The following is a 144,179-nucleotide window of genomic DNA, read 5'->3' as shown; positions in this document are numbered from 1 at the left end:
TCCTCCCAAATCCCCTTGAGAACCTCGGAGCGTAGCTCTGTGTGAAGGCCCTTTTGTGTGGCGTGTTGAGAAACGGGACGCAAGCCTTTCAGAGCCTGCTTGGAAGACCCTGGATGAGCACTGAACAATCCCCAAGAATTGTGGGTATGATACTGCTCTCGTCTAGCTCGTCCATTGCACGTGCACCTCCCGTCTAGGGACAACCGTCCGTGCTTTGAACCCCGTCCTCCTTTTACTCCCATTATTTATACGGAACACAGAGCTCGGGGCAGCATGAAGACCCCTCTGTAAAAGTGATATTCCAGATCTCCAGAAGAGTTGGCTCCTTGTTTTGCACTCCATGGCATAATTCTCAATCCAGAAAAGGCAGTTCACGTGACATACCTATCACCTACCTGGAAAGGAACCTAACCGTTTCCTATAAGCGGGGCACATTTTCCAGGCCATCCGTAGGGTTTTGCCCCAAACGTGGCGTCACACAGCCTGCCACCCCCAGGGGCACATGTCCGTGACCGATACATGTGGCTTGGTTACGGAGAAGAAACCACCAGGTGCATGACGCTAGGTTTACTACGGACCACTGCAGGCATTTCTATCAGCGGTCATCACGTTTCTATCCTATAGCCAGAAACAGACTTCTGCATTCTTTCTGCAGCAACAGGAGACACCCTGGCACCTGTTGAGAGGCATGAGACTCTTGTCACGCATTGGAGTTGAGCCCACTTTGTTACATTCGCAAAGCTTCCAAAGACCACAGAGATAGAGTGTCCTGGTTGGGAAGGTTCACAAGGAAACGCTTCATGTTTGCCACAGGCAGGGTAGATTCTGGTCACTAAAGGAGCACTCTCAGGACATCTTGCTTCCGAGAGCGGACAAGAGAGGGGTCCCGTTACTAAGGAAATGTTTCATGTTATGACGGTGCACACAGCATCATCTTCCCTGGGCCGGAGTTCACTGCTTCTGTGCATCTTCATGTCAAATGCAAGTGCCTCCACAAACATTTGGTGGAGCAGCCTGTGAAATGACACAGCTTTTGCCTCTGCCACTAGGCTCATGGTCGAAAGTGTGACCGCAATTTGTGTTTCCAGTGGGAAGACCCACTACAGAGTTCACTTACCATACATTGCCGAGTTGGGCACCCAGCACATGGCCAAGTGCATGTAAAAGGTTTCCATGGTATGGTTTTCAGAATGAGCCGTAAGCGCCCCATGTACAATCGGAGCCCCCGAGCAACCCGGGTACCACACTCTTCCCATAGGTTACACTATGTTCAAGAACCTAGGACTCTATGCTTCCTGCAGGGAAAGCAACCTGGTATACCCATGTTTCCCTGCGACCCACCACATCATGAGACTTTCTGAGCTGGAGAGCAAATCATTTTTCCATGCGGTGGCCAAGGCCTCCTCTGCAATGGACTTGAGGCCACAGTGCCAAGACGTTTTTACCATGTTCCCTGCTGGGGTCGGAACTGATTAGTGTGAACACTGGACACCTCAAGGCTCACGCTCTAAGGACTTCCCGCATGCAACGAACAAACACGAACGAAGGGTTTCTTTGTCGCACAGAGCAAAGAACAAACCCGGGAATCCCATGTAGAACGAGCACCCTGCAACTTGAGCCTGGAAGGCTTTGTCGTCCCGTCCCCTTGAGCACCCTTTACCACACTCCACTACCAAGGAGCATGTACAAACGAAACGTTTTACTCTCAGAGCACTCTACGCCGTAGGACTCCCTGCTCTTGCTATGACCTCTGGTTTTTTTTTTTTTTTTTTTTCTTGCTGTACATGGGCCTCTCACTGCTGTGGCCTCTCCCGTTGCGGAGCACAGGCTCCGGACACACAGGCTCCGCGGCCATGGCTCGCGGGCCCAGCCGCTCCGCGGCATGTGGGATCTTCCGGGATCGGGGCACGAACCCGTGTCCCCTGCATCGGCAGGCGGACTCTCAACCACTGCGCCACCAGGGAAGCCCTGACCTCTGGTTTTGAAAGAACCGTCTTGGGTGAAACGTTTGCAGACCCATCTGTCTCCACAGGGCTTGGTATTGGAACTCTGCAAGGCTACACTGCGGTGTGCGTCAAACTGATTTCCACAGCTAATCTATTTATGTGGCACAATGTTAGCAAAGCCTTTGAAGGGAAGCGATGCAGCACACTGTTTCAGGATGTATTGGACCAAAGACACTATGTGCTCGCCTGACATCTATCCTGTGCCCAATCCACTGCATATGAAATTTTCTTCAACTAGCCTGTCAGGTACACATCCCGTTTACCTTGTGAGAAACTCCTTGCCTATGCGGTCTGAAAAGCTGTCTTCCCAAATCCCCTTGAGAACCTCGGAGCGTAGCTCTGTGTGAAGGCCCTTTTGTGTTGCCGGTTGAGAAACGGGGCGCAAGCTTGGAAGAACAGAGCCTGCTTGGAAGACCCTGGATGAGAACTGAACAATCCCCAAGAATTGTGGGTATGATACTGCTCTCGTCTAGCTCGTCCGTTGCACGTGCACCTCCCGTCTAGGGCCAACCGTCCGTGCTTTGAACCCCATCCTCCTTTTACTCCCATTATTTATACGGAACACAGAGCTCGGGGCAGCATGAAGACCCCTCTGTGAAAGTGATATTCCAGATCTCCAGAAGAGTTGGCTCCTTGTTTTGCACTCCATGGCAAAATTCTCAATCCAGAAAAGGCAGTTCACGTGACATACCTATCACCTACCTGGAAAGGAACCTAACCGTTTCCTATAAGCGGGGCACATTTTCCAGGCCATCCGTAGGGTTTTGCCCCAAACGTGGCGTCACACAGCCTGCCACCCCCAGGGGCACATGTCCGTGACCGATACATGTGGTTTGGTTACGGAGAAGAAACCACCAGGTGCATGACGCTTTCACTACGGACCACTGCAGGCATTTCTATCAGAGGTCATCACGTTTCTATCCTATAGCCAGAAACAGACTTCTGCATTCTTTCTGCAGCAACAGGAGACACCCTGGCATCTGTTGAGAGGCATGAGACTCTTGTCACGCTTTGGAGTTGAGCCCACTTTGTTACATTCGCAAAGCTTCCAAAGACCACAGAGATAGAGTGTCCTGGTTGGGAAGGTTCACAAGGAACCGCTTCATGTTTCCCACAGGCAGGGTAGATTCTGGTCCCTAAAGGAGCACACTCAGGACATCTTGCTTCCGAGAGCGGACAAGAGAGGGGTCCCGTTACTAAGGAAATGTTTCATGTTATGACGGTGCACACAGCATCGTCTTCCCTGGGCCGGAGTTCACTGCTTCTGTGCAGCTTCATGTCAAATGCAAGTGCCTCCGCAAGCATTTGGTGGAGCAGCCTGTGAAATGACACAGCTTTGGCCTCTGCCACTAGGCTCATGGTCGAAAGTGTGACCGCAATTTGTGTTTCCAGTGGGAAGACCCACTACAGAGTTCACTTACCGTACATTGCCGAGTTGGGCACCCAGCACATGGCCAAGTGCATGTAAAAGGTTTCCATCGTATGGTTTTCAGAATGAGCCGTAATCGCCCCGTGTCGGATCGGAGCCCCCGAGCAACCCGGGTACCACACTCTTCCCATAGTTTACACTATGTTCAAGAAGCTAGGACTCTATGCTTCCTGCAGGGAAAGCAACCTGGTATACCCATGTTTCCCTGCGACCCACCACATCAGGAGACTTTCTGAGCTGGAGAGCAAATCATTTTTCCATGCGGTGGCCAAGGCCTCCTCTGCAATGGACTTGAGGCCACCGTGCCAAGACCTTTTTACCGTGTTCCCTCCTGGGGTCGGAACTGATTAGTGTGAACACTAGACACCTCAAGGCTCACGCTCTAAGGACTTCCCGCATGCAACGAACAAAGACAAACGAAGGGTTTCTTTGTCGCACAGAGCGAAGAACAAACCCGGGAATCCCATGTAGAACGAGCACCCTGCACCTTGAGCCTGGAAGGCTTTGTCGTCCCGTCCCCTTGAGCACCCTTTGCCACACTCCACTACCAAGGAGCATGTACAAACGAAACGTTTTACTCTCAGAGCACTCTACGCCGTAGGACTCCCTGCGCTTGCTATGACCTCTGGTTTTGAAAGAACCGTCTTGGGTGAAACGTTTGCAGACCCATCTGTCTCCACAGAGCTTGGTATTGGAACTCTGCAAAGCTACACTGTGGTGTGCGTTAAACTGATTTCCACAGCTAATCTATTTATGTGGCCCAATGTTAGCAAAGCCTTTGAAGCGAAGCGATGCAGCACAGTGTCACAGGATGTATTGGACCAAAGACACTATGTGCTCGCCTGACATCTATCCTGTGCCCAATCCACTGCATATGAAATTTTCTTCAACTAGCCTGTCAGGTACACATCCCGTTTACCTTGTGAGAAACTCCTTGCCTATGCGGTCTGAAAAGCTGTCCTCCCAAATCCCCTTGAGAACCTCGGAGCGTAGCTCTGTGTGAAGGCCCTTTTGTGTGGCGTGTTGAGAAACGGGACGCAAGCCTTTCAGAGCCTGCTTGGAAGACCCTGGATGAGCACTGAACAATCCCCAAGAATTGTGGGTATGATACTGCTCTCGTCTAGCTCGTCCATTGCACATGCACCTCCCGTCTAGGGCCAACCGTCCATGCTTTGAACCCCATCCTCCTTTTACTCCCATTATTTATATGGAACACAGAGCTCGGGGCAGCATGAAGACCCCTCTGTGAAAGTGATATTCCAGATCTCCAGAAGAGTTGGCTCCTTGTTTTGCAGTCCATGGCAAAATTCTCAATCCTGAAAAGGCAGTTCACGTGACATACCTATCACCTACCTGGAAAGAAGCCTAACCGTTTCCTATAAGCGGGGCACATTTTCCAGGCCATCCGTAGGGTTTTGCCCCAAACGTGGCGTCACACAGCCTGCCACCCCCAGGGGCACATGTCCGTGACCGATACATGTGGTTTGGTTACGGAGAAGAAACCACCAGGTGCATGACGCTTTCACTACGGACCACTGCAGGCATTTCTATCAGCGGTCATCACGTTTCTATCCTATAGCCAGAAACAGACTTCTGCATTCTTTCTGCAGCAACAGGAGACACCCTGTCACCTGTTGAGAGGCATGAGACTCTTGTCACGCATTGGGGTTGAGCCCACTTTGTTACATTCGCAAAGCTTCCAAAGACCACAGAGATAGAGTGTCCTGGTTGGGAAGGTTCACAAGGAACCGCTTCATGTTTCCCACAGGCAGGGTAGATTCTGGTCACTAAAGGAGCACTCTCAGGACATCTTGCTTCCGAGAGCGGACAAGAGAGGGGTCCTGTTACTAAGGAAATGTTTCATGTTATGACGGTGCACACAGCATCGTCTTCCCTGGGCCGGAGTTCACTGCTTCTGTGCAGCTTCATGTCAAATGCAAGTGCCTCCACAAACATTTGGTGGAGCAGCCTGTGAAATGACACAGCTTTTGCCTCTGCCACTAGGCTCATGGTCGAAAGTGTGACCGCAATTTGTGTTTCCAGTGGGAAGACCCACTACAGAGTTCACTTACCGTACATTGCCGAGTTGGGCACCCAGCACATGGCCAAGTTCATGTAAAAGGTTTCCATCGTATGGTTTTCAGAATGAGCCGTAATCGCCCCGTGTCGGATCGGAGCCCACGAGCAACCCGGGTACCACACTCTTCCCATAGGTTACACTATGTTCAAGAACCTAGGACTCTATGCTTCCTGCAGGGAAAGCAACCTGGTATACCCATGTTTCCTTGTGACCCACCACATCAAGAGACTTTCTGAGCTGGAGAGCAAATCATTTTTCCATGCGGTGGCCAAGGCCTCCTCTGCAATGGACTTGAGGCCACCGTGCCAAGACCTTTTTACCGTGTTCCCTCCTGGGGTCGGAACTGATTAGTGTGAACACTGGACACCTCAAGGCTCACGCTCTAAGGACTTCCCGCATGCAACGAACAAAGACAAAAGAAGGGTTTCTTTGTCGCACAGAGCGAAGAACAAACCCGGGAATCCCATGTAGAACGAGCAACCTGCACCTTGAGCCTGGAAGGCTTTGTCGTCCCGTCCCCTTGAGCACCCTTTGCCACACTCCACTACCAAGGAGCATGTACAAACGAAACGTTTTACCCTCAGAGCACTCTACGCCGTAGGAATCCCTGCGCTTGCTATGACCTCTGGTTTTGAAAGAACCGTCTTGGGTGAAACGTTTGCAGACCCATCTGTCTCCACAGGGCTTGGTATTGGAACTCTGCAAGGCTACACTGCGGTGTGCGTCAAACTGATTTCCACAGCTAATCTATTTATGTGGCCCAATGTTAGCAAAGCCTTTGAAGGGAAGCGATGCAGCACACTGTTTCAGGATGTATTGGACCAAAGACACTATGTGCTCGCCTGAAATCTATCCTGTGCCCAATCCACTGCATATGAAATTTTCTTCAACTAGCCTGTCAGGTACACATCCCGTTTACCTTGTGAGAAACTCCTTGCCTATGCGGTCTGAAAAGCTGTCCTCCCAAATCCCCTTGAGAACCTCGGAGCGTAGCTCTGTGTGAAGGCCCTTTTGTGTTGCCGGTTGAGAAACGGGGCGCAAGCTTGGAAGAACAGAGCCTGCTTGGAAGACCCTGGATGAGAACTGAACAATCCCCAAGAATTGTGGGTATGATACTGCTCTCGTCTAGCTCGTCCGTTGCACGTGCACCTCCCGTCTAGGGCCAACCGTCCGTGCTTTGAACCCCATCCTCCTTTTACTCCCATTATTTATACGGAACACAGAGCTCGGGGCAGCATGAAGACCCCTCTGTGAAAGTGATATTCCAGATCTCCAGAAGAGTTGGCTCCTTGTTTTGCACTCCATGGCAAAATTCTCAATCCAGAAAAGGCAGTTCACGTGACATACCTATCACCTACCTGGAAAGGAACCTAACCGTTTCCTATAAGCGGGGCACATTTTCCAGGCCATCCGTAGGGTTTTGCCCCAAACGTGGCGTCACACAGCCTGCCACCCCCAGGGGCACATGTCCGTGACCGATACATGTGGTTTGGTTACGGAGAAGAAACCACCAGGTGCATGACGCTTTCACTACGGACCACTGCAGGCATTTCTATCAGAGGTCATCACGTTTCTATCCTATAGCCAGAAACAGACTTCTGCATTCTTCCTGCAGCAACAGGAGACACCCTGGCATCTGTTGAGAGGCATGAGACTCTTGTCATTCTTTGGAGTTGAGCCCACTTTGTTACATTCGCAAAGCTTCCAAAGACCACAGAGATAGAGTGTCCTGCTTGGGAAGGTTCACAAGGAACCGCTTCATGTTTGCCACAGGCAGGGTAGATTCTGGTCCCTAAAGGAGCACACTCAGGACATCTTGCTTCCGAGAGCGGACAAGAGAGGGGTCCCGTTTCTAAGGAAATGTTTCATGTTATGACGGTGCACACAGCATCGTCTTCCCTGGGCCGGAGTTCACTGCTTCTGTGCAGCTTCATGTCAAATGCAAGTGCCTCCGCAAGCATTTGGTGGAGCAGCCTGTGAAATGACACAGCTTTTGCCTCTGCCACTAGGCTCATGGTCGAAAGTGTGACCGCAATTTGTGTTTCCAGTGGGAAGACCCACTACAGAGTTCACTTACCGTACATTGCCGAGTTGGGCACCCAGCACATGGCCAAGTGCATGTAAAAGGTTTCCATCGTATGGTTTTCAGAATGAGCCGTAAGCGCCCCGTGTCGGATCGGAGCCCCCGAGCAACCCGGGTACCACACTCTTCCCATAGTTTACACTATGTTCAAGAACCTAGGACTCTATGCTTCCTGCAGGGAAAGCAACCTGGTATACCCATGTTTCCCTGCGACCCACCACATCATGAGACTTTCTGAGCTGGAGAGCAAATCATTTTTCCATGCGGTGGCCAAGGCCTCCTCTGCAATGGACTTGAGGCCACCGTGCCAAGACCTTTTTACCGTGTTCCCTCCTGGGGTCGGAACTGATTAGTGTGAACACTAGACACCTCAAGGCTCACGCTCTAAGGACTTCCCGCATGCAACGAACAAAGACAAACGAAGGGTTTCTTTGTCGCACAGAGCGAAGAACAAACCCGGGAATCCCATGTAGAACGAGCACCCTGCACCTTGAGCCTGGAAGGCTTTGTCGTCCCGTCCCCTTGAGCACCCTTTGCCACACTCCACTACCAAGGAGCATGTACAAACGAAACGTTTTACTCTCAGAGCACTCTACGCCGTAGGACTCCCTGCGCTTGCTATGACCTCTGGTTTTGAAAGAACCGTCTTGGGTGAAACGTTTGCAGACCCATCTGTCTCCACAGAGCTTGGTATTGGAACTCTGCAAGGCTACACTGTGGTGTGCGTTAAACTGATTTCCACAGCTAATCTATTTATGTGGCCCAATGTTAGCAAAGCCTTTGAAGCGAAGCGATGCAGCACAGTGTCACAGGATGTATTGGACCAAAGACACTATGTGCTCGCCTGACATCTATCCTGTGCCCAATCCACTGCATATGAAATTTTCTTCAACTAGCCTGTCAGGTACACATCCCGTTTACCTTGTGAGAAACTCCTTGCCTATGCGGTCTGAAAAGCTGTCCTCCCAAATCCCCTTGAGAACCTCGGAGCGTAGCTCTGTGTGAAGGCCCTTTTGTGTGGCGTGTTGAGAAACGGGACGCAAGCCTTTCAGAGCCTGCTTGGAAGACCCTGGATGAGCACTGAACAATCCCCAAGAATTGTGGGTATGATACTGCTCTCGTCTAGCTCGTCCATTGCACATGCACCTCCCGTCTAGGGCCAACCGTCCGTGCTTTGAACCCCATCCTCCTTTTACTCCCATTATTTATATGGAACACAGAGCTCGGGGCAGCATGAAGACCCCTCTGTGAAAGTGATATTCCAGATCTCCAGAAGAGTTGGCTCCTTGTTTTGCACTCCATGGCAAAATTCTCAATCCTGAAAAGGCAGTTCACGTGACATACCTATCACCTACCTGGAAAGAAGCCTAACCGTTTCCTATAAGCGGGGCACATTTTCCAGGCCATCCGTAGGGTTTTGCCCCAAACGTGGCGTCACACAGCCTGCCACCCCCAGGGGCACATGTCCGTGACCGATACATGTGGTTTGGTTACGGAGAAGAAACCACCAGGTGCATGACGCTTTCACTACGGACCACTGCAGGCATTTCTATCAGCGGTCATCACGTTTCTATCCTATAGCCAGAAACAGACTTCTGCATTCTTTCTGCAGCAACAGGAGACACCCTGGCACCTGTTGAGAGGCATGAGACTCTTGTCACGCATTGGAGTTGAGCCCACTTTGTTACATTCGCAAAGCTTCCAAAGACCACAGAGATAGAGTGTCCTGGTTGGGAAGGTTCACAAGGAACCGCTTCATGTTTGCCACAGGCAGGGTAGATTCTGGTCACTAAAGGAGCACTCTCAGGACATCTTGCTTCCGAGAGCGGACAAGAGAGGGGTCCTGTTACTAAGGAAATGTTTCATGTTGTGACGGTGCACACAGCATCGTCTTCCCTGGGCCGGAGTTCACTGCTTCTGTGCAGCTTCATGTCAAATGCAAGTGCCTCCACAAACATTTGGTGGAGCAGCCTGTGAAATGACACAGCTTTTGCCTCTGCCACTAGGCTCATGGTCGAAAGTGTGACTGCAATTTGTGTTTCCAGTGGGAAGACCCACTACAGAGTTCACTTACCGTACATTGCCGAGTTGGGCACCCAGCACATGGCCAAGTGCATGTAAAAGGTTTCCATCGTATGGTTTTCAGAATGAGCTGTAATCGCCCCGTGTCGGATCGGAGCCCACGAGCAACCCGGGTACCACACTCTTCCCATAGGTTACACTATGTTCAAGAACCTAGGACTCTATGCTTCCTGCAGGGAAAGCAACCCGGTATACCCATGTTTCCTTGTGACCCACCACATCATGAGAGTTTCTGAGCTGGAGAGCAAATCATTTTTCCATGCGGTGGCCAAGGCCTCCTCTGCAATGGACTTGAGGCCACCGTGCCAAGACCTTTTTACCGTGTTCCCTCCTGGGGTCGGAACTGATTAGTGTGAACACTAGACACCTCAAGGCTCACGCTCTAAGGACTTCCCGCATGCAACGAACAAAGACAAACGAAGGGTTTCTTTGTCGCACAGAGCGAAGAACAAACCCGGGAATCCCATGTAGAACGAGCACCCTGCAACTTGAACCTTGAAGGCTTTGTCGACCCGTCCCCTTGAGAACCCTTTGCCACACTCCACTACCAAGGAGCATGTACAAACGAAACGTTGTACCCTCAGAGCACTCTACGCCGTAGGAATCCCTGCACTTGGTATGACCTCTGGTTTTGAAAGAACCGTCTTGGGTGAAACGTTTGCAGACCCATTTGTCTCCACAGAGCTTGGTATTGGAACTCTGCAAGGCTACACTGTGGTGTGCGTCAAACTGATTTCCACATCTAATCTATTTATGTGGCCCAAAGTTAGTAAAGCCTTTGAAGGGAAGCGATGCAGCACAGTGTCTCAGGATGTATTGGACCAAAGACACTATGTGCTCGCCTGACATCTATCCTGTGCCCAATCCACTGCATATGAAATTTTCTTCAACTAGCCTGTCAGGTACACATCCCGTTTACCTTGTGAGAAACTCCTTGCCTATGCGGTCTGAAAAGCTGTCCTCCCAAATCCCCTTGAGAACCTCGGAGCGTAGCTCTGTGTGAAGGCCCTTTTGTGTTGCCGGTTGAGAAACGGGGCGCAAGCTTGGAAGAACAGAGCCTGCTTGGAAGACCCTGGATGAGAACTGAACAATCCCCAAGAATTGTGGGTATGATACTGCTCTCGTCTAGCTCGTCCGTTGCACGTGCACCTCCCGTCTAGGGCCAACCGTCCGTGCTTTGAACCCCATCCTCCTTTTACTCCCATTATTTATACGGAACACAGAGCTCGGGGCAGCATGAAGACCCCTCTGTGAAAGTGATATTCCAGATCTCCAGAAGAGTTGGCTCCTTGTTTTGCACTCCATGGCAAAATTCTCAATCCAGAAAAGGCAGTTCACGTGACATACCTATCACCTACCTGGAAAGGAACCTAACCGTTTCCTATAAGCGGGGCACATTTTCCAGGCCATCCGTAGGGTTTTGCCCCAAACGTGGCGTCACACAGCCTGCCACCCCCAGGGGCACATGTCCGTGACCGATACATGTGGTTTGGTTACGGAGAAGAAACCACCAGGTGCATGACGCTTTCACTACGGACCACTGCAGGCATTTCTATCAGAGGTCATCACGTTTCTATCCTATAGCCAGAAACAGACTTCTGCATTCTTCCTGCAGCAACAGGAGACACCCTGGCATCTGTTGAGAGGCATGAGACTCTTGTCATTCTTTGGAGTTGAGCCCACTTTGTTACATTCGCAAAGCTTCCAAAGACCACAGAGATAGAGTGTCCTGCTTGGGAAGGTTCACAAGGAACCGCTTCATGTTTGCCACAGGCAGGGTAGATTCTGGTCCCTAAAGGAGCACACTCAGGACATCTTGCTTCCGAGAGCGGACAAGAGAGGGGTCCCGTTTCTAAGGAAATGTTTCATGTTATGACGGTGCACACAGCATCGTCTTCCCTGGGCCGGAGTTCACTGCTTCTGTGCAGCTTCATGTCAAATGCAAGTGCCTCCGCAAGCATTTGGTGGAGCAGCCTGTGAAATGACACAGCTTTTGCCTCTGCCACTAGGCTCATGGTCGAAAGTGTGACCGCAATTTGTGTTTCCAGTGGGAAGACCCACTACAGAGTTCACTTACCGTACATTGCCGAGTTGGGCACCCAGCACATGGCCAAGTGCATGTAAAAGGTTTCCATCGTATGGTTTTCAGAATGAGCCGTAAGCGCCCCGTGTCGGATCGGAGCCCCCGAGCAACCCGGGTACCACACTCTTCCCATAGTTTACACTATGTTCAAGAACCTAGGACTCTATGCTTCCTGCAGGGAAAGCAACCTGGTATACCCATGTTTCCCTGCGACCCACCACATCATGAGACTTTCTGAGCTGGAGAGCAAATCATTTTTCCATGCGGTGGCCAAGGCCTCCTCTGCAATGGACTTGAGGCCACCGTGCCAAGACCTTTTTACCGTGTTCCCTCCTGGGGTCGGAACTGATTAGTGTGAACACTAGACACCTCAAGGCTCACGCTCTAAGGACTTCCCGCATGCAACGAACAAAGACAAACGAAGGGTTTCTTTGTCGCACAGAGCGAAGAACAAACCCGGGAATCCCATGTAGAACGAGCACCCTGCACCTTGAGCCTGGAAGGCTTTGTCGTCCCGTCCCCTTGAGCACCCTTTGCCACACTCCACTACCAAGGAGCATGTACAAACGAAACGTTTTACTCTCAGAGCACTCTACGCCGTAGGACTCCCTGCGCTTGCTATGACCTCTGGTTTTGAAAGAACCGTCTTGGGTGAAACGTTTGCAGACCCATCTGTCTCCACAGAGCTTGGTATTGGAACTCTGCAAGGCTACACTGTGGTGTGCGTTAAACTGATTTCCACAGCTAATCTATTTATGTGGCCCAATGTTAGCAAAGCCTTTGAAGCGAAGCGATGCAGCACAGTGTCACAGGATGTATTGGACCAAAGACACTATGTGCTCGCCTGACATCTATCCTGTGCCCAATCCACTGCATATGAAATTTTCTTCAACTAGCCTGTCAGGTACACATCCCGTTTACCTTGTGAGAAACTCCTTGCCTATGCGGTCTGAAAAGCTGTCCTCCCAAATCCCCTTGAGAACCTCGGAGCGTAGCTCTGTGTGAAGGCCCTTTTGTGTGGCGTGTTGAGAAACGGGACGCAAGCCTTTCAGAGCCTGCTTGGAAGACCCTGGATGAGCACTGAACAATCCCCAAGAATTGTGGGTATGATACTGCTCTCGTCTAGCTCGTCCATTGCACATGCACCTCCCGTCTAGGGCCAACCGTCCGTGCTTTGAACCCCATCCTCCTTTTACTCCCATTATTTATATGGAACACAGAGCTCGGGGCAGCATGAAGACCCCTCTGTGAAAGTGATATTCCAGATCTCCAGAAGAGTTGGCTCCTTGTTTTGCACTCCATGGCAAAATTCTCAATCCTGAAAAGGCAGTTCACGTGACATACCTATCACCTACCTGGAAAGAAGCCTAACCGTTTCCTATAAGCGGGGCACATTTTCCAGGCCATCCGTAGGGTTTTGCCCCAAACGTGGCGTCACACAGCCTGCCACCCCCAGGGGCACATGTCCGTGACCGATACATGTGGTTTGGTTACGGAGAAGAAACCACCAGGTGCATGACGCTTTCACTACGGACCACTGCAGGCATTTCTATCAGCGGTCATCACGTTTCTATCCTATAGCCAGAAACAGACTTCTGCATTCTTTCTGCAGCAACAGGAGACACCCTGGCACCTGTTGAGAGGCATGAGACTCTTGTCACGCATTGGAGTTGAGCCCACTTTGTTACATTCGCAAAGCTTCCAAAGACCACAGAGATAGAGTGTCCTGGTTGGGAAGGTTCACAAGGAACCGCTTCATGTTTGCCACAGGCAGGGTAGATTCTGGTCACTAAAGGAGCACTCTCAGGACATCTTGCTTCCGAGAGCGGACAAGAGAGGGGTCCTGTTACTAAGGAAATGTTTCATGTTGTGACGGTGCACACAGCATCGTCTTCCCTGGGCCGGAGTTCACTGCTTCTGTGCAGCTTCATGTCAAATGCAAGTGCCTCCACAAACATTTGGTGGAGCAGCCTGTGAAATGACACAGCTTTTGCCTCTGCCACTAGGCTCATGGTCGAAAGTGTGACTGCAATTTGTGTTTCCAGTGGGAAGACCCACTACAGAGTTCACTTACCGTACATTGCCGAGTTGGGCACCCAGCACATGGCCAAGTGCATGTAAAAGGTTTCCATCGTATGGTTTTCAGAATGAGCCGTAATCGCCCCGTGTCGGATCGGAGCCCACGAGCAACCCGGGTACCACACTCTTCCCATAGGTTACACTATGTTCAAGAACCTAGGACTCTATGCTTCCTGCAGGGAAAGCAACCCGGTATACCCATGTTTCCTTGTGACCCACCACATCATGAGAGTTTCTGAGCTGGAGAGCAAATCATTTTTCCATGCGGTGGCCAAGGCCTCCTCTGCAATGGACTTGAGGCCACCGTGCCAAGACATTTTTACCGTGTTCCCTCCTGGGGTCGGAACTGATTAGTGTGAACACTAGACACCTCAAGGCTCACGCTCTAAGGACTTCCCGCATGCAACGAACAAAGACAAACGAAGGGTTTCTTTGTCGCACAGAGCGAAGAACAAACCCGGGAATCCCATGTAGAACGAGCACCCTGCAACTTGAACCTTGAAGGCTTTGTCGACCCGTCCCCTTGAGAACCCTTTGCCACACTCCACTACCAAGGAGCATGTACAAACGAAACGTTGTACCCTCAGAGCACTCTACGCCGTAGGAATCCCTGCACTTGGTATGACCTCTGGTTTTGAAAGAACCGTCTTGGGTGAAACGTTTGCAGACCCATTTGTCTCCACAGAGCTTGGTATTGGAACTCTGCAAGGCTACACTGTGGTGTGCGTCAAACTGATTTCCACATCTAATCTATTTATGTGGCCCAAAGTTAGTAAAGCCTTTGAAGGGAAGCGATGCAGCACAGTGTCTCAGGATGTATTGGACCAAAGACACTATGTGCTCGCCTGACATCTATCCTGTGCCCAATCCACTGCATATGAAATTTTCTTCAACTAGCCTGTCAGGTACACATCCCGTTTACCTTGTGAGAAACTCCTTGCCTATGCGGTCTGAAAAGCTGTCCTCCCAAATCCCCTTGAGAACCTCGGAGCGTAGCTCTGTGTGAAGGCCCTTTTGTGTTGCCGGTTGAGAAACGGGGCGCAAGCTTGGAAGAACAGAGCCTGCTTGGAAGACCCTGGATGAGAACTGAACAATCCCCAAGAATTGTGGGTATGATACTGCTCTCGTCTAGCTCGTCCGTTGCACGTGCACCTCCCGTCTAGGGCCAACCGTCCGTGCTTTGAACCCCATCCTCCTTTTACTCCCATTATTTATACGGAACACAGAGCTCGGGGCAGCATGAAGACCCCTCTGTGAAAGTGATATTCCAGATCTCCAGAAGAGTTGGCTCCTTGTTTTGCACTCCATGGCAAAATTCTCAAACCAGAAAAGGCAGTTCACGTGACATACCTATCACCTACCTGGAAAGGAACCTAACCGTTTCCTATAAGCGGGGCACATTTTCCAGGCCATCCGTAGGGTTTTGCCCCAAACGTGGCGTCACACAGCCTGCCACCCCCAGGGGCACATGTCCGTGACCGATACATGTGGTTTGGTTACGGAGAAGAAACCACCAGGTGCATGACGCTTTCACTACGGACCACTGCAGGCATTTCTATCAGCGGTCATCACGTTTCTATCCTATAGCCAGAAACAGACTTCTGCATTCTTTCTGCAGCAACAGGAGACACCCTGGCACCTGTTGAGAGGCATGAGACTCTTGTCACGCATTGGAGTTGAGCCCACTTTGTTACATTCGCAAAGCTTCCAAAGACTACAGAGATAGAGTGTCCTGCTTGGGAAGCTTCACAAGGAACCGCTTCATGTTTGCCACAGGCAGGGTAGATTCTGGTCCCTAAAGGAGCACTCTCAGGACATCTTGCTTCCGAGAGCGGACAAGAGAGGGGTCCCGTTACTAAGGAAATGTTTCATGTTATGACGGTGCACACAGCATCGTCTTCCCTGGGCCGGAGTTCACTGCTTCTGTGCAGCTTCATGTCAAATGCAAGTGCCTCCACAAACATTTGGTGGAGCAGCCTGTGAAATGACACAGCTTTTGCCTCTGCCACTAGGCTCATGGTCGAAAGTGTGACCGCAATTTGTGTTTCCAGTGGGAAGACCCACTACAGAGTTCACTTACCATACATTGCCGAGTTGGGCACCCAGCACATGGCCAAGTGCATGTAAAAGGTTTCCATGGTATGGTTTTCAGAATGAGCCGTAAGCGCCCCATGTACAATCGGAGCCCCCGAGCAACCCGGGTACCACACTCTTCCCATAGGTTACACTATGTTCAAGAACCTAGGACTCTATGCTTCCTGCAGGGAAAGCAACCTGGTATACCCATGTTTCCCTGCGACCCACCACATCATGAGACTTTCTGAGCTGGAGAGCAAATCATTTTTCCATGCGGTGGCCAAGGCCTCCTCTGCAATGGACTTGAGGCCACAGTGCCAAGACGTTTTTACCATGTTCCCTGCTGGGGTCGGAACTGATTAGTGTGAACACTGGACACCTCAAGGCTCACGCTCTAAGGACTTCCCGCATGCAACGAACAAACATGAACGAAGGGTTTCTTTGTCGCACAGAGCAAAGAACAAACCCGGGAATCCCATGTAGAACGAGCACCCTGCAACTTGAGCCTGGAAGGCTTTGTCGTCCCGTCCCCTTGAGCACCCTTTACCACACTCCACTACCAAGGAGCATGTACAAACGAAACGTTTTACTCTCAGAGCACTCTACGCCGTAGGACTCCCTGCTCTTGCTATGACCTCTGGTTTTTTTTTTTTTTTCTTGCTGTACGCGGGCCTCTCACTGCTGTGGCCTCTCCCGTTGCGGAGCACAGGCTCCGGACACCCAGGCTCCGCGGCCATGGCTCGCGGGCCCAGCCGCTCCGCGGCATGTGGGATCTTCCGGGATCGGGGCATGAACCCGTGTCCCCTGCATCGGCAGGCGGACTCTCAACCACTGCGCCACCAGGGAAGCCCTGACCTCTGGTTTTGAAAGAACCGTCTTGGGTGAAACGTTTGCAGACCCATCTGTCTCCACAGGGCTTGGTATTGGAACTCTGCAAGGCTACACTGCGGTGTGCGTCAAACTGATTTCCACAGCTAATCTATTTATGTGGCCCAATGTTAGCAAAGCCTTTGAAGGGAAGCGATGCAGCACACTGTTTCAGGATGTATTGGACCAAAGACACTATGTGCTCGCCTGAAATCTATCCTGTGCCCAATCCACTGCATATGAAATTTTCTTCAACTAGCCTGTCAGGTACACATCCCGTTTACCTTGTGAGAAACTCCTTGCCTATGCGGTCTGAAAAGCTGTCCTCCCAAATCCCCTTGAGAACCTCGGAGCGTAGCTCTGTGTGAAGGCCCTTTTGTGTTGCCGGTTGAGAAACGGGGCGCAAGCTTGGAAGAACAGAGCCTGCTTGGAAGACCCTGGATGAGAACTGAACAATCCCCAAGAATTGTGGGTATGATACTGCTCTCGTCTAGCTCGTCCGTTGCACGTGCACCTCCCGTCTAGGGCCAACCGTCCGTGCTTTGAACCCCATCCTCCTTTTACTCCCATTATTTATACGGAACACAGAGCTCGGGGCAGCATGAAGACCCCTCTGTGAAAGTGATATTCCAGATCTCCAGAAGAGTTGGCTCCTTGTTTTGCACTCCATGGCAAAATTCTCAATCCAGAAAAGGCAGTTCACGTGACATACCTATCTCCTACCTGGAAAGGAACCTAACCGTTTCCTATAAGCGGGGCACATTTTCCAGGCCATCCGTAGGGTTTTGCCCCAAACGTGGCGTCACACAGCCTGCCACCCCCAGGGGCACATGTCCGTGACCGATACATGTGGTTTGGTTACGGAGAAGAAACCACCAGGTGCATGACGCTTTCACTACGGACCACTGCAGGCATTTCTATCAGAGGTCATCACGTTTCTATCCTATAGCCAGAAACAGACTTCTGCATTCTTTCTGCAGCAACAGGAGACACCCTGGCATCTGTTGAGAGGCATGAGACTCTTGTCATTCTTTGGAGTTGAGCCCACTTTGTTACATTCGCAAAGCTTCCAAAGACCACAGAGATAGAGTGTCCTGGTTGGGAAGGTTCACAAGGAACCGCTTCATGTTTCCCACAGGCAGGGTAGATTCTGGTCCCTAAAGGAGCACACTCAGGACATCTTGCTTCCGAGAGCGGACAAGAGAGGGGTCCCGTTACTAAGGAAATGTTTCATGTTATGACGGTGCACACAGCATCGTCTTCCCTGGGCCGGAGTTCACTGCTTCTGTGCAGCTTCATGTCAAATGCAAGTGCCTCCGCAAGCATTTGGTGGAGCAGCCTGTGAAATGACACAGCTTTTGCCTCTGCCACTAGGCTCATGGTCGAAAGTGTGACCGCAATTTGTGTTTCCAGTGGGAAGACCCACTACAGAGTTCACTTACCGTACATTGCCGAGTTGGGCACCCAGCACATGGCCAAGTGCATGTAAAAGGTTTCCATCGTATGGTTTTCAGAATGAGCCGTAAGCGCCCCGTGTCGGATCGGAGCCCCCGAGCAACCCGGGTACCACACTCTTCCCATAGTTTACACTATGTTCAAGAACCTAGGACTCTATGCTTCCTGCAGGGAAAGCAACCTGGTATACCCATGTTTCCCTGCGACCCACCACATCATGAGACTTTCTGAGCTGGAGAGCAAATCATTTTTCCATGCGGTGGCCAAGGCCTCCTCTGCAATGGACTTGAGGCCACCGTGCCAAGACATTTTTACCGTGTTCCCTCCTGGGGTCGGAACTGATTAGTGTGAACACTAGACACCTCAAGGCTCACGCTCTAAGGACTTCCCGCATGCAACGAACAAAGACAAACGAAGGGTTTCTTTGTCGCACAGAGCGAAGAACAAACCCGGGAATCCCATGTAGAACGAGCACCCTGCACCTTGAGCCTGGAAGGCTTTGTCGTCCCGTCCCCTTGAGCACCCTTTGCCACACTCCACTACCAAGGAGCATGTACAAACGAAACGTTTTACTCTCAGAGCACTCTACGCCGTAGGACTCCCTGCGCTTGCTATGACCTCTGGTTTTGAAAGAACCGTCTTGGGTGAAACGTTTGCAGACCCATCTGTCTCCACAGAGCTTGGTATTGGAACTCTGCAAGGCTACACTGTGGTGTGCGTTAAACTGATTTCCACAGCTAATCTATTTATGTGGCCCAATGTTAGCAAAGCCTTTGAAGCGAAGCGATGCAGCACAGTGTCACAGGATGTATTGGACCAAAGACACTATGTGCTCGCCTGACATCTATCCTGTGCCCAATCCACTGCATATGAAATTTTCTTCAACTAGCCTGTCAGGTACACATCCCGTTTACCTTGTGAGAAACTCCTTGCCTATGCGGTCTGAAAAGCTGTCCTCCCAAATCCCCTTGAGAACCTCGGAGCGTAGCTCTGTGTGAAGGCCCTTTTGTGTGGCGTGTTGAGAAACGGGACGCAAGCCTTTCAGAGCCTGCTTGGAAGACCCTGGATGAGCACTGAACAATCCCCAAGAATTGTGGGTATGATACTGCTCTCGTCTAGCTCGTCCATTGCACGTGCACCTCCCGTCTAGGGACAACCGTCCGTGCTTTGAACCCCGTCCTCCTTTTACTCCCATTATTTATACGGAACACAGAGCTCGGGGCAGCATGAAGACCCCTCTGTAAAAGTGATATTCCAGATCTCCAGAAGAGTTGGCTCCTTGTTTTGCACTCCATGGCATAATTCTCAATCCAGAAAAGGCAGTTCACGTGACATACCTATCACCTACCTGGAAAGGAACCTAACCGTTTCCTATAAGCGGGGCACATTTTCCAGGCCATCCGTAGGGTTTTGCCCCAAACGTGGCGTCACACAGCCTGCCACCCCCAGGGGCACATGTCCGTGACCGATACATGTGGCTTGGTTACGGAGAAGAAACCACCAGGTGCATGACGCTAGGTTCACTACGGACCACTGCAGGCATTTCTATCAGCGGTCATCACGTTTCTATCCTATAGCCAGAAACAGACTTCTGCATTCTTTCTGCAGCAACAGGAGACACCCTGGCACCTGTTGAGAGGCATGAGACTCTTGTCACGCATTGGAGTTGAGCCCACTTTGTTACATTCGCAAAGCTTCCAAAGACCACAGAGATAGAGTGTCCTGGTTGGGAAGGTTCACAAGGAAACGCTTCATGTTTGCCACAGGCAGGGTAGATTCTGGTCACTAAAGGAGCACTCTCAGGACATCTTGCTTCCGAGAGCGGACAAGAGAGGGGTCCCGTTACTAAGGAAATGTTTCATGTTATGACGGTGCACACAGCATCATCTTCCCTGGGCCGGAGTTCACTGCTTCTGTGCATCTTCATGTCAAATGCAAGTGCCTCCACAAACATTTGGTGGAGCAGCCTGTGAAATGACACAGCTTTTGCCTCTGCCACTAGGCTCATGGTCGAAAGTGTGACCGCAATTTGTGTTTCCAGTGGGAAGACCCACTACAGAGTTCACTTACCATACATTGCCGAGTTGGGCACCCAGCACATGGCCAAGTGCATGTAAAAGGTTTCCATGGTATGGTTTTCAGAATGAGCCGTAAGCGCCCCATGTACAATCGGAGCCCCCGAGCAACCCGGGTACCACACTCTTCCCATAGGTTACACTATGTTCAAGAACCTAGGACTCTATGCTTCCTGCAGGGAAAGCAACCTGGTATACCCATGTTTCCCTGCGACCCACCACATCATGAGACTTTCTGAGCTGGAGAGCAAATCATTTTTCCATGCGGTGGCCAAGGCCTCCTCTGCAATGGACTTGAGGCCACAGTGCCAAGACGTTTTTACCATGTTCCCTGCTGGGGTCGGAACTGATTAGTGTGAACACTGGACACCTCAAGGCTCACGCTCTAAGGACTTCCCGCATGCAACGAACAAACACGAACGAAGGGTTTCTTTGTCGCACAGAGCAAAGAACAAACCCGGGAATCCCATGTAGAACGAGCACCCTGCAACTTGAGCCTGGAAGGCTTTGTCGTCCCGTCCCCTTGAGCACCCTTTACCACACTCCACTACCAAGGAGCATGTACAAACGAAACGTTTTACTCTCAGAGCACTCTACGCCGTAGGACTCCCTGCTCTTGCTATGACCTCTGGTTTTTTTTTTTTTTTTTTTTCTTGCTGTACATGGGCCTCTCACTGCTGTGGCCTCTCCCGTTGCGGAGCACAGGCTCCGGACACACAGGCTCCGCGGCCATGGCTCGCGGGCCCAGCCGCTCCGCGGCATGTGGGATCTTCCGGGATCGGGGCACGAACCCGTGTCCCCTGCATCGGCAGGCGGACTCTCAACCACTGCGCCACCAGGGAAGCCCTGACCTCTGGTTTTGAAAGAACCGTCTTGGGTGAAACGTTTGCAGACCCATCTGTCTCCACAGGGCTTGGTATTGGAACTCTGCAAGGCTACACTGCGGTGTGCGTCAAACTGATTTCCACAGCTAATCTATTTATGTGGCACAATGTTAGCAAAGCCTTTGAAGGGAAGCGATGCAGCACACTGTTTCAGGATGTATTGGACCAAAGACACTATGTGCTCGCCTGACATCTATCCTGTGCCCAATCCACTGCATATGAAATTTTCTTCAACTAGCCTGTCAGGTACACATCCCGTTTACCTTGTGAGAAACTCCTTGCCTATGCGGTCTGAAAAGCTGTCTTCCCAAATCCCCTTGAGAACCTCGGAGCGTAGCTCTGTGTGAAGGCCCTTTTGTGTTGCCGGTTGAGAAACGGGGCGCAAGCTTGGAAGAACAGAGCCTGCTTGGAAGACCCTGGATGAGAACTGAACAATCCCCAAGAATTGTGGGTATGATACTGCTCTCGTCTAGCTCGTCCGTTGCACGTGCACCTCCCGTCTAGGGCCAACCGTCCGTGCTTTGAACCCCATCCTCCTTTTACTCCCATTATTTATACGGAACACAGAGCTCGGGGCAGCATGAAGACCCCTCTGTGAAAGTGATATTCCAGATCTCCAGAAGAGTTGGCTCCTTGTTTTGCACTCCATGGCAAAATTCTCAATCCAGAAAAGGCAGTTCACGTGACATACCTATCACCTACCTGGAAAGGAACCTAACCGTTTCCTATAAGCGGGGCACATTTTCCAGGCCATCCGTAGGGTTTTGCCCCAAACGTGGCGTCACACAGCCTGCCACCCCCAGGGGCACATGTCCGTGACCGATACATGTGGTTTGGTTACGGAGAAGAAACCACCAGGTGCATGACGCTTTCACTACGGACCACTGCAGGCATTTCTATCAGAGGTCATCACGTTTCTATCCTATAGCCAGAAACAGACTTCTGCATTCTTTCTGCAGCAACAGGAGACACCCTGGCATCTGTTGAGAGGCATGAGACTCTTGTCACGCTTTGGAGTTGAGCCCACTTTGTTACATTCGCAAAGCTTCCAAAGACCACAGAGATAGAGTGTCCTGGTTGGGAAGGTTCACAAGGAACCGCTTCATGTTTCCCACAGGCAGGGTAGATTCTGGTCCCTAAAGGAGCACACTCAGGACATCTTGCTTCCGAGAGCGGACAAGAGAGGGGTCCCGTTACTAAGGAAATGTTTCATGTTATGACGGTGCACACAGCATCGTCTTCCCTGGGCCGGAGTTCACTGCTTCTGTGCAGCTTCATGTCAAATGCAAGTGCCTCCGCAAGCATTTGGTGGAGCAGCCTGTGAAATGACACAGCTTTGGCCTCTGCCACTAGGCTCATGGTCGAAAGTGTGACCGCAATTTGTGTTTCCAGTGGGAAGACCCACTACAGAGTTCACTTACCGTACATTGCCGAGTTGGGCACCCAGCACATGGCCAAGTGCATGTAAAAGGTTTCCATCGTATGGTTTTCAGAATGAGCCGTAAGCGCCCCGTGTCGGATCGGAGCCCCCGAGCACCCGGGTACCACACTCTTCCCATAGTTTACACTATGTTCAAGAAGCTAGGACTCTATGCTTCCTGCAGGGAAAGCAACCTGGTATACCCATGTTTCCCTGCGACCCACCACATCAGGAGACTTTCTGAGCTGGAGAGCAAATCATTTTTCCATGCGGTGGCCAAGGCCTCCTCTGCAATGGACTTGAGGCCACCGTGCCAAGACCTTTTTACCGTGTTCCCTCCTGGGGTCGGAACTGATTAGTGTGAACACTAGACACCTCAAGGCTCACGCTCTAAGGACTTCCCGCATGCAACGAACAAAGACAAACGAAGGGTTTCTTTGTCGCACAGAGCGAAGAACAAACCCGGGAATCCCATGTAGAACGAGCACCCTGCACCTTGAGCCTGGAAGGCTTTGTCGTCCCGTCCCCTTGAGCACCCTTTGCCACACTCCACTACCAAGGAGCATGTACAAACGAAACGTTTTACTCTCAGAGCACTCTACGCCGTAGGACTCCCTGCGCTTGCTATGACCTCTGGTTTTGAAAGAACCGTCTTGGGTGAAACGTTTGCAGACCCATCTGTCTCCACAGAGCTTGGTATTGGAACTCTGCAAAGCTACACTGTGGTGTGCGTTAAACTGATTTCCACAGCTAATCTATTTATGTGGCCCAATGTTAGCAAAGCCTTTGAAGCGAAGCGATGCAGCACAGTGTCACAGGATGTATTGGACCAAAGACACTATGTGCTCGCCTGACATCTATCCTGTGCCCAATCCACTGCATATGAAATTTTCTTCAACTAGCCTGTCAGGTACACATCCCGTTTACCTTGTGAGAAACTCCTTGCCTATGCGGTCTGAAAAGCTGTCCTCCCAAATCCCCTTGAGAACCTCGGAGCGTAGCTCTGTGTGAAGGCCCTTTTGTGTGGCGTGTTGAGAAACGGGACGCAAGCCTTTCAGAGCCTGCTTGGAAGACCCTGGATGAGCACTGAACAATCCCCAAGAATTGTGGGTATGATACTGCTCTCGTCTAGCTCGTCCATTGCACATGCACCTCCCGTCTAGGGCCAACCGTCCATGCTTTGAACCCCATCCTCCTTTTACTCCCATTATTTATATGGAACACAGAGCTCGGGGCAGCATGAAGACCCCTCTGTGAAAGTGATATTCCAGATCTCCAGAAGAGTTGGCTCCTTGTTTTGCAGTCCATGGCAAAATTCTCAATCCTGAAAAGGCAGTTCACGTGACATACCTATCACCTACCTGGAAAGAAGCCTAACCGTTTCCTATAAGCGGGGCACATTTTCCAGGCCATCCGTAGGGTTTTGCCCCAAACGTGGCGTCACACAGCCTGCCACCCCCAGGGGCACATGTCCGTGACCGATACATGTGGTTTGGTTACGGAGAAGAAACCACCAGGTGCATGACGCTTTCACTACGGACCACTGCAGGCATTTCTATCAGCGGTCATCACGTTTCTATCCTATAGCCAGAAACAGACTTCTGCATTCTTTCTGCAGCAACAGGAGACACCCTGTCACCTGTTGAGAGGCATGAGACTCTTGTCACGCATTGGGGTTGAGCCCACTTTGTTACATTCGCAAAGCTTCCAAAGACCACAGAGATAGAGTGTCCTGGTTGGGAAGGTTCACAAGGAACCGCTTCATGTTTCCCACAGGCAGGGTAGATTCTGGTCACTAAAGGAGCACTCTCAGGACATCTTGCTTCCGAGAGCGGACAAGAGAGGGGTCCTGTTACTAAGGAAATGTTTCATGTTATGACGGTGCACACAGCATCGTCTTCCCTGGGCCGGAGTTCACTGCTTCTGTGCAGCTTCATGTCAAATGCAAGTGCCTCCACAAACATTTGGTGGAGCAGCCTGTGAAATGACACAGCTTTTGCCTCTGCCACTAGGCTCATGGTCGAAAGTGTGACCGCAATTTGTGTTTCCAGTGGGAAGACCCACTACAGAGTTCACTTACCGTACATTGCCGAGTTGGGCACCCAGCACATGGCCAAGTTCATGTAAAAGGTTTCCATCGTATGGTTTTCAGAATGAGCCGTAATCGCCCCGTGTCGGATCGGAGCCCACGAGCAACCCGGGTACCACACTCTTCCCATAGGTTACACTATGTTCAAGAACCTAGGACTCTATGCTTCCTGCAGGGAAAGCAACCTGGTATACCCATGTTTCCTTGTGACCCACCACATCAAGAGACTTTCTGAGCTGGAGAGCAAATCATTTTTCCATGCGGTGGCCAAGGCCTCCTCTGCAATGGACTTGAGGCCACCGTGCCAAGACCTTTTTACCGTGTTCCCTCCTGGGGTCGGAACTGATTAGTGTGAACACTGGACACCTCAAGGCTCACGCTCTAAGGACTTCCCGCATGCAACGAACAAAGACAAAAGAAGGGTTTCTTTGTCGCACAGAGCGAAGAACAAACCCGGGAATCCCATGTAGAACGAGCAACCTGCACCTTGAGCCTGGAAGGCTTTGTCGTCCCGTCCCCTTGAGCACCCTTTGCCACACTCCACTACCAAGGAGCATGTACAAACGAAACGTTTTACCCTCAGAGCACTCTACGCCGTAGGAATCCCTGCGCTTGCTATGACCTCTGGTTTTGAAAGAACCGTCTTGGGTGAAACGTTTGCAGACCCATCTGTCTCCACAGGGCTTGGTATTGGAACTCTGCAAGGCTACACTGCGGTGTGCGTCAAACTGATTTCCACAGCTAATCTATTTATGTGGCCCAATGTTAGCAAAGCCTTTGAAGGGAAGCGATGCAGCACACTGTTTCAGGATGTATTGGACCAAAGACACTATGTGCTCGCCTGAAATCTATCCTGTGCCCAATCCACTGCATATGAAATTTTCTTCAACTAGCCTGTCAGGTACACATCCCGTTTACCTTGTGAGAAACTCCTTGCCTATGCGGTCTGAAAAGCTGTCCTCCCAAATCCCCTTGAGAACCTCGGAGCGTAGCTCTGTGTGAAGGCCCTTTTGTGTTGCCGGTTGAGAAACGGGGCGCAAGCTTGGAAGAACAGAGCCTGCTTGGAAGACCCTGGATGAGAACTGAACAATCCCCAAGAATTGTGGGTATGATACTGCTCTCGTCTAGCTCGTCCGTTGCACGTGCACCTCCCGTCTAGGGCCAACCGTCCGTGCTTTGAACCCCATCCTCCTTTTACTCCCATTATTTATACGGAACACAGAGCTCGGGGCAGCATGAAGACCCCTCTGTGAAAGTGATATTCCAGATCTCCAGAAGAGTTGGCTCCTTGTTTTGCACTCCATGGCAAAATTCTCAATCCAGAAAAGGCAGTTCACGTGACATACCTATCACCTACCTGGAAAGGAACCTAACCGTTTCCTATAAGCGGGGCACATTTTCCAGGCCATCCGTAGGGTTTTGCCCCAAACGTGGCGTCACACAGCCTGCCACCCCCAGGGGCACATGTCCGTGACCGATACATGTGGTTTGGTTACGGAGAAGAAACCACCAGGTGCATGACGCTTTCACTACGGACCACTGCAGGCATTTCTATCAGAGGTCATCACGTTTCTATCCTATAGCCAGAAACAGACTTCTGCATTCTTCCTGCAGCAACAGGAGACACCCTGGCATCTGTTGAGAGGCATGAGACTCTTGTCATTCTTTGGAGTTGAGCCCACTTTGTTACATTCGCAAAGCTTCCAAAGACCACAGAGATAGAGTGTCCTGGTTGGGAAGGTTCACAAGGAACCGCTTCATGTTTGCCACAGGCAGGGTAGATTCTGGTCCCTAAAGGAGCACACTCAGGACATCTTGCTTCCGAGAGCGGACAAGAGAGGGGTCCCGTTTCTAAGGAAATGTTTCATGTTATGACGGTGCACACAGCATCGTCTTCCCTGGGCCGGAGTTCACTGCTTCTGTGCAGCTTCATGTCAAATGCAAGTGCCTCCGCAAGCATTTGGTGGAGCAGCCTGTGAAATGACACAGCTTTTGCCTCTGCCACTAGGCTCATGGTCGAAAGTGTGACCGCAATTTGTGTTTCCAGTGGGAAGACCCACTACAGAGTTCACTTACCGTACATTGCCGAGTTGGGCACCCAGCACATGGCCAAGTGCATGTAAAAGGTTTCCATCGTATGGTTTTCAGAATGAGCCGTAAGCGCCCCGTGTCGGATCGGAGCCCCCGAGCAACCCGGGTACCACACTCTTCCCATAGTTTACACTATGTTCAAGAACCTAGGACTCTATGCTTCCTGCAGGGAAAGCAACCTGGTATACCCATGTTTCCCTGCGACCCACCACATCATGAGACTTTCTGAGCTGGAGAGCAAATCATTTTTCCATGCGGTGGCCAAGGCCTCCTCTGCAATGGACTTGAGGCCACCGTGCCAAGACCTTTTTACCGTGTTCCCTCCTGGGGTCGGAACTGATTAGTGTGAACACTAGACACCTCAAGGCTCACGCTCTAAGGACTTCCCGCATGCAACGAACAAAGACAAACGAAGGGTTTCTTTGTCGCACAGAGCGAAGAACAAACCCGGGAATCCCATGTAGAACGAGCACCCTGCACCTTGAGCCTGGAAGGCTTTGTCGTCCCGTCCCCTTGAGCACCCTTTGCCACACTCCACTACCAAGGAGCATGTACAAACGAAACGTTTTACTCTCAGAGCACTCTACGCCGTAGGACTCCCTGCGCTTGCTATGACCTCTGGTTTTGAAAGAACCGTCTTGGGTGAAACGTTTGCAGACCCATCTGTCTCCACAGAGCTTGGTATTGGAACTCTGCAAGGCTACACTGTGGTGTGCGTTAAACTGATTTCCACAGCTAATCTATTTATGTGGCCCAATGTTAGCAAAGCCTTTGAAGCGAAGCGATGCAGCACAGTGTCACAGGATGTATTGGACCAAAGACACTATGTGCTCGCCTGACATCTATCCTGTGCCCAATCCACTGCATATGAAATTTTCTTCAACTAGCCTGTCAGGTACACATCCCGTTTACCTTGTGAGAAACTCCTTGCCTATGCGGTCTGAAAAGCTGTCCTCCCAAATCCCCTTGAGAACCTCGGAGCGTAGCTCTGTGTGAAGGCCCTTTTGTGTGGCGTGTTGAGAAACGGGACGCAAGCCTTTCAGAGCCTGCTTGGAAGACCCTGGATGAGCACTGAACAATCCCCAAGAATTGTGGGTATGATACTGCTCTCGTCTAGCTCGTCCATTGCACATGCACCTCCCGTCTAGGGCCAACCGTCCGTGCTTTGAACCCCATCCTCCTTTTACTCCCATTATTTATATGGAACACAGAGCTCGGGGCAGCATGAAGACCCCTCTGTGAAAGTGATATTCCAGATCTCCAGAAGAGTTGGCTCCTTGTTTTGCACTCCATGGCAAAATTCTCAATCCTGAAAAGGCAGTTCACGTGACATACCTATCACCTACCTGGAAAGAAGCCTAACCGTTTCCTATAAGCGGGGCACATTTTCCAGGCCATCCGTAGGGTTTTGCCCCAAACGTGGCGTCACACAGCCTGCCACCCCCAGGGGCACATGTCCGTGACCGATACATGTGGTTTGGTTACGGAGAAGAAACCACCAGGTGCATGACGCTTTCACTACGGACCACTGCAGGCATTTCTATCAGCGGTCATCACGTTTCTATCCTATAGCCAGAAACAGACTTCTGCATTCTTTCTGCAGCAACAGGAGACACCCTGGCACCTGTTGAGAGGCATGAGACTCTTGTCACGCATTGGAGTTGAGCCCACTTTGTTACATTCGCAAAGCTTCCAAAGACCACAGAGATAGAGTGTCCTGGTTGGGAAGGTTCACAAGGAACCGCTTCATGTTTGCCACAGGCAGGGTAGATTCTGGTCACTAAAGGAGCACTCTCAGGACATCTTGCTTCCGAGAGCGGACAAGAGAGGGGTCCTGTTACTAAGGAAATGTTTCATGTTGTGACGGTGCACACAGCATCGTCTTCCCTGGGCCGGAGTTCACTGCTTCTGTGCAGCTTCATGTCAAATGCAAGTGCCTCCACAAACATTTGGTGGAGCAGCCTGTGAAATGACACAGCTTTTGCCTCTGCCACTAGGCTCATGGTCGAAAGTGTGACTGCAATTTGTGTTTCCAGTGGGAAGACCCACTACAGAGTTCACTTACCGTACATTGCCGAGTTGGGCACCCAGCACATGGCCAAGTGCATGTAAAAGGTTTCCATCGTATGGTTTTCAGAATGAGCTGTAATCGCCCCGTGTCGGATCGGAGCCCACGAGCAACCCGGGTACCACACTCTTCCCATAGGTTACACTATGTTCAAGAACCTAGGACTCTATGCTTCCTGCAGGGAAAGCAACCCGGTATACCCATGTTTCCTTGTGACCCACCACATCATGAGAGTTTCTGAGCTGGAGAGCAAATCATTTTTCCATGCGGTGGCCAAGGCCTCCTCTGCAATGGACTTGAGGCCACCGTGCCAAGACCTTTTTACCGTGTTCCCTCCTGGGGTCGGAACTGATTAGTGTGAACACTAGACACCTCAAGGCTCACGCTCTAAGGACTTCCCGCATGCAACGAACAAAGACAAACGAAGGGTTTCTTTGTCGCACAGAGCGAAGAACAAACCCGGGAATCCCATGTAGAACGAGCACCCTGCAACTTGAACCTTGAAGGCTTTGTCGACCCGTCCCCTTGAGAACCCTTTGCCACACTCCACTACCAAGGAGCATGTACAAACGAAACGTTGTACCCTCAGAGCACTCTACGCCGTAGGAATCCCTGCACTTGGTATGACCTCTGGTTTTGAAAGAACCGTCTTGGGTGAAACGTTTGCAGACCCATTTGTCTCCACAGAGCTTGGTATTGGAACTCTGCAAGGCTACACTGTGGTGTGCGTCAAACTGATTTCCACATCTAATCTATTTATGTGGCCCAAAGTTAGTAAAGCCTTTGAAGGGAAGCGATGCAGCACAGTGTCTCAGGATGTATTGGACCAAAGACACTATGTGCTCGCCTGACATCTATCCTGTGCCCAATCCACTGCATATGAAATTTTCTTCAACTAGCCTGTCAGGTACACATCCCGTTTACCTTGTGAGAAACTCCTTGCCTATGCGGTCTGAAAAGCTGTCCTCCCAAATCCCCTTGAGAACCTCGGAGCGTAGCTCTGTGTGAAGGCCCTTTTGTGTTGCCGGTTGAGAAACGGGGCGCAAGCTTGGAAGAACAGAGCCTGCTTGGAAGACCCTGGATGAGAACTGAACAATCCCCAAGAATTGTGGGTATGATACTGCTCTCGTCTAGCTCGTCCGTTGCACGTGCACCTCCCGTCTAGGGCCAACCGTCCGTGCTTTGAACCCCATCCTCCTTTTACTCCCATTATTTATACGGAACACAGAGCTCGGGGCAGCATGAAGACCCCTCTGTGAAAGTGATATTCCAGATCTCCAGAAGAGTTGGCTCCTTGTTTTGCACTCCATGGCAAAATTCTCAATCCAGAAAAGGCAGTTCACGTGACATACCTATCACCTACCTGGAAAGGAACCTAACCGTTTCCTATAAGCGGGGCACATTTTCCAGGCCATCCGTAGGGTTTTGCCCCAAACGTGGCGTCACACAGCCTGCCACCCCCAGGGGCACATGTCCGTGACCGATACATGTGGTTTGGTTACGGAGAAGAAACCACCAGGTGCATGACGCTTTCACTACGGACCACTGCAGGCATTTCTATCAGAGGTCATCACGTTTCTATCCTATAGCCAGAAACAGACTTCTGCATTCTTCCTGCAGCAACAGGAGACACCCTGGCATCTGTTGAGAGGCATGAGACTCTTGTCATTCTTTGGAGTTGAGCCCACTTTGTTACATTCGCAAAGCTTCCAAAGACCACAGAGATAGAGTGTCCTGGTTGGGAAGGTTCACAAGGAACCGCTTCATGTTTGCCACAGGCAGGGTAGATTCTGGTCCCTAAAGGAGCACACTCAGGACATCTTGCTTCCGAGAGCGGACAAGAGAGGGGTCCCGTTTCTAAGGAAATGTTTCATGTTATGACGGTGCACACAGCATCGTCTTCCCTGGGCCGGAGTTCACTGCTTCTGTGCAGCTTCATGTCAAATGCAAGTGCCTCCGCAAGCATTTGGTGGAGCAGCCTGTGAAATGACACAGCTTTTGCCTCTGCCACTAGGCTCATGGTCGAAAGTGTGACCGCAATTTGTGTTTCCAGTGGGAAGACCCACTACAGAGTTCACTTACCGTACATTGCCGAGTTGGGCACCCAGCACATGGCCAAGTGCATGTAAAAGGTTTCCATCGTATGGTTTTCAGAATGAGCCGTAAGCGCCCCGTGTCGGATCGGAGCCCCCGAGCAACCCGGGTACCACACTCTTCCCATAGTTTACACTATGTTCAAGAACCTAGGACTCTATGCTTCCTGCAGGGAAAGCAACCTGGTATACCCATGTTTCCCTGCGACCCACCACATCATGAGACTTTCTGAGCTGGAGAGCAAATCATTTTTCCATGCGGTGGCCAAGGCCTCCTCTGCAATGGACTTGAGGCCACCGTGCCAAGACCTTTTTACCGTGTTCCCTCCTGGGGTCGGAACTGATTAGTGTGAACACTAGACACCTCAAGGCTCACGCTCTAAGGACTTCCCGCATGCAACGAACAAAGACAAACGAAGGGTTTCTTTGTCGCACAGAGCGAAGAACAAACCCGGGAATCCCATGTAGAACGAGCACCCTGCACCTTGAGCCTGGAAGGCTTTGTCGTCCCGTCCCCTTGAGCACCCTTTGCCACACTCCACTACCAAGGAGCATGTACAAACGAAACGTTTTACTCTCAGAGCACTCTACGCCGTAGGACTCCCTGCGCTTGCTATGACCTCTGGTTTTGAAAGAACCGTCTTGGGTGAAACGTTTGCAGACCCATCTGTCTCCACAGAGCTTGGTATTGGAACTCTGCAAGGCTACACTGTGGTGTGCGTTAAACTGATTTCCACAGCTAATCTATTTATGTGGCCCAATGTTAGCAAAGCCTTTGAAGCGAAGCGATGCAGCACAGTGTCACAGGATGTATTGGACCAAAGACACTATGTGCTCGCCTGACATCTATCCTGTGCCCAATCCACTGCATATGAAATTTTCTTCAACTAGCCTGTCAGGTACACATCCCGTTTACCTTGTGAGAAACTCCTTGCCTATGCGGTCTGAAAAGCTGTCCTCCCAAATCCCCTTGAGAACCTCGGAGCGTAGCTCTGTGTGAAGGCCCTTTTGTGTGGCGTGTTGAGAAACGGGACGCAAGCCTTTCAGAGCCTGCTTGGAAGACCCTGGATGAGCACTGAACAATCCCCAAGAATTGTGGGTATGATACTGCTCTCGTCTAGCTCGTCCATTGCACATGCACCTCCCGTCTAGGGCCAACCGTCCGTGCTTTGAACCCCATCCTCCTTTTACTCCCATTATTTATATGGAACACAGAGCTCGGGGCAGCATGAAGACCCCTCTGTGAAAGTGATATTCCAGATCTCCAGAAGAGTTGGCTCCTTGTTTTGCACTCCATGGCAAAATTCTCAATCCTGAAAAGGCAGTTCACGTGACATACCTATCACCTACCTGGAAAGAAGCCTAACCGTTTCCTATAAGCGGGGCACATTTTCCAGGCCATCCGTAGGGTTTTGCCCCAAACGTGGCGTCACACAGCCTGCCACCCCCAGGGGCACATGTCCGTGACCGATACATGTGGTTTGGTTACGGAGAAGAAACCACCAGGTGCATGACGCTTTCACTACGGACCACTGCAGGCATTTCTATCAGCGGTCATCACGTTTCTATCCTATAGCCAGAAACAGACTTCTGCATTCTTTCTGCAGCAACAGGAGACACCCTGGCACCTGTTGAGAGGCATGAGACTCTTGTCACGCATTGGAGTTGAGCCCACTTTGTTACATTCGCAAAGCTTCCAAAGACCACAGAGATAGAGTGTCCTGGTTGGGAAGGTTCACAAGGAACCGCTTCATGTTTGCCACAGGCAGGGTAGATTCTGGTCACTAAAGGAGCACTCTCAGGACATCTTGCTTCCGAGAGCGGACAAGAGAGGGGTCCTGTTACTAAGGAAATGTTTCATGTTGTGACGGTGCACACAGCATCGTCTTCCCTGGGCCGGAGTTCACTGCTTCTGTGCAGCTTCATGTCAAATGCAAGTGCCTCCACAAACATTTGGTGGAGCAGCCTGTGAAATGACACAGCTTTTGCCTCTGCCACTAGGCTCATGGTCGAAAGTGTGACTGCAATTTGTGTTTCCAGTGGGAAGACCCACTACAGAGTTCACTTACCGTACATTGCCGAGTTGGGCACCCAGCACATGGCCAAGTGCATGTAAAAGGTTTCCATCGTATGGTTTTCAGAATGAGCCGTAATCGCCCCGTGTCGGATCGGAGCCCACGAGCAACCCGGGTACCACACTCTTCCCATAGGTTACACTATGTTCAAGAACCTAGGACTCTATGCTTCCTGCAGGGAAAGCAACCCGGTATACCCATGTTTCCTTGTGACCCACCACATCATGAGAGTTTCTGAGCTGGAGAGCAAATCATTTTTCCATGCGGTGGCCAAGGCCTCCTCTGCAATGGACTTGAGGCCACCGTGCCAAGACCTTTTTACCGTGTTCCCTCCTGGGGTCGGAACTGATTAGTGTGAACACTAGACACCTCAAGGCTCACGCTCTAAGGACTTCCCGCATGCAACGAACAAAGACAAACGAAGGGTTTCTTTGTCGCACAGAGCGAAGAACAAACCCGGGAATCCCATGTAGAACGAGCACCCTGCAACTTGAACCTTGAAGGCTTTGTCGACCCGTCCCCTTGAGAACCCTTTGCCACACTCCACTACCAAGGAGCATGTACAAACGAAACGTTGTACCCTCAGAGCACTCTACGCCGTAGGAATCCCTGCACTTGGTATGACCTCTGGTTTTGAAAGAACCGTCTTGGGTGAAACGTTTGCAGACCCATTTGTCTCCACAGAGCTTGGTATTGGAACTCTGCAAGGCTACACTGTGGTGTGCGTCAAACTGATTTCCACATCTAATCTATTTATGTGGCCCAAAGTTAGTAAAGCCTTTGAAGGGAAGCGATGCAGCACAGTGTCTCAGGATGTATTGGACCAAAGACACTATGTGCTCGCCTGACATCTATCCTGTGCCCAATCCACTGCATATGAAATTTTCTTCAACTAGCCTGTCAGGTACACATCCCGTTTACCTTGTGAGAAACTCCTTGCCTATGCGGTCTGAAAAGCTGTCCTCCCAAATCCCCTTGAGAACCTCGGAGCGTAGCTCTGTGTGAAGGCCCTTTTGTGTTGCCGGTTGAGAAACGGGGCGCAAGCTTGGAAGAACAGAGCCTGCTTGGAAGACCCTGGATGAGAACTGAACAATCCCCAAGAATTGTGGGTATGATACTGCTCTCGTCTAGCTCGTCCGTTGCACGTGCACCTCCCGTCTAGGGCCAACCGTCCGTGCTTTGAACCCCATCCTCCTTTTACTCCCATTATTTATACGGAACACAGAGCTCGGGGCAGCATGAAGACCCCTCTGTGAAAGTGATATTCCAGATCTCCAGAAGAGTTGGCTCCTTGTTTTGCACTCCATGGCAAAATTCTCAAACCAGAAAAGGCAGTTCACGTGACATACCTATCACCTACCTGGAAAGGAACCTAACCGTTTCCTATAAGCGGGGCACATTTTCCAGGCCATCCGTAGGGTTTTGCCCCAAACGTGGCGTCACACAGCCTGCCACCCCCAGGGGCACATGTCCGTGACCGATACATGTGGTTTGGTTACGGAGAAGAAACCACCAGGTGCATGACGCTTTCACTACGGACCACTGCAGGCATTTCTATCAGCGGTCATCACGTTTCTATCCTATAGCCAGAAACAGACTTCTGCATTCTTTCTGCAGCAACAGGAGACACCCTGGCACCTGTTGAGAGGCATGAGACTCTTGTCACGCATTGGAGTTGAGCCCACTTTGTTACATTCGCAAAGCTTCCAAAGACTACAGAGATAGAGTGTCCTGATTGGGAAGCTTCACAAAGAACCGCTTCATGTTTGCCACAGGCAGGGTAGATTCTGGTCCCTAAAGGAGCACTCTCAGGACATCTTGCTTCCGAGAGCGGACAAGAGAGGGGTCCCGTTACTAAGGAAATGTTTCATGTTATGACGGTGCACACAGCATCGTCTTCCCTGGGCCGGAGTTCACTGCTTCTGTGCAGCTTCATGTCAAATGCAAGTGCCTCCACAAACATTTGGTGGAGCAGCCTGTGAAATGACACAGCTTTTGCCTCTGCCACTAGGCTCATGGTCGAAAGTGTGACCGCAATTTGTGTTTCCAGTGGGAAGACCCACTACAGAGTTCACTTACCATACATTGCCGAGTTGGGCACCCAGCACATGGCCAAGTGCATGTAAAAGGTTTCCATGGTATGGTTTTCAGAATGAGCCGTAAGCGCCCCATGTACAATCGGAGCCCCCGAGCAACCCGGGTACCACACTCTTCCCATAGGTTACACTATGTTCAAGAACCTAGGACTCTATGCTTCCTGCAGGGAAAGCAACCTGGTATACCCATGTTTCCCTGCGACCCACCACATCATGAGACTTTCTGAGCTGGAGAGCAAATCATTTTTCCATGCGGTGGCCAAGGCCTCCTCTGCAATGGACTTGAGGCCACAGTGCCAAGACGTTTTTACCATGTTCCCTGCTGGGGTCGGAACTGATTAGTGTGAACACTGGACACCTCAAGGCTCACGCTCTAAGGACTTCCCGCATGCAACGAACAAACATGAACGAAGGGTTTCTTTGTCGCACAGAGCAAAGAACAAACCCGGGAATCCCATGTAGAACGAGCACCCTGCAACTTGAGCCTGGAAGGCTTTGTCGTCCCGTCCCCTTGAGCACCCTTTACCACACTCCACTACCAAGGAGCATGTACAAACGAAACGTTTTACTCTCAGAGCACTCTACGCCGTAGGACTCCCTGCTCTTGCTATGACCTCTGGTTTTTTTTTTTTTTTCTTGCTGTACGCGGGCCTCTCACTGCTGTGGCCTCTCCCGTTGCGGAGCACAGGCTCCGGACACCCAGGCTCCGCGGCCATGGCTCGCGGGCCCAGCCGCTCCGCGGCATGTGGGATCTTCCGGGATCGGGGCATGAACCCGTGTCCCCTGCATCGGCAGGCGGACTCTCAACCACTGCGCCACCAGGGAAGCCCTGACCTCTGGTTTTGAAAGAACCGTCTTGGGTGAAACGTTTGCAGACCCATCTGTCTCCACAGGGCTTGGTATTGGAACTCTGCAAGGCTACACTGCGGTGTGCGTCAAACTGATTTCCACAGCTAATCTATTTATGTGGCCCAATGTTAGCAAAGCCTTTGAAGGGAAGCGATGCAGCACACTGTTTCAGGATGTATTGGACCAAAGACACTATGTGCTCGCCTGAAATCTATCCTGTGCCCAATCCACTGCATATGAAATTTTCTTCAACTAGCCTGTCAGGTACACATCCCGTTTACCTTGTGAGAAACTCCTTGCCTATGCGGTCTGAAAAGCTGTCCTCCCAAATCCCCTTGAGAACCTCGGAGCGTAGCTCTGTGTGAAGGCCCTTTTGTGTTGCCGGTTGAGAAACGGGGCGCAAGCTTGGAAGAACAGAGCCTGCTTGGAAGACCCTGGATGAGAACTGAACAATCCCCAAGAATTGTGGGTATGATACTGCTCTCGTCTAGCTCGTCCGTTGCACGTGCACCTCCCGTCTAGGGCCAACCGTCCGTGCTTTGAACCCCATCCTCCTTTTACTCCCATTATTTATACGGAACACAGAGCTCGGGGCAGCATGAAGACCCCTCTGTGAAAGTGATATTCCAGATCTCCAGAAGAGTTGGCTCCTTGTTTTGCACTCCATGGCAAAATTCTCAATCCAGAAAAGGCAGTTCACGTGACATACCTATCTCCTACCTGGAAAGGAACCTAACCGTTTCCTATAAGCGGGGCACATTTTCCAGGCCATCCGTAGGGTTTTGCCCCAAACGTGGCGTCACACAGCCTGCCACCCCCAGGGGCACATGTCCGTGACCGATACATGTGGTTTGGTTACGGAGAAGAAACCACCAGGTGCATGACGCTTTCACTACGGACCACTGCAGGCATTTCTATCAGAGGTCATCACGTTTCTATCCTATAGCCAGAAACAGACTTCTGCATTCTTTCTGCAGCAACAGGAGACACCCTGGCATCTGTTGAGAGGCATGAGACTCTTGTCATTCTTTGGAGTTGAGCCCACTTTGTTACATTCGCAAAGCTTCCAAAGACCACAGAGATAGAGTGTCCTGGTTGGGAAGGTTCACAAGGAACCGCTTCATGTTTCCCACAGGCAGGGTAGATTCTGGTCCCTAAAGGAGCACACTCAGGACATCTTGCTTCCGAGAGCGGACAAGAGAGGGGTCCCGTTACTAAGGAAATGTTTCATGTTATGACGGTGCACACAGCATCGTCTTCCCTGGGCCGGAGTTCACTGCTTCTGTGCAGCTTCATGTCAAATGCAAGTGCCTCCGCAAGCATTTGGTGGAGCAGCCTGTGAAATGACACAGCTTTTGCCTCTGCCACTAGGCTCATGGTCGAAAGTGTGACCGCAATTTGTGTTTCCAGTGGGAAGACCCACTACAGAGTTCACTTACCGTACATTGCCGAGTTGGGCACCCAGCACATGGCCAAGTGCATGTAAAAGGTTTCCATCGTATGGTTTTCAGAATGAGCCGTAAGCGCCCCGTGTCGGATCGGAGCCCCCGAGCAACCCGGGTACCACACTCTTCCCATAGTTTACACTATGTTCAAGAACCTAGGACTCTATGCTTCCTGCAGGGAAAGCAACCTGGTATACCCATGTTTCCCTGCGACCCACCACATCATGAGACTTTCTGAGCTGGAGAGCAAATCATTTTTCCATGCGGTGGCCAAGGCCTCCTCTGCAATGGACTTGAGGCCACCGTGCCAAGACATTTTTACCGTGTTCCCTCCTGGGGTCGGAACTGATTAGTGTGAACACTAGACACCTCAAGGCTCACGCTCTAAGGACTTCCCGCATGCAACGAACAAAGACAAACGAAGGGTTTCTTTGTCGCACAGAGCGAAGAACAAACCCGGGAATCCCATGTAGAACGAGCACCCTGCACCTTGAGCCTGGAAGGCTTTGTCGTCCCGTCCCCTTGAGCACCCTTTGCCACACTCCACTACCAAGGAGCATGTACAAACGAAACGTTTTACTCTCAGAGCACTCTACGCCGTAGGACTCCCTGCGCTTGCTATGACCTCTGGTTTTGAAAGAACCGTCTTGGGTGAAACGTTTGCAGACCCATCTGTCTCCACAGAGCTCGGTATTGGAACTCTGCAAGGCTACACTGTGGTGTGCGTTAAACTGATTTCCACAGCTAATCTATTTATGTGGCCCAATGTTAGCAAAGCCTTTGAAGCGAAGCGATGCAGCACAGTGTCACAGGATGTATTGGACCAAAGACACTATGTGCTCGCCTGACATCTATCCTGTGCCCAATCCACTGCATATGAAATTTTCTTCAACTAGCCTGTCAGGTACACATCCCGTTTACCTTGTGAGAAACTCCTTGCCTATGCGGTCTGAAAAGCTGTCCTCCCAAATCCCCTTGAGAACCTCGGAGCGTAGCTCTGTGTGAAGGCCCTTTTGTGTGGCGTGTTGAGAAACGGGACGCAAGCCTTTCAGAGCCTGCTTGGAAGACCCTGGATGAGCACTGAACAATCCCCAAGAATTGTGGGTATGATACTGCTCTCGTCTAGCTCGTCCATTGCACATGCACCTCCCGTCTAGGGCCAACCGTCCGTGCTTTGAACCCCATCCTCCTTTTACTCCCATTATTTATATGGAACACAGAGCTCGGGGCAGCATGAAGACCCCTCTGTGAAAGTGATATTCCAGATCTCCAGAAGAGTTGGCTCCTTGTTTTGCACTCCATGGCAAAATTCTCAATCCTGAAAAGGCAGTTCACGTGACATACCTATCACCTACCTGGAAAGAAGCCTAACCGTTTCCTATAAGCGGGGCACATTTTCCAGGCCATCCGTAGGGTTTTGCCCCAAACGTGGCGTCACACAGCCTGCCACCCCCAGGGGCACATGTCCGTGACCGATACATGTGGTTTGGTTACGGAGAAGAAACCACCAGGTGCATGACGCTTTCACTACGGACCACTGCAGGCATTTCTATCAGCGGTCATCACGTTTCTATCCTATAGCCAGAAACAGACTTCTGCATTCTTTCTGCAGCAACAGGAGACACCCTGTCACCTGTTGAGAGGCATGAGACTCTTGTCACGCATTGGAGTTGAGCCCACTTTGTTACATTCGCAAAGCTTCCAAAGACCACAGAGATAGAGTGTCCTGGTTGGGAAGGTTCACAAGGAACCGCTTCATGTTTCCCACAGGCAGGGTAGATTCTGGTCACTAAAGGAGCACTCTCAGGACATCTTGCTTCTGAGAGCGGACAAGAGAGGGGTCCCGTTACTAAGGAAATGTTTCATGTTATGACGGTGCACACAGCATCGTCTTCCCTGGGCCGGAGTTCACTGCTTCTGTGCAGCTTCATGTCAAATGCAAGTGCCTCCGCAAGCATTTGGTGGAGCAGCCTGTGAAATGACACAGCTTTTGCCTCTGCCACTAGGCTCATGGTCGAAAGTGTGACCGCAATTTGTGTTTCCAGTGGGAAGACCCACTACAGAGTTCACTTACCGTACATTGCCGAGTTGGGCACCCAGCACATGGCCAAGTGCATGTAAAAGGTTTCCATCGTATGGTTTTCAGAATGAGCCGTAAGCGCCCCGTGTCGGATCGGAGCCCACGAGCAACCCGGGTACCACACTCTTCCCATAGTTTACACTATGTTCAAGAACCTAGGACTCTATGCTTCCTGCAGGGAAAGCAACCTGGTATACCCATGTTTCCTTGTGACCCACCACATCATGAGACTTTCTGAGCTGGAGAGCAAATCATTTTTCCATGCGGTGGCCAAGGCCTCCTCTGCAATGGACTTGAGGCCACCGTGCCAAGACCTTTTTACCGTGTTCCCTCCTGGGGTCGGAACTGATTAGTGTGAACACTAGACACCTCAAGGCTCACGCTCTAAGGACTTCCCGCATGCAACGAACAAAGACAAACGAAGGGTTTCTTTGTCGCACAGAGCGAAGAACAAACCCGGGAATCCCATGTAGAACGAGCACCCTGCAACTTGAACCTTGAAGGCTTTGTCGACCCGTCCCCTTGAGAACCCTTTGCCACACTCCACTACCAAGGAGCATGTACAAACGAAACGTTTTACCCTCAGAGCACTCTACGCCGTAGGAATCCCTGCACTTGGTATGACCTCTGGTTTTGAAAGAACCGTCTTGGGTGAAACGTTTGCAGACCCATCTGTCTCCACAGAGCTTGGTATTGGAACTCTGCAAGGCTACACTGTGGTGTGCGTCAAACTGATTTCCACATCTAATCTATTTATGTGGCCCAATGTTAGTAAAGCCTTTGAAGGGAAGCGATGCAGCACAGTGTCTCAGGATGTATTGGACCAAAGACACTATGTGCTCGCCTGACATCTATCCTGTGCCCAATCCACTGCATATGAAATTTTCTTCAACTAGCCTGTCAGGTACACATCCCGTTTACCTTGTGAGAAACTCCTTGCCTATGCGGTCTGAAAAGCTGTCCTCCCAAATCTCCTTGAGAACCTCGGAGCGTAGCTCTGTGTGAAGGCCCTTTTGTGTTGCCGGTTGAGAAATGGGGCGCAAGCTTGGAAGAACAGAGCCTGCTTGGAAGACCCTGGATGAGAACTGAACAATCCCCAAGAATTGTGGGTATGATACTGCTCTTGTCTAGCTCGTCTGTTGCACGTGCACCTCCCGTCTAGGGCCAACCGTCCGTGCTTTGAACCCCATCCTCCTTTTACTCCCATTATTTATACGGAACACAGAGCTCGGGGCAGCATGAAGACCCCTCTGTGAAAGTGATATTCCAGATCTCCAGAAGAGTTGGCTCCTTGTTTTGCACTCCATGGCAAAATTCTCAATCCAGAAAAGGCAGTTCACGTGACATACCTATCACCTACCTGGAAAGGAACCTAACCGTTTCCTATAAGCGGGGCACATTTTCCAGGCCATCCGTACGGTTTTGCCCCAAACGTGGCGTCACACAGCCTGCCACCCCCAGGGGCACATGTCCGTGACCGATACATGTGGTTTGGTTACGGAGAAGAAACCACCAGGTGCATGACGCTTTCACTACGGACCACTGCAGGCATTTCTATCAGCGGTCATCACGTTTCTATCCTATAGCCAGAAACAGACTTTTGCATTCTTTCTGCAGCAACAGGAGACACCCTGGCACCTGTTGAGAGGCATGAGACTCTTGTCACGCATTGGAGTTGAGCCCACTTTGTTACATTCGCAAAGCTTCCAAAGACCACAGAGATAGAGTGTCCTGGTTGGGAAGGTTCACAAGGAACCGCTTCATGTTTGCCACAGGCAGGGTAGATTCTGGTCACTAAAGGAGCACTCTCAGGACATCTTGCTTCCGAGAGCGGATAAGAGAGGGGTCCCGTTACTAAGGAAATGTTTCATGTTATGACGGTGCACACAGCATCATCTTCCCTGGGCCGGAGTTCACTGCTTCTGTGCAGCTTCATGTCAAATGCAAGTGCCTCCACAAACATTTGGTGGAGCAGCCTGTGAAATGACACAGCTTTTGCCTCTGCCACTAGGCTCATGGTCGAAAGTGTGACCGCAATTTGTGTTTCCAGTGGGAAGACCCACTACAGAGTTCACTTACCATACATTGCCGAGTTGGGCACCCAGCACATGGCCAAGTGCATGTAAAAGGTTTCCATGGTATGGTTTTCAGAATGAGCCGTAAGCGCCCCATGTACAATCGGAGCCCCCGAGCAACCCGGGTACCACACTCTTCCCATAGGTTACACTATGTTCAAGAACCTAGGACTCTATGCTTCCTGCAGGGAAAGCAACCTGGTATACCCATGTTTCCTTGTGACCCACCACATCATGAGACTTTCTGAGCTGGAGAGCAAATCATTTTTCCATGCGGTGGCCAAGGCCTCCTCTGCAATGGACTTGAGGCCACAGTGCCAAGACGTTTTTACCATGTTCCCTGCTGGGGTCGGAACTGATTAGTGTGAACACTGGACACCTCAAGGCTCACGCTCTAAGGACTTCCCGCATGCAACGAACAAACACGAACGAAGGGTTTCTTTGTCGCACAGAGCAAAGAACAAACCCGGGAATCCCATGTAGAACGAGCACCCTGCAACTTGAGCCTGGAAGGCTTTGTCGTCCCGTCCCCTTGAGCACCCTTTAGCACACTCCACTACCAAGGAGCATGTACAAACGAAACGTTTTACTCTCAGAGCACTCTACGCCGTAGGACTCCCTGCTCTTGCTATGACCTCTGGTTTTTTTTTTTTTTTTTTTTTTTTTTTTCTTGCTGTACGCGGGCCTCTCACTGCTGTGGCCTCTCCCGTTGCGGAGCACAGGCTCCGGACACCCAGGCTCCGCGGCCATGGCTCGCGGGCCCAGCCGCTCCGCGGCATGTGGGATCTTCCGGGATCGGGGCACGAACCCGTGTCCCCTGCATCGGCAGGCGGACTCTCAACCACTGCGCCACCAGGGAAGCCCTGACCTCTGGTTTTGAAAGAACCGTCTTGGGTGAAACGTTTGCAGACCCATCTGTCTCCACAGGGCTTGGTATTGGAACTCTGCAAGGCTACACTGCGGTGTGCGTCAAACAGATTTCCACAGCTAATCTATTTATGTGGCCCAATGTTAGCAAAGCCTTTGAAGGGAAGCGATGCAGCACACTGTTTCAGGATGTATTGGACCAAAGACACTATGTGCTCGCCTGACATCTATCCTGTGCCCAATCCACTGCATATGAAATTTTCTTCAACTAGCCTGTCAGGTACACATCCCGTTTACCTTGTGAGAAACTCCTTGCCTATGCGGTCTGAAAAGCTGTCCTCCCAAATCCCCTTGAGAACCTCGGAGCGTAGCTCTGTGTGAAGGCCCTTTTGTGTTGCCGGTTGAGAAACGGGGCGCAAGCTTGGAAGAACAGAGCCTGCTTGGAAGACCCTGGATGAGAACTGAACAATCCCCAAGAATTGTGGGTATGATACTGCTCTCGTCTAGCTCGTCCGTTGCACGTGCACCTCCCGTCTAGGGCCAACCATCCGTGCTTTGAACCCCATCCTCCTTTTACTCCCATTATTTATACGGAACACAGAGCTCGGGGCAGCATGAAGACCCCTCTGTGAAAGTGATATTCCAGATCTCCAGAAGAGTTGGCTCCTTGTTTTGCACTCCATGGCAAAATTCTCAATCCAGAAAAGGCAGTTCACGTGACATACCTATCACCTACCTGGAAAGGAACCTAACCGTTTCCTATAAGCGGGGCACATTTTCCAGGCCATCCGTAGGGTTTTGCCCCAAACGTGGCGTCACACAGCCTGCCACCCCCAGGGGCACATGTTCGTGACCGATACATGTGGTTTGGTTACGGAGAAGAAACCACCAGGTGAATGACGCTTTCACTACGGACCACTGCAGGCATTTCTATCAGCGGTCATCACGTTTCTATCCTATAGCCAGAAACAGACTTCTGCATTCTTTCTGCAGCAACAGGAGACACCCTGGCACCTGTTGAGAGGCATGAGACTCTTGTCACGCATTGGAGTTGAGCCCACTTTGTTACATTCGCAAAGCTTCCAAAGACCACAGAGATAGAGTGTCCTGCTTGGGAAGGTTCACAAGGAACCGCTTCATGTTTGCCACAGGCAGGGTAGATTCTGGTCACTAAAGGAGCACTCTCAGGACATCTTGCTTCCGAGAGCGGACAAGAGAGGGGTCCCGTTAGTAAGGAAATGTTTCATGTTATGACGGTGCACACAGCATCGTCTTCCCTGGGCCGGAGTTCACTGCTTCTGTGCAGCTTCATGTCAAATGCAAGTGCCTCCGCAAACATTTGGTGGAGCAGCCTGTGAAATGACACAGCTTTTGCCTCTGCCACTAGGCTCATGGTCGAAAGTGTGACCGCAATTTGTGTTTCCAGTGGGAAGACCCACTACAGAGTTCACTTACCGTACATTGCCGAGTTGGGCACCCAGCACATGGCCAAGTGCATGTAAAAGGTTTCCATCGTATGGTTTTCAGAATGAGCCGTAAGCGCCCCGTGTCGGATCAGAGCCACCGAGCAACCCGGGTTCCACACTCTTCCCATAGGTTACACTATGTTCAAGAACCTAGGAATCTATGCTTCCTGCAGGGAAAGCAACCTGGTATACCCATGTTTCCTTGCGACCCACCACATGATGAGACATTCTGAGCTGGAGAGCAAATCATTTTTCCATGCGGTGGCCAAGACCTCCTCTGCAATGGACTTGAGGCCACAGTGCCAAGACCTTTTTACCGTGTTCCTTCCTGGGGTCTGAACTGATTACTGTGAACACTGGACACCTCAAGGCTCACGCACTAAGGACTTCCTGCATGCAAAGAACAAACACGAACCAAGGGTTTCTTTGTCGCACAGAGCGAAGAACAAACCCGGGAATCCCATGTAGAACGAGCACCCTGCAACTTGAGCCTGCAAAGCTTTGTCGTCCCATCCCCTTGAGCACGCTTTGCCACACTCCACTACCAAGGAGCATGTACTAACGAAACGTTTTACCCTCAGAGCACTCTATGCCGTAGGACACCCTGCGCTTGCTATGACCTCTGGTTTTGAAAGAACCGTCTTGGGTGAAACGTTTGCAGACCCATCTGTCTCCACAGGGCTTGGTTTTGGAACTCTGCAAGGCTACACTGTGGTGTGCGTCAAACAGATTTCCACAGCTAATCTATTTATGTGGCCCAATGTTAGCAAAGCCTTTGAAGGGAAGCGATGCAGCACAGTGTCTCAGGATGTATTGGACCAAAGACACGATGTGCTCGTCTGACATCTATCCTGTGCCGAATCCACTGCATATGAAATTTTCTTCAATTAGCCTGTCAGGTACACATCTTGTTTACCTTGTGAGAAAGTCCTTGCCTATGCGGTCTGAAAAGCTGTCCTCCCAAATCCCCTTGATAACCTCAGAGCGTAGCTCTGTGTGAAGGCCCTTTTGTGTGGCGTGTTGAGAAACGGGACGCAAGCCTTTCAGAGCCTGCTTGGAAGATCCTGGATGACCACTGAACAATCCCCAAGAATTGTGGGTATGATACTGCTCTCGTCTACCTCGTCCATTGCACGTGCACTTCCCGTCTAGGGCCAACCGTCCGTGCTTTGAACCCCATCCTCCTTTTACTCCCATTATTTATACGGAACACAGAGCTCGGGGCAGCATGAAGACCCCTCTGTGAAAGTGATATTCCAGATCTCCAGAAGAGTTGGCTCCTTGTTTTGCACTCCATGGCAAAATTCTCAATCCAGAAAAGGCAGTTCACGTGACATACCTATCACCTACCTGGAAAGGAACCTAACCGTTTCCTATAAGCGGGGCACATTTTCCAGGCCATCCGTACGGTTTTGCCCCAAACGTGGCGTCACACAGCCTGCCACCCACAGGGGCACATGTCCGTGACCGATACATGTGGTTTGGTTACGGAGAAGAAACCACCAGGTGCATGACGCTTTCACTACGGACCACTGCAGGCATTTCTATCAGCGGTCATCACGTTTCTATCCTATAGCCAGAAACAGACTTCTGCATTCTTTCTGCAGCAACAGGAGACACCCTGGCATCTGTTGAGAGGCATGAGACTCTTGTCACGCATTGGAGTTGAGCCCACTTTGTTACATTCACAAAGCTTCCAAAGACCACAGAGATAGAGTGTCCTGGTTGGGAAGGTTCACAAGGAACCGCTTCATGTTTCCCACAGGCAGGGTAGATTCTGGTCACTAAAGGAGCACTCTCAGCACATCTTGCTTCTGAGAGCGGACAAGAGAGGGGTTCCGTTACTAAGGAAAAGTTTCATGTTATGACGGTGCACACAGCATCGTCTTCCCTGGGCCGGAGTTCACTGCTTCTGTGCAGCTTCATGTCAAATGCAAGTGCCTCCACAAACGTTTGGTGGAGCAGCCTGTGAAATGACACAGCTTTTGCCTCTGCCACTAGGCTCATGGTCGAAAGTGTGACCGCAATTTGTGTTTCCAGTGGGAAGACCCACTACAGAGTTCACTTACCGTACATTGCCGAGTTTGGCACCCAGCACATGGCCAAGTACATGTAAAAGGTTTCCATCGTATGGTTTTCAGAATGAGCCGTAAGGGCCCCGTGTCGGATAGGAGCCCCCGAGCAACCCGGGTACCACACTCTTCCCATAGGTTACACTATGTTCAAGAACCTAGGACTCTATGCTTCCTGCAGGGAAAGCAACCTGGTATACCCATGTTTCCCTGCGACCCACCACATCATGAGACTTTCTGAGCTGGAGAGCAAATCATTTTTCCATGCGGTGGCCAAGGCCTCCTCTGCAATGGACTTGAGGCCACAGTGCCAAGACCTTTTTACCGTGTTCCCTCCTGGGGTCCGAACTGATTAGTGTGAACACTGGACACCTCAAGGCTCACGCTCACGCTCTAAGGACTTCCCGCATGCAACGAACAAACACGAATGAAGGGTTTCTTTGTCGCACAGAGCGAAGAACAAACCCGGGAATCCCATGTAGAACGAGTACCCTGCAACTTGAGCCTGGAAGGCTTTGTCGTCCCGTCCCCTTGAGCACCCTTTACCACACTCCACAACCAAGGAGCATGTACAAACGAAACGTTGTACTCTCAGAGCACTCTACGCCGTAGGACTCCCTGCTCTTGCTATGACCTCTGGTTTTTTTTTTTTTTTTTTTTTTTTTGCTGTACGCGGGCCTCTCACTGCTGTGGCCTCTCCCGTTGCGGAGCACAGGCTCCGGACACACAGGCTCCGCGGCCATGGCTCGCGGGCCCAGCCGCTCCGCGGCATGTGGGATCTTCCGGGATCGGGGCACGAACCCGTGTCCCCTGCATCGGCAGGCGGACTCTCAACCACTGCGCCACCAGGGAAGCCCTGACCTCTGGTTTTGAAAGAACCGTCTTGGGTGAAACGTTTGCAGACCCATCTGTCTCCACAGAGCTTGGTATTGGAACTCTGCAAGGCTACACTGTGGTGTGCGTCAAACTGATTTCCACAGCTAATCTATTTATGTGGCCCAATGTTAGCAAAACCTTCGAAGCGAAGCGATGCAGCACAGTGTCACAGGATGTATTGGACCAAAGACACTATGTGCTCGCCTGACATCTATCCTGTGCCCAATCCACTGCATATGAAATTTTCTTCAACTAGCCTGTCAGGTACACATCCCGTTTACCTTGTGAGAAACTCCTTGCCTATGCGGTCTGAAAAGCTGTCCTCCCAAATCCCCTTGAGAACCTCGGAGCGTAGCTCTGTGTGAAGGCCCTTTTGTGTGGCGGGTTGAGAAACGGGACGCAAGCCTTTCAGAGCCTGCTTGGAAGACCCTGGATGAGCACTGAACAATCCCCAAGAATTGTGGGTATGATACTGCTCTCGTCTAGCTCGTCCGTTGCACGTGCACCTCCCATCTAGGGCCAACCGTCCGTGCTTTGAACCCCATCCTCCTTTTACTCCCATCATTTATACACAACACAGAGCTCGGGGCAGCATGAAGTCCCCTCTGTGAAAGTGATATTCCAGATCTCCTGAAGAGTTGGCTCTTTGTTTTGCACTCCATGGCAAAATTCTCAATCCAGAAAAGGCAGTTCACGTGACATACCTATCACCTACCTGGAAAGGAACCTTACCGTTTCCTATAAGCGGGGCACATTTTCCAGGTCATCCGTAGGGTTTTGCCCCAAACGTGACGTCACATAGCCAGCCACGCCCTGGGGCACAGGTCCGTGACCAATACATGTGGTTTGGTTACGGAGAAGAAACCACCAGGTGCATGATGCTTTCACTACGGACCACTGCAGGCATTTCTATTAGCGGTCATCACGTTTCTATCCTATAGCCAGAAACAGACTTCTGCATTCTTTCTGCAGCAACAGGAGACACCCTGGCATCTGTTGAGAGGCAAGAGACTCTTGTCACGCATTGGAATTGAGCCCACTTTGTTACATTCACAAAGATTCTAAAGACCACAGAGATAGAGTGTCCTGGTTGGGAACGTTCAAAAGGAACCGCTTCATGTTTCCCACAGGCAGGGTAGATTCTGGTCATTAAAGGAACACTCTCCGGACATCTTGGATCCGAGAGCGGACAAGAGAGGGGTCCCGTTCCTTAGAGAATGTTTGATGGTATGACGGTTGACATAGATTCACCTTCCCTGGGCCGGAGGTCACTGCTTCTGTGCAGCTTCATGTCCAATGCAGGTGTCTCCCCAAACATTTGGTGGAGCAGCCACTGAAATAACACAGTTTTTGCCTCTGTCTCATGGTCGAACGTGTGAACGCAATTTGTATTGCCAGTGGTAAGACCCACTACACAGTTCACTTACCGTACATTGCCGTGTTGGGCAGGCAGCACATGGCCAAGTGCATTTAAAGGGTTTCCATCGTACGGCTTTCAGAATGAGCAGTAAGCACCCCATGTCGGAGGCCCCGAGCAACCCGGGTACCACACTCTTCCCATAGTTTTCACTATGTTCGAGAACGTAGGACTCTATGCTTCCTGCAGGGAAAGCAACATGGTATACACATGTTTCCAAGTATTAAGCAAATGTTGTTTGGTTGCAAGCAGCTGTAATGAATGCTGGCTAATAAACCAAATAGTTATGTTGAAGCAGCAGGTATATATGAAGACATCAGAGTGGTAGAGACTTTGGCAACACAAGAATATAGGCCCCACTGAAAGAATTCACATTCCAGAACAAAATTTATACACTGTTCTGGCCGAATAAATTGTGTCTACTGGCACCATCAGCCTCCAGTCCTCCAGTCTGCAACTCTCTCTACAGGAAAGAACCCAGGTTCCTGCATCGCACCAAGGCCCTGTCAGCCCCAGTGGAACTCAATCTCCGGGCTAGAAACCCAATTCTAGGCCACAGGGAGGGCCTAGATGGCAAGGCGTTACGTGATAAAGACCGTGTCTGCTTCTTTCCCAAAGCTGCAGCTCCCGCACAAGGCCAAGGACAGGGGCAGCCTCAGAGATTGCCCCCAAATCAGGACTCTTTGTCTAAGGTAAGAGTTGGCTCACAGATATTTGATAGCCCATCAGATTACGCAGCTCACCAATGTCTGATTTCACAGACAACTGCTCATGGACCCCTGGTCATGGGCTGCATCAGGAGGTGGGGGAGGAGAAGAGGCAGGAACCACCCTCTTGTAGGCAGTCAGTCATTCACCAGCTAAAATCTCACAAGACTCGTTGGCTTCTCCCTCAGCCCTAAAGCTACTAAGTGGTCACCACGCCTAGCACTTCTTTCTCCATTTGCAGCTTTCCAATACACCGCCTCCGCCTTCCTACGCCCAGGAACTCTGAGCTCAGCCACCAACGTGGCTGTCCACTGGATCCCCCACAAGCTGTGTGTAATCCCAAGGGAAGGGCCATATTCTGGCCATTTCTGTCTCCAGCTCTGGGCCTCACCCATAGTAGATGCTTGGTAAGTGCTTAATGGTTGCTAACCATTAAGAACCATTGCTATAGATTGAATGTTTGCTTCCACCCTCCCAATCCCCCACCCCTCCCTCCAAATTCATATGTTGAAAACCTAATGCCCAAAGTATTAGGGGAGACCTTTGGAAGGTGACCGTTGGGAGGGCAGAGCCTTCATGAATGGCATTAGTGTCTTTATAGAAGAGGCCCCAGAGACACCCCTCATCTCATCCACCAAGTGAGAACACAGCCAGATGTCAGGAGTTTGTAACCCGGAAGAAGGCCTTCACCAGAACCTGGCCATGCTGGCACCCTGGTCTTGGCCTTCCAGCCTCCAGAAATGTAAGAAATAGATTTCTGTTGTTTATAAGCCAACCCATCTGTGGTATTTTGCTATAGCATTCCAAACTAAAGTAACCATGTTTGCCCTTCTAGAAATAATCATGACCTGGGTCAGGAGACCTACGCTCAACCACTGACATGGCCCCCTCCGTCCTGGTCCTCAGTTTCCCCATCTCTACAGGAGGGAGAGAACACATGATTTCTAAATGGCCTTCTGGTTTCTCTAACACCCTCCTGATTCAGTGGTTACTTGTGACTCTGTAAAAATAGCTGCAACTTTGGCAGGTGTCTAAAGGGAGAGGGCCACCGATGGGTAGAAATGGCCCCTTCCACTCAGGAGACACCCATGGACTGTTCCTTTGAAGGGGGCAGGTAGTGAGGGTTGGTTAGTGAGGCAGTCAAGCAGTGATAAAGCTGGGGGCAGGTGACCATCAGGGGCAGAAACAGGTGACGGAAATCAGACACCTAGTTGTGAGTCTCCCACCCACCACTTAACTATGTGACCCAAGCTAGTCCCTTAATCTGAGCCTTTGTTTCCCCCTTGGACCATGGGTGAGCAAGCAGTATGAGTGTCTGTTGGATTGGATTTTGAACCCTGAAGAGCTAATAGAACAGGAAGCCACATTCTGGGCTCTATGATGATGTTGCCCTCATGGGGAGGGCAGAGGGGGAGGGCCCAGTGAGCCTCCCCAACCCCCCTGCTGCTCCCCACCCAGCAGAGCAGAAGGTGCTGATATGCCTAAACCCAACACCCCACCACCTGCTGCTATCACACTAGAGCAAGAAATCCAGACCAGACAAGAGGCATTGCATCTTAAAACTTTATGTGAAATTCTGTAAATGTGTATAGAGTGGCCTGTGCCTGCCTGCACACAGGCCTGGGCTGTAGGGACACCACTGCTCAGCCCTTGCTGTAGATAGCTGCCCTGCCCCACTCCTCAAACTTTTCCTTGCTGACCCAAAGCTGCTGGATGGCCTGCAGGGAGGCCAGGATGGAGCCGCCGGTCCACACGGAGGTCTTCCTCTTGGGAGCAGCAGCCACTGCAGGGCTGTCCCCGGGGCAGTGGAAACTCAGCTCCCTCTGGAAGTGCTCTGGGAAGCCATCCAGCATGGTGCAGCTGCCACACAGCAGCAGGTTGGCTGTCATCTCCTCCTTGAAGCCCGCCTCCTGGCAGTGGTTCAGGCAGGAGGCCGTGAGCTTGGGGAGACCAGGCCGGTTGCTGCCCACCAACGTGGGCTTGAAGAGCATCTTGGCGAATGGAAAGCGCTCCTGACCGATGGTGATGAGCTTGCCGTCGGGGAGCTCATAGTCCACACGCAGATCCTCCAGGCACAGGCCAAGCTCCTCCGTTGGCTTGAGTGCCGAGTAGCAGCACCACTTCTTGATGTGCTTGATGATGTGCAGGTGGTCGTCCGTGAACTTGTGGCCGGCCTCATTGAGTAGCTGCAGCAGGTAGTTGGTGAGGTCGCTGCCGGCATAGTCGGCACGACTTGTCAGGCCTGGCAGCACGTCGCCTTCGGAGATGGGCACCACATGTGAGACACTGTGCCCACTCTCCACCAACAGCCCAGAGGTCTTGCCATAGGAGTAGATGGACAGCAATGACTGGGAGGTCACGTGCATGGCAGGGATGCCAAAGGTCTCGAACATGGGCTCTGCATACTTCTCACGGTTGCTGGTGGGGCTGGGCAAGGGGTCGGAGACCAGCACGGCATGCTCCTTGGGGAGGATCTTCATGGCCGTGTGGAAGATGTACTCCCAGATGTTCTGGACACAGTCCCAGTCCACCACGATGCCCTATTTTAGCAGATGAATCAGCTTCAGAGGCTCCTCCATGTTGAGCATCTCGTGGCCCAGGTAGGTCTGCTTGTGGGTGTCACAGGCATCAGCCGCCTCAGAGCAGAGCGTGCCCACAGTGGAGGAGATGAAGTAGGTCGGGCTCGGCTCACCCACAAAGCCACACTTACAATACTGGGAGCCCAGGTCAATGATGAGTGCCTTGATCTTACGCACCTTCTTGGGCTTCATCTTCAGCTGAGTGGATGAACTTGTGTCCCGGATGCCAGCCTCAGGACCTGGCAGCGTGCCTGCCTCTCCAGGGTCCCCCTGAGCCATGCCCATGGTCTTGGGGCTAGGGCTGTTCCTTGTCTCCATTTGCCTTCCTTGCTCACTTTTCTCACATCCACATCCTAGAGCTCTGTGGGGAGAAATAAGAGGGTCCACCTCCAGCAGTGCCTTGGCAACCCCTCAGGATTGTGATGTCACCACGGGCTGGTCCATTCTGGCAGCCCAGGGAGGGCTTGGCCTTGGCAGGCCCTTGATCTATCACCCCCACCTCCATCAGCCTAACTCGACTTTGCTCCCAGACAGAGCAGGTGGCCAGCACAGTTTTAGAAATCCAACCACACTTGGGTCTCAGAGGTTTCTGCTCCCTCTCCTTATATCCTCACTCCTAATCCCCCGTTCACTAGCTGAACACCTCTTCCTCCTCAGCTTCTTGGCCAAGAGGGTGATAAATATTTGAGCCCCTACAGTAAGCCAAACACTGTAGCAGGCACCTCACATGACACTTCACAGAATCTTGGCAGGTAGGCAGAGCTAAGGAAATCAAGGCTCAGAATGCAAATGACTTGCCCAAGAGCAAACAGCTCTTGGAGTGTTTGTTTGTACTTTAACCCAAGTTCCTCCAAATCCAATGTACCAGGTCACCTTAAAGAGTGTGTAGGCCCTGATGAAAGAAACCTGGCCACACGCAGTGCCCAGTCTAGTTGGGAAGAAGATGAATGGATGCAGAGGAGTTTGCAGGTGGACATCTATTGGGAGAACAGAGGTGCACAAAGGAGGGAGGGAGTCAGAAGGTTCTCCAGAGAGGTGCTGCCTAGGTAGAGTACTGCAAGATAGGTGGATATTTGTCAGGTAGCTAAGAGGAGGGAAAGCCATCCCGAGCAGAGAGCACAGCCTGAGCAAACACTCAGAGGGAGGCATGGTGGAGAGCTTCCAGCAGTTAAGGTGTTTGGAAAAATAGATCGGGATAAGGCAGTCATGGGAGCAACTAGGGTGGACCTCAAATGCTAGAGGTAAGGGCTTGGATTAAACTGATGACAGCAGGGGCGCCAATGAAGCCTTTAAGCAGGGGAGTGGTCAGATTTGGTTTCCAGGACAAAATCTTAGAGAGATTCATGTTTAGCTGTAATATGGAGGGACAAGACTCTGAGATCTAAAAGGAGGATGTTGAAGAAATTCTTGTAAGGCTTGAAGGTGGCCTAAGCTAGGGCTGTGATAGTGTGGAAAAAAAGGAAGGGACCGGTTCTAAAGAAATTCAGAAGGTAGAATCTAATCTAATTGGTTGGTTCTCAACTGTCCTCAATTCAATCCAAGCTTTTAGTCTAACATTTGAGACCCTTTCACATAGGCTCCTGTGACATCTCTAGCCTCTAGCATTGCGTTTACATTAGATGATTAGATGTGGGGAGTGAGGAAGAGGGAAGGATGAATCCCTTTCCTCTGCCCAAGCAAAGATGGTCTGTCATCCAGAACAAACAAATTCATTAGGTTCCCATAGGGTCCTCTGTACCAAACTGTCACCGCTCTAAAAAAAAAAGACAGATTAGGGCTTTGGTAAAGAAACAGGAGGAAGAGGGGAAGAGAAACAACTGGGGCTAAGGAAGTTTTCTGGGAAAATTAACAAGGGCAGAAGTAGTTGAAGGATTAGGTGACATGGATAGGAAAGAAAAGAGGGATTGTTAAGACATAAGATGTACTGCTGTGGAACATATAAGGACATTAATAAATAACTCGTGGGGATTTCTGTTTGCTGAATTGTTTCTTGGAACATGGCACTAGGGAACTGGATTATGTGGGCAACAACTTTATAAGGATTACAGTTATGAGCACCACCAAGTTCCATTGGTGGTGTCTCAAAATCACAGAACCTGAGGATTAAACACTTGATCTGGCACGGAAAGCTGTGAGGGACAAACTTTCCCTCACATTGGATTGACATCTGTACCTCTCTGAAGAAGCCATTAATTGGTCTTGGGTCTACTTTTGAGGTTGTGCAAGGCAAGCTAATTCTTCCATGTGACAACACTTAGGCTATTTAAAGGCAATGCTTGTGGACCCCCTAAGCTTCCTCTTCTTCCACTCCTTATGGAAAGACAGTACAGAATAGAAAGAGGAGTAAGGAACTGGACTCAGAAGACCCGAGTTCAAATCTAGCTTCATTATTATAATCTGTATGAGCTTGGGCAAACTACTCAAAATGTTAGTCGAATCTGATTTTGATAGTGCTATATTCCCTCATCAGCTTGATCCCTATCCACTGCCTCCAGGTTTCAGGCTTGAGCATCTAGGTGGATGGTAGGGCTCCTCGTATATAGACAGAGGATACAGGGGCAAGAGCGGTTATACAGGGGAAGGCAATGAGTTCCATTTGGGGCATGCTGACTTAGAGATGTCCGGAGGCCACTAGGCTGTGGATTATGGAGCTCGGGAAAGAGAAATGATCTAGATTTAGTCCTCAACAGAGTAACTCCACCTTCTGAAGACAGCCCCTTTCCCTTCCACCTCAAGGGAACTGGTTAGTCTTAGTATTGGGGTTATCACACTGAGGGCTGAGCTTTGGGAATGAGGCTCACTGTCTGTCTGACAAGGAATTCTTTTCTTTGCTGGGAGCTTGACTCAGAGATTCCCAAATGCCAACATATTGAAGAGTTGGATTCCTAGGTCTCAACAGTCCTAGGCTCGAAACATTCAGATTCAGTAAGGTGGGGGTGGGATCTAGGAATCTGCATTCGTGAAAAGAAATGTTGTACTTTGGCCTTTTCCTTACTAGATTCTCTTTCGTCCCTCCACAGCTGCTAAAGCTACAGGGCCTGGTTCACCTTTCCTCCGAAGGTCAAGGGTGGGTGGTGTCCCAAAAAACAAAGCTAGGAGCAAGGATACCACCTCAGGGAGAAATGTGTTTCTTGGTCTAATTTTTTCATGTTTTCTTTCTCCACGATAGAGGAGAACCTCAGCGTTGCTTTCCAGAAGGATCATCTCATGGTTTTGTTGGTCTTGGGCCAGAGGAGCAAAAGTAGGTGCTATCCCATGAGAAAATACGGCCCAAGAAAGTATGAGCAACATAGAGTGTCTCTACCTAGAGGGACCTCACCAGAGACCCCAGGAGCCCACATATGCCTTAGATGGCTGGTGACAAGTGTGCAGGGTTGCGTGTGCCAGGCAGTGGAGGTTTTGGGTGCAGTGTGCCAACAGTCTTTATATCTTTCCATCATTGATACCACTGTGTGCTGACCCAGAGAGAAGGGTCACAAGGGGTGACGTGAAAGCTAAGGGGAAAAGGGTTTCCATCAGGAGACAGCACCCAAGTATGCATAATCCTGAAAGGTGAAGTAAAAAGAGTGAAATGGGACCATTGGCTTTAGCCTGAAGGATGTGGGGATGGACCCTGACAGTCCCTGTGCCCATGGACCTTACAGACTTTACAGATGGAGCGATTGGCCTTAAGCTAGCACAGCACCTCTCCCACCTATGATGACAGAAAGCACTAAGGACAGCAAGCATGGGCAGTGGGGGAGGAGCCTGTGAAACAGAGCATGTCAGGCTCTGAGTGTCTTAGTGAAGTGGGATGCACAGGTCGAGTGACAGAGGGTGAATAATGGTCCCCCAAAGATGTCCACGTCTGAATCCCTAGAACCTGTGAATATGTTACCTTTCATGGTAAAAGGGACTATGCAGACGCGAGCTAAGAAGTTTTCAGTGGGGAGATTAACAACCCTCGATTATCCAGGTGGGCCCAAAGTAATCAGAAGTATCTTAAGAAGAGGGAGACAGGAGGGTCAAGTTCAGATAAGGAGGTATGACAATGGAAGCAGAAGTCTGAGAGGTCTTTGAAGATGAAGGAAGGGGCCACAAGCCCAGGAAGGTAGGCAGCATCTAGGAGCTGGAAAAGGATTATCCCTTAGAGCCTCCAGAAGGAACGAGGCCCTGCTGAGACCTTGATTTTAGCCCACTAAGACTGGCTGTGGGCTTCTGACCTCCAGAATTGCAGGATAATAAATTTGTGTTTTAAGCCATTAAATTTATGGTAATTTGTCACAGCCTCAATAGGAAACTAACAGAGGCTCTTACAGGACTCCAGGGCAGTAAAGATGTACTAAGCAGCTGCATATTTCTCAGAAATCAAGAGGTGGGTTGAGGAGACGGAAAATGGATGATTCTAAACTAAATACACCTTTGGTTGTCATACAAGTTCTCTTGAAATAAAGTCAGACAATCCAAGTTGGCCACGCAAACCCCTGAAAAGCAGAGGTAAGTAAGCTATTTCTCAGGCAGCCAGGCATAGAGAAAAGTACTTTCCTATTCTTCTTTCAAAGGTCAATACCATCTCCTCCTCTACCCATTGAACCAAGAAGCTGCCCCTATCGCATAGTCACAAGGCTCATGAAACTGCACTTGGTCCTTTTCTTCTCTCATACCCCAAAAGGAGTAAAGAGCATCCCCAGTAACTTCCTTAAAGGAGAAAGCCCACCATTGTAGTGACTGCCTCCTTATTAAGAGCACGGTGCTGCATAACATAAGGATGGATCCTGGGCGCCTTGAGAGCAGCAGGTGTCAGCACCAACAGGCCCAGCTTCAGAGATGGCATGTGATACAGTGGCCAAGCAGCCTCAGAGACACAGGTTGGGTCCCATCAAGGGACACCCCTGGGAAGAAGTCGCAGTCAGCAGAACTTGGCACTGCTGGCTGGATATCCTTGGGTGAGCTATGTACCCGAGAGCCTCAGTGTTCTCATCAGTGGGACTGTAGGGTCTAATTTCATTGTCAACCCAATGACCTGGACGAAGGAGGAGTATGTGTGCAAATATGTGTCCAAAAATAATTCCTCTGCAGGTTGCCCTAAGAAATAGGTGGGACAGAAGTGCTTGGCACGGTCACCATAGCAGCCATTGGTCCTGCTAAAATCTAAATCAGATGGTGTCAACTCTCTGCTCAAAATTCTCTAGGGCTTTCTGACTTCACACAGAGTTAGAGCCAAAGTCCTAGCAATGGTCTGTGGGGCCTAACGTGAGCTGCTCTCCCTCCCCCACCCCTTCTCCCATCTCTACTTTTCCTTGCTCTCTCCACTGCAGCCACACTGGTCTTCTTGGAATCCTCTAAATTGGGAATTGGCAAACTCTTTCTGCAAAGGGCCAGATAGTCGATACTCATTTTCAGCTTTGCAGGCCATACAGTACTTATTGCAATGACTCAACTCTGAGGTTGTAGCACAAAAGCAGACATAGACAACATGTAAACAAATGAGTGTGGCTGTGATCCAATACAACGTTATTAAGAAAAACAGGCTGCAGGCCTGAGTTTGCAGACCCTGCTCTAACCCACAGTCGTCTGCACCTGCTGCTCCCCGATATACACGTGGCACTCTCCCTCACTTGCTTCAGGTCCTCACTCAAGTGTCACTATCTCAGGGAGAAAAATACATGGCACATTAACACAGCCACCCTCTCCCCAGCCTTCCCTGCTTTGCTTTTCTCTTTTGCCATTAACATCTTGTAACATATATTTATTTTGGTTATTGTCTGCCTCTCCCCAGCCCCCACTGACTACAATGTAAACTCTACAAGGGCAGAGATTTTTGTCTTTTTTTTTCCACTGCTGCCTGCCTTGCACATAGCAAGCACTCAATAAATATTAATTGATTGGATAAACCAGGTTTACTACAAAATTTAGTAAAAAGTAAGTCACTTCAAAAACACTATTTCAAATCTACCCTAACACAGGACAAAGGTTCCCAGTATCTAGAAAGCCCTGGGACACTGGATTATGTCATAATCAGTGGTGTCATCATTGGGGAAATTCTCAAGTTGCCCTCTGATTTAAGCCTTTCTGGCCTTGAGGCCAGTGGGATTGAGGAAATTTCTGAGAGCAAAACGGCTCTTGAGAGCATGTGGGCTCCACAGGCGGCAATCATAGGGGATTGGCCTTCCGAGAGAATGAGTGAGCAGGACTCCCTGCAGACACAGGTCCTCCAGACTGCCTCATTAAAGGACGGCCCAGCGAAGCGGGCAGTGTGGGTTCGCCGTAACCGTTCAGAGCCAGAAGAACCTACGAAATCACCTGTGGTCAATAAGAAGCCCAAGCTAGAGTTGACCAAAGCATTGGTCGTGGACCTTGGCACGGGCTACTGTAAATGTGGCTTTGCCGGGCTGCCAAAGCCCACCCACATGAGCTCTTCCACAGTGGGCAAACCCTACATGGAGACGGCCAAAACTGGGGACAATCACAAGGAGACATTCGTGTGGCACGAGCTTATCAACCCAGAGGTTTGTCTCAAGCTAATTAATCCTCTGCGACATGGCATCATCATGGACTGGGATACAGTGCAGGATATCTGGGAATATCTTTTCCATCAAGAGATGAAGATTGCCCCAGAGGAGCACGCCGCCTTGGTTTCAGACCCACCCCTGAGCCCACACACAAATAGAGAGAACTAGGCTGAAATGTTGTTTGAGACCTTCAAGACTCCCGCAATGCACATCGCCTACCAGTCCCGCCTGTCCATGTACTCCTACGGAAGGACCTCCGGCCTGGTTGTGGAGGTCGGCCACGGTGTGTCCTATGTAGTTCCCATCTACAAGGGCTATCCTTTGCCCAGCATCACCGGACGTCTGGACTACGCGTGTTCTGACCCGACAACCTACTTGATAGGCCTGATGAACAATTTGGGAAAACACTTCACTGAGGACCAGCTGGGCATTGTGGAGGACATCAAGAAGAAATGCTGCTTTGTGGCCCTGGACCCCACTGAAGAGAAGAAAGTCCCAGCTACTGAGCATACAATCCAGTACACCCTGCTGGATGAGCAGGAGATATACCTGTGTCAGGAAAGGTTCCTCTGCTCAGAGATGTTCTTCAAGCCTTCTCTGATCAAGTCCATGCAGCTGGGCCTCCACACGCAGACAGTGTCCTGCCTTGACAAGTGTGACATCGCCCTCAAACGAGACCTCATGGGGTATATCCTACTCTGTGGGGGGAGCACCATGCTCAGTGGTTTCCCTAACCATTTGCAGACGGAGCTGAGAAGCATGTGTCCTAATGACACCCCCCCCACCCAGGTAAACGTGTTGCCCGAAAGAGACACTGCAGTGTGGACGGGTGGCTCCCTCCTAGCATCGCTTCAGGGCTTCCAACCACCGACTATGGGTCCACCGCTTTGAGTACGAGGAACACGGGCCTTTCTTCCTCTACAGAAGGTGCTTCTGAACTCCAACGAAGCATGGTTGCTGTGGTGGCCATGTGTCAGCTTTGCTGGGTGAGCACCCATCCCATACATAGGGAGCTGAGCCAGCCAGTTCACTCCTGCAGTATTAAACAATCCTTGCATTTCCCTCCACAGTGTATTTCTCTATTTCCTAATGCAATGAGAACTTCATACACGCAGCATCTGCCTTAAAATGTCCATTTGCCAAAACAACAGCGGGGGCTGGGTGAAGGAGAGGGGCAGTGCGGGGGGTGGGGGGGAAGAAGGGGGGAGTGATTATGGACCAAAACGACGTGCTTTATAGTTTGATTGCTTAAGTATTTGGGGGAGAAACTACCTCTAAAATTATTCTGTCCCTTATTTTGTATATTCCCCACTTTAGGTACTACAGTATTGTTAAATTCTGCTTGGAAGGGGGAGTGTGATAAAGATAGATTAGATAGATAGAGCAAATGCTGTTGTGGCCTCTAAGAAGATCCCTTTCAATAAACACCAACAGGAAGTATGCTGTAATGGTTCAGTCGCCCACAAAGCAGCAGAGTGCATTTCACACTTGATCAGCGACTCTGAAGGCTTGGAAAGAGCTGACGAAGATGTCTGATGCCTGCTTTAACTGTACTTCCTTTTAGTTCCAGTAGTCATTTATGTCTTGATACCAGTTCTTACCAAGCCATCATGGTGACTGGCTGCTGAAGCCTGGTGTATTATGAGCAAGATATGTGTATCTTAAGGGAAAAACTCTTCAGGGAATAGGTGCTATATAGATTTCCCCCTTTAAAAAATTGGGGGCAGATTTGTTTTGGGTTATCAGCACTGAGGTCATGAGGATGGAACCCACAGCTATTCTCCAGACACTTCAAGCAGCAGATGCTCCTCTCCAACCAGACTGGATTCTCCATCAACCTGCAGGGTATACAACTGGAGTCTGGAATGGGTGCAGGATAAAGGCTGCCAGTTCTGCAGTGTGGGTTTGTGGGAGGCTGGTCCATGCTGGTCATTCTAACCCAACTAAGGAACTGAAGGAACATAAAGATCCTCATGGTCCGGCAAGCCCTTCCAGAGCCCAGCATGTTCTGTGGTATTTCCTGCGGGGCAGTTTATAATTGGACCTTCAGTTTTTTAGAGCAGTCCCCAGTACATTCTCGGTCCTGCCTCCAACACTGGCAGGCAGCATAAAGTAGTGGAAAGAACATGGGCTTTAGACTCTGTGATTTGAAACTTTTGCTACCAACTAGCTGTGTGACCTGAGTCTGCTCATCTGTAAAATTGAATTCAAATGCCTACCTCACACAGCTGATGTAAATATCAGAGGTAAACATCTGAATACCAGTGTGTGGCCTCCAGGAGGTGATCCCAAGGGTTGTTAGCTAGTATTATCTTGTAGAATTCTACCTCTTATAAAGGAGCCCAAATGCCTTACTATGATCCTGAGCCACACGTACACCCAAAGACACACACATTCAATCACTCATAGGAGAGCGATGGCATCTCTACCATTCCCAGGGAGAAGCCCTACAGAACCACCCCCATAGCCTCCAGGTTTGCCTAGACAGCCTTGAAAGACCTAAATGCTCCACCCTGGAGGCCTGGTAAGTAAGCACAGCTGGCTGGCACCAGCAAGCTAGAGTAGAGAAGCAAAAATAGCCACAGAAGAGCTTAGTCAGCAAGGACTAAGCCTTACCCTGGAGGATCAGGGAATCAGCTAGGAGTTGGGTACATTGACTTGAGAGAGGTATGCCTTGCTCACCTCAGTTTCTGCCCAAACCACTACCGTCAACACTCTATGAACATTCACTGATGGGTAGGTTGAAGTTTAGTTAATTCTTAACCTTTGGACCTCTTTGGCAGGGTGGTAAATCCTATGGACCCCTCAGAATAATAGAACAATATTTTTAACTGCATCAAATAAAATACATAGGATTATAGAAATATTCTATTTTAGATCCCTTAAGGGTCTATGAACCCCCAATCGATTACCCCCCAAAAGGTGAGGGTCTTGATGAAGGGGAGGCACGAGAGGTGGTTTTGGAGAATGGGAACTCCCAGGCCATCCTAGGACCAAATGTTATACAGCATTTTAAAATGAAAAATACCAATATAAGGGTAAAAAACTGTGTAATCTCTTTCAAAGCACATTTATGAATTCTCTCACTTGACCCATATAAATCACCCTTGCAGACAAAAAGAATCCTCCTCACACATAAAAAGAAAAAGATGAATAGTTTTTAGTAAGTATTTGGAAGTCACCTTAGCCCATTGGTTCTCAACTGAGGACAATTTTGAACCCCAAGGGACATTTGGCAATGTCTAAAGATAGTGGTGGTTATCATAACAGGAGTAGAGGGTACGTAGTACTGGCATCAAATGTGTAGAGGCCAGGGATATTGCTAAACATCCTATCGGCACAGGACAGCAAAGAATGACGTAACCAAAAATATCAACAGTGCCAAGACTGAGAAACCCAGGTTATCCCAGTGGGCACACAAGGTTGTAGGAAAGCAAGATTCAGTGAGATTAAATGACTTTGTTCAAGGACACTAAGATGAGTGGACCCATGACTTTGTTCTTTCCATATACCAAGAGGACATCTGTTGGTCTTGAAGTTCCTGGGACTTCAAAGCTAGTAAGAATAATGGTGGAACAGCCTACTGTAGGCATGAAGCATAGGCAAGGGCTTAGGGAGCACAGAGAAAATAGGAATCAAGAGCAGGCCTTCACGGTTGCCAAACATCACCATATTAACTTTGGCTTGTCTACAGATCTCAGACATTTATGGTTACCTAGCTTCTAAGATGTTCACCCTCAACTCAGTTACTACTAAATATGACAGACAAGGAAGGACAGCCAAAGACTCCCAAGGACTTGTCCAGGTGGTGCTTCTAGTGAAGCAAAGAAGGTTATGGGCCGGCACAGGAGGAGGAAAAAAAGCTAATTTTGCTTCCCAAACTTGTAGTCACCTTAAATTACTAAGAATCGTCAGTTTTGTTTATTTTTAAAAACATCCTCTTCAATTATGGCTATGAAAAATCCCTCAGATGTGTGCACTTGTATGTATATACACACATAAATATATGTGTGTATATATGTAGATGTATGCAAAAAATAAATTTATTTTAAAATATGCAACAGTGCTAAGAAATAACACCAAGCTATACTCATAAAGGCATAATAAAAACATTAGCTTCTGCCTCAGTTTTTTAAAAAGTCTAAATATAAAATACACTCTGATTACAGGAGACAATCCTCTGCAAGTTTCCTCTTGATGTCTGGAGCATCTGAACAAAGCTGATTCCATGGAACAAACTAAATAACTGAGGCTTTTAGCTTCCTGCAACATGAATTTGGGAAGAGCCCAAATTTGGGGGAAGAATTATATACTCTTCTCTAGAACTTGATAGAATCTTTCCCCCCAATTAAGCATTCATCACTCCCAGGAGTTTCTCCTTTGCCTATACACAGCATTTCCCCCCATAAATTCGCCCTTGACTTTGCCTTCTGCCTTCAATTTGGAACATCTGCTCCCACCTGCTGCTTCTCCAAATGGATAAAATTCCATCTTGCTCAGAGGAGAGAGAGAGTAATTGATAGTAATTTGTATTCACACAAATTCTTTCTTGCTGTTTCCATACAGTATTTCAAGGAAAGTGAACATCCATGCAAAGTCACACCATTATAAACAGGCACATTTACTTCTATTTCCAACCCATCAGCATGGGTCCCTTTACTATTATCCATAGCAAGAGCACTATAATATATTAAAATGTCATATAAGTTACCATGTTCATTAATCCACACCAAAGAGTAGTCACAAAGCACTTGCAACCTTTCAATGTTGGGCACTTAATTATAGATCTTCTTTTTCTATTATTTTGTGAAAATTTTCAGACACACAGAAAAGTTGAATTATACAGTGAACACACCTAGATTCTATAGTTTACGTTTTGCTATATTAGAGAAAGGCTTCTTTAGTTACACAATTCTGGGTATACCTATACTCTGACTTCCTGTTAGTCTACGTAGAGTAATAAAGGTCTGGTTCTGGCATTAAAAGCATGAAAGAGATTGTTAACCTTACCCAAGAGTCAGCCACAAAACTGTTGTCAAAACAAACTGAGCTTTTTCTAGACTCACCAAAAAGAGATAAATTCTCATTTGCTTCAAAGAAAATAACTAAAAGACATAGGTCAGTTAAGCACCATAGAGAAAAATAAATGAAATGGCCTAGATACTGACAAAAACACTATGTTAAAAGAAGCAACATTTGGAGAAAAAGGAGTAACTTACTACTGTTCACGCCTATGATGCACACTGCTCACCATCCCAAATGTACGCAGTACTGTTTCAGAAATTCTAATTTGTTCCAGCTCTAACACTGCTAACTCTAGCAGAACATTCACAGGCAATAAAAATAGTCCGTATGGACCCTGTAGTGATAGGAGGCTCAAACCAGTTATAACTGGAAGCACATGACCTGGCAAGATATTACAAAATAACCGCTGTCAGCATAGGAAGGCTTAGAATATCAAAGGATAGATTTCGCTTTTCATTCTGCTTTAGTTCAAGGTAAAATCATTTAAATGATTAAATTTGACCAAATGTTGGGAGCACTAATAGCCATGTTGTTTATATATAATGCTTTCCTCAAGGAACATAAAACAGTTTAAAAACATTATTTTACTTTTCTTCACACTTTTGAGGTAGCAGCCATGAAACATTCCCAATTAACTGAGGCACAAATCAATTCTGTGATTTGTCTACGGTCCCAGTATGATTCCGACCTGTAGCTGGGAATGAAACCCAATGTCCTGACGACCATAAATACCAGAAATATGCTCTCAATCAGCACTAAGTAAAAGAACAGTAATTTTTACAAAATGATGCTATAGGGGTTAAAGCCTAAAGTCTTGCTTAATGATTAAAATTATATGCAAAATAAAATAGAATTGGTGTCTCATGAGGTCTGCTGTACAGAGCAGGTCTCCGTAATGCTAAGGTAGATGGTCTTACTCGTCCCACTTCCCAACAGCCAGGCCTCGAGGAGTGAGGAATGGAAGGAAAACAGCCTTCTCTGCCAGAGCCCTCCTAACTGGGGTCAGAGTCACTCTAGAAGGCTGAGTTTCCACTGGGTTCTTTTGTTGATCTTTGGTGGCATAAAAAGCTCAGCATCTGAAAGGAAAGAGAAAATGTGACAGACACACACCTTCATGTTGGTGGGAGCTGAGGCAATAAGTCTAAGCTAAAGCTAGGCGACTGGGCTTTGCACCTACAAGAGGACCATCAGAACCAGAGTTAATGTTTCTGTCACCCTAACAGCCTCCTGGTCACAGCAAACACAGCCTGGAGGCCCTGCCCCAAGAAGAGGAATTCCACTTCAACTTTAGGCATGTGGGAGGGTTGAAGGAAAAAATGCCCACTGAGTGATTCAAAGTGGAAGAATGTTCTGTATTTCAAATGGGAGGAGGTTGTGGTTGTGGTGCTTACTAGGCCATATACATGTATTAAATTTCACCAAACTATACAACAAAGAGCTGTACATTTCACTGTATGTAAAATTTACCTCAATTATAAGAGTGGTGTGTATTCAGTAAGTAAAGTTAATGGACAGAAAATACTTATAATAAAAATTTCTACAAACACACTGATCAATAAAAATGTCCTTACTTAAAAAAACAAATAAATAACTGGAACAGGTGGGTGATGGTTGGGGAAAATTTGTCACTGTTAGATAACACTCCCAGGCCCTCTTTCAGTTAGATGTATGGTCTCTTACTTAAGTAGAAATCATACACAGGAAGTAGAGACATGAGAAAATATGTATATAGAGAGACATTCTTTCTCAGTATTATTAATGGTGCACCTATATATATGACCCATACAGACGTGAAAAAATCTTTTATGAGAATATTTTAAAATGTGAGAAAAATGCTCCAGATAAAATGTTTTAAAAACATGATTTTCATTATACATATACACATGCATGTACACACGTATGACTACAAATTATCGGATCTTAATTTTCTTTGCCATACTTTTCTGTACAATCCAGATTTTCTCTATTAATCATAACAGTATTATGATTTCACATACAATTACTACTCCCTACACTCCCAAACAAAAATCTATTGTATATAGTGAAAAAGACCACAAGAGGGCCTCCCTGGTGGCGCAGTGGTTGAGAGTCCGCCTGCCGATGCAGGGGATACGGGTTCGTGCCCCGGTCTGGGAGGATCCCATATGCCACGGAGCGGCTGGGCCCGTGAGCCATGGCCGCTGGGCCTGCGCATCCAGAGCCTGTGCTCCGCAACGGGAGAGGCCACAACAGTGAGAGGCCCGCATACCGCAAAAAGAAAAAAAAAAAAGAAAAAGAAAAAGACCACAAGAGGTTTTGCTTATTTAACAATATTGGAAAAGGCTACTTAAATTCATGGTCAACAAGCCCCATAATTTCATGTTAAATAGTAACTAAACTTTCAATGACACCTTATCTGTTTTTAAAGAAGAAACAAGTTCTGAAAATAGTGTATCTTATTTTTAAAAATTAGGCATAAGTACAATTATATTTGATTCTTAGACTTAACTATGTATAAATACCAAGTATTGACTTATTGGCAGGAAAGAAATTATTCTGACAAACTGTATGACAGCAGGACATGACATCTTTCCCATTTCCATATTTGAATTTCACATCACAGAGGGAGTCATTTCACAAAAATATTTTGAGGGTTTTATCAGTTTTTCCAAAGACTTCTCTTAATCCTTTGATAGTCAAATCATACTCATTTGAAGTAATTTTGTTATCAGTTATAACAAGTCCAATTTAAGCACTACTCTGGTAAAACGTTAATCCATTTTATGAAATGGATTACATTTTTGCAAGACTTGCAATCGACCTGCATGGTACTACGTTGCATCTTAACGTGAAGCAATCAGAAAACGCCCCATCAAGTCACTGATCCCCTACTACCGTTAGCTGGGAAGGGGCAGGTGAGGAATATTTGAGAGGAACTAATTTTGTGAGTAGCTCATCTGTCTCTTTTTGGATTATGAGAACTCCTCCTTTCCTACACAATCTACACTGGAGTTCCTACACAGGGACACTGATAATACATACTCTGATAACGAGAAGCCTCAAAATTTTAAAGTCTTTAAGGCTCAGCTGGGAAACGGAAGTGCTCTTTGATAAAGCCAACTAGACCACCCTAGAGAAAGCTGTGACTGAACTTGACCTGAAGGTCAGCATCAAGCCAGCAGTAAGGAAAACAGGGGACAGAAATCACAACTGGATTAGACACATTACAAACTAAACAATTACCAAACTGCCTCTGGTCTGAGATGAATTGTTAGCATCTCAGAAATAAGTGTACGTTTTGGGACTGATACCAAAGGCAGCTTGCCAGCCTCCAGGAAGAAGGGGATCTAGGGATACAGCAGTTAACTGTCTGGCTATATGAGCTTAGCTGGAATGGAAGGTGGTTCATTTATTCCTGGTAGCAACATAGCCATGAAAGTTAAACTTGACATGGCTCCCACAAAGTCTACTTCAAATGCCATCAAAATGCTACCAGAGTATAGCATTTAAATGAAAAGATTTCAGAACGTTGCCTCTCACATGCCAGGAATGCAAATAGCAGCCGTAAAAATTGCCACCTTTTCAAAGCTAAAAAGAAGTTGCTATGCTTGATTGATCCACATGAAGGGCGAATACGGTGGCACCAAACTGATCTGTCAAAAGTTCTTTAGGGAATTTCCTGGCAGTCCAGTGGCTAGGACTCAGCGCTTTCACCGCCAGGGCCCAGGTTCTTGGTCAGGGAACTAAGATCCCCTGCGGCCAAAAAAAAAAAAAAAAAGGACTTTTCAACCAACTTTCAAAAGAAAGCCTTTAGAGCTTTTAACTTTGTTGAGGAATATGTAACCTAATTGATGAGAATCCTCTCCCCCCAACAAATAAACAAAACATTGAAATAAACAAAACATTTTCAGTATAATTCAATAGGAAATGCAGATGAAATGCTAATCTTCTTTGGATTTGTTTTCAAATTATACTGTCAATCCTAAGGATGACTAAAAAGTTCCAGCTCTTAAGCAAGGAATATGAAAATGTCCCCGAGACACAATGCAAAACTGCCAATAGCCAAAGATGACTCAGATGAATCCTTAAAATGTACATTCAAATTAGACTGTTTAGACTCAAACTTCAACTGTAATGTGCCTGTGTGGATGAGTGTATGCCACTGCACTGACAAGTGTGTATGTCAGAACAATTTTTAAAAATTATACAGTTAATGTCATGTTGGATTTCCCAGCCTCCCACCCAGGATCCCAACACTAAAGGCATTAAATTGATTTTAATAAAGATATAGTCTTAGAACTGAGGGAAAATTGTAGTGACTCTCCATTCTCTCCTAATACTACTAACCTTCTCAACACTTACAGAAAGATATTCCTTCTACTTACTAATGTAATAATTTAGAGTGAAAAAAAATACTAACCAAGAACAGGAACTGAAGTCTTCTCTTGTTGATAAGAGACCATGATACCATTTGCAGTAGAATTGGGACCTAGAACCCAAGTATTGGGTTGGCCAAAAAGTGCCTTCGGTTCTTAAGTAAAAATGAAAGACACATTTTTCATTTTCACCAAGAACTTTATTGAGCACTGTATTCACTCTTTTGTTCCACTACCTTCTGTCATTTTTCAGGCAACTTCACAATTCCATCTTCCCCCAAGTTTTTATCTTTTCGAGCAAAGAACTGTTCCAGGTGCCTTCTGCAGTCTTCCAGGGAATTGAAATTTTTTCTATTAAGAGAATTTTGTAAAGGCCTAAATAAATGGAGGTCTGAGGTGCAATGTCTGGTGAATACAGCGGATGAATCAGATCTTCCCAGTCAAGAATTTTGCCTGGTTATCAAAGAAACGTGCAGTCTTGCATTATTCTGGATGCTTTTTGTCGAGTGCTGCTTTCAGTTGGTCTAACTGGGGGCAGTACTTGTTGGAATTAATCGTTTGGTTTTCTGGAAGGAGCTCATAATAGAGCACTCCCTTCCAATCCCACCATATACACAACATCACCTTCTTTGGATGAAGACCGGCCTTTGGTGTGGTTGGTGGTGGTTCATTTCGCTTGCTCCATGATCTCTTCTGTTCCACATTATTGTACAGTACCCACTTTTCATCACCCATCACAATTTGTTTTAAAAACGGAGCATTTTCACTACGTTTCAGTAGAGAATCACATGCAGAAATACGGTCAAGAAGGGTTTTTTTTTGCTTAACTATGTGGAACCCAAACATCAAAGCAATTAACATAACCGAGCTGGTGCCAATGATTTTCAACGCTTGATTTGCATATTTTGAGTGCGTCAGCTATCTCCCGCGTGGTATAATGTTGATTGTTCTCAATTAATGTCTCGATTTGATTGCTATCATCTTCAACTGGTCTACCTGACTGTGGAGCATCGTCCAGCGAGAAATCTCCAGCACGAAACTTCGCAAACCATTTTTGACATGTTTGATCCGTCACAGCACCTTCTCCATACACTGCACAAATCTTTTTTTTTTTTGCATTTCAGTTGCGTTTTTACCTTTCTTGAAATAATAAAGTATAATATGCCAAAAATATTGCTTTTTCTTAAATGCCATCTTCAATGTTAAAATGGCTACACAAAAATTCAGCAATTTAACGTCTTTTTTTAAATGCACGCTGATACGACCGCTGTCATATACTATCTAACAAAGTTGTTTTGAGTGAAGTTAAAGATAACTAGGTGCTACTAGAGCCATCTTACGAAAAAAAAAAAAAAAAAAACCCAAACGAACCTTCTGACCAACACAGTAGAATGTAGACTGAGTCAGCAAAGATTATTTTATACTTCTGATGACTGCAAATACCCAAATCTCTACCAGAAATAAATAGCCTTTCATTTTCATTGTGGTGTCAAACACTTATGTGATTTTAATTTGCCAGTTTCTCCAGTCTCAATTCAGACCACTACATCTCCTGTCCACCAGAAGAACAAGGTAATGATGGGGGAAAAACAGAAAAAGAAAATCTCAGTGATATATGCCTGGTCCTTTCCAAATGAGCGAGCCATACCCTGGGGGGAGGGGGTATAATAAGAGGTTATAGAATACACAGAGCACCAGATTGTACTCAAAGATTTGTGAGAATTTTTACATTAAAACAATTCTGTGCATATCATGGAGGAGAAAGCAAACTCCGCACACGTGTTTAAGGTAAAACAAGAGACTTTGCAAGGGGCTTCCCTCGTGGCGCAGTGGTTAAGAATCCGCCTGCCAATGCAGGGGACACAGGTTTGGGCCCTGGTCCGTGAAGATCCCACATGCCATGGAGCAACTAATCCCATGCGCCACAACTACTGAGCCTGTGCTCTAGAGCCCACAGGCCACAGCTACTGAGCCTGTGTGCCACAACTGCTGAGGCCCATGTACCTGGAGCCCATGCTCTGCAACGGGAGAAGCCACAGCAATGAGAAGCCCACACACTACAATGAGGAGTGACCCCCACTCGCCGCAACTAAAGAAAAGCCCACACGCACCAACAAAGACCCAATGCAACCATTAATAAAAATAAATGAATGAATGAATAAATAAATAAGAGACTTTGCAGGAATTCCACACCTGCACGAGCCTCAGCAGGCACACTGTAGGCCCTCTGCCTCACCTTCACTCAGGTCTGCGTGTTTCCTCCGGGCGCACTCTCAGCAGTGATGTCGTGCTCAAAACACTGCCATGTGACTCATGGTATCCTGCACAGATAACATTACCATGCTTTACCAACCAAAGCAAAACCACAATTTTCCTGGTCATTTCCCCTAGGAGACTCATAAGTTAGTATCTTAGATGTTAACATGATCTGAATAGATGAGGATAAGGGAGGGCATGGGGAAGCACTATAAATTGTTAGCTTCAAAACCACTAGTTCTGAAGGTGATCACATTTCTTCTAAGAAATACCTATTACAGTAAATTCAAGTATTTATGGGAGGCTAATTCTCAGTTGCTTTTATTTCTATGGCTTGTAAAATGCTTTTATATCTACCCTCTCATCTAACCTTCAAAACATTCCAGTGAAGTATACAGGGGAGTATTATCCCCATTTATAACTGAGGAAATCAAGACCCAGTAAGCTGATGAGCTGATTTCCAGCCTCTCTCTCAGCTCCAAACCCACCCTTCCTATACACTGCTCATGATGCTGGGACTGGGGGCCTGAGAAAACACCCCTCCTTTGACAGCTGTTATGCTCCAACAGTAGCAGACACCAGAGGGACGGGGCAAGACTGGATAGAGGAAGGAGAAGGAATTTGTTCCCTTGTTCGCTTGCTTTCACTCAACAGTAGCTCTGTACCCCGCAGCAGCTGTTCGTTCCAGTTTCTGTTTATTTCTCTACACTTAGAACCACTCTTATCCTGCCCCCTCGGAAATACCAGCTCCAGCTGGCTGCCACCCCCTTCTCAGAGGTTCAAGAACCAGCTCTGCAGGGGCCTCACCGCCAAGCGTCTAAATTCTAAGAATCCCAAACTCTTCCTTTTGTTCCTTCAGCCTTAGGGGTACAAGCGGCTGCCCACTGTTTCAATCTCTGTGTTGCTTCTCTGTGTTCCCTTTCTGCCTTCTCAGTCCTCTAGTACTTGGTTAACCAGTTCCATATGTTAAACTCTCTCTGATAAAATAATAGCTGTGGTTTTTGTTTTCCTTAATGGACTCTGACTGATAAACCAGGCTTTCTGAATCAAAATCAAAACTCTGAAAAATACACCTGAGGTGAGCAGATATACACAAAAATAGATGACAGTATATTAGAATTCTTGATGGGAATGGATAATGGAATAATGGTAATAGATAACACCTTGTGCCAATTTGGTAAGTCTTGGTAATATGATTGTGGTAAAATCTCAAGCTGGCTTTGCTTTCTACCCACCCTGTCAGTATACCTGTTTTTTCCCAAACAATTTTTCTGTTTTCCCTTAAGACGATGGTTTACCAGCCTCATCTAATTGCTTCTTTCTGAGACTCATCTGTTAGTTTTCACTGTGTCCAGTTTTGTAGTTTTCCTGGGCAATTTTATAGCTTTTCTTCAGGCTATGGTTTAAGGTTGTCTTAACAATTTATATAATTTCTTTATCATTTATATGCAGTTACTCATATTTCTTTATAATTTATATATTTTAGATTTTCTAGTGCATTATAGTTTTAAAATATTTCACACTCACCAGTGCCTTACAGTTTTTAAAGTGGTTTCTGCTTCATAATTTCATTTGAAGTTTATCTGAGAATAAGAATATTTTGTTCACGTCTCATAGGTATTAAGGGGCAGAACTTAATTCTTCTTAGTAGTTGTCAATGTGATATTCCCTAATCTTCTGATGAGAGTGGTAGCACAAATATTATTATGATTATTTTATAGACTCAGAATTGAAACTTAACTGACACGCCTCATCAAAAACAACTGAATTCCTGCCAGAGTTGAAATTAGAATAAAAAGTGAGAATTTCCTGATTTTTGGCCAGACCTTTTTTCCATTGTGGAACAAAGCCCTTTCAGTTAAGACATATTACACCTTTAACTTATGAAGCAAAAGAAAAAAGTTTAAAAAGGAAAAATAAAACTTAAATATAACTTGTCAGTTTTAAGTTTCTTACATTATAAAATGAACATATATAATGCTTACCTGAAATTTTTTGAAGTGCCTTAAGAAGTAATAGTTAAATATTAAAGTTGCTTCATCATCAAGAAATCTAGAAACAATAAATGCTGGAGAGCGTGTGGAGGAAAGGGAACACTCTTGCACTGCTGGTGGGAATGTAAATTGATACAGCCACTATGGAGAACAGTATGGAGGTTCCTTAAAAAACTACAAATAGAACTACCGTACGACCCAGCAATCCCACTACTGGGCATATACGCTGAGAAAACAATAATTCAAAAAGAGTCATGTACCAAAATGTGCATTGCAGCTCTATTTACAATAGCCAGGACATGGAAGAAACCTACGTGTCCATCATCGGATGAATGGATAAAGAAGATGTGGCACATATATACAATAGAATATTACTCAGCCATAAAAAGAAACGAAATTGAGTTATTTGTAGTGAGGTGGATGGACCTAGAGTCTGTCATACAGAGTGAAGTAAGTCAGAAAGAGAAAGACAAATAACGTATGCTAACACACATATATATATATATGGAATCTAAGAAAAAAAATGTCATGAAGAACCTAGGGGTAAGACGGGAATAAAGACACAGACCTACTGGAGAACGGATTTGAGGTTATGGGGAGGGGGAAGTGTAAGCTGTGACAAAGTGAGAGAGTGGCATGGACTTATATATACTACCAAATGTAAAATAGATAGCTAGTGGGAAGCAGTCGCATAGCACAGGGAGATCAGCTCTGGGCTTTGTGACCACTTAGAGGGGTGGGATATGGAGGGTGGGAGGGAGGGAGACGCAAGAGGGAAGAGATATGGGGACATATGTATATGTATAACTGATTCACTTTGTTATAAAGCAGAAACTAACACACCATTGTAAAGCAATTATACTCCAGTAAAGATGTTAAAAAAAAAAGAATACTCAAAATATTTTTAGTCTATTCAATATTATTCTTCAAAACTTGGGCTATGTTAATGCATGAAATGCTCTAAAACTTTAATGTAAAATCAATTTCCAGGCAATAATTTTTTCTTACCTCGTTAATAATTCATTTTATTTCAGGGGAGAGAGGCCACTAAAAACTTCGCAGGATTTAATTCATCAACTAGAGATAGATTTAATTTCTATTTCATGCTAATACTGTAGCATAAAAGTTGGGCTAAAAGTTGGTAATAGCTAGCTTTCTAAATGATTTAATGTAATTGTATGTTTACCTGTGCACACAACACATGTATACTATAGATGGTGGTAGAAAAGTAGAGGACTTGCAGTAGCACTTTTTGGAGCTTTTTGGTTATCTTATTTGAAAAAATACTTAAATATTATAGGGATAAAGTAGAATGGGCTTCGATAGTCACTAGATGCAATATTAACTTCCAGGTTTTCCCAAGTAGGTGAAAATATCCTATCAGCAAATGAGTATCTCTTATACTGCCCTGAATGCGAGGAAATATTTTTGGCTTCTTCATTATTGAATTGGATGAATGATATTGATGAAATGAGATAACACATAAGAAGGCATCTGTCATAGGGTTGAGACCATTACAGGTTCTCAGTACAGATTAGTTTCATTTTCTTATTCCATGTTCCTGATGATTTAGGGCATTCAGGGAGAGACACATGTACTGACACTCACCCTTCTGCCCTACGTGTCTCATGATACTCCACGTAGGCCTTGCTCTCATTCTCCTCACTTACCTGGAGGCTTAGATTGATAAGTGGATTACAGGAATCCTTTCTTACTTCCCCTGACTCTCAATGTTAGTCTGTTTGCCTCTCTAGAACCAAGGGCATTCCTGCATTTTAAATTTGAAATTTCTATCACTTTATCAACTTTATGTATTTTCCTTTGGCATTCCCATGTGCTTTCACCTGAGCCTCTTCAGGAAAGGGATTTCAGCTTGAGAGGATGATTGTCAACAGAGTCAGAAGAATTATAGAAAATACTTCTTGTGGAATTTTCTGTAAAGTTGACTATAAGTGAGTTTTTCCCTTTTTAAGAAGTTGGAATAGGGGCTTCCCTGGTGGCGCAGTGGTTAAGAATCCGCCTGCCAATGCAGGGGACATGGGTTCGAGCCCTGGTCCGGGAAGGTCCCACATGTCGCGGAGAAACTAAGCCCGTGCACCACAACTACTGAGCCTGCGCTCTAGAGCCCGCGAGCCACAACTACTGAGCCCGTGTGCCACAACTACTGAAGCCCGTGCACCTAGAGCCCATGCTCCGCAACAAGAGAAGCCACCGCAATGAGAAGCCCACATTGTTTTCCCTTTTAAAGGATAGGGAAGGATGCGAAAGGACTATTTGACCTTGAGATCAGGTTATCCAATTATAACAAGGCTGTTGGAAAGGGAATTAAAGTTAACCTTGAAATTATTGCCTCCTTCTTCTTCATATGTTTTATCTAATTTGTTACCAAGATCTATTATTTTTCTTCACAAAATCACTCTCAGATTTGCCCTGTTCTTTTCATTCTTCCTGCTGCCACCTAAAGCTCAGTCTTCACTTCCCTGGTATCTCTCACCCTAAAACATTCTGTGTGCCATTTAAAAATAATCATCCCGAATATTCTAAAGTATTTTTCAGTATTCTTTCCCATCATCCTCTTCTCCTCACTAAATTGTACAATGTATGGTGAATAGTGAAAAAATAATCCCCTCAAATGGCTGGTTGAAGAATGTGTATAGGTGACAAATTCTATCTTGCTGAGCTGGAAGCAGGAATGTTCAAACGCTTTTGACCTCATCTAACCCTTTTGACCCCATGTTCCAAGATTCAGCACCCTCTTATAATTGGGGATATTATGAGATGCGCTTCGGATCCATCCAAAAGCCCAGGCAATATTTTTGTGGCTAAGCGTCAAATGTCTTGCGATCCTGCGTGGTAATTGGAGGTGTCCCGGTGTAGGGGAGCCACTGCAGGGACTGATTCTGCACCAGGTCTGGGAAAACTGCTTCTGAATACAGTTAAACTCTTGTGTTCTCAGGGATACAACAAAAAACACAGAAGTTCCGTGACAGACCTTTTATGTTTAGGTTTTATTTTTTACATTCTGTATGAAAATTATCCATGAGTGTATTTCTTACCAACTATCTAGATGACATACACCTAACATAGTGATGTTTTTCCTTTCTACCCGGTTTTTGCTGAAGAGGGTTTGAAGCTTGCTTCAGGTGTGCAAGTTTTCTCAAAACAGGTAATGCACGTATCCCTGCCTGGTGCTGGTGGTGATGTCGTAAATACCCACTTTGAGGGTATATTATTGAGGTATAAAGGTACTTAAGGTTTAAAAGATGGAACTTCATTGGAGTTGTTATAACTTCCTTATTTACATTTCAGCTGAAAGATGATGATAAGCTTATGCTTCTCCTGGAAATAAACAAGCTTGTTCTTCTATGCCACCAGCTCCAGAGAGTAACTAAGACACCTTTGCAGAATCAAGTGTTTCTAAAGGTAAAAGGGAGGGTGGGACATTCAGGAAAGCACTTGAGAAACTCTCACACTTCTTTTTTTATTAGGTTAGCTTCCAGCCCCTTTTTCTTCAAATAAAGTGTTAATACCCACAGAAGAACAATTTATTTCCATCTTTTCCTGCCTTGACTGCAAGAACCATTTATCATCTGTAATTAAAACTCACCCCCAGGAAGCAGTAGGTTCACCAAATAAATTAACTTTTTGGACATGATTAATACCATAGCACGGAGCAGCTACCCTTAAATCCCAACATCATCACCCGACTAACTAGGGCACAGACCCCTCAGAGTGAAGGGCTTCTATTGTTTGTTTTAGGGAGTCTGAGTGCAAAAAAGTAGAGTGCAAGGAATTGCAAAGAAGGGGGTTCACTGCCACTATTTGGTGCACTTTGAGAAGCCCCTAAACCGTCTGAAATAGAACAGGTTGATTTTCCATCCATTCTTCCTGGGGTTCCATGAAATTGGCATGAGACTTAGGCAACAGTCCCTGCTTCTGAGTTCTGGGACCTCAGGTCATCAAGTCAGCTCAGATGCCTCAATCTACATACCCTTTGAGATCCCTTAGAAGAAATTTTTACCATTTTCAAACTAAATAAATGATAAAGTCTTTTGAGGGCCTCCTTATAAGAATTTGATTTGCTTGCTTTCTGTCACTACAGGTTGATAAGAGTATTACACAGACAAGAGGCATAATGGCTATTTTGATCCAACCTCTCTCATTTTGCTATAAACTGATGAAGAAGGTAAGATATTTTCTCTATATTAAACTCACATTTAAAAAATTAGTCTAGGGCTTCCCTGGTGGCACAGTGGTTGAGAGTCTGCCTGCCGATGCAGGGGACACTGGTTCGTGCCCCGGTCCGGGAGGATCCCACATGCCGCGGAGCGGCTGGGCCCATGAGCCATGGCCACTGAGCCTGCGCGTCCGGAGCCTGTGCTCCGCAGCGGGGGAGGCCACGACAGTGAGAGGCCCACGTAATGCAAAAAAAAAAAAAAAAAAAAAAAAAATTAGTCTAAAGGAAATTGCAGAAGAAAATAGATACTATGTAATTTTGCAATTTTTATTTTAAGAGTAAAGCAGAAACCAGTTGTCTTAATTCTTTCCAGCTTCAAATGGAAAACAACCGATGGATCTCAGTTACAAATAAAGATTCTGTGGACGGTAAAACTTGAGAAGCTCTTGCGGCCAGATCTCTGGAACACCATGTGGCAAAGCTGACATTTTTAGAAAGCAAACGATCCTGTATATTTCAGAAATACAACAATTTTGTAAAGAAAACAAACAGAAATCTTGCTTTATTTTCTGATCATGAAACCAATTGTGAAGCTTTCTGACAACTATAAATGCCATGGTGCTTGCTATATTTCTAATTTCAGTGTGATGTTAAATGGGACATTGCCATGAATAGTGTTCTCTAAAAGGCAAACCAAATATCCTTACTGCCTTAATGACAATTTAATCCAAAGAAGCTATTTTGAAAATATGCTCACCTTTGGCACATTTGACCCTAACTTCCTATTTTTTAAAATTTAAGCTTATCATCTGGGACACTAATTTGCAGCAGAAGAGACACAGTACTCTGGGTGATGCAGGGTTTTCCTTAAACCTGTGGACTCTTCTTCAATCCCTCTGTCCACTGAGTATGACTGGGCCTCTGCTGTCCCCTCTGTCATAGATCATCCATGCCAGGAGCACACGTTTGTTCTCTAGTAAGTGTTTCACCGAGCACAGGAAATCTGTTGTGATGCATGTCCCTCCCCCACCCAAAAACAGGGTCATGGAGCTCACTCCACGGAATCCTGGAGGAACTCACGAGGGGATGGTTTTAGTTCTTGTTCTAGCATAGCTGGCCTGTCTGCCCTGGATATTAGCTGGAATCCTAAGCCTATCTTCCTGGCTTGAAAAGTAGTTTTTGTACTTCTCAGTAGTAATGGATGGAACAGATGATAGAAGACAGAGAACAATTGAACTAAGCTGTTCAAAACAATTTCTGAGTAAGTATACATATGTGCCTTTGGAATATTCATTAAATAAACGACTTTAGTCTTTTTAATTTTAGGGTTTAAAGCTTTTGTTTTTGTGGGGTGGGTTTTGACTGAAGGATCTGGTTATAAGTTCTGTCCTTATGATGTAGTATAGTTAACTTTGTTTTCGGGGGCTTGTATCCCGATGCTTTGAAATGTATTTTGAAATCTAACGGGACATGTCAGTTGCCAAACGGCAGTAGTTCTATAAGCTCGTCTGATGATCATTCTTTTAGGTCTCCATCATCTTTTGCTGTTCAAGTCAATGATGATTATCATTATCAGCCATCACAGTCAATATTCACAAGATCCTGAAGAACCACAGTGCTACCAATTAGCTAGTCAATATTTTATTGAAGGAAACTTTAATTTACTGTAGGCCTTGGAGAGAAAATGGGATGCACTCAGCTTGGTTATGACCTTTATAAAATATTTCTTTATAAAAATCATCAGGGCCTTTCCGGGCGGCACAGTGGTTGAGAGTTCGCTTGCCGATGCAGGGGACATCAAAGGGAAAAAAAAAAAAAAGAAGCCAGTTTTACAGTGCTACACTGTTCAGAGTTGAAGGCCAAGCCATGGACTTAGAGAAAGTACACTGTACACCCTGCCTCTTCCCGGCAACCTTGGGGGCAGTTGGGGCAAAAGGGGTGGGACCAGACATTTTGGTCGTGTCACACTGAAGCAGCCTGGGTAAGAAAGGCCAGTTGTTGTTTTTCAACTTCAAAGTGATGGAAAATTGAGGCAAAAACAATAACCATGACATAATATTCAAACAGAATTACATCAAAACCTAGTATTTACTAATGGGTTACAGGATGAAGGGTAAATTATTTTTGCTTTTCTGTCTTTTCAAATTTTCCTCAAAGTGCTTTGTTTGTTGGTTTTTAATCAGAAAAATGCCTCTCACTTGCCAGTTGTTAGAAAGAGAAAAGCAAAAGAAGAACAGAGTGAGTACATGGGCAGGCAGATCTGGGAGGTTGAAGACAAAATGGAATCAAGGCTTGTTATGCAAGACAAAGAAGGAAAACTAGGTCAGGTGTTAAGATCAGGCCTCCCTGCAGATAGCCCGGTGTGAAGGATGCTTCAGCGCCTCTGGTTCTTCCATAGTGCACTAACTCATAGGCCAGGTAAGGATAAGAATGCCCTGTTGTTTTTACTCAATCTTAATCCTCATGGGGTAGCTGTTGTGGCATTGATGCGTTTCACCACTTCTTCATACTGTTTTTGTGTCAGTAACCCTTCTGTTATGCTTTTACTTTCTTCAAACTTGGGCAACACAATTTCAGTGTAGCCTTCGGTGGATGGCTAGAAGGGAAATAGAATACTTAATACTGTCAAACCGTAAAAAAAAAAAAAAACAGATAAAAAGTATGTGGATGGGATCTTACTTCCCCAGACCCTTTCACCTTCTCTTGAAGAATAGATGGCTTATGAAGAATGCTTTCATTCACTTCCATCAACCGTCCTCTAACACAGCTATTTAAAGAAAAAATTGCTTTGAAGAAAATTATTACCTTCTTTGTTTCCCCAAAATTGTGGTTAAAAAGTAACTCACCTAGACATGGTGTATTCTTCTCCATCAGAGCAGTAAATCTTACACAGAGGTGCAAGTTCTGTTAGAAACAGTGCCCCCTGATAATAAAAGGGAAGAAAATATTAATTGATGTACACTTTCACTTTTCTTTGTGAGGCAGCCCTCAGAGTTACAATAGGATATATTCCTGGAATTAGCGTTTTAAATAAAAATGACTTAAGTACAGAAAAACCATTCATTTATTCAAATACTTATATACTAAAAGCCTCTATGGGCTAGGCACCACCCTAGGCTCTAGAGGAAAAAGCAGACTAAGACAAATGTGATAACAGGTAGTTTAGTTACATATTAAGAATATATTTTATCTTAACTTATTATACTTTATATTTAACTGTACATGAGAAAGCTGCACATAGCCAAGTGTAAAGATTTCAAAAGGGTAGGAAAATCTTACCAATAAGCAGTAATATAAAATTCAACATTATAGAGAATGAAAGCAATATTGTACAAAGTTAGTTTCATTAAAATTCCTACATTATTGCCAGAAACTATCAAACTCTTAGAGGAAAACATAGGCAGAACACCCTATGACATAAATCACAGCAAGGTCCTTTTGGACCCACCTCCTAGAGAAATGGAAATAAAAACAAAAATAAACAAATGGGACCTAATGAAACTTCAAAGCTTATGCACAGCAAAGGAAACCATAAACAAGACCAAAGGACAACCCTCAGAATGGGAGAAAATATTTGCAAATGAAGCAACTGACAAAGGATTAATCTCCAAAATTTACAGGCAGCTCATGCAGCTCAATAACAAAAAAACAAACAACCCAATCCAAAAATGGGCAGAAGACCTAAATAGACATTTCTCCAAAGAAGGTATACAGACTCCCAACAAACACATGAAAGAATGCTCAACATCTTTAATCATTAAGGAAATGCAACTCAAAACTACAATGAGATATCATCTCACACCAGTCAGAATGGCCATCATCAAAAAATCTAGAAACAATAAATGCTGGAGAGGGTGTGGAGAAAAGGGAACACTCTTGCACTGCTGGTGGGAATGTGAATTGGTACAGCCACTATGGAGAACAGTATGGAGGTTCCTTAAAACACTACAAATACAACTACCATATGACCCAGCAATCCCACTATGGACACATACCCTGAGAAAACCATAATTCAAAAAGAGTCATGTACCAAAATGTTCATTGCAGCTCTATTTACAATAGCCAGGAGATGGAAACAACCTAAGTGTCCATCATCCGATGAATGGATAAAGAAGATGTGGCACATATATACAATGGAATATTACTCAGCCATAAAAGGAAACGAAACTGAGCTCTTTGTAATGAGGTGGATAGACCTAGAGTCTGTCATACAGAGTGAGGTAAGTCAGAAAGAGAAAGACAAATAACGTATGCTAACACATGTATATGGAATTTAAGAAAAAAAAGTCATGAAGAACCTAGGGGTAAAACAGGAATAAAGACACAGACCTACTTGAGAATGGACTTGAGGATATGGGGAGGGGGAAGGGTAAGCTGTGACAAAGCGAGAGAGAGGCATGGACATATATACACTACCAAACGTAAGGTAGATAGCTAGTGGGAAGCAGCCGCATAGCACAGGGAGATCAGCTCAGTGCTTTCTGACCGCCTGGAGGGGTGGGATAGGGAGGGTGGGAGGGAGGGAGACACAAGAGGGAAGGGATATGGGAACAGATGTATATGTATAACTGATTCACTTTGTTATGAAGCAGAAACTAATACACCATTGTGAAGAAATTATACTCCAATAAAGTTGTAAAAAAAAAGATTCCTACCTTATTTTTATATTAGAACTTAACAGAGAAAAGAACTTCTTCATTAGGTCAATCATTAAGACTTTCTGAAGAAGGGCTATTTTTCTAATTAAAAAAATGCAATTTGAAGAATATTTGGAAAACAGAAAAGTTTTAAGTAGCAGATAAGTGTAACTTACCCATTATCCTATAACCCGCTAGCAAATACTACATTTTGACACATGTCTGTTTGTTGTGGTATGGTTATACTTCCACGTACTCCACTGTATGGATATATCTGGGGAGGTTCTGACAAATATCTACTGAGTTGGCCAAAAAGTTCATTCAGATTTTTCCCTAACATGAAAAACCCGAACGGACTTTTTGGCCAACCCAATACCAGGAGGCTCATGGGAAATGGATGCAAGCATGTCTCGTGTGTTGCCCTTTTTCCCAGGAATTTTTACTGCAGTGAACATCTGAGGTCAAGATGCTGTTCTTTATGGCCTCTTTCCCACTCACAACATTATTAGACGGCATTCAGGTGTTACTGCATGTGCTTCACTCCTCTGCCTGTGGGTACTTCGTTTCAAAATACTAGTCAGTGTGACTCCCCACTTTTGGGAGGAGGGGCTGGGGACTTGTCCCAGATGGTTTGTCTACCACTGGCTCTGTGTCAGAAAGAAGTGTTTTAAACACCTTTTGTCACCTCCCATGGGAGAATAAATGATGGGCAGTGCTGAGATGTGATCAAAGCTTATCTACAGTGGGTTCCATATGCAGGTCCCTCTTTGTTCCTCAGAAGTAACAAGAGTGTTACTATTTTGGACAAAGATTTATCACAGGAACATCACAAGCACTAACTGTTTTACTTGCAATTTGTAGACTTTTAAGAATGGTCTATGCTTTTTAAAGTCCACTTGCTTCTTGAATGAGGAAAAATCAATAATTATAAGGCAGGTTATTAGGGGCCTTCAGGACTACAAAGGGGAGTATAAACAAGGGTCTTCCAGAACACTGAGGGTAATTAGCAGAAACTGTTAGTATGATCTCAGTAAATGAAGGACCTAAATCACCAACTGAAACTTTCCTATCCAGGGGGGTTTGTCAGGATAGTTTAGTATGGTATTGAGTTGTCCTTGGTGTGATACCCTCCTTTAACAATAAAATGTCCATCCTGCCTAGGGTTGTAGAGGGCAGAGGTAACATTTTCTATAACTAAACACTACATGGAGGTAGAGGGTGTAGCTAGATGTGTATTAAATTGGCAGTGATTTAGGAATGGGAAATGATACGAAGCAAATACTGTATATTTTCTCAGATTGATTTTTTTTCACTACCTCAGGACTTTTTTTACTTTTAAGTTCACATGTGAAAATACACGATAAAGAAGTATTGATCACCTAAATTTTATAGAATTCGAAATACTGGCTTATCAAAACTAGAAAGGACAAAATATCTTGTTATATTGGTATTAGAGTTGTTCTTTCAAAGGCCCAGCTTCTCCATCCTTCATCCTGGAGGTGATAGGGATGGTGGCCCAGAAGCTAATATGACAGATAATATACCTTCTGAAATACCTCATTTTGGGGGGCTGAGAATTTCTTTAGAGTTTACGTAGTCTTAAAATCATCTCTAACTGCCAGGGAAGTATGCTGAGCATACTTTACTGGGTTCTAAGACTGGCTGGCTCTATCATTATTATGATAATAGAGGATTTAAGTAGAGAAATACAGGAACATACCTGCTTAAATTTCCCAGAGACTTTGTTCTGAAGTCTGCTACAATTGGTACTGATTAGATAGGAAATGCTTTTAATTGCTTTTCCATTTTGAAGAACTAGATGGGATCCTGCCAGTGTGATGACACATTCTACGAGGAGCAAAAATTGATCCTGTATTGCTTGGTATGATTCTTCCTCCCATAACACCATATTCCTACTGGCACAAGAAGAGCTGAGCTGACATTTGTTTACTCAGCCTATCATTTCCCCCATTTTCCTCGGGCTACTATTGTAGCTTAACTGAAGAAAAGAATGCAGTAATAAAAATGGAGAAAATGGGACTGAATTTCCCTCCCCAAAAGGGAAGAGTACCAGAGGTGTTTAGACAGCACTGAGGAGAAAGAGAGAAAAGTAAGGCATGCTGGTATGTACAGGATACCATATGTGCTTCTACCCTAGCCCTCTCCATGGGCTTGGGCAATTCAGTGGTTAGGCACAGGCTGGTTACTTGAGGTAGTAGCCAACTGAGGGTGTGGTCCTCCATTTGGATGCCTGGGTAATCAAGTTTATTTGTTTAGTGAAGGCACTGAAAGAATCATTCTTTTTTTTTTTTTTACATCTTTATTGGAGTATAATTGCTTTACAATGGTGTGTTGGTTTCTGCTTTATAACAAAGTGAATCAGTTATACATATACATATGTTCCCATATCTCCTCCCTCTTGCGTCTCCCTCCCTCCCACCCTCCGTATACCACCCCTCTAGGTGGTCACAAAGCACCGAGCTGATCTCCCTGTGCTATGCGGCTGCTTCCCACTAGCTACCTATTTTACGTTTGGTAGTGTGTATACGTCCATGCCTCTCTCTCGCTTTGTCACAGCTTACCCTTCCGCCTCCCCATATCCTCAAGTCCATTCTCTGGTAGGTTTGTGTCTTTACTACTATCTGACCCCTAGGCTCTTCATGGTATTTTTTTTTCTTATATTCCATATATATGTGTTAGCATACGGTATTTGTCTTTCTCTTTCTGACTTACTTCACTCTGTATGACAGACTGTAGGTCTATCCACCTCATTACAAATAGCTCAGTTTCGTTTCTTTTTATGGCTGAGTAATATTCCATTGTATATATGTGCCACATCTTCTTTATCCATTCATCGGATGATGGACACTTAGGTTGTTTCCATCTCCTGGCTATTGTAAATAGAGCTGCAATGAACATTTTGGTACATGACTCTTTTTGAATTATGGTTTTCTCAGGGTATATGCCCAGTAGTGGGATTGCTGGGTCATATGGTAGTTGTATTTGTAGTGTTTTAAGGAACCTCCATACTGTTCTCCATAGTGGCTGTACCAATTCACATTCCCACCAGCAGTGCAAGAGTGTTCCCTTTTCTCCACACCCTCTCCAGCATTTATTGTTTCTAGATTTTTTGATGATGGCCATTCTGACTGGTGTGAGATGATATCTCATTGTAGTTTTGAGTTGCATTTCCTTAATGATTAAAGATGTTGAGCATTCTTTCATGTGTTTGTTGGGAGTCTGTATACCTTCTTTGGAGAAATGTCTATTTAGGTCTTCTGCCCATTTTTGGATTGGGTTGTTTGTTTTTTTGTTATTGAGCTGCATGAGCTGCCTGTAAATTTTGGAGATTAATCCTTTGTCAGTTGCTTCATTTGAAAATATTTTCTCCCATTCTGAGGGTTGTCCTTTGGTCTTGTTTATGTTTTCCTTTGCTGTGCAAAAGCTTTGAAGTTTCATTAGGTCCCATTTGTTTATTTTTGTTTTTATTTCCATTTCTCTAGGAGGTGGGTCCAAAAGGATCTTGCTGTGATTTATGTCATAGAGTGCTCTGCCTATGTTTTCCTCTAAGAGTTTGATAGCTTCTGGCCTTACATTTAGGTCTTTAATCCATTTTGAGCTTATTTTTGTGTATGGTGTTAGGGAGTGATGTAATCTCATACTTTTACATGTACCTGTCCGGTTTTCCCAGCACCACTTATTGAAGAGGCTGTTCCTTCTCCACTGTACATTCCTGCCTCCTTTATCAAAGATAAGGTGACCGTATGTGCGTGGGCTTATCTCTGGGCTTTCTCTCCTGTTCCATTGATCTATATTTCTGTTTTTGTGCCAGTACCATACTGTCTTGATTACTGTAGCTTTGTAGTATAGTCTGAAGTCAGGGAGCCTGATTCCTCCAGCTCCATTTTTCGTTCTCAAGATTGCTTTTGCTATTCGCGGTCTTTTGTGTTTCCATACAAATTGTGAAATTTTTTGTTCTCGTTCTGTGAAAAATGCCAGTGGTAGTTTGATAGGGATTGAAGTGAATCTGTAGATTGCTTTGGATAGTAGAGTCATTTTCACAATGTTGATTCTTCCAATCCAGGAACATGGTATATCTCTCCATCTATTTGTGTCATCTTTAATTTCTTTCATCAGTGTCTTATAATTTTCTGCATACAGGTCTTTTGTCTCGTTTGGTAGGTTTATTCCTGGATATTTTATTCTTTTTGTTGCAATGGTAAATGGGAGTGTTTCCTTGATTTCACTTTCAGATTTTTCATCATTAGTGTATAGGAATGCCAGAGATTTCTGTGCATTAATTTTGTATCCTGCTACTTTACCAAATTCATTGATTAGCTCTAGTAGTTTTCTGGTAGCATCTTTAGGATTCTCTAGGTATAGCATCATGTCATCTGCAAGCAGTGACAGCTTTACTTCTTCTTTTCCGATTTGGATTCCTTTTATTTCCTTTTCTTCTCTGATTGCTGTGGCTGAAACTTCCAAAACTATGTTGAATAAGAGTGGTGAGAGTGGGCAACCTTGTCTTGTTCCTGACCTTAGTGGAAATGCTTTCTGTTTTTCACCACTGAGGTCGATGTTGGCTGTGGGTTTGTCATATATGGCCTTTATTATGTTGAGGAAAGTTCCCTCTATGCCTACTTTCTGCAGGGTTTTTATCATAATTGGGTGTTGAATTTTGTCGAAAGCTGAAAGACTCATTCTTGTCAACCAAACTGTTACTATAAATAATACCATCTCAGTACAGTGGAAGATAATCACTTAATGAATATTTATTCAATACAAGACCGTACCAGGCTACAATGCCAGAAAAAAATTTTTTTTGATAATTTAAAATTCCCAATTTGCTTACTGGTTAGAGTGTTGTAGTATACAGTGGTCCTCACAGGGTTTTCCTTTGACATCCAGAAGAAATGAATGAGTCTGATGGCTGTTGAGTCAATATTTAGTACCACTGTCTGTCTAGTACTTTCTTTGGTTCATAGAGGTAGTTAATTATGAAGGCTGGACACATACATCACTGGTATGCCTTCATTACTCAAAAAGATATACCTAAAGGCTTACCATAAAGTATTTAAAGATATCTGGTCCAGATGGAATCTTTCATTCAATGTTAAAATGATGATTAACTCTTTGCTCCACCTTTTTTTATCCTCACTTTAAAATGAGTACAATCATTATTTCTATTAGAAAAAAAAAGTGATTAGTAATGTATTCTTTATTTAATTTAGTAGCATGTTTTGTTGGTCGATTTTAGAGAGACGAACTCATCCTGGTTCGCCCAGGACTGTCCTGATCTTAGCACTGAAAGTAATGGATTCCAGAAAACACCTCAATCCAGGGTAAACCGGACGGTTGGTTACACTAAGTCTGGCTAATAAAACGTATGCTATTGCGAAATATTTCAATATTGTAAAAGGTGAGTACACCTATTGTCCCTAAATGAATGGGAGGAAGTTGGGTTAGAGGAGGGTCCCCAACGATGCTCTCATCACTGATATTTGCTGCGTGCACAGAGCTGTACAACAGGATACCTACTTCTAAGTGGCAAATGTGTAATACCAGCGACTTCCTTTAAGTAAAACTGTTAGATTCTGCTTTCTAAATGCCTCTACTCTAACCCACCCTCTTCTCTCCATCCCTATGCCTCTACCTTAGTTTAGACCGCTACCATTTAAATCAGTTTATGTATCGCCTCTTCTTGGAGGACTGAGACCCTCAAATCCCTTTAGGCACTCATGGAGATTGCAACCCAGCTCCTGCCTCCCTCGGGGATCTCACCTTAGTCTACCATCTTCCCGCAAGCAACCCACCCTCGTGAACTCGCACTGCGCTCGCCCTACCCGGCATGCACCCTTCTGTTTTCCACGTCTTTGCAAATGCCATTCCCTTGGCCTACAGGGGAACAGAGAGATCCAGTTCCTTCTGACGTGGGGAGGAAGCGCTGGGGAGGGCGCGTGTGCCTTATGATCTGTCATCATAGTCCCTATACTGTCAGGCAAATTGGGCCCAGATCCACCGCGGGCTCCGCAGCCCAGGCGGCCTCAGGGGTCTTGGGCTCGGTAGCCATGGCGACCTCAGGTGCTGCAAACCCCGCCCCCTGGGAACCTGTACTCTTCCTCCCGCTTGCCACGGAGGAAGGTGTCTTTCCGGCGTGTAGCCCGGGACACGCGCTGTGCGCACGCGCACTGCTCCCCAGGCTCCGCAGGCTCCACCCACCGGTACCCCTTACTGAGCTTTGTGGTCTGACGTCAAAGCGGGGTTCAAACACGATAGGCTAGTCAGCAGGATGTAGGGATAGGGGGCAGCGGCCAGCGCCGCTCCTCACAAATCTTTGCGGGGCGACGAAGAAGGCAGGCTACGGCCCCTCCGCCTCGCCGCGTCACTCCCGCGCCGCTCGGCGCGTGTCAGGGTATCTTCGCTTGCGAGTACGTGTTTCGCCGGTCGCCCCTCCGCCCGGCTTCAGCCACTGCCGGAGGGGGTCGAGCGGCCCGGCGGCTCGGAGACCCAGTGCGCGTCACGAGAGCTCAGAAGCAGCGGACAGGGAGAGGCCCGTGCGCAGCCCTGGGCGGACGCGCCGCTGTTTGGGGGTCCTCAGAGCGCGGCGTAGGTGAGAGTTCGAGCGACCTAGCTGGGGTGGGGGCATGGAAACGGGCCCTGTCCGCCAGAGGGTGTCCTGATGAAGGGGACCCTCTAGCGCCCAACCGCTGCCTGCTGCTGGTCTGGGAGTGAAGTGCGGCTTGACCACCTCTGCCCTCCTTGAGTCCTCTTTCTGCAGACTTGCCGCCTGCTGCACTCGCGGCCATCAGTGGGCTCTGCGCGGCGCGGCAGGAGGAGGAATGACATGCTGCTCCCCCAGCTGCACACTTGCCCAGTCTCCGGATTCCTTGCAGTTGCGGACAATACCGCCGAACCAAGTAATGCACCAATTAAAGCGCAACAATGCATGATAGAAGGTGACGGTAGTAGAGAGAAGTTCAGGTACTGTGCTGCGAGTCCCTTCTCGCATCTGCAACTTTTCCTTGGAGATGTTGTCCCTGTGCATTTCCATGTAACGTGGTATCTTATGTGGCCCTCTCCCCCGTTAAGCTGTGACCTCTGAGGAGGCAGTGACTGTCAGTCATCTCTTGTCCAGACTAGCACTTAGCAAGTGCTCAGTCGGTATTTGATGTAGGCCACAAACCGGATCGTAGGTTTACGTACTATGTAAAGGATTCAAACCGTACACTGACAGGCAGGGCAATAACCAGTGAATAGTTTACCGTGAAAGTGTGGGCAAAAGGGAAGCAGACACACAGTTTCAACTTGGAGGACAGAGAAAGTAGGAGTGCCATGTCCCCAGAGGGGAAACTAGTTTGGTGGAGAATAGCAGGTACTTCATTTAACAGGTTGCATTTGATGTGCTTTTGAGAAATCCTTGTGGTAGCAGCAGGAGGTTGAGAATGTGAGCTTAGTGTTCAGTTTAGGGAGGGTCAGGGCTAGAAGTTTAGATCTACTAAGCATATTAGTGACCTGTTTGGTACTTGTGGTCATGGACATGATAATTAGCCAAGAGGTGGTTGGATGAAGGAGCAAGGGAAGAAAATAGAGGAGTTGTCAGAAATTTCAGAGAGGATCCAGAATTGATCTATGGAGTGGAAGAGATCTTTAGCGCATTTAAGGGCTGAGAAAGGATGAGTCATTTGAGGGCAGGGGAGTTTGGAGATTGCGGATGTAAAAGAAAGGGTACTGATAAGCCAAGGTCCTGGGGGAGTTTGGAGGGTTCTCCTTTGCTGGTCTTGAAAAAGAGTAGGACACTTCTGAGAAGGTAAGGGAATAAGGATGATAGGTGTGAAATTTTAGAGAAGTTCATTCTGAGGCTGGAAGGGTTGGGGAGGAGGGCGATGAATGATGAGCTGCCCTTGTGTCACCAAGTCTAAGCTTGTACTGCTCACCACACGACAGGCCAAGAATCGAGACACGAGTTGCTGGGGCAAGGAATAACGACTTTATTCGGAAAGCCAGCAAACCAAGATGGTGGGCTCGTGCCCCCAAAGAACCATCTTGCCTGAGTTAGAATTCAGGCTTCTTTTATACTAAAAGGGGAGGGAGTAAAGTCAAACATTTCCTGGTTCCCATCAGCCTCCAGAGATACCCCTCTGGTGTTAATTTCTTTTTCCCTGCAGTCATTCACAGGTGGGCCTGGTCAGGATGTTTCTTGTGAGCTAAACAAAAGTATTTTAGCTTAATGCTCATTACCTGGGAGTCAGGGTTCTGAGAGTTGGGTGATTATGTATAATTTAAGCTTATAGGCTGCATCCCTTTAGTGATTAACTTGTAATAGAATACAAAAGGTTCTTCCCTATTACACTTGGCCGGTGATTTTGAAAGCTCAGTGATTTGAGAACTCAGGTTGTTTGATATGTTTGTCAGTCAGGGTCCAGTCAGGAAAGTAGAAACCACACAATATTTCAGCAGACTTTAAAACGAAGAATTGGTTAAATAGCTGCTGGAGGAACAAAAAGCAAAAGGGAGCAGTGAAGTAACTAAAAAAGTAAACTGATGGAAGAAGTTACAACACTTAGCTAGGTCTGAGGATCAAAACAAGGGAAGCCATTGGGGTTATCATGACCTAACCTTGGAGGAGAGGCATTATAAAGCTGGTGTTGATAACTCTGGAATTCAGAGGAGGAGCTCCCTGTTACTAGATTTCAGGCACCTGGAGGGGGGCACCTGCCTGGTTAGTGCTGGTACCTCTGGGGTGCTTGTTATCATGCTGGTCATGGGAGTGCTAGAGGCTGGGACCAAGGGCCCCTGGAAGGATGAAGGCCCACTGCTGGGGCGATATTGACTGAAACAGCAAGGTAACCGGAAAAAGGGAGTCCTCCTCAGCTCCTTCTGCCTTTGCCTTCCAAATTCTTATGCTGGGGTTCACGGGCCCCAGAGCTCCACAGATTGTTGGTGAATAGAATCCAAGTTCACAGGGAGACATTTTGATGCTCTGATCATAACAATAACAGCATAATTATTATTAGTTAAACCAGGATGAAATACACCTGGTCTTCTGTTGCCTGTTTTCATCTCTTGCTACTCTGTCCCGTGTTTACTCCCCTCTAGTCAGACATCCTCTCATCTCAAATCTACCCATCCTTCCAGATCTACGTCAGTGGTCATCCTTATGTTATCTCAAGATGAAAGATAATGTAATTTTTGTATGCTTTCAAAAACGCAAGCTTTCTATATAGAATTAGATCTAAATAAAAAGTCTTCATGGTGTAATACAGGTTCAAATAATTTCTAGAAGTTCTTGAATATAAATGTCATGAAAGCTTACAAAACCATTGTTTGCCTTGATTCTCTTCCTCGCTTCCACCATGTGTGGGCTTGCCTTCCTCTTAACCCACATTTTATGTTGTCTCACTCATACTACACTTAATATTTTATCTGCTATGTAGTATAAGGATTAACTCATGTTTATTCTTTCATTGTCATAAGTATGAAATGCAAGATGAGAGAATTCACCTTGGATTAAGGTGACAAGAAGGCCAGTGTGGACTGTGTAATTGTCACCCCTAACATAAGTTAGGGACTTCCAATTACAGTATAAACCTTAAAGGGGTCTGGATATAAATATACAGCACGTTAACTTTTTTTTTTCCTCTTAGATAATGCTATACGTTAAAACAAGTCTGATTTTGCCAGACCAAAGTAGATTTCCTATTGATCGTTCTTTTCTCAGCTTTTCTATTGCCCTGGTGAAAATCAGGCCAGGAAAGTGGAGTAATGCGAAGTAGTTATATCTGGTTATCAAGCTCCTCGACTTGTTGGTCATCATTTTGAAGTATACTGTTGTAATTTCATAGTGTCTTCTTTTCTCCCTGAGAGCAATAAATGCTTTTCTTTTCTTTTTTTTTTAAAAAATATTTATTTATTTACTTATTTGGTTGTGCTGGGTCTTAGTTGTGGCACTCGGGCTCCTTAGTTGCAGCAGGCGGGCTCCTTAGTTGCGGCATGCATGTGGGATCTAGTTCCCTGACCAGGGATCGAACCCGGGCTCCCTGCATTGGGAGTGCAGAGTCTTAACCACTGCGCCACCAGGGAAGTCCCATAAATGCTTTTCTTTATTTCTATGTTTGATTTCAATTTTAATTTTTTAATGAAGATATAGAGCCAGTTTATAAATAAATGTAGTTGGTGGTATTAAAGTAATTTTATTTTCTTCAACTGCCAGGATATATATGTGGATTTTTATATTATTTTGTAAATCTGTCAAGTTATGAGAACATCCTCATGTGCAAAAATAAAGTGTTTTCTCATTCATTGTGTTCTTCTCAACTTTCCTGCAGAATAACTGATGTTAAATCTTTTTTGAAGAAAAAACTGTGAAATTGAGAATCTTGCCTCTTTCAAAGAGTGAGACCGTAAAATAGATTTCAGAGCCTCAATTTGTAGACCATAGATTTACACAATTGATTATGTTGCTACTACTCATCTCTGTGTGGGTTCAGATTAGATCATTTTTTTTCCTTTTTTTTCTTGGTTACTCTAACTTGTCTGCTCCCTGAATCATTTTGCTTATATTGGAGTGTCATTTATCGCTACTAAGCTGTTTCTATTTCTCAGAGAAATTAAAGCTTCATCAAGAGATATTTGTATATATGTGCCACATATATACAAATAGTGAGGGTGGGAGGGAGGGAGATGCAAGAGGGAAGAGATATGGGAACTTACGTTTATGTATAACTGATTCACTTGGTTATAAAGCAGACACTAACACACCATTGTAAAGCAATTATACTCCAATAAAGATGTCTAAAAAAAGAGATATTTGTGGGCCTCCCTGGTGGCGCAAGTGGTTGAGAGTCCGCCTGCCGATGCAGGGGATACGGGTTCGTGCCCCGGTCTGGGAGGATCCCATATGCCGCGGAGCGGCTGGGCCCGTGAGCCATGGCCGCTGAGCCTGCGCGTCCGGAGCCTGTGCTCCGCAACGGGGGAGGCCACAACAGTGAGAGGCCCGCATACTGCAAAAAAAAAAAAAAAAAAAAAAAAAGAGATATTTGTACTTTTCTTTCAGGAGTCGCTTCATCATGAGTTATTTCGGAGCTTGGAGTTCAGGGATATTCAGGCCCCAGGGGAACCTCAGTGCTTCTCTCTCCGAACTGAACAAGACACAGTGCTCCTTGGCTCAGAACATGGACTGATAGAAGTAGACCCTGTCACAAGAGAGGTAAGTTACTGATGGAGGATGCTAGCACTTGGCATGACTCTTGACTTGTCTTTTTCCAAACTTGCTTCCCCAAATAGTATGTCCTTTAAATCTTTCTGAATTTATGCCCCGCCAAATGAATACTCCCTTCACTTTATTTATTTATTTATTTATTTATTTATTTATTTATTTGTTTGTTTTTATTAGTTTCTGCTTTATAACAAAGTGAATCAGTCACACATATACATCTTTTCCCACATCCCTTCCCTCATGCATCTCCCTCCCTCCCACCCTCCCCATCCCACCCCTCCAGGCGGTCACAAAGCACCGAGCTGATCTCCCTGTGCTCTGCGGCTGCCTCCCACTATCTATCCACCCTACGTTTGGTAGTGTATATATGTCCATGCCTCTCCCTCGCTTTGTCACAGCTTAGCCTTCCCCCTCCCCATATTCTCAAGTCCATTCTCAAGTAGGTCTGTGTCTTTATTCCCGTTTTACCCCTAGGTTCTTCATGACTTTTTTTTTTTAATTCCATATATATGTGTTAGCACACGGTATTTGTCTTTCTCTTTCTGACTTACTTCACTCTGTATGACAGACTGTAGGTCTATCCACCTCATTACAAAGAGCTCAGTTTCGTTTCTTTTTATGGCTGAGTAATATTCCATTGTATATATGTGCCACATCTTCTTTATCCATTCATCCGATGATGGACACTTAGGTTGTTTCCAGCTCCGGGCTATTGTGAATAGAGCTGCAATGAACATTTTGGTACATGTCTCTTTTTGAATTATGGTTTTCTCAGGGTGTATGCCTAGTAGTGGGATTTCTGGGTCATATGGTAGTTCTATTTGTAGTGTTTTAAGGAACCTCCATACTGTTCTCCATAGTGGCTGTACCAATTCACATTCCCACCAGCAGTGCAAGAGTGTTCCCTTTTCTCCACACCCTCTCCAGCATTTATTGTTTCTAGATTTTTTGATGATGGCCATTCTGACTGGTGTGAGATGATATCTCATTGTAGTTTTGAGTTGCATTTCCTTAATGATTAAAGATGTTGAGCATTCTTTCATGTGTTTGTTGGGAGTCTGTATACCTTCTTTGGAGAAATGTCTATTTAGGTCTTCTGCCCATTTTTGGATTGGGTTGTTTGTTTTTTTGTTATTGAGCTGCATGAGCTGCCTGTAAATTTTGGAGATTAATCCTTTGTCAGTTGCTTCATTTGAAAATATTTTCTCCCATTCTGAGGGTTGTCCTTTGGTCTTGTTTATGTTTTCCTTTGCTGTGCAAAAGCTTTGAAGTTTCATTAGGTCCCATTTGTTTATTTTTGTTTTTATTTCCATTTCTCTAGGAGGTGGGTCCAAAAGGATCTTGCTGTGATTTATGTCATAGAGTGCTCTGCCTATGTTTTCCTCTAAGAGTTTGATAGCTTCTGGCCTTACATTTAGGTCTTTAATCCATTTTGAGCTTATTTTTGTGTATGGTGTTAGGGAGTGATGTAATCTCATACTTTTACATGTACCTGTCCGGTTTTCCCAGCACCACTTATTGAAGAGGCTGTTCCTTCTCCACTGTACATTCCTGCCTCCTTTATCAAAGATAAGGTGACCGTATGTGCGTGGGCTTATCTCTGGGCTTTCTCTCCTGTTCCATTGATCTATATTTCTGTTTTTGTGCCAGTACCATACTGTCTTGATTACTGTAGCTTTGTAGTATAGTCTGAAGTCAGGGAGCCTGATTCCTCCAGCTCCATTTTTCGTTCTCAAGATTGCTTTTGCTATTCGCGGTCTTTTGTGTTTCCATACAAATTGTGAAATTTTTTGTTCTCGTTCTGTGAAAAATGCCAGTGGTAGTTTGATAGGGATTGAAGTGAATCTGTAGATTGCTTTGGATAGTAGAGTCATTTTCACAATGTTGATTCTTCCAATCCAGGAACATGGTATATCTCTCCATCTATTTGTGTCATCTTTAATTTCTTTCATCAGTGTCTTATAATTTTCTGCATACAGGTCTTTTGTCTCGTTTGGTAGGTTTATTCCTGGATATTTTATTCTTTTTGTTGCAATGGTAAATGGGAGTGTTTCCTTGATTTCACTTTCAGATTTTTCATCATTAGTGTATAGGAATGCCAGAGATTTCTGTGCATTAATTTTGTATCCTGCTACTTTACCAAATTCATTGATTAGCTCTAGTAGTTTTCTGGTAGCATCTTTAGGATTCTCTAGGTATAGCATCATGTCATCTGCAAGCAGTGACAGCTTTACTTCTTCTTTTCCGATTTGGATTCCTTTTATTTCCTTTTCTTCTCTGATTGCTGTGGCTGAAACTTCCAAAACTATGTTGAATAAGAGTGGTGAGAGTGGGCAACCTTGTCTTGTTCCTGACCTTAGTGGAAATGCTTTCTGTTTTTCACCACTGAGGTCGATGTTGGCTGTGGGTTTGTCATATATGGCCTTTATTATGTTGAGGAAAGTTCCCTCTATGCCTACTTTCTGCAGGGTTTTTATCATAATTGGGTGTTGAATTTTGTCGAAAGCTGAAAGACTCATTCTTGTCAACCAAACTGTTACTATAAATAATACCATCTCAGTACAGTGGAAGATAATCACTTAATGAATATTTATTCAATACAAGACCGTACCAGGCTACAATGCCAGAAAAAAATTTTTTTTGATAATTTAAAATTCCCAATTTGCTTACTGGTTAGAGTGTTGTAGTATACAGTGGTCCTCACAGGGTTTTCCTTTGACATCCAGAAGAAATGAATGAGTCTGATGGCTGTTGAGTCAATATTTAGTACCACTGTCTGTCTAGTACTTTCTTTGGTTCATAGAGGTAGTTAATTATGAAGGCTGGACACATACATCACTGGTATGCCTTCATTACTCAAAAAGATATACCTAAAGGCTTACCATAAAGTATTTAAAGATATCTGGTCCAGATGGAATCTTTCATTCAATGTTAAAATGATGATTAACTCTTTGCTCCACCTTTTTTTATCCTCACTTTAAAATGAGTACAATCATTATTTCTATTAGAAAAAAAAAGTGATTAGTAATGTATTCTTTATTTAATTTAGTAGCATGTTTTGTTGGTCGATTTTAGAGAGACGAACTCATCCTGGTTCGCCCAGGACTGTCCTGATCTTAGCACTGAAAGTAATGGATTCCAGAAAACACCTCAATCCAGGGTAAACCGGACGGTTGGTTACACTAAGTCTGGCTAATAAAACGTATGCTATTGCGAAATATTTCAATATTGTAAAAGGTGAGTACACCTATTGTCCCTAAATGAATGGGAGGAAGTTGGGTTAGAGGAGGGTCCCCAACGATGCTCTCATCACTGATATTTGCTGCGTGCACAGAGCTGTACAACAGGATACCTACTTCTAAGTGGCAAATGTGTAATACCAGCGACTTCCTTTAAGTAAAACTGTTAGATTCTGCTTTCTAAATGCCTCTACTCTAACCCACCCTCTTCTCTCCATCCCTATGCCTCTACCTTAGTTTAGACCGCTACCATTTAAATCAGTTTATGTATCGCCTCTTCTTGGAGGACTGAGACCCTCAAATCCCTTTAGGCACTCATGGAGATTGCAACCCAGCTCCTGCCTCCCTCGGGGATCTCACCTTAGTCTACCATCTTCCCGCAAGCAACCCACCCTCGTGAACTCGCACTGCGCTCGCCCTACCCGGCATGCACCCTTCTGTTTTCCACGTCTTTGCAAATGCCATTCCCTTGGCCTACAGGGGAACAGAGAGATCCAGTTCCTTCTGACGTGGGGAGGAAGCGCTGGGGAGGGCGCGTGTGCCTTATGATCTGTCATCATAGTCCCTATACTGTCAGGCAAATTGGGCCCAGATCCACCGCGGGCTCCGCAGCCCAGGCGGCCTCAGGGGTCTTGGGCTCGGTAGCCATGGCGACCTCAGGTGCTGCAAACCCCGCCCCCTGGGAACCTGTACTCTTCCTCCCGCTTGCCACGGAGGAAGGTGTCTTTCCGGCGTGTAGCCCGGGACACGCGCTGTGCGCACGCGCACTGCTCCCCAGGCTCCGCAGGCTCCACCCACCGGTGCCCCTTACTGAGCTTTGTGGTCTGACGTCAAAGCGGGGTTCAAACACGATAGGCTAGTCAGCAGGATGTAGGGATAGGGGGCAGCGGCCAGCGCCGCTCCTCACAAATCTTTGCGGGGCGACGAAGAAGGCAGGCTACGGCCCCTCCGCCTCGCCGCGTCACTCCCGCGCCGCTCGGCGCGTGTCAGGGTATCTTCGCTTGCGAGTACGTGTTTCGCCGGTCGCCCCTCCGCCCGGCTTCAGCCACTGCCGGAGGGGGTCGAGCGGCCCGGCGGCTCGGAGACCCAGTGCGCGTCACGAGAGCTCAGAAGCAGCGGACAGGGAGAGGCCCGTGCGCAGCCCTGGGCGGACGCGCCGCTGTTTGGGGGTCCTCAGAGCGCGGCGTAGGTGAGAGTTCGAGCGACCTAGCTGGGGTGGGGGCATGGAAACGGGCCCTGTCCGCCAGAGGGTGTCCTGATGAAGGGGACCCTCTAGCGCCCAACCGCTGCCTGCTGCTGGTCTGGGAGTGAAGTGCGGCTTGACCACCTCTGCCCTCCTTGAGTCCTCTTTCTGCAGACTTGCCGCCTGCTGCACTCGCGGCCATCAGTGGGCTCTGCGCGGCGTGGCAGGAGGAGGAATGACATGCTGCTCCCCCAGCTGCACACTTGCCCAGTCTCCGGATTCCTTGCAGTTGCGGACAATACCGCCGAACCAAGTAATGCACCAATTAAAGCGCAACAATGCATGATAGAAGGTGACGGTAGTAGAGAGAAGTTCAGGTACTGTGCTGCGAGTCCCTTCTCGCATCTGCAACTTTTCCTTGGAGATGTTGTCCCTGTGCATTTCCATGTAACGTGGTATCTTATGTGGCCCTCTCCCCCGTTAAGCTGTGACCTCTGAGGAGGCAGTGACTGTCAGTCATCTCTTGTCCAGACTAGCACTTAGCAAGTGCTCAGTCGGTATTTGATGTAGGCCACAAACCGGATCGTAGGTTTACGTACTATGTAAAGGATTCAAACCGTACACTGACAGGCAGGGCAATAACCAGTGAATAGTTTACCGTGAAAGTGTGGGCAAAAGGGAAGCAGACACACAGTTTCAACTTGGAGGACAGAGAAAGTAGGAGTGCCATGTCCCCAGAGGGGAAACTAGTTTGGTGGAGAATAGCAGGTACTTCATTTAACAGGTTGCATTTGATGTGCTTTTGAGAAATCCTTGTGGTAGCAGCAGGAGGTTGAGAATGTGAGCTTAGTGTTCAGTTTAGGGAGGGTCAGGGCTAGAAGTTTAGATCTACTAAGCATATTAGTGACCTGTTTGGTACTTGTGGTCATGGACATGATAATTAGCCAAGAGGTGGTTGGATGAAGGAGCAAGGGAAGAAAATAGAGGAGTTGTCAGAAATTTCAGAGAGGATCCAGAATTGATCTATGGAGTGGAAGAGATCTTTAGCGCATTTAAGGGCTGAGAAAGGATGAGTCATTTGAGGGCAGGGGAGTTTGGAGATTGCGGATGTAAAAGAAAGGGTACTGATAAGCCAAGGTCCTGGGGGAGTTTGGAGGGTTCTCCTTTGCTGGTCTTGAAAAAGAGTAGGACACTTCTGAGAAGGTAAGGGAATAAGGATGATAGGTGTGAAATTTTAGAGAAGTTCATTCTGAGGCTGGAAGGGTTGGGGAGGAGGGCGATGAATGATGAGCTGCCCTTGTGTCACCAAGTCTAAGCTTGTACTGCTCACCACACGACAGGCCAAGAATCGAGACACGAGTTGCTGGGGCAAGGAATAACGACTTTATTCGGAAAGCCAGCAAACCAAGATGGTGGGCTCGTGCCCCCAAAGAACCATCTTGCCTGAGTTAGAATTCAGGCTTCTTTTATACTAAAAGGGGAGGGAGTAAAGTCAAACATTTCCTGGTTCCCATCAGCCTCCAGAGATACCCCTCTGGTGTTAATTTCTTTTTCCCTGCAGTCATTCACAGGTGGGCCTGGTCAGGATGTTTCTTGTGAGCTAAACAAAAGTATTTTAGCTTAATGCTCATTACCTGGGAGTCAGGGTTCTGAGAGTTGGGTGATTATGTATAATTTAAGCTTATAGGCTGCATCCCTTTAGTGATTAACTTGTAATAGAATACAAAAGGTTCTTCCCTATTACACTTGGCCGGTGATTTTGAAAGCTCAGTGATTTGAGAACTCAGGTTGTTTGATATGTTTGTCAGTCAGGGTCCAGTCAGGAAAGTAGAAACCACACAATATTTCAGCAGACTTTAAAACGAAGAATTGGTTAAATAGCTGCTGGAGGAACAAAAAGCAAAAGGGAGCAGTGAAGTAACTAAAAAAGTAAACTGATGGAAGAAGTTACAACACTTAGCTAGGTCTGAGGATCAAAACAAGGGAAGCCATTGGGGTTATCATGACCTAACCTTGGAGGAGAGGCATTATAAAGCTGGTGTTGATAACTCTGGAATTCAGAGGAGGAGCTCCCTGTTACTAGATTTCAGGCACCTGGAGGGGGGCACCTGCCTGGTTAGTGCTGGTACCTCTGGGGTGCTTGTTATCATGCTGGTCATGGGAGTGCTAGAGGCTGGGACCAAGGGCCCCTGGAAGGATGAAGGCCCACTGCTGGGGCGATATTGACTGAAACAGCAAGGTAACCGGAAAAAGGGAGTCCTCCTCAGCTCCTTCTGCCTTTGCCTTCCAAATTCTTATGCTGGGGTTCACGGGCCCCAGAGCTCCACAGATTGTTGGTGAATAGAATCCAAGTTCACAGGGAGACATTTTGATGCTCTGATCATAACAATAACAGCATAATTATTATTAGTTAAACCAGGATGAAATACACCTGGTCTTCTGTTGCCTGTTTTCATCTCTTGCTACTCTGTCCCGTGTTTACTCCCCTCTAGTCAGACATCCTCTCATCTCAAATCTACCCATCCTTCCAGATCTACGTCAGTGGTCATCCTTATGTTATCTCAAGATGAAAGATAATGTAATTTTTGTATGCTTTCAAAAACGCAAGCTTTCTATATAGAATTAGATCTAAATAAAAAGTCTTCATGGTGTAATACAGGTTCAAATAATTTCTAGAAGTTCTTGAATATAAATGTCATGAAAGCTTACAAAACCATTGTTTGCCTTGATTCTCTTCCTCGCTTCCACCATGTGTGGGCTTGCCTTCCTCTTAACCCACATTTTATGTTGTCTCACTCATACTACACTTAATATTTTATCTGCTATGTAGTATAAGGATTAACTCATGTTTATTCTTTCATTGTCATAAGTATGAAATGCAAGATGAGAGAATTCACCTTGGATTAAGGTGACAAGAAGGCCAGTGTGGACTGTGTAATTGTCACCCCTAACATAAGTTAGGGACTTCCAATTACAGTATAAACCTTAAAGGGGTCTGGATATAAATATACAGCACGTTAACTTTTTTTTTTTCCTCTTAGATAATGCTATACGTTAAAACAAGTCTGATTTTGCCAGACCAAAGTAGATTTCCTATTGATCGTTCTTTTCTCAGCTTTTCTATTGCCCTGGTGAAAATCAGGCCAGGAAAGTGGAGTAATGCGAAGTAGTTATATCTGGTTATCAAGCTCCTCGACTTGTTGGTCATCATTTTGAAGTATACTGTTGTAATTTCATAGTGTCTTCTTTTCTCCCTGAGAGCAATAAATGCTTTTCTTTTCTTTTTTTTTAAAAAAATATTTATTTATTTACTTATTTGGTTGTGCTGGGTCTTAGTTGTGGCACTCGGGCTCCTTAGTTGCAGCAGGCGGGCTCCTTAGTTGCGGCATGCATGTGGGATCTAGTTCCCTGACCAGGGATCGAACCCGGGCTCCCTGCATTGGGAGTGCAGAGTCTTAACCACTGCGCCACCAGGGAAGTCCCATAAATGCTTTTCTTTATTTCTATGTTTGATTTCAATTTTAATTTTTTAATGAAGATATAGAGCCAGTTTATAAATAAATGTAGTTGGTGGTATTAAAGTAATTTTATTTTCTTCAACTGCCAGGATATATATGTGGATTTTTATATTATTTTGTAAATCTGTCAAGTTATGAGAACATCCTCATGTGCAAAAATAAAGTGTTTTCTCATTCATTGTGTTCTTCTCAACTTTCCTGCAGAATAACTGATGTTAAATCTTTTTTGAAGAAAAAACTGTGAAATTGAGAATCTTGCCTCTTTCAAAGAGTGAGACCGTAAAATAGATTTCAGAGCCTCAATTTGTAGACCATAGATTTACACAATTGATTATGTTGCTACTACTCATCTCTGTGTGGGTTCAGATTAGATCATTTTTTTTCCTTTTTTTTCTTGGTTACTCTAACTTGTCTGCTCCCTGAATCATTTTGCTTATATTGGAGTGTCATTTATCGCTACTAAGCTGTTTCTATTTCTCAGAGAAATTAAAGCTTCATCAAGAGATATTTGTATATATGTGCCACATATATACAAATAGTGAGGGTGGGAAGGAGGGAGATGCAAGAGGGAAGAGATATGGGAACTTACGTTTATGTATAACTGATTCACTTGGTTATAAAGCAGACACTAACACACCATTGTAAAGCAATTATACTCCAATAAAGATGTCTAAAAAAAGAGATATTTGTACTTTTCTTTCAGGAGTCGCTTCATCATGAGTTATTTCGGAGCTTGGAGTTCAGGGATATTCAGGCTCCAGGGGAACCTCAGTGCTTCTCTCTCCGAACTGAACAAGACACAGTGCTCCTTGGCTCAGAACATGGACTGATAGAAGTAGACCCTGTCACAAGAGAGGTAAGTTACTGATGGAGGATGCTAGCACTTGGCATGACTCTTGACTTGTCTTTTTCCAAACTTGCTTCCCCAAATAGTATGTCCTTTAAATCTTTCTGAATTTATGCCCCGCCAAATGAATACTCCCTTCACTTTATTTATTTATTTATTTATTTATTTATTTATTTATTTATTTATTTATTTATTTATTTTTATTAGTTTCTGCTTTATAACAAAGTGAATCAGTCACACATATACATCTTTTCCCACATCCCTTCCCTCATGCATCTCCCTCCCTCCCACCCTCCCCATCCCACCCCTCCAGGCGGTCACAAAGCACCGAGCTGATCTCCCTGTGCTCTGCGGCTGCCTCCCACTATCTATCCACCCTACGTTTGGTAGTGTATATATGTCCATGCCTCTCCCTCGCTTTGTCACAGCTTAGCCTTCCCCCTCCCCATATTCTCAAGTCCATTCTCAAGTAGGTCTGTGTCTTTATTCCCGTTTTACCCCTAGGTTCTTCATGACTTTTTTTTTTTAATTCCATATATATGTGTTAGCACACGGTATTTGTCTTTCTCTTTCTGACTTACTTCACTCTGTATGACAGACTGTAGGTCTATCCACCTCATTACAAAGAGCTCAGTTTCGTTTCTTTTTATGGCTGAGTAATATTCCATTGTATATATGTGCCACATCTTCTTTATCCATTCATCCGATGATGGACACTTAGGTTGTTTCCAGCTCCGGGCTATTGTGAATAGAGCTGCAATGAACATTTTGGTACATGACTCTTTTTGAATTATGGTTTTCTCAGGGTGTATGCCTAGTAGTGGGATTTCTGGGTCATATGGTAGTTGTATTTGTAGTGTTTTAAGGAACCTCCATACTGTTCTCCATAGTGGCTGTACCAATTCACATTCCCACCAGCAGTGCAAGAGTGTTCCCTTTTCTCCACACCCTCTCCAGCATTTATTGTTTCTAGATTTCTTGATGATGGCCATTCTGACTGGTGTGAGATGATATCTCATTGGAGTTTTGATTTGCATTTCTCTAATGATTAATGATGTTTCCCTTCACTTTATACTGATGTCATATTAGGCATAACTTAACTAGTACCCTATCTTTTAGTCTGCTTCTGTTTTAATCTAAGTTGGCAAAACTCTGACATTGTATTTTGTGGGGGTGCCCTACTTTTTACCCTTTCTACCATGTAAATACTGTCTATTAACAGTTCTCAAGTGGGAATGCAGATGAAAATTTCCTGTAGGGCTTTTTAAACTGTTTCAGTCACCATCTCATACCAACTAAATCAGAATCTTCACTTCTGGAGCGTGAGCGTATGTATATTTAAAAGCTCTTTAGGTTGATTCTGATATCTTCCCTTAACTATATTTTGCTACTAATGTATTTTAGGTGATTACATTCTTAGTCCCCTTTCCCCATACTGTGTCCATTTTAGGAAATCATAGTTAGTAGCTTCATGTTTTATTGGATATTTTCAAAGATACCAGGCTTTTATGTTTACGTGGCACAAAGGTCATATTAACTGTGTTTTGTGTTAAAGATGGTAGTGTTGTGATATTTCTCAAACGAAAGTTTGGGTTTTAATCTAGGAAAAAACATTTTAGAAAGCTTTTATATTATAAAAGAAACATTAAAAAGTATTTCTGGAAGTGTTATGAATTGTTCTTGAAAGTAGATTGACTTAATTTGCTTATTTGTTTGTTTTGGTGAAAGGTGAAAAATGACACTCCTTTGGTGGCAGAAGGCTTTCTCCCAGAGGGTGGAAGTGGCTGCGTTGTTGGTATTCAGGAGTTGCTGGATCACGAGTCTGTGTGTGTGGCCACAGCCTCTGGAGATGTCCTACTTTGCAATCTCAACACACACCAGGTAAGTGGAAGAGACCAGTGAGGAGGAAATCTTAGGCATCCTCAAATGCCTTTTTTTGTTTCATGTCACTAGTTTTTCGTAGAAGTTTAAAATGTCAGGAGCCATAATATTTAAGCATTTTGCAAATTTAAGTCTTTGCATTATATAATTCTTTACAGAAAATTGTTGGCATGGCTTTAGCTATATTTCAGGATTCTTCTAAAAGTCAGTTTTGTCTACTGCATTTATTAATTAGAACAATCAGAACATTCCAAATAAGAACTAACAAAAACTCAAACCTGGCCATTCTTGTATGGTATAGCTCACCTCTTACTAGAATCTGATCCTGAGTTGTAACCTTTATTTCTCGATTTATGAAGTCTTTGAAGTGTTTATATGGCTTATGTTTTCTTTTATGAAAGCTGAGTAAGCCTCTCCTTGATGGCTAACTTTAAGAGTCCCTGAACTACAGGTGCTAAGGTGATAATGCTATCATTATGTGCACATCTTATGACTACCAGAGAAGATAGACTTCAACCATTTGCCTCCTTCTCTACTTAGCATAAGGCTGAGTTTCTGGATTTCTATTCTCACCTTCTTGACAGCTTTTTAAACTTTGTTGATTACTCCCTTAGTTGTGATCTCTTTAACATGGATGTATCACAATCCATATTACTAATCATAGGATAATAATAGCAGCTGACATTTATTAAATGTTTACAATGCACCAGGCACTTTTTCAAGTGTTTTTCATGCAAAATTGTATTTAATCTTCACTACAACCTTATGAGGTAGATTGTTGTTTTTCCATTCTTCAGAAGAGGAAATTGAGGCACAGAGGGCTTAAATGACTAGGCCAAGGTCAAACAGTTATCAGGTGGGATTTAAACCCTGGCAGTCTAACTCTGGCACCTTTGCTTTTAACGGTTCCATTTAATCAAACAATAAATCTCGTTCTCAGTTCATGGTGAGAAATATCAAAGCCATAACTTAATTAGTATTTCTCACATTTAAAAGGTATGCTTTTACTTTCAAAACATTTTGTAGAAGTTTTTCCTAATTACTGAGCTCCTCCAATCCATTGGTCTCCACCAGATGGTGCTGATCCTCCATATTTGTGGCATCACAGTGTCTGCAAGACAGAATCCATGTTCCTTACTGTGCCTTATAAGACCTTTCACTATCTGTTCCCCAAATTCCTTTTTAGCCTCACCTCCCACCCCCATCATTCCTGTGTGTATATATACCTTATGCTCTAGTTGCAGCTGATTTTTAACTGCTCTTTTTAACTGCACATTTTCCCCCCCAGTGTCTGCCTCCTAGCCCTATTCCTACCCTTCAAAGCACCTCCTCAGAGAAGCTTTCCTGAACTCTCTGGGGCCATTTGTCAGTCTCTGCTCTGAGCCCACACTTAATTCCCAGAGACCACGGTTACATCCCTAACCCTGCTGTAGAGGCATCTTTTATCTCTCTTTTATCTCCTTAACGGGAGGAATGGAGTGGCCGTAGTCACCTCCAGTCCCTATGGTCTGTGTCATGCCTGGTCTTCTAATACGTGTTACTGAATAAGTGTTTACTGAATAATTTCACCTTTGTGTGTTTTGTTAATTGTTTTGATTAAGGTCATAGTAAATATTTACTGAGACGCTTATATTTTCATATCTCCCTTAACATTTTGAAATGTCTCTCTCAGCTGGAATGTGTCGGGAGTGTAGCCAGTGGTATCTCTGTCATGAGTTGGAGTCCTGACCAAGAACTGGTGCTTCTTGCCACAGGTAAGCATGTCACTGGTCCCTAATTCTTGACTTTTATAAAACATGACTCCTAATATCTCACAGGCTTAAGTTTTAGGGTGCTTAAGTTTCAAAAAAAAAAAAAACATTTCTTGGAACAAGGATACCAGCATGATAATCTGTAGGGAATGTGGTGTTTTTGAGTTAAGTGTTACTTCTTAATATATCGTTTTAGAAAGTTGCTGCTCGGCTTCCCTGGTGGTGCAGTGGTTGAGAGTCCGCCTGCCGATGCAGGGGACACGGGTTCGTGCCCCAGTCCGGGAGGATCCCACATGCTGCAGAGCGGCTGGGCCCGTGAACCATGGCCGCTGAGCCTGCGCGTCCGGAGCCTGTGCTCCGCAGCGGGAGAGGCCACAACAGTGAGAGGCCCACGTACGCAAAAAAAAAAAAAAAAAAAAAAAAAAAAGTTGCTGCTAAGGTCCATAGTTACGGTTTAAAATGTCAGCAATATTTAACCTACTCTAAGAGGAAGAGTTACTACATAAAATAAACTGATTCTAAGAACTGCTCTCCCAGTCCTATTTTTTTCCCTTAAGTCTTTTCATTCCAGATGAGTTTCTGCAAACTAGCACCCTGATGAGGTATACATTTGAAGAGATATCTTGCTGACTAAATCGTTGAAGTTAGTGGAGGAGGGCTATGTGGACTTTAATGTTAGCTTGACATACATAAATAGCTGAGAATAAGCACTAGGTGACGTACCCAGTCAAAAGTTCTTTATAAAAATGAGAGTCAGAACATTTTGAATAAGTTCTGTCTTCCCTGTTTTGACTATAAGCTCCTCCACTCCAGCTCAGTAGCTTCCAGTGCTATAGATACTTACAGAATGGCAGATTTGCTAAATGAGAACAAAATCATTCTTGTTTTTGCTCCCCCAAGGTCAACAGACCCTAATTATGATGACAAAGGAGTTTGAACCAATCATGGAACAGCAAATCCACCAGGATGATTTTGGTGAAAGTAAGTATAGCTTTGTTTGAAACATTTTGTGACTTGTCTTGCACACTAGTAGGCACGTCATAAGCCCAAGGAACTTAAACCCCTACTTAATTCACTGTCTGATAGCCCAATTCCTTTAGTTCATTCCAGATTTTAAAAGGCATACCTCTGGCGCCTCTCTAAGTCTCAGAGTTGGCTTGGTCAATAACTTGGGGAATAGGGATCTGTGCTTAGAATCACCTGGGTAGTTGTTGCCCAAACCCCAGGACAGGCTTAGCCGGGGTGTTTAATGAAAAGGACTGTACTAGCTAGAATAAGGAGAGCATTTCTGAGGTACAATTTTGGGGAGAAGATAAGAGAGGCAGGATAGAGAGCTGATTTTTGTTCCTACTGATTAGACCTGAATTTTCATGGGAACCATCATATTGTTTTCCTGCTAAGATCTAGCTGAGGTGATATGGGCATTAGGCTGTGGAACTATTGAAGGGGCGATGCTTATTGAGTATAAGAAGCTCTGGCCAACTTGAGGGCACCAGGTGGCTGGCCTGATTGAGGTTCTCAAGGATGGGGGAGATGGTATTTTAACTTTTGCTGAGGTCTAACCTCATGACTTCTCGTTCTACTAAGTAAGAAATCATTTAGAAAGGTGCTACTCATTTATTCATTCAAAAATAATTTGTTTGTTCAGAAATAATGTTTGAGTAGGTAGTATGAACCCAGCAGTGTGTTTGGTGCTGTGGCTAATTCATCTTTTCCCTTAAGGAGTCAATAATAACAGGATGTGCAGGTATTAGGGTAGCATAAGGAGAGAAAGGGAGTAATGGGGACGGAAGACTTCCCAGAGGAGGCCGACTTGAGCTGAGTTTTGGCTGATTTGGTGTTGGGTAAATGAGGGTTGAGGGTGGGGGAGTGGTCCAAGCAAGTGAATTAGTTCATTCCAAGGCAGGGATGTTTCATAGAAGCCTTTGACACAGCATGGCTTATTCAGGCAACTATGAGTACTTCAGCATTGCCTAGTGACAGGACATGGATGTGGAATGAAATAAAGGGGAGGGATTTTGATTAAGTTTGATAGGGAATTTGGACATTAAGTTATAGGAGATCAGTCATTAAACGTTCTGATGATGCAAGATTGATTGATTGGTGGAGAGGGAAGAGACGAGACAGGGTTACCTGGTAGGAGGTTGCTGCAGGAATCCAGGTGAGAGATAAAGAAGGTGGGTGTGGGACTAGAAAAGGGAAAAATGCAGGAAAATTTTGATTCTCAATGAGGATAGGAGTACATTTTTTGGAATTACGGGAAACTTTTTTTGAATATATGTGCATGGTCCCCCTCCTGCCCTAGCTAGTTTGAGAAATACCAGTTTAGAAAGTGAAATAAATAGGCTTTGGGTATGTAAGGTGAAGAAGAAAGTTTAGTAGGACTCTAGCCAGAAGCTCAGGTGGTGGAAATAAAGATGTCAGTATCTGAGAGGGAAGGTGGGGGAAGTGCTGGTCTGTAAAGGGTGGGTGATGAGTTCCTTTTTGGATTTGTTTAAGGGCGCTATGGGATCACCAAGTAAAGCAGGTGAGTAGAAGGGGCTGAAGCTCAGGAGAGGCCAGAGCTGTGGACTGGGAGTCATTGGCATGTGGGGAATCTTTACAATCTTGGGATTAGATGTGCTTGCTCAAGGAGCAGGTATGGTGCTGGATCTAGGGCCCAGGGTGGGACTCTGGGGCATCCAGCTTTGAGGATAGTCATAGAGGTAGTAACCAACACATCTTTGCATGGGAAGGTGCTCTGGGCCTGGCTCATCCCACCGACTTTCCCATAAGAAGTCTAATAGAGTAAATCAAAGGAGAGGGAGTCCAAGTCAGGGTCTTAGGTCTCAGAAATGTATTTGTCAGTACAAAAAGTCACTCTGTGGAGTGGTGAATAGATATTTTTCTTCTAACCGGGGTGTCGACAAACTTGTTCTGTAAAGAACTGGACAGTAACTGTTTTCCGCTTTCAGGCCATATGGTCTGTGTTGCAGCTACTCAACTCTGCTGATGTAGTATGAAAACACTCAAAAGACAGTACATAAAGAAATGGGTATGGCTGTGTTCCAATACAAGTTTATTTGTAAAAGCAGATGCAGGCTGTAGTTTACTGATTGCTGCTGTAACTCCACCACCTATTATCTGATCCCACTGGAAAAGTTGTCTTGCTTTGCTCCTTGACCCTTTATCTCTCTGTGGAAACTTTCGGATAGAAGCCCAGGGGTCTGCACCAGGATAGGCACTACTGTTTGTATACAGCAGCAAGGTATGCTTTGGGGTACTACAATACTTGGATGTGCCCAAGCAGAGCAGACAGGAAACGGTCATGCTGACCCATAATTTATAGGAATTATAAACAGCCCTGCTTCGTCAGAATCAGCATCAGTTATAGGAGGGAAATATTGGGTCCTGGATCTGGCTGATGCTTTCAGGGGCATCTCTGTAGTACCTCTTATAGGTGGATGCCAAGTCCTACCTTCAACAACAGAAGGCTGCATTATTTCAGCAACTCTGACTTTATATTTTAGGTAAGATCAGCATTATAATTTAGAAAGAAGCCCAGCCTGGAAGGCAGAAGCCCTGTGTTCTAATTTTGGCCTCTGTCACTAGGGGGTCTCAGTCTCTGTCTCTGTGAGGGGTTGAGTTCCATAATCATGGTCTCCTCCAACGCTAGCAGGGAGGTTGGATACATTTAGTGGATTGAACACTTACAATCGGAATTTTATTCCCAGCTCTTGTCTTCTTGAGTTTTATGTTTTGTTATCTGTGGACGTATTGCATAGATTCTTCATGTTTCATTCTCCTTGTAAACTGGGGATGGATTGCTGACTGTCATCAAGGGGATTTATATACGATGGCAGTAGAGCTCCTTCCAAAATAAGGGCATTTCAAAGTCTTCAAAATCACTTCAGCATATAATATGGAACATAAGTTTTTAAAATATTGACTGCTGGTCAATTTATTGAGAGGTCTCAGAGGACCCAACTTCATGAAGAATAGCTATGAAACTGCATTTATTTTGTTTAGCTTATTGGTTGTCGTGCATATTCTCACTCAGTTGTTCTCTAGGCAAGTTCATCACTGTTGGCTGGGGCAGGAAGGAGACGCGGTTCCATGGATCAGAAGGCAGGCAAGCTGCCTTTCAGCTGCAAATGGTAAGGTTGGTCTGATGGATAAAGAACCTTCTTTGGAACAAATAGAAGTTCTGCTACACACCAGGAGCTCTTAGGTGTCCAGGTGTTACCAAAAGTGGGGTCCGGCTGCTCGCCGCTCTAAAGCCAATAAAGAGGCAAGGTTGGTGGAAAGGAAAGTTTGCTTTATTCCGCTGGATGCCAGCAACCGGGGGGTGGGAGGGTTGGGGGCGGATTTTTGTGCAAAGGCCGACTCCCCTCCCTGACAACAAGTGGGCAAGAGCTTTTATAGGCCGAGAGAGGGGGCTATATGCAGAAACAGTACAGGCAGCTCTGACAGTCATCTTGAAATTGGTCATGTGGTGGCCTGACCAGCATCATCTTGATTATTAAGTACAGTTAGTCTTTACTTCCAGGGTCGGTTTGTTCCCATTTCTTTGAGGCCAATTCTCGGATTTGTGGCAGCTTATGTCATGGCCACAGTCTGGTCATCATGTAGTTAACTTCTTCCACCCAGTGGGGGTTTCAGTATCTATAAGACAGTTCAAAGGATATGGCTCAGAATATTATCTATAGCCCTTGAGGAGGAACTAAAAAGGTCCTTGACTGTGCTTAATGACTAAACTATTATTATGTAGTCATGTTGGACTGTTTTCCTTTGTTTCTGCATTTTCTCACTTCTCTGATTAAACTTATTGTTTGGCTAAAGGTTTTCTGCAGACAAAAGGCAGGCTGAGGACATGGGGTGGGGTGGGGGACCATAGGGTCCTGCTCTGTTTCACAGGTAGAGGGTGTTAATGGACAGATCTCTTCTGCTCTAGTAAAACTGAAGCTGTTTAGAGACCTTAGGGAATGAGTCATCCTAGAAAGATCCTTTTTTCCTTTCTATTGCCAAGTTGTTTTGTTATTCTTTTTTTCACATAGAGAATAATTATCACCAATATTCATTTAAAAAAATAAGTCATCACAGACAGAAATGAAACATTCTGTATCCCTTCCTGATACCCTTCCCCTTCCTCCCGAGAAGGAGCTGCTGCCCTGCATTCACTGTTGATCATTCACATGCATGTTTTTATCCTTTTCCTACATATGTATATATTAGTCTTTTTTTTTCTGATTTCCCTTCCTGGATGAAACTATGTTTTCCTTCTTTCTGGATACATTTTGAAGATAGAGCTACAGGATTTATTGATAATAGATAGATGTAGGGTAAGAGAGAGAGAGAGGAATTGAGGATAATCCCCAGATGTGGGCCGGAGCAAATGGAAGCGTTTTGTCTGTATTATATGTGGAAATTTCCCTGAGCTGACCTTCTAGGATAGATGGAATCATATACTGCCTGCCGTTACATTTTCCATCCTTACTTTATTTCTGGCTACATTCCGTGTAACTCATATTGTCTCCTAACCCTTCACTAGAGGAAGTTTGTGTATACCACAGGGCGATTTCATTGAGAATAAATCTTGTTAGGCTGCTGTGTATTCCCTACTGTGCAGCTTGTGGCACTAGCACCATTCCGACTTAGCCTATCACTGGAATGTGCTGATGGATGCTCAGGTGGTCATTTGTCCCCAGCCCCACAGAATTGGCTTCTGTCTTCAAGGCTTTCGGGACGGAGGTGCAAGTGGCACTGGAAACCTTTCTTCTTTCTGTGCTGCAGAATGCGGAGCTTGTCCATGTTTTCATCACTGCTGCTGGCTTTATCTCCTCTGGCTCTTCCCTGCCCACCTTCCTCTCATCTTCTTATCTCTTCTGTGCAGAGTTGCGAAGTTTACCCAGTGAATGAAACTCTACCCGCTTAAATTTAGACAAACATAAATTTCCTTGTATAGTTACCTGATAGATTCCTCAGCTCGTTATTTTTAATATCTAGATCTGTAGCTCTTTTTCCCCGTTGCTGTGCTTGGAGGCCACTTTTTAATGCCCAGAGAAAGATTTTGTTTTGCTTTGTTAAGTTCTTTTCTCTCGATTTCTGGGTCTAAGGGCCCTTCTGGAAGGGTTCCTGAGGATTCTGTGAAACTCGATTTCTAGATAGCTTAAACCTTAAATAAAAGGTTTAACTTTAGTAGCCTGGGGCTTGTTTGGTTCTGGGCCATTTAAGGCCCCCAGTAACATTTGTGGTTTTTCCTCTCTTTAGCACAAGTCTGCTTTTCCCTGGGATGACCATAGACCACAAGTTACCTGGCGTGGCGATGGACAGTTTTTTGCTATGAGTGTTGTTTGCCCAGAGACAGGTATGGAAATAAGTTTTTCTTCCTTTTGCTTTGGGGGTTTTCTTTCATTACACCCATGAGGTAACGATGTGCTGCTTTAGGTGTTAAATGAATATAGAGCTAAGAATCAGAAGAGTTCTTTGAGGCTATTTGGCCCAGCCTCCTACCTGTTGGATACGAATTTTTAACAAGATTCATCTAATTGGCTTTGTGAAACCACGACAGTTTTTATTAATAAGGAAGGTGTTTGGAAGTTCGGACTTGACAACATTTATCACAATGCTTTAAGTTTTGCTGTTGTTGTTTTTCTCCCTCTATCTACTACACAGGGGCTCGAAAGGTCAGAGTGTGGAGCTGGGAGTTTGCTTCACAGTCAGCCAGTGAGCCTGTGGCAGGACTGGGACCTGCTCTGGCTTGGAAGTGAGTGGGAGAAGAAACCTTGTAACTTCTTCCCAGAGAATTTCTTGGTACTAGGGTGGGAGTGGTGGTACCTATTGAATGTGGGTGTTTATAAAACACAAAGAGATAATTACTTTTTCTCATTTGGCTGTAAGCCCGTATCTTTCTTTTTTTGTTCCGTGAAGTCTGAATGTGGTTTGAATAGTAGATTCTGAGCTTCACAGACCTCATCATTCCAAGGCCCACACGTTTTGTAGGTTATAGGCAGGGCCTACATGAAGCCACTGTGTAAAACAGAAAGTGGTGCTTAGAAGGAAAGTTGCAGTCTGTGAATTTCTGTGGGGCAGCAGAGCTTTGGTGAAAACTAGGAAAGGGCTTCCTTTCTCTGCACAAACTCCCACACTAAGGGGACCTGTTTGCTGAGGAACACGTGGGCTGGATTTGGGCCCTATTCACCTGTTGGCCTAGTACCCTTGTGCAGGTCACAACCTGCTTGTGATATATGGCTGTCCTGATTATAGATAGAAGAAATATTTCCTGCCTCAGTAGCATCTGTTACAGGCAAAACCTAGGTCTCTAGGTTTTAGACATCTGTTTCCCACCAGTATTTGAGTGGCAATTGGATGACAGAGGAAAGAGAGAAATGTATTTGAATTAAAACTAGAGACAAATATAAACAATATGGGGCGATCAAGGTGTCTTCAGTAGATTGAGAAGTCTTTAAAAATACCTACCTGAGTTGCTGAAGTCATATAATTGAAGGAGAAATAGTTCATGGTTTTATAGGACATTATACTGGGAATGGTTTAAATAATTTATTGGTTCTTTTAAAAAGTCACCCAAGTGCAGTCTAAATCTGTGAGTCTTTGTGGGCAAATAGAGCCCTTGTGCAAATCAGAAAAAGGCACTATGTCCTCTGGGCAGATACAGTCCCACACTAGGGTGACTGCTTGCCAGGAAACATGGGATTTAAAACTTCCTTGGATGGAGGCTTTTTGTTTTTGCTGAAAGAATTGTTTCTCTGAATTTCATCTTGTTCTTAGCCATCTGGATGAGCTTTTGGATGCTCCTAACACTCTGGGTTTGCTTTAAGGCCCTCAGGCAGTTTGATTGCATCTACGCAAGATAAACCCAATCGGCAGGATGTTGTGTTGTTTGCGAAAAATGGACTTCTCCATGGACATTTTACACTTCCTTTCCTCAAAGATGAGGTTAAGGTAGGTGCCTGAGTTGTTCTAGCATCACATTTAGAGGACTTTCCACAGCCATAGAGAAGATTTGTATGTGATATGGGTATGTAAATAGAAGCCCCAGAGTAGACTAATAAAAATAGTGGCTTCCTATGACTGAATTATTTTTACAAACCAAATTGTTTTTCCTAAGGAGATTTTGCAGAGAAGAAATAGCATTCCCTTCTCACCCTAGGTAAAACACAGAAAGGAAATAAAAATGTCAGTTTTTATTGTTCATTTTGACAAAAGCATAATTCTTTCAGTGATAAAGATACTTGTCAGTTTTTTTTTTTTTTTTTGGTACGCGGGCCTCTCACTGTTGTGGCCTCTCCCTTTGCGGAGCACAGGCTCCGGACGCACAGGCTCAGCGGCCATGGCTCACGGGCCCAGCCGCTCCGTGGCATGTGGGATCTTCCCGGACCGGGACGCGAACCCATGTCCCCTGCATCGGCAGGCAGACTCTCAACCACTGCGCCACCAGGGAAGCCCTACTTGTCAGTTTTAACATTTAAACCTTAAGGAGGTTGTGTACCATTTGGATCTTTGCTGGAGCGGAAACAAATCATGGTAATTTTTAATTGTGTAAAAATTTAAATATATTAAAAGTTGGGAGAAGAGTTTAATGAACTCCCATGTACCTATTACTTACTTTCAACAGATATATACCAGCATTTTGCAAAATTATTTTCATCTATTCTTCACTCTCTGCCCCCCCCCCCACCCCCGCCACACACATACACTTTGTAAAAATTTCCTAGGGTTTTAATTTTAAAAATCATATTTTCAGTATTCATTTCTTTAACAGTTGAGAACATTTTTCTTTATATAAGCACAATTCCATTATCACACCTTATAAAATTAGTAATAATTCCTTAATATTACCTAATACCTCGTCTGTATTCAAATTTCCCTGATTGTCTAAAAATGTCGCCTTCATTTGGTTAAATATTTAAACATAATGCATTTTTTTGAAGTCCTCTACATATGATGACAGAGATTTGTTTAATAACTCCATAGGTTAGTAATTTACAGCTAGGGATCAACTCAGGTGTGGGATTATTTGACTTGTGAGAGCAGGGAATTTAGCTCTCATAAAGATTTTGAGGTAAATACGTAAAGGCCAGTGACAGGTCTTTTTTCCCTACTAGGTTAATGACCTTCTCTGCAATGCAGATTCCACTGTGCTTGCAGTATGGCTGGAAGACCTTCAGAGGGAAGAAAATTCCACTCTAAACACCTATGGTAAGACAGCTCTAGTATCTCAGCCTTCTGCCCCATAAAATGTAATTGAAAGTAGTAGGCCGTGGAGTTTCCTTTATCCCTTTCACTTAGTCCTGTAATGGAATCAAAGATAACTGAGGCAGGTAGGTAGAGATGAGGGAGTGGTTAGCTTTTGATGGGAGGGATTTCAGTTATGTATCAGGCAGGGTCTCTAGAGAAACAGAATCAGGGTAAGCTGGCTGGTTGGAAATTCAGTGAAGAGTTGATGTTGCAATCTTGAATCCAAAATCTGTGGGACAGGCCCACAGTCTGGAAACTTGGACAAGATTCTGTGTTACAGTCTTGAGACAAAATTCCTTTTTCTCTGGGAAGCTGTAGTTTTTGCTCTTAAGGCTCTATAAACTCTTTGGATGAGATCTGTCCACATTATGGAGGATAGTCTGCTGTACTTAAAGTCAGCTGATTAGAAAGGTTAATCACATCTGCAGAATACCTTCCCAGCAACATCTAGACTGGTGTTTGACCAAACAACTAGACACCATAGCCTAGCCAAGTTGACATGTAAATTAACCATCACAGGTCATCAGTGCTTTCTCTTCATGGATGGTACCAGTGTAGCAAATCAAAATGCTAGCCAAAGGAATACTGTGGAAGTGAAAGAGAAATGAGATTAGATATAAGTAAGAATCTTCTGTAGCTTTTAAATGGTAAATCAAATTGTAAATATGTATTTTTCAGTGTATATGTAATATGTGAAAGCATTAGAAAATAAAGATGGGAAGAAAAAAAGTTCTTCCGTAATTCTGTCACTCAGTAATAATCGCTATTTAAATTTTCTTGTCTTCCCGATTTTATGTATACATCTCAGTATAGCTGTGATCTCATTTTTGTTAAATATGTAGGTATGGTACCTGCAGTTTTTTTTTTCCATTGCATTTTTTATTAGTTTCTTCTTTATAACAAAGTGAATCAGTCATACATGTACATCTGTTCCCACATCCCTTCCCTCTTGCGTGTCCCTCCCTCCCACCCTCCCTATCCCACCCTTCCAGGTGGTCACAAAGCACCGAGCTGATCTCCCTGTGCTATGCGGCTGCTTCCCACTAGCTATCTACCTTACGTTTGGTACTGTATATATGTCCATGCCTCTCTTTCGCTTTGTCACAGCTTACCCTTCCCCCTCCCCATATCCTCAAGTCCATTCTCAGTAGGTCTGTGTCTTTATTCCTGTTTTACCCCTAGGTTCTTCATGACATTTTTTTTCCTTAAACTCCATATATATGTGTTAGCATACGGTATTTGTCTTTCTCTTTCTGACTTACTTCACTCTCTATGACAGACTCTAGGTCTATCCACCTCATTACAAATAACTCAGTTTCGTTTCTTTTTATGGCTGAGTAATATTCCATTGTATATATGTGCCACATCTTCTTTATCCATTCATCCGATGGTGGACACTTAGGTTGTTTCCATCTCCGGGCTATTGTGAATAGAGCTGCAATGAACATTTTGGTACATGTCTCTTTTTGAATTATGGTTTTCTCAGGGTATATGCCTAGTAGTGGGATTGCTGGGTCATATGGTAGTTGTATTTGTAGTTTTTTAAGGAACCTCCATAGTGTTCTCCATAGCGGCTGTACCAATTCACATTCCCACCAGCAGTGCAAGAGTGTTCCCTTTTCTCCACACCCTCTCCAGCATTTATTGTTTCTAGATTTCTTGATGATGGCCATTCTGACTGGTGTGAGATGATATCTCATTGTAGTTTTGATTTGCATTTCTCTAATGATTAATGATGTTGAGCATTCTTTCATGTGTTTGTTGGCAGTCTGTATATCTTCTTTGGAGAAATGCCTATTTAAGTCTTCTGCCCATTTTTGGATTGGGTTGTTTGTTTTTTTGCTATTGAGCTGCATGAGCTGCTTATAAATGTTGGAGATTAATCCTTTGTCAGTTGCTTCATTTGCAAATATTTTCTCCCATTCTGAGGGTTGTCTTTTGGTCTTGTTTATGGTTTCCTTTGCTGTGCAAAAGCTTGGAAGTTTCATTAGGTCCCATTTGTTTATCTTTGTTTTTATTTCCATTTCTCTAGGAGGTGGGTCCAAAAGGATCTTGCTGTGATTTATGTCATAGAGTGTTCTGCCTATGTTTTCCTCTAAGAGTTTGATAGTTTCTGGCCTTACATTTAGGTCTTTAATCCATTTTGAGCTTATTTTTGTGCATGGTGTTAGGGAATGATCTAATCTCATACTTTTACATGTCCCTGTCCAGTTTTCCCAGCACCACTTATTGAAGAGGCTGTCCTTTCTCCAGTGTACATTCCTGCCTCCTTTATCAAAGATAAGTTGACCATATGTGTGTGGGTTTATCTCTGTGCTTTCTATCCTGTTCCATTGATCTATCTTTCTGTTTTTGTGCCAGTACCACACTGTCTTGATTACTGTAGCTTTGTAGTATAGTCTGAAGTCAGGAAGCCTGATTCCTCCAGCTCCGTGTCTCGTTCTCAAGATTGCTTTGGCTATTCGGGGTCTTTTGTTTTTCCAAATTTTGAAATTTTTTGTTCTAGTTCTGTGAAAAATTCCAGTGGTAGTTTGATAGGGATTGAAGTGAATCTGTAGATTGCTTTGGGTAGTAGAGTCATTTTCACAATATTGATTCTTCCAATCCAGGAGCATGGTATATCTCTCCATCTGTTTGTATCATCTTTAATTTCTTTCATCAGTGTCTTATAATTTTCTGCATACAGGTCTTTTGTCTCCTTAGGTAGGTTTATTCCTAGATATTTTATTCTTTTTGTTGCAATGGTAAATGGGAGTGTTTTCTTGATTTCACTTTCAGATTTTTCATCATTAGTGTACAGGAATGCCAGAAATTTCTGTGCATTAATTTTGTATCCTGCTACTTTACCAAATTCATTGATTAGCTCTAGTAATTCTGTGGTAGCATCTTTAGGATTCTCTATGAATAGTATCATGTCATCTGCAAACAGTGACAGCTTTACTTCTTCTTTTCCAATTTGGATTCCTTTTATTTCCTTTTCTTCTCTGATTGCTGTGGCTAAAACTTCCAAAGCTAAGTTGAATAAGAGTGGTGAGAGTGGGCAGCCTTTTCTTGTTCCTGATCTTAGTGGAAATGCTTTCAGTTTTTCACCATTGAGGACGATGTTGGCTGTGGGTTTGTCATATATGGCCTTTATTATGTTGAGGAAAGTTCCCTCCATGCCTACTTTCTGCAGGATTTTTATCATAAATGGGTGTTGAATTTTGTCGAAAGCTTTCTCTGCATCTATTGAGATGATCATATGGTTTTTCTTCTTCAATTTGTTAATATGGTGTATCACATTGATTGATTTGTGTATATTGAAGAATCCTTGCATTCCTGGAATAAATCCCACTTGATCATGGTGTATGATCCTTTTAATGTGCTGTTGGATTCTGTTTGCTAGTATTCTGTTGAGGATTTTTGCATCTATGTTCATCAGTGATATTGGCCTGTAGTTTTCTTTCTTTGTGACGTCCTTGCCTGGTTTTGGTATCAAGGTGATGGTCGCCTCGTAGAATGAGTTTGGGAGTGCTCCTCCCTCTGCTATATTTTGGAAGAGTTTGAGAAGAACAGGTGTTAGCTCTTCTCTAAATGTTTGATAGAATTCGCCCGTGAAGCCATCTGGTCCTGGGCTTTTGTTTGTTGGAAGATTTTTAATCACAGTTTCAATTTCAGTGCTTGTGATTGGTCTATTCGTATTTTCTATTTCTTCCTGACTCAGTCTTGGCAGGTTGTGCATTTCTAAGAATTTGTCCATTTCTTCCAGGTTGTCCATTTTATTGGCATAGAGTTGCTTGTAGTAATCTCTCATGATCTTTCGTATTTCTGCACTGTCAGTTGTTACTTCTCCTTTTTCATTTCTGATTCTATTGATTTGAGTCTTCTCCCTTTTTTTCTTGATGAGTCTGGCTAATGGTTTATCAATTTTGTTTATCTTCTCAAAGAACCAGCTTTTAGTTTTATTGATCTTGGCTATCGTTTCCTTCATTTCTTTTTCATTTATTTCTGATCTGATCTTTATGATTTCTTTCCTTCTGCTAACTTTGGGGTTTTTTTGTTCTTCTTTCTCTAATTGCTTTAGGTGCAGGGTCAGGTTGTTTACTCGAGATGTTTCCTGTTTCTTAAGGTGGGATTGTATTGCTATAAACTTCCCCCTTAGAACTGCTTTTGCTGTGTCCCATGGGTTTTGGGTCGTCGTGTCTCCATTGTCATTTGTTTCTAGGTATATTTTAATTTCCTCTTTGATTTCTTCAGTGATCACTTCGTTATTGAGTAGTGTATTGTTTAGCCTCCATGTGTTTGTATTTTTTACAGATCTTTTCCTGCAATTGATGTGTAGTCTCATAGCATTGTGGTCGGAAAAGATACTTGATACAATTTCAATTTTCTTAAATTTACCAAGGCTTGATTTGTGACCCAAGATATGATCTATCCTGGAGGATGTTCCATGAGCACTTGAGAAAAATGTGTATTGTGTTGGTTTTGGATGGAATGTCCTATAAATATCAATTAAGTCCATCTTGTTTAATGTATCATTTAAAGCTTGTGTTTCCTTATTTATTTTCATTTTGGATGATCTGTCCATTGGTGAAAGTGGGGTGTTAAAGTCCCCTACTATGAGTGTGTTACTGTCGATTTCTCCTTTTATGGCTGTTAGTATTTGCCTTATGTATTGAGGTGCTCCTATGTTGGGTGCATAAATGTTTACAATTGTTATATCTTCTTCCTGGATCGATCCCTTGATCATTATGTAGTGTCCTTCTTTGTCTCTTCTAATAGTGTTTATTTTAAAGTCTATTTTGTCTGATATAAGAATTGCTACTCCAACTTTCTTTTGATTTCCATTTGCATGGAATATCTTTTTCCATCCCCTTACGTTCAATCTGTATGTGTCTCTAGGTCTGAAGTGGGTCTCTTGTAGACAGCATATATATGGGTCTTGTTTTTGTATCCATTCAGCCACTCTGTGTCTTTTGGTGGGAGCATTTAGTCCATTTACATTTAAGGTAATTATTGATATGTATGTTCCTATTCCCATTTCCTTAATTGTTTTGGGTTCGTTATTGTAGGTATTTTCCTTCTGTTGTGTTTCTTTCCTAGAGAAGTTCCTTTAGCATTTGTTGTAAAGCTGGTTTGGTGGTGCTGAACTCTCTCAGCTTTTGCTTGTCTGTAAAGGTTTTAATTTCTCCATCAAATCTGAATGAGATCCTTGCTGGGTAGAGTAATCTTGGTTGCAGGTTTCTCTCCTTCATCACTTTAATTATGTCCTGCCACTCCCTTCTGGCTTGTAGAGTTTCTGCTGAGAGATCAGCTGTTAACCTGATGGGGATTCCCTTGTGAGTTATTTGTTGTTTTTCCCTTGCTGCCTTTAATATGATTTCTTTGTGATTAATTTTTGACAGTTTGATAAATATGTGTCTTGGTGTATTTCTCCTTGGATTTATTCTGTATGGGACTCTCTGTGCCTCCTGGACTTGATTAACTATTTCCTTTCCCATATTAGGGAAGTTTTCAACTATAATCTCTTCAAATATTTTCTCAGTCCCTTTCTTTTTCTCTTCTTCTTCTGGAACCCCTATAATTCGAATGTTGGTGCGTTTAATGTTGTCCCAGAGGTCTCTGAGACTGTCCTCTGTTCTTTTCATTCTTTTTTCTTTATTTTGCTCTGCAGCAGTTATTTCCACTATTTTATCTTCCACCTAACTTATCCGTTCTTCTGCCTCAGTTATTCTGCTATTGATCCCATCTAGAGTATTTTTCATTTCATTTATTGTGTTTTTAATCGATGCTTGATTCATCTTTAGTTCTTCTAGATCCTTGTTAACTGTTTCTTGCATTTTGTCTATTCTATTTCCAAGATTTTGGATCATGGAAATAGAATCTTGGATCAGCTTTACTATCATTATTCTGAATTCTTTTTCAGGTAGACTGCCTATTACCTCTTCATTTGTTAGATCTGGTAGGTTTTTATCTTGCTCCTTCACCTGCTGTGTGTTTTTCTGTCTTCTCGTTTTGCTTATGTTACTGTGTTTGGGGTCTCCTTTTTGCAGGCTGCAGATTCGTAGTTCCCCTCGTTTTTGGTGTCTGTCCCCAGTGACTAAGGTTGTTTCAGTAGGTTGTGTAGGCTTCCTGGTGGGGGGGACTAGTGCCTGTGTTCTAGTGGTTGAGGCTCGATCTTGTCTTTCTGGTGGACAGGTCCACGTCTGGTGGTGTGTTTTGGGGTGCCTGTGGCCTTATTATGTTTTTAGGCAGCCTCTCTGCTAATGGGTGGGGTTGTGTTCCTGTCTTGCTAGTTGCTTGGCATAGGGTGACCAGCACTGTAGCTTGCTGGTCGTTGACTGAAGCTGGGTGCTGGTGTTGAGATGGAGATCTCTGGGAGATTTTCGCCGCTTGATATTATGTGGAGCTGGGAGGTCTCTTGTGGACCCGTGTCCTGAAGTTGGCTCTCCCACTTCAGAGGCACAGCACTGACTCCTGGCTACAGCACCAAGAACTTTTCATCTACCCGGCTCAGAATAAAAAGGAGAAAAAGTAGAAAGAAAGAATTAGTAGAAGAAAGAAAGAGAGAGAGAAAGAAAGGAAGGAAGGAAGGAAGGAAGAAAGAAAGAAAGGAGGGAGGGAGGACGGAAAGAAAGAAAGACAGGAGGGAGGAAGGAAAGAAAGAAAGAAAGGGGCAGAGGGAGGGAGGGAGGAAGGGAAGGTAGGAAAAAAGAAAGAGGGAAGATAAAGTAAAATAGAATAAAGTATAAAATATAGTAGCGTTATTAAAAATAAAAAAGTAATTATTGAAAAAACAAACAAACAAACAAACAAAAAACGGATGGATAAAACCCTGGGACCTATGGTGGAAGCAAAGCTATACAGAGAAAATCTCACACAAAGCATACACATACACATTCACAAAAAGAGAGTAGGGGGAAAAAAATCGAAAATCTTGCTCTCAAAGTCCACCTCCTCAATTTGGGATAATTCATTGTAAAAAGAGGAAAAGGGGAAAAAGTCTGAAATCTTGCTCTCAGAGTCCACCTCCTTAATTTGGGATAATTTGTTGTAAAAAGAGGAAAAGGGTTAAAAATCTTAAATCTTGTCCTCAAAGTCCACCTCCTCAATTTGGGATGATTCGCTGTCCATTCATGCAGTCCACAGACGCAGGGCACGTCAAGTGGACCGTGGAGCTTTAATCCACTGCCACTGAGGCTGCACAGAGATTTCCCTGTCTCTTCTCTGCTCTCACAGCTCCCGGGTCTCAGCCTTAGACCTAGCCCCGCCTCTGCATGTAGGTCGCCGGAGGGCATCCGTTCTTCGCTCAGACAGGACTGGTTTAAAGGAGCCGCTGATTCGGGGGCTCTGGCTCACTCAGGCCGAGGGGAGGGAGGGGCACGTAGTGTGGGGCGGGCCTGCGGCGGCAGCGGCCGGCGTGACGTTGCACCAGCCCGAGGCGCTCCGTGCGCTTTCCTGGGGAAGACGTCGGTGGGTCCCGGGACCCCAGCAGTGGCGGGCTGCACAGGCTCCCCGGAAGGGGGGCGTGGACGGTGACCTGCACTCGCACACAGGCCTTGTGGCAGCGGCGGCGGCAGCAGCAGCCCCAGCGTCCCACGCCCGTCTCCGGGGTCCGTGCCTTTAGCCGCGGCTCGTGCCCGTCTCTGGAGCTTCTTTAAGCAGCGCTCTTAATGCCCTCTCCTCGCGCACCAGGAAACAAAAGGGAAGAAAAAGTCCCTTGCCTCTTCGGCAGCTCCAGACTTTTCCCCGGACTCCCTCCGGGCTAGCCGTGGCGAACCAACCCCTTCAGGCTCTTCCTGCCGCCAGCCCCAGTCCTCTCCCTGCACTCCAACCGAAACCCGATACCCGAGCCTCAGCTCCCAACCCTGCCTGCCCCGGCGGCCGAGCAGACAAGCCTCTCGCACTGGTGAGTGCCGGTCGGCCCCGATCCTCTGTGCGGGAATCTCTCCGCTTTGCCCTCCACACCCCTGTTGCTGTGCTCTCCTCGGCTACTCCGAAGCTTTCCCCCTCGGCCACCCGCAGTCTCCGCCCGCGAAGGGGCTTCTGGTGTGTGGAAACCTTTCCTCCTTCACAGCTCCCTCCCACTGGTTCAGGTCCCGTCCCTATCCTTTTGTCTCTGTTTATTCTTTTTTCTTTTGCCCTACCCAGGTATGTGGGGAGTTTCTTGCCTTTTGGGGGGTCTGAGGTCTTCTGTCAGCGTTCAGTAGGTGTTCTGTAGGAGTTGTTCCACGTGTAGATGAATTTCTGATGTATCTCTGGGGAGGAAGGTGATCTCCGCGTCTTACTCTTCCGCCATCTTCCTCCGGACTGTACCTGCAGTTTTGTAACTTGCTTTTTTTTCCTTTTTCTTTTTTACAAATTTATTGGAGTATAGTTGCTTCACAATGGTGTATTAGTTTCTGCTTTATAACAAAGTGAATCAGTTATACATATACATCTGTTCCCATATCCCTTCCCTCTTGCATCTCCCTCCCTCCCACCCTCCCTATCCCACCCCTCCAGGAGGTCACAAAGCACTGAGCTGATCTCCCCGTGCTATGCGGCTGCTTCCCACTAGCAATCTACCTTACGTTTGGTAGTGTATATATGTCCATGCCTCTGTCTCGCTTTGTCACAGCTTACCCTTCCCCCTCCCCATATCCTCAAGTCCATTCTCAAGTAGGTCTGTGTCTTTATTCCTGATTTACCCCTAGGTTCTTCATGACATTTTTTTTTCTTAAATTCCATATATATGTGTTAGCATACGGTATTTGTCTTTCTCTTTCTGACTTACTTCACTCTGTATGACAGACTCTAGGTCTATCCACCTCATTACAAACAGCTCAATTTCGTTTCCTTTTATGGCTGAGTAATATTCCATTGTATATATGTGCCACATCTTCTTTATCCATTCGTTGGAAGCTGGACACTTAGGTTGTGTCCATCTCCGGGCTATTGTAAATAGAGCTGCAATGAACATTTTGGTACATGTCTCTTTTTGAATTATGGTTTTCTCAGGGTATATGCCCAGTAGTGGGATTGCTGGGTCATATGGTAGTTGTATTTGTAGTTTTTTAAGGAACCTCCATAGTGTTCTCCATAGCGGCTGTACCAATTCACATTCCCACCAGCAGTGCAAGAGTGTTCCCTTTTCTCCACACCCTCTCCAGCATTTATTGTTTCTAGATTTCTTGATGATGGCCATTCTGACTGGTGTGAGGCGATACCTCATTGTGGTTTTGATTTGCATTTCTCTAATGATTAATGATGTTGAGCATTCTTTCATGTGTTTGTTGGGAGTCTGTATATCTTCTTTGGAGAAATGTTGATTTAGGTCTTCTGCCCATTTCTGGATTGGGTTGTTTGTTTATCTGCTACTGAGCTGTATGAGCTGCTTATAAATGTTGGAGATTAATCCTTTGTCAGTTGCTTCATTGGCAAATATTTTCTCCCATTCTGAGGGTTGTCTTTTGGTCTTGTTTATGGTTTCCTTTGCTGTGCAAAAGCTTTGAAGTTTCATTAGGTCCCATTTGTTTATTTTTGTTTTTATTTCCATTTCTCTTGGAGGTGGGTCCAAAAGGATCTTGCTGTGATTTATGTCATAGAGTGTTCTGCCTATGTTTTCCTCTAGGAGTTTGATAGTTTCTGGCCTTACATTTAGGTCTTTAATCCATTTTGAGCTTATTTTTGTGTATCGTGTCAGGGAGTTATCTAATCTCATACTTTTACGTGTCCCTATCCCGTCTTCCCAGCACCACTTATTGAAGAGGCTGTCCTTTCTCCACTGTACATTCCTGCCTCCTTTATCAAAGATAAGTTGACCATATGTGCATTGGCTTATCTCAGTGCTTTCTATCCTGTTCCATGGATCTATCTTTCTGTTTTTGTGCCAGTACCACACTGTCTTGATTACTTTAGCTTTGTAGTATAGTCTGAAGTCAGGGAGCCTGATTCCTCCAGCTCCGTGTTTCGTTCTCAAGATTGCTTTTGCTATTCCAGGTCTTTTGTTTTTCCATACAAATTGTGAATTTTTTTGTTCTAGTTCTGTGAAAAATGCCAGTGGCAGTTTGATGGGGATTGCATTGAATGTGTAGATTGCTTTGGGTAGTAGAGTCATTTTCACAATATTGATTCTTCCAATCCAGGAGCATGGTATTTCTCTCCATCTATTTGTATCATCTTTAATTTCTTTCATCAGTGTCTTATAATTTTCTGCATACAGGTCTTTTGTCTCCTTAGGTAGGTTTATTCCTAGATATTTTATTCTTTGTGTTGTAGTGGTAAATAGGAGTGTTTTCTTGATTTCACTTTCAGATTTTTCATCATTAGTGTACAGGAATGCCAGAGATTTCTGTGCATTAAGTTTTTATCCCGCTACTTTACCAAATTCATTGATTAGCTCTAGTAGTTTTCTGGTAGCATCTCTGGGATTCTCTATGTATAGAATCATGTCATCTGCAAACAGTGACAGCATTACTTCTTCTTTTCCAATTTGGATCCCTTTTATTTCCTTTTCTTCTCTCTTTGCTGTGGCTAAAACATCCAAAACTATGTTGAATAAGAGTGGTGAGAGTGGGCAGCCTTGTCTTGTTCCTGATCTTAGTGCAAATGGTTTCAGGTTTTCACCATTGAGGACGATGTTGGCTGTTGGTTTGTCATATATGGCCTTTATTATGTTGAGGAAAGTTCCCTCTATGCCTACTTTCTGCAGGGTTTTTATCATAAATGGGTGTTGAATTTTGTCAAAAGCTTTCTCTGCATCTATTGAGATGATCACATGGTTTTTCTCCTTCAGTTTGTTAATGTGTTGTATCACGTTGATGGATTTGCGTATATTGAAGAATCCTTGCATTCCTGGAATAAACCCCACTTGATCATGGTGTATGATCCTTTTAATGTGCTGTTGGATTCTGTTTGCTAGTATTTTGTTGAGGATTTTTGCATCTATGTTCATCCGTGATAGTTGCGTGTAGTTTTCTTTCTTTGTGACATCCTTGCCTGGTTTTGGTGTCAGGGTGCTGGTGGCCTCGTAGAATGAGTTTGGGCGTGTTCCTCCCTCTGCTATATTTTGGAAGAGTTTGAGAAGCATAGGTGTTAGCTCTTCTCTAAAGGTTTCATAGAATTCGCCTGTGAAGCCATCTGGTCCTGGGCTTTTGTTTGTTGGAAGATTTTTAATCACAGTTTCAATATCAGTGCTTCTGATTGGTCTGTTCATATTTTCTATTTCTTCCTGATTCAGTCTTGGCAGGTTGTGAATTTCTAAGAATTTGTCCATTTCTTCCAGGTTGTCCATTTTATTGGCATAGAGTTTCTTGTAGTAATCTCTCATGATCTTTTGTATTTCTGCAGCGTCAGTTGTTACTTCTCCTTTTTCATTTATAATTCTATTGATTTGAGTCTTCTCCCTTTTTTTCTTGATGAGTCTGGCTAATGGTTTATCAATTTTGTTTATCTTCTCAAAGAACCAGCTTTTAGCTTTATTGATCTTTGCTATCGTCTCCTTCATTTCTTTTTGATTTATTTCTGATCTGATCTTTATGATTTCTTTCCTTCTGCTAACTTTGGGGGATTGTTTTTCTTTTTCCTCTAATTGCTTTAGTTGCAAGGTCAGGTTGTGTACTCGAGATGTTTCCTGTTTCTTAAGGTGGGATTGTATTGCTATAATCTTCCCTCTTAGAACTGCTTTTGCTTCATCCCATTGGTTTTGGGTCGTCGTGTCTCCATTGTCATTTGTTTCTAGGTATTTTTTTTTACTTCCTCTCTGATTTCTTCAGTGATCACTTCATTATTAAGTAGTGTATTGTTCAGCCTCCATGTGTTTGTATTCTATACAGATCTTTTCCTGTAATTGATACCTAGTCTCATAGCATTGTGGTCGGAAAAGACACTTGATACCATTTCAGTTTTCTTAAATTTACCAAGGCTTGATTTGTGACCCAAGATATGATCTATCCTGGAGAATGTTCCATGAGCACTTGAGAAAAATGTGTATTGTGTTGTTTTTGGATGGAATGTCCTATAAATATCAATTAAGTCCATCTTGTTTAATGTGTCATTTAAAGCTTGTGTTTCCTTATTTATTTTCATTTTGGATGATCTGTCCATTGGTGAAAGTGGGATGTTGAAGTCCCCTACTATGAGTGTGTCACTGTTGATTTCCCCTTTTATGGCTGTTAGTATTTGCCTTATGTATTGAGGTGCTCCTATGTTGGGTGCATAAATATTTACAATCTTCTTCTTGGATCGATCCCTTGATCATTAAGTAGTGTCCTTCTTTGTCTCTTCTAATAGTCTTTATTTTAAAGTCTATTTTGTCTGATATGAGAATTGCTGCTCCAGCTTTCTTTTGATTTCCATTTGCATGGAATATCTTTTTCCATCCCCTTATGTGACACATACAGTCTGTATGTGTCTCTAGGTCTGAAGTGTGTCTCTTGTAGACAGCATATATATGGGTCTTGTTTTTGTATCCATTCAGCCAATCTGTGTCTTTTGGAAGGGGCATTTAGTCCATTTACATTTAAGGTAATTATCGATATGTGTGTTCCTATTCCCATTTTCTTAATTGTTTTGGGTTCGTTATTATAGGTATTTTCCTTCTGTTCTGTTTCCTGCCTAGAGAAGTTCCTTTAGCATTTGTTGTAAAGCTGGTTTGGTGGTGCTGAACTCTCTCAGCTTTTGCTTGTCTGTAAAGGTTTTAATTTCTCCATCAAATCTAAATGAGATCCTTGCTGGGTAGAGTAATCTCATTTCCAGGTTTTTCTCCTTCATCACTTTAAATATGTCCTGCCACTCCCTTCTGGCTTGTAGAGTTTCTGCTGAGAGATCAGCTCTTAACCTGATGGGGATTCCCTTGTGAGTTATTTGTTGTTTTTCCCTTGCTGCCTTTAATATGTTTTCTTTGTGTTTAATTTTTGACAGTTTGATTAATATTTGTCTTGGCGTATTTCTCCTTGGATTTATTCTGTATGGGACTCTCTGTGCCTCCTGGACTTGATTAACTATTTCCTTTCCCATATTAGGGAAGTTTTCAACTATAATCTCTTCAAATATTTTCTCAGTCCCTTTCTTTTTCTCTTCTTCTTCTGGAACCCCTATAATTCGAATGTTGGTGCATTTAATGTTGTCCCAGTGGTCTCTGAGACTGTCCTCAGTTCTTTACATTCTTTTTTCTTTATTCTGCTCTGCAGCAGTTATTTCCACTATTTTATCTTCCACCTCACTTATCCGTTCTTCTGCCTCAGTTATTCTGCTATTGATCCCATCTAGAGTATTTTTAATTTCATTTATTGTGTTGGTCATCGTTGCTTGATTCACCTTTAGTTCTTCTAGGTCCTTGTTAACTGTTTCTGGCATTTTGTCTATTCTATTTCCAAGATTTTAGATCATCTTTACTATCATCATTCTGAATTCTTTTTCAGGTAGACTGTCTATTTCCTCTTCATTTGTTAGGTCTGGTGGGTTTTTGTCTTGCTCCTTCACCTGCTGTGTGTTTTTCTGTCTTTTCATTTTGCTTATCTTACTGTGTTTGGGGTCTCCTTTTTGCAGGCTGCAGGTTCGTAGTTCCTTTTGTTTTTGGTGTCTGTCCCCAGTGGCTAAGGTTGGTTCAGTGGGTGGCATAGGCTTCCTGGGAGAGGGGACTGGTGCCTGTGTTCTGGTGGATGAGGCTGGATCTTGTCTTTCTGGTGGGCAGGTCCACGTCTGGTGGTGTGTTTTCAGGTGTCTGTCTACTTATTATGATTTTAGGCAGCCTCTCTGCTAATGGGTGGTGTTGTATTCCTCTCTTGCTAGTTGTTTGGCATAGGGTGTCCAGCACTGTAGCATGCTGGTCATTGCGTGAAGCTGGGTGCTGGTGTTGAGATGGAGATCTCTGGGAGATTTTAGCCATTTGATATTATGTGGAGCTGGGAGGTGTCTTGTGGACCCGTGTCCTGAAGTTGGCTCTCCCACCTCAGAGGCCCAGCACTGACTCCTGGCTGCAGCACCAAGAACCATTCATCCACACGGCTCAGAATAAAAGGGCGAAAAAGTAGAAAGAAAGAAATAGTAGAAGTGGAAAGAAAGAGAGAAGGAAAGAAAGAAAGAAAGGAGAGAGGGAGGGAGGGAGGAAGGAGGGAAGGTAGGAAAAAAAGATAGAGAGAAGATAAAGTAAAATAGAGTAAAGTATGATAAAATACATTAGTTATTAATATAAAAATAATTATTGAGAAAGGAAAGAAAAACAAACAAACAAAAAAACCAGACGGATAGAACCCTGGGAAAAATGGTGGAAGCAAAGCTATACAGAGAAAATCTCCCAAAGAAGCATACACATACACATTTACAAAAAGAGGAAAATGGGAAAAAAATCATAAATCTTGCTCTCAAAGTCCACATCCTCAATTTGGGATGATTCGTTGTCTAAAGGAGGGAAGGACAGAAGGAAGGAAGGAAGGAAGGAAGAAAAGATAAAGTAAAATAAAATAAAGATAAAATAAATAAAGGTATTAAAATAAAAAACGGACGGATAGAACCCTAGGACAAATGGTGGAAGCAAAGCTGTACAGACAAAATCTCACACAGAAGCATACACATACACACTCACAAAAAGAGGAAAAGGGGGAAAAAATCATAAATCTTGCTCTCAGAGTCCACCTCCTCAATTTGGGATGATTCGTTGTCTATTCACGTATTCCACAATTGCAGGGTACATCAAGTTGATTGTGGAGCTTTAATCTGCTGCTACTGAGGCTGCTGGGAGAGATTTCCCTTTCTCTTCTTTATTCTCACAGCTCCCGGGTCTCAGCTTTGGATTTGGCCCAGCCTCTGCGTGTAGATTGCCGGAGGGCGTCTGTTCTTCGCTCAGACAGGACGGGGTTAAAGGAGCAGCTGCTTCGGGGACTCTGGCTCACTCCGGCCGGGGGGAGGGAGGGGTATGGAGTGTGGGGCGAGCCTGCGGTGGCGGAGGCCGGAGTCACGTTTCACCAGCCCGAGGCGTGCCGTGTGCTCTCCCGGGGAAGCCGCCCCTGGATGCCGGGACCCCGGCAGTGGCGGGCTGCACAGGCTCCCCAGAAAGGGGGCGTGGACAGTGACCTGCGCTCTCACACAGGCCTCTTGGCGGCGGCAGCAGCAGCAGCCCCAGCGTCCCACGCCCGTGTCTGGGGTCCGCACTTTTAGCCGCGGATCGCGCCCATCTCTGGAGCTCCTTTAAGCGGCGCTCTTGATCCCCTCTCCTTGCACACCAGGAAACAAAGAGGGAAGAAAAAGTCTCTTGCCTCTTTGGCAGGTCCAGACATTTTCCCGGACGCCCTCCCGGCTAGCCGTGGTGCACTAACCCCTTCAGGCTGTGTTCATGCTGCCAACCCCAGTCCTCTCCCTGCTCTCCGACTGAAGCCCGAGCCTCAGCTCCCAGCCTTGTCCGCCCCAGCGGCCTAGCAGACAAGCGTCTCGGGCTGGTGGGTGCCGGTCGGCACTGATCCTCTTTGCGGGAATCTATCCACTTTGCCCTCCACACCCCTGTTGCTGTGCTCTCCTCCACTACTCCGAAGCTTCCCCCCACCCGTCACCTGCAGTCTCCGCCCGCGAAGGGGCCTTCCTAGTGTGTGGAAACCTTTCCTCCTTCACGGCTCCCTCCACTGGTGCAGGTCCCGTCCCTATCCTTTTGTCTCTGTTTATTCTTTTTTCTTTTGCCCTACCCAGGTACGTGGGGAGTTTCTTGCCTTTTCGGGGGTCTGAGGTCTTCTGCCAGCGTTCAGTAGGTGTTCTGTAGGAGTTGTTCCACGTGTAGATGAATTTCTGATGTATCTGTGGGGAGGAAGGTGATCTCCGCATCTTACTCTTCCGCCATCTTCCAGCCTATAGCAGCACATATTTAAAGTTATGAAAAGGAAAAACCTACAACCAAGATTACCCAGCAAGAATCTCATTCAGATGCGATGGAGAAATCAAAACCTTTACAGACAAGCAAAAGCTAAAAGAATTCAGGATCACCAAACTAGCTTTACAACAAATGCTAAAGGAACTTCTCTAGACAGGAATCAAAGAGGAGAAAAACCCTGACAATAAGAAACCCAAAACAGTTAAAAAAAATGGTAACAGGAGCATACATATTGATAATTACCTTAAATGTGAGTGGATTAAATGCTCCAACCAAAAGGCATATGGCTGAATGGATACAAACACAGGATGCATATGTATGCTGCCTACAAGAAACCCACTTCAGACCTAGGGACACATAATACAGAGTGAAAGTGAGGGGATGGAAAAAGATATTCCATGCAAATGGAAATCAAAAGAAAGCTGGAGTAGCAATTCTCATATCAGACAACATAGACTTTAAAATAAAGACTATTAGAAGAGACAAAGAAGGACACTACTTAATGATCAAGGGATCGATCCAAGAAGAAGATATAACAATTGTAAATATTTATGCCCCCAATATAGGAGCGCCACAATACATAAGGCAAATGTTAACAGCCATTAAAGGGGAAATTGACAGTAACACAATAATAGTAGGGGACTTTAACACCCCACTTTGACCAATGGACAGATCATGCAAAATGAAAATAAATAAGGAAAGACAAGCTTTAAATGACACATTAAACAAGATGGACTTAATTGATATTTATAGGACATTCCATCCAAAAACAACAGAAAACAGTTCTCAAGTGCTCTTGGAACATTCTCCAGGACAGATCGTATCTTAGGTCACAAATCAGGCCTTGGTATATTTAAGAAAATTGAAATCGTATCAGGTATCTTTACCGACCACAACACTATGAGGCTAGATATCAATTACAGGAAAGAAACTGTAAAAAATACAAACACATGGAGGCTAAACAATACACTACTAAATTACCAAGAGATCCCTGAATAAATCAAAGAGGAAATCAAAATTACCTAGAAACAAATGACAATGAAAACACGATGACCCCAAACCTATAGGATGCAGCAAAAGCAGTTCTAAGAGGAACGTTTATATCAGTACAGTCCTAACTCAAGAGACATCTCTAATAAACAACCGAACCTTTCACCTAAAGCAGCTAGAGAAAGGAGAACAAAAAAACCCCAAAGTTAGCAGAAGGGAAGAAATCATAAAGATCCAATCCGAGAGAAGTTTTTTTTTTTTTTTTCTTCAGTACACGGGCCTCTCACTGTTGTGGCCTCTCCCATTACGGAGCACAGGCTCCGGACGTGCAGGCTCAACGGCCATGGCTCACGGGCCCAGCCGGACTTGAGGATATGGGGAGGGGGAAGGGTAAGCTGTGACAAAGTGAGAGAGAGACATGGACATATATACACTACCAAATGTAAAATAGATAGCTAGTGGGAAGCAGCCGCATAGCACAGGGAGATCACCTCAGTGGTTTGTGGCCACCTAGAGGGGTGGGATATGGAGGGTGGGAGGGAGGGAGATGCAAGAGGGAAGAGATATGGGAAATGTATATGTATAACTGATTCACTTTGTTATAAACAGAAACTAACACACCACTGTAAAGCAATTATACTCCAATAAAGATGTAAAAAAAAAAAGATCCAATCCGATATAAATGAAAAAGAAATGAAGGAAACGATAGCATAGGTCAATAAAAAAAAAGCTCGCTCCTTGACAAGATAAAAAAAATTCATTTACCATTAGCCAGACTCATCATAGAAAAAAGGGAGAAGACTCAATTCAACAGAATTAGGACAGGAAAAACCTGACACTGCAGAAATACAATGTATCATGAGAAATTACTACAAGTAACTATATGCCAATAAAATGCACACTGGAATAAATGGCACAATTCTTAGAAAAGCACAACCTCCCGAGAGCTGAACCAGGATGAAATAGAAAGTATAAATGGATCCCTCATAAGCACTGAAATTGAAAATGTGATTAAAAATCTTCCAACAAACAAAAGCCCGGGACCAGATGGCTTCACAGGCGAATTCTGTCAAACATTTAGAGAAGAGCTAACATCTATCCTTCTCAAACTCTTCCTAAATATAGCAGCGGGAGGAACACTCCCAAACTCATTCTATGAGGCCACCATCACCCTGATACCAAAGCCAGACAAAGATGTTACAGAAAAGGAAAACTACAGGCCAATATCACTGATGAACATAGATGCGAGAATCCTCAACTAAACACTAGCAAACAGAATCCAACAGCACATTAAAAGGATCATACACCATGATCAAGTGGGGTTTATCCCAGGAATGCAAGGATTCTTCAAAATACGCAAATCAATCAATGTGATACACCATATTAACAAATTGAAGGATAAAAAGCATATGTTAATCTCAATAGATGAGAAAAAGCTTTTGACAAAATTCAACACCCACTGATGATAAAAACCGTCCAGAAAATAGGCATAGAGGGAACTTAACTCAGCCTAATAAAGGCCATATATGACAAACCCACAGCCAACATCATTCTCAGTGGTGAAAACTGAAAACATTTCCACTAAGATCAGGAACAAGACAAGTTTGCTGACGCTCAGCAGTATTATTCAACGTAGTTTTGGAGTGAGACAAGAAAAATAAATAAAAGGAATCCAAATCAGAAAAGGAGTAAAACTGTCACTGTTTGCAGATGACATGATACTGTACATAGAGAATTGTAAAGATGCTACCAGAAAACTACTAAGAGTTAATTTGGTAAAGTAGCAGGATACAAAATAAAGGCACAGAAATCTCTTGCATTCCTATACACTAATGATGAAAAATATGAAAGAGAAATTAAGAAAAAACTCCCATTTACTATTGCAACAGAAGAATAAAATACCTAGGAATAAACCTATGTAAGGAGACAAAAGACCTGTATGCAGAAAACTATGAGACACAGATGAAAGAAATTAAAGATGATACAAACAGATTGAGAGATATACAATGTTCTTGAGTTGGAAGAATCAACACTGTGAAAATGACTATACTACCCGAAGCAATCTACAGACTCAATGCAATCCCTATCAAACTACCAATGGCATTTTTCACAGAACTAAAACAAAAAATTTCACAATTTGTATGGAAACACAAAAGACCCCGAATAGCCAAAGCAATTTTGAGAAAGAAAAACGGAGCTGGAGGATTCAGGCCCCCTGATTTCAGGCTATACTACAAAGTTACAGTAATCAAGACAGTATGGTACTGGCACAAAAACAGAAATATAGAGGAGTGGAACAGAATAGAAAGCCCAGAGATAAACCCACGCACATATGGTCATCTTATCTTTGACAAAAGAGGCAAGAATGTACTATGGAGAAAAGACAGCCTCTTCAATAATTGGTCCTGGGAAAACAGGACAGCTTCATGTAAAGGAATGAAATTAAAACACTCCCTAACACCGTACACAAAAATAAACTCAAAATGGATTAAAGAAATAAATGTAAGGCCAGACAGTATGAAACTCTTAGAGGAAAACATAAGGCAGAACACGCTATGACATATATCACAGGAAGATCCTTTTTGACCCACCTCCTAGAGAAATGGAAATAAAAACAAAAATAAACAATTGGGACCTAATGACACTTAAAATCTTTTGCACAGCAAAGGAAACCATAAACAAGCTCAAAAGACAACCCTCAGAATGGGAGAAAATATTTGCAAACGAAGCAACTGACAGAGGATTAATCTCCAAAATATACAAGCAGCTCATGCAGCACAGTATCAAGAAAACAAACAACCCAATCCAAAAATGGGCAGAAGACCTAAACAGACAGTTCTCCAAAGAAGAGATACAGGTTGCCAACAAACACATGAAAAGATGTTCAACATCACTAGTCATTAGAGAAATGCAAATCAAAACTACAATGAGGTATCACCTCACACTGGTCAGAATGGCCATCATCAAAAAATCTACAAACAATAAATGCTGGGGAGGGTGTGGAGAAAAGGGAACCCTCTTGCACTGTTGGTGGGAATGTAAATTGATACAGCCACTATGGAGAACAGTATGGAGGTTCCTCAAAAAACTAAAAATAGAGCAACCACACGACCCAGCAATCCCACAACTGAGCATATACCCTGTGGAAACCATAATTCCAAAAGAGTCATGTACCACAATGTTCATTGCAGCTCTGTTTACAATAGCCAGGACTTGGAAGCAACCTAAGTGTCCATTGACAGATGAATGGATAAAGAAGATGTGGCACATATGTACAATGGAATATTACTCAGCCATAGTAAGAAACGAAATTGAGTTTTCTGTAGTGAGGTGGATGGACCTAGAGTCTGTCATACAGCATGAAGTAAGTTGGAAAGAGAAAAACATATACCGTATGCTAACACATATGTATGGAATCTAAAAAAAAAAAAAAAACGGTTCTGAAGAACCTAGGGGCAGGACAGGAATAAAGATGCAAATGTAGAGAATGGATTTGAGGACACAGGGATGGGGGAGGGTAAGCTGGGACGAAGTGAGGGAGTGGCATGGACATATATACACTACCAAATGTAGAAGAGATGGCTAGAGGGAAGCAGCCACATAGCACAGGGAGATCAGCTCGGTGCTTTGTGACCACCTAGAGGGGTGGGATCGTGAGCATGGGAGGGAGATGCAAGAGGGAGGAGATATGGGGATATATGTATACTCATAGCTGATTCTCTTTGTTATACAGCAGAAACTAACACAGTATTGTAAAGCAATCACACTCCAGTGAAGATGTTAAAAAGGTATTAATAATGTAAATTATTAAATAATAAAAAATAAATAGGTTTTAAAATTATTGAAAATGAGTGACTTCCCTGCTGGTCCAGTGGTAAAGAATCCGCCTTCCAATGCAGGGGACGCGGGTTCGATCCCTGGTTGGGAAACTAAGATCCCGGGATCATGGGACAAGTAAGCCTGCATGCCACAACTACCGAACTCGTGCGCTTCAATGAGAGAGCCTGCATGCCGCAAACTACAGAGTCCACACGCCCTGGAGCCCGCAGCCATAACTACAGAGAGAAAAACCCACACGCCACCACTAGAGAGAAGCCCGTGCCACAACGAAAGATCCCACATGCCTCAACGAAGATCCGAAGTACTGCAACTTAAGATCTCAAGCAGCCAAATAAATAAATGAAAACTATTAAAAACGAAAGGTATTAAACATTATTTACAATGCAATTGTGTGTGTGTGTGTGTGTGTGTGTGTGTGTGTGTGTACCAAGGAACTGTATGTTGAAGTCCATTCAGTTGTAGAAAGGAACTTGTAAAATTGTTTATATTTTTAAATCTCATTTCTTTAAGATTTCTATTTCACTGTGCACAGTAAAATCCTGACAAAATGGAGTTTTTAAAAAAAAAAAAAAAAAAACAACCCGGGGACTTCCCTGGTGGTGCAGTGATTAAAAGTCCGCCTGCCGATGCAGGGGACACGGGTTCAAGCCCTGGTCTGGGAAGATCCCACATGCTGTGGAGGAACTAAGCCCGTGGGCCACAACTACTGACGCCTGTGTGCCTAGAGCCCATGCTCCACAACAAGAGAAGCCACTGCATGGAGAAGCCCGCGCACCTCAACGAAGGGTAGCCACAGCTCGCCACAACGAGAGGAAGCCCGCACACAGCAACGAAGACCCAGTGCAGCCAAAACAAAATACAAAAACAAAACTAAACAAAACAAAACGAAAAAACATCCAATGCATTACAGTGGAACTTGGCAGAGCTAGGCAGCCAGGGATTTGGGCATCTGACTGAGAACCAAGTCCATCTTTGTCTCATTTGTGTTGTGGTTCCACCTGGTGGTCATGTCCCACTCTAGTTTAATCATCATTGGGGACAATTCTTTACACAGGCTGGCTGAAACTTCCAGGACATTGGTTGGTGCCCTGTTGTCGACTTGATCTGAGATGCTGGGCTTAGGAAAGCAAGGTCCCAAGGACATAGGAACCCACCCACTTCAGCCTCTCAGCTTCCTGCTGCACTCTCTTCCCACACTCCACTCCCCCAAATGATAAAAGGGGGAGGGGGTGAGAACAAGACAGGAAGCAATCAACAACTTTATTATGTCCTTGCATATTAGAATGTATTACTAAATATATGTGGTTAGTAAATATGCACATATTAGGGTGCATATTTAAAAAAATTCAGTAATACTGTTGAAGAGAAGAAAAAGTTGGAATACTCCAGTGTAGAGAGTAGATTGGAGTGTAAACAAGCCCAAAGGAAGAAAGGCAAGCTAGAATGTCATGTAAGTAATTTGTGCACAAGACAGCGGTGGTCTGAAACTAGAATGGTGATAATGGGATTTGGAGGGAAGTGGATGGGTTTGATATTTAGGAGGAAGAATTTAGCCCTTATCTTTAAGAGATACAAAATAAAGTGTTTACAGATAAAAAAAAATACTATCCTCTTAACTTCCAAATCTTTACCTCTCACTCTACCTCTACCATATCTAAGTGCCTCCCCAGCATCCCCCATAGACAAGACATCAGGGAATTGGCAAGTTCAAAATGGAACTCTTGATTTTCCACACAGTTTACTGCTCTCTACGTCTCCCCTGTCTCAGTAAATGCTACCGTCATTCACCATACATCCAATCTTTGACATTATCCTATTGACTCTACCTTCAGGTTATATCTAGCATTAGATCACTGTTCCCCAAATCCAAGGCTATCACTCTCACCCAAAGGCACCCTCTTCTCTTGCCTGGATTACTATAATAGCTTCCTAGACTGGACTCCTTGATTCCACTCTTGTATCAGTATTGAGTGGCTTTGGCTGTGCACAATAATGGCTAAAGCAAATAAAAAGTTGTTTTTTCCTTTCTCTCTCACATAAAAGAAGATTTGCCACTCCAGGAGATTGCCAGTTCAGGGCAGTTATGAAGGCTCCATAAAGTCATGACGGACCCAGGTAACGATCTTTCTCTTCCACCACCTGTGCACATGGATTCAAGCCTCAGGGTCCCATCATGATCCAAAGTGGCCACTAGAATTCCAGCCATCATGCCAAATTCCAGCCAAAGTTGTGTACCTGAAGAAAATAGTAATGCAAAAGGCAAAAATAGGAGCTCTTCTCACTGAGTAAATTCCACTTAAGCTGCATTCCCAGGAATCACTTCCAACACTTTTGAATGTAATATTTTGTTCCAGACAGCAAAGTGGCTGGCAAGAAATGAGGGAGGGGATAATGACTGTTGGTGTGGGCAAGTGGCAATATCTGCTATGGCCAGGAACAATCTGCTCTCCACAAAGCAGACAGTGTGACTGTCCCAAAGCCCAGATTGGCTCCTATCACTTGCTGGCATAAAATCCTATAATGGCTTCTCTTTACTCTAAGAATAAAATTCAATCCATCTCCTTGGCCTACAAGGCCGTGAGTCATCAGATACCTGACTATTTCTTGGACCTCATCCCCAACCACTCTCCACTATGTTCACTACAGAATCACCACCTGGGATCTTGTTCTGTTTGTAAAACACACCAAACTCACTCCCTTCTCAGATGCCTGGCAATTAATTCTTCAGATTTTCATATGGCTGTCTCCTTCTTGTCATTTAGCACTGAGTTCAAATGTCACATGTCCCTCAACCCCCTAAGTATAGTGAGATAACTAGTCACTTTCCATCCCTTTACCCATTTGTCTGAAAGTGTGTCTTGTGTTTATGTTTTATTTTCTCCCCCTAACAGAATGTAAATTTCTGAGAGCAGGAACTTGGTCTCTCTCGCTCACCACTCTATCTCTACTTCCCAGAATAGGATGAGACACAAACATTAGGTGCTCAGCAAGTATTTGTTGAGTAAATGACTGAATACATGGATATACACATGACGTGGTTACCACTTGCAACAGAGAAACCAGCAAAGGTAAGATTTCTTACATCCTCTTAAATCTCTGATTTTAGTCCTTTCACAGAAGCTGGAATTTAGGGTGGCAAGCAGGTACAACAGGCACTGGGGACATCCCTCTGCCAACCGATTTAAAATTTCCCTATGATGTCCCAGAATGATTTTCAAGTTGCTTCACTGTGGTAGGCCATGGTGTGCAAATTTTTTCACCAAGCTCCATTTTAGAGTGTTTAGAGAGACCAAGCAGCCATCTAGGTGTCTCCATAATCCACGTAATTGGGAGTCATGTCCAGATTTCTCCCAATGTATTTTTACAAGAGTCTGGGGCTTGTGATTGAAGTTTGTGCAAGGTTTCAAAGAAATGATCCAGAGTTAACCAGATTGTCTTTAACTTGTTGAACCGATCAAACTTGAGTGAGGGCAGCCTCTTTAGCATAGTGGTCAGCCAAAACGTTTCCTTTTGCCTCACGGGTTTGTTCCCTAGTATGAACTTCCAGATTAATCACATCTAAATTCTTGGGAAGGAGCAAGACATCTGACATAAAAGTTAAAAGTGTTGTTTCCATAGCATGACAAAAATCATGAAGCACCCCAAAGGTTTATCTGCTGCCATGTCTATGTTAGCCCTTTTATCCCTTGCTAGCTGACTGGCTCGAGTCAAGTCTCTAAGTTTAGCTAGTTGTGCTGACTTGACTTCAGGAAGGAGATTGGTTTCTATAAGCTCTTGGGAAGTGGTGACTGCATAACCAGCTTGAAAATATCCCGGTACTCTCTTAAGATATGACCCGCCTGCAGAGACTTCTATGTCTGGGCCTTGTAAAAAAAAAAAAAGTTTCAAGGAGATCAGAGTGAGGCAGGGGAAGTTCTTGGGTTAAGATTAGACAACCATGAGGTTCTTCCTCCCCTGAAAGAGAGAGTAAGTTAGCCGGAATAAGGGTATGACACTTAGGGGACCATGATGTGCACTGGATAGAAGCTGCAATTAATAGACAGTGATTGTGGAAGTGAAGAAATGTTGGGTGCTTTTGGTGAGGTGTGGGGTATCACTAGCTGGAGTGGTGATACTGAGATTAAATCAGAAGTGTCTTCTGCTAACTTTGCAGTTGTACCCTTTGCATTGCCCTGAGGCAAGGGGGTTATTACTTTAATTTCTGGGCTGAGAAAGACTAACACACAATGGACCTCTTTATTTCCAGGTTTCTGAATTGTGGCTGGAGTCCAAAGTCACAGGAGTCTGAAGCATTGCTCCTGTCCTGAACCCTAAGAGACTCTCCCTGGAAGGTAAATGATTAACTTTCCACCTGATCTGTCCTCTAAAATTCTCTGAAGCTTTGTAAGCATCATAAAACAAAACACTGCCATGTGGCCAATGCTTTCCATGTGCCAGCCATGATACATACAATAACCTATTTATTCCTCACATGGACGCTCTAGAAGGGACTGCTTGCCTATTTTAGAGAAGAGTGGGCTCGGAGGGCCTGAAGAATTTGTCTTGAGGTCACACAACTGGTGAGCAAGTAGGGCCTCTGAGCTCTGAACCCTGTCTGAACTGTTCTTAAGTGCTCTGCGCCATCTGTTGCTTGCTATACAGTGTCCGTGGCTCGCAACCACTTCATGGTGGTGCCTTCTGCTCCTGAATGCTGTTGTTAACCTCCTTCATTGAGTCCACTAAAGAAGGGAAGAAATGTTGAATATGGTACCTTGAAAACATTTTTTATTTTGTAATAATGAAATAGAATTTAAATATAATTTAATTTTGAAGCAACCTAAATGTCCATCAGGAATGGATAAAGAAGATGTGGTACATATATACAATGGAATGTTCCTCAGCCATAAAAAAGAACGAAATGGTGCCATTTGCAGAGACGTGGATAGACCTAGAGACTGTCATACGGAGTGAAGTAAGTCAGAAAGAGAAAAACAAATATCGTATAATATCGCTTATATGTGGAATCTAGAAAAATGGTACAGATGAACTTATTTGCAAAGCAGAAATAGAGACACAGGTGTAGAAAATAAACGTATGGATACCAAGGGGGGAAGGAGAGGTGGGGTGAATTGGGAGATTGGGATTAACATATATACACTACTGTGTATAAAATATATAACTAATGAGAACCTACTGTATAGCACAGAGAACTCTACCCAGGGCTCAGTGGTGACCTAAATGGGAAAGAAATCTAAAAAAAGAGGGGATATATGTATACGTAAAACTGATTCACTTTGCTGTACAGCAGAAACTAACACAACATTGTAAAGCAACTCTACTCCAATAAAGTTAAAAGAAAAATAAGTAAAGTGTGGTATTTTCCCCCTTCATCCTCAACCCCCACTTTTCCCCAAATAACCAATGTTAACAACTTAGTCTATATCCTTCTCCAGGCTCATATAATTATAGGCATACACATACACACACATATATGCAGTCCATAATCCAATTTCATCAATTGTCCGAATAATGTCCTTTATAGTTAATATTTCCTAGTTCAAGATCCAGCCCAGGTTCATACCTAGCACTTACTCCTTCAATAGGGAACAGTTCTACCCCCTTTCTTTTAGTTTCTTGCTCTTGACATTTTAGAAGAGTTTAGGCCACTTATTTTGTGCAGTGTCACTCCATTGGGGTTTGGCTGGCGTTTCTTCACAATAAAATCCACGATGGGGCTGTCATCAGGTTTCAGCTGAAACTGCAAGATACCTGCCTGGGTCACACCTGCTGCTGCTTCTTGGCCTGGAGTTCCTCACAGAATTTTGAAGAAGCATGTCCATACTGCTTGCAGCTGCAGGTGCTGGATAAAGCTGGAATGTGCCTCCAGCCCAAGGCTAAACCAACACCCCCAAATACAGATACTTATTAATTGAGAAGCAAGCACTCAGTTTTAAAGAAGCAAAAATTATGAAGTTCAAAGGCTCCAAAACTATTTTGTTGATTACTTGTAAAATATGCAACAGAACAGTAACCAGTAAAATAATGGGAAAAGTAGAAGCTTCCTATAGGTGATGAGAAACAATTCCACCACTCCTCAGATTTAACCCTTGCAGGAAGACACAGGAGACTAAAGCTCCGAGTTCTGCAAGTCTGGTTGCAATGGCAAGAGCCCAGCCTGGTTTTCAAAGCACCTACATCTGGACAGTCAATACCCATTTGCTCCTCAAAGGATGTGAGCAAAACAAAGAAACACTTCTCTTAACTAAAAATGCTGCTTAGTCAGAAAGAATTCCAAAAGAATCCAAAGTGGATTTCAGACATTTCTTGTCTCCTCTGTAAAGAAGGGATTTTGAGAAATGTCTAATGCTATTTCTGAACTAAAGCTAGTCAGTCAAACGACTTGTTTGACTTTTATTTATTTTCTGAATACACGGAAACCAAATCCAAGGACAAACTTTTCTTGGCATCCTTGGCACTTGTGGGAAATAAAAACCTCATTGGAATGAATAACTGAAACCTACCCACCTCAAGGGTTGGTTGTGAGATCAAAAAAAGTATGTGAAAGTGCTGGTCAATAGTAAATTCATAAGCAGGTATTACTGGTATTCTTATTATTTTTTTCTTTTCTCATCAGTTTTCACTATTATCATTTTCTTTCAAAGGGAAATTGAGACCTTTATAAGTGTGTCTACTCACTTGGAAGGATTTCTTCGGGGGATCAATAGCCTGATTGCTAATTGAGAAAACCAGTGTGTCCTTATTCTCCTACAAACATCTGCATAACTATACACTAGTGAAATCTGAAGATTATCCCTATTTGGGGTGTAAAAGTATCCAGGATAATCTTAATTATAGATGATCTAATAAGATAAAGAGTGCAAATATATTTTCAAGAAATTTTCATTTTTATTACTTGCTATTGTTCCTGTAGTAATATTTCACCCTAGGAGACAGTTTAATTTATTTTAGTACAGACTTATTTCTGGGTTTAAAATTATTTCAAAATGTTAACTTTTACTTTAGCTATCTTACATATTTTCAGGAACAACACAGGTATGGGTTTTTGTTGTTGTTGTTGTTGTTGTTTTGTTTTAAATAAGCTAGGGTTGTTTTCCACCTGTCTATTTAGCTCATTTAGAAATGTTGAAAAAAATTGGGTTATGCATTTTTGGTGGGAGTATCAGTGAGGTGATGTGTCTTTCTCAGCATCAGGTCAAAAGGTCCATGATGCTGGTTTGTCCCAATATTCATGATGTTCATTTTGATTACTAAGGTAAGGTGGTTCCACCAGGTTTGTCCAATATAAAGTTTTTATTTTCCTTTGTAATTAATAAATACAAAGACTGCAAATATCTTGTTCTTCATCAAACTCTCACCTACTAATTTTAGTATCAGTTGATTTCTTAATTCTATTTTCTTTCCTTCTTTCTTCTTTCCTTCCTTCCTTCTTTCCCTCCTTCCTTCCCTCCTTCCTTTTTCTTTCTCTCTCTCCCTCTCTCCCTCTCTCTCTCTTTCTCACCTACCCCTTTTCTTGGCATATTATGGTGAGAAAGGCCTTTCTTTTCCTCCCCATTCATTTATCTGTTCACTGGTTTATTTATATCAGTATGGCCTCATACGTACTTTTATTATTCAATGGGATATAATATATTGTTTAGTTATAAACACTAACTATAACTATAATCTATGAATAGTTATTTTGACATTCAAATTGTTCCAGGTTTGTCTAGCCTGAGCCCCTTCATCATAACTCCTGTGTAATTTGGCATGACCCAGTCACTCCCTGAGCACTTGCTTCCCTAGCTGATTCAATCAGATGTTCCAGGCTCCCCCCTGTACTTTTCCTGTTCCAGCCCTGCAATCTGTCATTTCTCCAAGGGGTCTTAGTTCCTAAGACCTAAGTTTTCTAAGGGGTCTTAGAAAACACATGTGTGCTTGTATATCTCTGTCTATTTCTATCTCTATTAAAACATAGACACGGATATTTATTTTTGTCAGTGTTAAAAACCATGTTTTAAAACTGATACATGCACTTCCAGTCAAAAACTGCAGGCTGTATGTAATGCATGCTTCTCACTTTCTGTATTTGTAGCTCCTTCTTCCCATTGTTCTCAATGTATTTATTCTTTTCTTCAAGTCTTCAATACAAAAATTGGTTTTGGAACTGCTAACCCGTGCCACAATGAAAAGCAAACCAGCAAGCTAGAGTTAAATACTTATTTACAGTTTTTTTTGTTTGTTTTTTGGTTTTTTTTTTTTAGGAAAAAAAGAGCGTGCACATCCTTGCGTGTTCCCAGTGTCGGGGGGAAAGCAACAACTATGTCATCATTAAGTATGATGTTAACATTAGGATTTTTATAGATGCCTTTATCAGGTTGAGGGGGTTTCCCTCTACTTCTGGTTTGCTGAGAGTTCTTATATATATGGATGTTGAATTTTGTAAGATGTTCTTTCTGCACCTATTGAGTTGATTCCTTTTCTCCTTTATTCTGTTGATATGACGTGTTACATTGATTGATAATTGAATGCTAAAATTTACATTTCTGAGATAATCCTCAGTTGGTCAAAATGCATTGTCCTTTTCATATATTGTTGGATTTGGATTACAGATATTTTGTGGAAAAACCTTACATCTATGTTAATGAGGGTTATTGGTTACTGAATTTTTTTGGGGGGGTGGGGTGGGTACGTCTCTGTCAGGTTTTGGTTTCAGGATTCTCCTGACCTCATAAAAACAAGATGGGAGTTATCTCTTCATCTGTTTTTTGAGAAGGTTTGGTAGGGTTGGTATTGTTTATTTAATAAACGTTTGATAGAATTCACCAGCTAATTATTTGTTTCTGGAGTGCTATTTGAGGAAAAGATTATGATATCAAACTCAATGTCTTCAAAAGTTATAGAACTACTCTTATTTTTTATTTCATCTTATGCCAGTTTGGGTAAGTTTCGTTTTTCAAGAAATTTTTCTATTTCATTTAAGTTATTGGATATATTGTCATAAATTTGTTCATAATATTCTGTCATTATTCATGTGACATCCATAAGGTCATTTATTGTAGATACTGGCAATTTTCTTAGTCAGTCTTGCTAGGGATTTATCAAGATTTTTAATTTTTTTCAGAAAACCAAACTTTTGCCTTGTTAATTTAAGCTATTGTCTATTTTCTGTTTCATTTATATCTGTTCTTACCTTTATAATTACCTACCATCTATTTACTTTGGGTTTAATTTGCTCATCTTCTTCTAGATTCTTAGCGTAGAACCTTAGATTGATTGTAAACCATTTTTCTTTTCTAATCTAAATATTTAAAACCATAAATTTCCCTCCAAGAACCTCCTTAGCTACATCCCACAAAAATTGATGTATCATTATGAGCATAAGTCAATGTATCTTCTAACCGTCCTTGTGATTTCTTCTTTTATCCATGGTTTATTTAGAACTGAGTAGTTAAATTTCTAAATATCTTAGAGTTACTGACTCCTAATTTAATAATTTTGGGATCAGAGAATGGAGTCTGTAAGATGTCAATCCTTTTAAATTTATCGAAACTTTTTTTTTATTTTCAAGCATATGGTCGGCCTGTTAGGCTTCCAGGTACACTTGGAAAGAATGTGTTTCTGCCATTCTTATGTGTGGTGTTCTTTATTTTTATCATTATTATTTTTTCCCAAGTACAAGTAATTTTATTTTATTTTATTTTTTATTTTTTAACATCTTTATACAGTGGTGTGTTAGTTTCTGCTTTATAACAAAGTGAATCAGCTATACATATACTGTGTGGTGTTCTTTAAATGTCAACTGGTTCAAGGTGGTTGATAATTCTGTCAGGTCTTTTATACCCTTACTATCTTCTCTGGTTGTTCTATCACTTACTGAGAGATAGGTGTTAAAATCTCCAGCTGTGATTATGGATTTGTCTGTTTTCACTGTGGTTCTGTCAGTTTTTGCTTCATGTTTTTGAAACCTTGTTATTAGGTGCATATCCATTTATAACTTTTTAATTGTTATATATTCCCAAATGAACTGGCCGTTTTGTTGTTATAAGTGTTCTTCTTTTCTCTGGTTATACTCCTTGTCATGAAGTCAATTTTATACAGTATGAATTTGCTGGCTCAGTTTTCGTATGTGTACTGTTTGCATAGTATATATTTTTCCATCACATATTTGACTTTCAACCCCTCT

General features: G+C 45.0%; 2 protein-coding genes and 3 pseudogenes across 2 annotated transcripts; 3 read left to right on the top strand and 2 right to left on the bottom strand.

Annotated features, from left to right (window-relative positions):
- Nucleotides 1-50,628: 50,628 nt before the first annotated feature.
- LOC132481689 (actin-like protein 7B) lies at nt 50,629-51,882 on the bottom strand. The gene is given in 1 exon segment (XM_060086518.1): nt 50,629-51,882. A coding segment is annotated over 1 exon segment (1,254 nt).
- Nucleotides 51,883-57,668: 5,786 nt separating this feature from the next.
- LOC132481863 (actin-like protein 7A) lies at nt 57,669-58,992 on the top strand (annotated as a pseudogene).
- A 19,331-nt stretch (nt 58,993-78,323) lies between these two features.
- Nucleotides 78,324-86,569, bottom strand: LOC132481688 (protein Abitram-like; annotated as a pseudogene).
- LOC132481687 (elongator complex protein 1-like) lies at nt 86,568-130,654 on the top strand. The gene is made up of 13 exons (XM_060086517.1): nt 86,568-86,609; nt 86,776-87,009; nt 91,553-91,705; nt 100,358-100,510; nt 102,230-102,382; nt 104,055-104,136; nt 105,034-105,114; nt 108,184-108,269; nt 110,383-110,479; nt 110,788-110,878; nt 111,951-112,074; nt 113,238-113,331; nt 129,010-130,654. Exons 1-13 carry the CDS (start codon nt 86,568-86,570, stop codon nt 129,066-129,068), a joined length of 1,449 nt encoding a protein of 482 aa, XP_059942500.1. The 3' UTR covers nt 129,069-130,654.
- Nucleotides 130,655-134,122: 3,468 nt separating this feature from the next.
- On the top strand, nt 134,123-140,335 carry LOC132481686 (UPF0711 protein C18orf21 homolog; annotated as a pseudogene).
- The last annotated feature ends 3,844 nt before the right edge of the window (nt 140,336-144,179 follow it).

The sequence above is a fragment of the Mesoplodon densirostris genome, chromosome X, assembly GCF_025265405.1.
Source record: "Mesoplodon densirostris isolate mMesDen1 chromosome X, mMesDen1 primary haplotype, whole genome shotgun sequence".
Taxonomy (NCBI): domain Eukaryota; kingdom Metazoa; phylum Chordata; class Mammalia; order Artiodactyla; family Ziphiidae; genus Mesoplodon; species Mesoplodon densirostris.
Note: the sequence above shows the minus strand (reverse complement) of the source record. Positions and strands in the feature narration are given on the sequence as shown.

Bases quoted from the DNA above. Each gene is read 5' to 3' on its own strand.
- LOC132481687 (XM_060086517.1), top strand. From the start codon at position 86,568: ATGGCGACCTCAGGTGCTGCAAACCCCGCCCCCTGGGAACCT. The intron at 102,383-104,054 runs GTAAGTGGAAGA...TGTCTCTCTCAG, and splicing joins GCAATCTCAACACACACCAG to CTGGAATGTGTCGGGAGTGT. The intron at 108,270-110,382 runs GTAAGGTTGGTC...TCCTCTCTTTAG, and splicing joins CTGCCTTTCAGCTGCAAATG to CACAAGTCTGCTTTTCCCTG.